The 144,179-nt window shown below is 34.1% G+C and overlaps 1 pseudogene; it reads right to left on the bottom strand.

Annotated features, from left to right (window-relative positions):
- Window positions 1-63,838: 63,838 nt before the first annotated feature.
- On the bottom strand, window positions 63,839-63,965 carry LOC118017245 (annotated as a pseudogene).
- Between the last annotated feature and the right edge of the window lie 80,214 nt (window positions 63,966-144,179).

Here is a 144,179-nt window from a genome sequence, read left to right as displayed (position 1 = left end):
AGTTCATTTTAACATAATAATACCAAAACTAATTAACATTTAGACTACTGTATCAAGTTTAAGATTTCTTGTTTTTTTTTCTTTCTGAAATATATCTTCTAAATACTAGTGTGTATACAAAATACTGTGCTCTAAAATTACTTGAAATAATAATTTTCAAATTGCTTATGTCACCAAACTGATAAAGAAATATGTTTGTTTTGGTTTGTTTTCAAATTTTAGCCATTGCTTTTTTATTTTATTTTACTTTTTGAATATATCTTTTCTAACTAGGTATTCAAATCTACATATAATGAGATACTTTTGGACAACTCTCTCTTTCATCTCTATCATATCTACCTGTTCTGTATCACCTGTTCTGAATCCCAGCCTTTTTGCCCCCACTCTCAGTATTCCTGCCACAGATGAAAGCAAACAAACATATATGCACTTATATATATGTGTATATAAATGTTCTACCTTTTGTTTAAAAAAGTAAAGGTATGTGCGATTAGTAGAATACTATGCATATCTTCTTTACCCTACTCTTTATTAATATAGAAGTAAATCCTGAAAATTATTTCATGACAGAATACAAAGAATTTTTCATTTTAAGGCATAATCCCATTCAGTAGGTGTACCAGTATAGCTATTCATTCAGGCCTCTATTAATTAATGTGGGTTGGTTTTAAGCTTGTGAAATTTCTGTAAATACTATAATGGTTAATCTTTGTCATAATTTTTTTTTTCAAATTTGCCAATGTATTTTATGACAGATTCTCAGTGGTGGGATTTTCAAAGGTCAAATACATCAATATACAATATTTCTAGATATTTTTAATTCCCTCATAGGCATTAATTTAGCATTCCCATCAACAGTATATCAGGGATTTTCATCTCTCATAACTTCCCAATTAGATGATGATGTTTTTGATGATTGATTTTATATAGCAACCTGACTGGTCATAAATTAACCAGATTAAACATTATTTCTGGGTGGTGTCTGTGAAGATGTTTCTGAATGAGACTAGCATTTGAATTGGTGGACTCAGTAAAGTGTCCTCCCCGATGTGGGTGGGTACCATTGAATCTTTTGAGGGCCTAAGTAGAACAAATGGCAAAAAAACGGAAGAATTTGGTCCTTTTTGCTTTCTGCCTGCCACCTTGAGTTGGGACCTCTCATTTTCTTGAGCTCTTGGAATTAAATTTAAACCATCAGCTCTTCTGGTTTTCAGGCCTTCTGACTTAGACCAAATTACACCACTGGCTTCCCTGGGTCTCTAGCTTACAGATGGCAGATTGTGGGATGACTTTTCAGTCTCCACAAGTGTGTGATCCAATCCCTCATAATAAAATCTCCATCTCAGCTGGAGAGTATCATGCTAAGTGAAATAAGTCAGTCAAAGAAAGACAACATATCATTTCACTCATATGTGGCATTTAAAAAACAAAACAAATGAACATGAAGGGGAAAAGAGAGAGAGAGATATAAACCAAGAAACGGATTCTTAATTATAGAGAACAAACTGATGATTACCAGAGGGGAGGGGGTTGGGTTAAATAGGTGAAGGGGTTTAAGGAGCGCACTTGTTGTGATGAGATTGGGTGATATATGGAAGTGCTGAATCACTAAATTGTACACCTGAAACAAAAACAAAAAAAACCTCTGTCGCCATCTCCATATCCATGTACATATACACATAAAATCTCCTACTGGTTCTGTTTCTCTAGAGATTTTTGACTAAAATATTATTGAACATTGGGATTTTTGCCACTGTGATAAGTGGGGATGTTAGTCCAGTATGATTGACTTTATATGTTTAAGAACGATTTTCATTGCCTCATGCATGAGTATGTTGTGTTCATCATATAATTTTGACCATTATTCTACCAGGTTATTTTTTTTATTTCTTCCCTAATTTTATGAAGTTCTTTACATGTTAAGTTTAGCTCTTAGTCTGTGATGCACAGCTTTTTAAATGGAGTCAGGTTTATCAATCCACTTTCCCCCTTTTAAAAATGTCTTCTAGACTTTGAGTCTAAAAGCTAAAGACATTTCCCCTTTATTTTTCAAGTTGCAAAGGAAATGATCTTCCCTCCTCTGTGTTTTCCCAAGTCATTCCATTCATACTTGAAACAGTGTAATTGGTAATGCATTGCCCTCTACTCTACTGTTTATTTTCCTGTCTCCTATGCAAAACTAACACCTGCTTAAAGACAAGAAATACATATGTGCAGCATTCTGCTTCAGCACAGTATCAGACTCGGAATATATAGTCACTTACTAGTAAAAGAAAATAGCTTAATGGACAATTGAATGAATAAAGTAATTCACTTAAGGTTTAGCTCAATAAAAATATTTTTTGGAAAAATCAATAAAAAAGAACAAGTCTGCATATCTAGAGCCTATTTTAATTTAAAAACCCTAAAATAAATTTAATCCAGCACATATATTTATATGTGCATGTTTTTTTTTGTTTCATCATAATTAGCTACCCCTTATAAAAAATAGCTATAATATTTGTTTGACCCTGGTGAATCAAATATTTCCAATCTCTATTCTAAATTGGAAAGCTGCTTAAAGTAGTTTCTTGGAAGACCCTTGGATGTGTAACATAGAGAAATTATGAAAAGCTGACAATTATGCACTCAGTTGGGGAAGGACAAGATGAAGAATCAAGGCAAACTATGTATGCTTCAAGATAAAAACATTTATCAGAAAAGAAGAGTGGCAAGGATTGGTTAATTTGAGAAACTAAGGAGCATGATTCTGAAAGTTCTTATGTAATGATGGGCAACTCTAAATGAAGAATGGAAAAAGGAGGAGAAAATCCAGGTAACTAGTGGTCATAAAAAGTTCCACCACAGTTATCCACATAGGAAAGGCAAAATACTAGTAGAGGGTCCTACAGTCAAGATGTCCCAAAGGTAATGCTTTTGAAGTCAGTCATAGAATTAGGATAGGATTTGCAGCACTGTTCTCTTGAGACTGAACTGTCAATCTTTCATTTTGTAATTAACAAAACAAAACAACAACTATACACATACATATATATATGTGCATGTGTTTCTCCAGCCCAAGATTGTCTAAAGTGAAACCAAAGATAAAAATGTGGTTTGGGGTTCTAGTGTAAGATTAGAAGTGTAGGTTTCAGGCCTAGTTGTCATTACAATCACCTGTGGTCCTTTTAAAATTACATAGATACATGGACCCTACCTCAATCCTTTTGAATCAGAATCTCTGGTCTAGATTGTAGACATTCTCACTTTTCAGAAACTCTGTGGGAAGTTGTCGTATGGAGCTAACATTGAAAATCTCCTGTTTAAAGAATAGAAGAAGTACACAAAAAATTATTGAAAGAGTCATTCATTTATCTTAGTTGAACTGGTTGAATTCAGTGTGAAGGTCAAGGCAGAATCCAGGTGATTTTGGAATATCTAATTGTTGGGTGTTGAGAAGCAAGAGCAGAGGTAGTCATTGCCATGCAGGGGAAATATGGGATAGCTTCTACCTATGAGATGAGAGTCTTTATTTTCCACTGATGGACAGAATTACACTAAGTTCTTTAGGACTGATTGAATCAAACCGGTGGTTAATGAATGAGCATGAAATTGAGTTGTGACTTACCGTTTGGTTCATAAGATTAGATATGAGTGCAAGTAAAGCAGAGAGACATTGAGTAAAGTTGCATTTAATAGAGAGATCCTGTGGACTGTTGTGTCCCCGCAAATTCATTTGTTGAAGCTCCAGTGTGTGGAGGTGGGATCTTTGGGAGGTAATTAGATTTAGATAAACTCATGAGGGTGAGGCCCTCCTGATGAAATTAGTGCCTTCAAAAGAAGAGACCAGAGTGCTTGTTTCTCTCTCTCTCCTTCCCCCCTTCCCTCTCCTTCTCTCTCCCTCTCTCCCTCTGACATGGGTGGAAAGCAGCCTTCTGCAAAGCCAGAAAGAAAGCTCTCACTAGAACTCAACCATGCTGGCACCCTGATCTCAGACTTCCATCTTCCAGAACTGTGAGAAATAGATTTCTGTTTAAGCCACCCCATCTTTCTTACGGCAACTTGAGCTAACTAGTATCTTTATACAGAAGTTAAAAAATAATTTATGCTTCGTCATAGAGCATGGGGAGACTTGGAAATACCAAACATCTCCCTTTCACATCATCACTATGAATAATCTTAAATAGATAAATAGGAGCTAGCATTGCTTTGTTTTTTTTTTTTAAGATTTTATTTATTTGAGAGAGAGAGAAAGCGAGCAAGAGAGAGCAAAAGCAGGGTGAAGGGCAGAGGGAGAAGCAGACTCCCTGCTGAGCAGAGAGCCCCATGTGGGACTCTATCCCGGAAGTCTGGGAACATGACCTGAGCCAAAGGCGGATGACCGACTGAGCCACCCAGGCACCCAAGGAGCTAGCACTTCTTGAGTAAACTGTCCTCCCTCTATCTCTCATAATGTTATGAAATTCTAGATTATGAGATAGGCACACAAGAGCACATGTACATATCCATGTATTCATACTTGTGAATTGACTAAACACTGACTAGAAGTTGCTTAGATTCTATCACTTACTTATTTGACATTGGGTAAATGCATATAAGTGATAGATCTCAAAGTGATTTATTTTCCTGATTCCTGTAAATCATTGAGAGTGAAAGTGAAGTTAATAGAATATAGGAACTATATGGAGGAGGACAACATAGCATAAGTTTGGGGATAACATAAATGGGTATTTACAAAATGGGAGCAAAGGGATAATTGAGTGCCCAGGGATTTTTTTTAAATATCCTTAAAATGGTATGCAATTGAATCAAATCAGTTGGATCTCACAATATGGAATATTTTTTAACAATTAGCCCTGGCTCCATAAGTTAAAAAAAAAAAAAATTACACATTTTCTTTTGGGGAGAAAGGATCTAATGAGAGTCCCTTTTAAAATACACAAAAGGAATTGGTAAAGCTATTTGACAAATTGCCTGAGATTTTCTTTAAACAATTACTGTAAATATGAAGTTAAAAATCCTGATCAGCAGGTAGAGGTTCTAAACAATAAGTTTTACTTATAGATACTTTTTTATTTGATTAATCATTTAAATTTTTGGCCAAGATACAAATTAGATGATTTAGTGATTCAAATTTAGGATTATATAATCAAAAGAAGTGAGCATATTTCTGAGTTTAAGGAAATGAAATATTTTGCTTTAATAGTATATTTCTGCTGATTCTGTTATTATTACAGTGGGAAATATACAAATCGTGCCTATAATTTTTTCTGAGATTCATTTTTCTTAAATATTCTTTAATATTCAAATTATAACTTTCAACAACATTTTGAAAAATTATGTAATGTTGATACATTAGACTTTGAAGTAAAAGAAATTTTGATTGGGGGAGTCTGAGTTGGTTAAGCCTCTGACTGTTGATTTAGGCTCCGGTCATGATCTCCAGGTCATGGGATCGAGCCCCATATCTGGCTCCATGCTCAGCATGGAGTCTGCTTGTTCCTCTCCCTCTGCTCCTGCCCCCACTTGCACTCTCTCTCTCTCTCTCTCAAATAAATAAATAAGATATTTTAAAAGGGGGGGCTTTTGATTGGAACTTGTGCTTTAAAAACATTTACTAGCAGTAAAATTAGCAAATTACTCTTCTTCTGTGTCAGTTTTGAGGATCGATTGTATTTTTCTTTGGCCTGCCTGTTTCCTGCCTGGCACAAAATAAATGCTCAGTGAAAGTTAGCAATTTTAATTAGACATGGCAGAATTTTTATAGCATACATTTGAATTTGTTCTATAAAACGTGTGCATTAATAAATGCACAATATTTTCAGTTTGATAAAAACAGATACAAGGATAGGAATTAAGCCTATTCTATCTTCTTAAATCTTTCATGTTATATCATTTTGAAATCTTCTTTAAAAAATACATTCAATTGAATATAAAGATAACTGTGCTCTTATAATCTTTATAATCCAATTGATTATATGTGTGGCACCACCCAAGTATGCATCAAATAGATTTATTATTGCAAAGGACTCCCTTGAGATCCTTGATAGAACTAGTTTATTTGAAATGGAAATTTCCATAAATATACAATTAAATAAAAAAGGAAACATGTAAATTAAATTGCATTGTGCCATATTCCTCTTAATGCCAATGACTCTACTCAAAGGAATAATTGGGATTATTGACCCTTTAGATGAGCAGGACTATATGTACCCACAAAGCCTAAAAGAGTGTATGTGTGTGTGTTTGCATTTGTACTGGGGAAAGGTCACATCAGCTGAAAAAGGACAGACACCACTTACACTTAGGACAATTCTTGCCACACTGACCATGGATCTCTGATACTTAGAGGATACATTTATACCACAACTGGAGAAAGAGTGACATAAATGAAGGGCCATTTGAAACCTTCAGGTAAAGCTTGTTTTGCTTCCCAATCCCAGTTATGTCCATGTAGATACTCAATTTCCTAGGTTCTCAAACTTCTCCAATCCTTAAGACAATGGCTAGAAAGGGATAAATATGTGTATTTAGTAATAACTCAGAGGTGGTTGTGGGTTTCTAAATCCAGGTGATTTAGAAGAGAATTTTGATTTAAAAAATAACTTTATTTTGCTAATCAAGTTATTTCCAAATAATTTTCCAATAATTTTTAAAGTGCTAAAATGTTAATGATTCTCTGGTTACCAGTAAGTTTCCAAAATCCACCTAAAGTACATAACTAAAGTGTTTAATAAAACGTCCCAGAACCTTGCAGTACTTAATGTATCCATGGTAATATTAACATTCACTGATCCCATTCAACAATTGGATCTCTTAGTTTTAAGTGAAATTTAATTCTTTTAGAGGTCTTGGGAGAAAATATTTTTTAAAGTCTTTAACAGTAAAAGTTTATCTAAAAACAGTATGAATTTATTCAGTTTTAGAGAATGAGATCTGCATGTAAAGTGACAGTAAGGGACAAACTGAATCTTAATTATCTTAATTTAAATGTATGAATCTTGAAAACAAATATCCATGTGCACACATACATGTTAAAAAATTCTAATAATGTAAATACAATGTACTTTACTGATTGTTAAATTATTAAAAATAATATTAAAAAATTCTAATAATGTATTAGATATTTAAAAATTCTAATAATGTAAATACAATGTACTTTACTGATTGTTTTGGTGGATGGGAAGGAGCATGGACTTTAGAGCCAAGCAGATAATTTGTTTTAATTCCAGTTCTTCATCTTACAAACCGTAAGAGGGTAAAATTGGATAATTAGATTACTATGGATAATAAAATGACATCAGATTTTGCTTCCTAATAACCTAAAAAGAAAAAAAGGATCCTGAGATAAATGTTTATTTCATAGGTATTTCTATTATCTATTCTTTCTATTTTTATATGGCATTACTGATTCACTTTTTTTAAAAAATTTATTTATTTGAGAGAGAGATAGTGACAGAGATAGTGACAGAGAGCATGAGTTGGGAGGAGAAGGAGAAGCAGACTCCCCGCTGAGCAGGGAGCCTGATGCAGGACTTGATTCCAGTCCATAGGATCATGACCTGTGTCAAAGGCAGATGCCTAACCAACTGAGTTACCCAGGCACCCCCTGATATATTTTTAAGAAAATAAGTATTTTATACACAGCCTGTGATGATACTTTCCCTTAAAGCTCTATGTAGAAATTTTTAAAAAGGTATCCATGAAGGAGTTCTGTGTGTGTGTACTTAAAAGTAATCATTATTAGTGATAGAATTACTACTGATTTATAAATCACTGAAGATGTTTGTATTGAAAGGGTTTATCTAGAGTTAAATAATGGTACTGTGAATGATAATTTTTCATGTTGTTTGTTTCACCATAACTACTCTATGATAATTCTTTCTCCAGATTTATACTCAAATATACTCAGTGCCATGAGATTCCAATTCATTTTCTTTAGACATGTTTGTTTCCAGGTAACAAATTTATGAGAAACTGAATTGTAAATGAATATGAGTATGCCAAAAGTGAGATAATTTAAATATTTTGCAACACTTAGTCATACAGATGGCAGGTTGTTGTTATTGTTGTTTTGGTGACAATAAAATGCAGGCTTCACTGACTCAAAGGTATTGCTTTGTTGCATGTTTGTGTATTCTGTCATCACAGAAGCAAGCATTTAAAATAGGTTTTGAGGTTTTTTAAAAAAATATTTGTTTTTCTGTCTTTAATAGTATGATCAAAACAATGGATTACTGAGGTTGGGATAGAAAGATAGAGCAACCAAATTTTATATTAGACACATGAAATATGGGTGAGTTTGAACTGTATACTTGAGATTCTTTTTTCCCATTTCAGCATCAAAATTTGGATGCAAAGGGATTGCTTGGAAGCTGTTGTTTTACTCAATTACTTGAATGATAAAAGTCCTAGTGAATTCATTTTCTAAGAAAGACATTTATGAATATATTTTATTTAGATATATTTCACTTTTTGCCATTCTTTCATCAGGCAGTTAAAGCATCTATATTATATACACAATACTGAGCTATATTTTTTTTGGAAGTACAACCAACAACAAAATAATCCTGGAATTCACTGCTCCTCCTAGGTTAGACTCCAGGCAGTGGAGAGACCTAAACTACTTATCTAGTCCTAGCAAATACCAGACACTTGAAACTGAAAGTAATACTCTCTTAAAGCATTAACTCTGGTAAGGAGAGAGAAAAATGGATGGTTCAAAGGATAATTTCCTTCAACTTCTGTTTCCAAAAAGTTATTTCCTGCATCATTTCAAGCTAAGTTGGTGAACTGAAGAGTATACAAAACAACATATTTTAAGATCTGTTTTGCCCAGTGGTTGTAACCAGCATGGTATGAGACTTTAAAAAGAAATTATAGATATTCAAAATCTATGGTCAGAGATTTTATGCACACTGTTTGTCTACTTGATTGCATAGAAGATATATGACTACTTACTTTATTAAAATTAGCCACTCGAAGTTCATTATCTGGCATTGTTTAACAATGAAATTTTAGGCGTCAGAAAAATGTTCATTGGTCAGTGAATGGAATGCCAGTTGTCAAGTTAGCCATGCAATGAAAACGTCTAGGAAGTTTGGCAGAGGGGATAGTTTAGGGCATAACTTTCCTAATGATCTCAGTAAACCCTCAGGTTTACGAGACCAGGACTTTGGGCACCTGAAACCCCAGGGCCAGTTACCTGTTGCCATCATCAGACTCAATCAAGGCTCCAATGGAGTACAGATACTGTAATTTTCTATAAGGGCTCTGATATGAAAAAGTTGGTGTGGTATACATAGTGCTGCTCATCAATATTTTCTGATTTTCCTTTTGGGTCTTTGGGTATAAGGTTGCAGATAAAATACAGAATACCCAATTAAATTCAAAATTCAGATTAACAATGAATAATATTTTAGCATAAGTATTTCCAAAATATTGCATGGGACACATACATTAATAATTATTCCTTTTTTTGAGTCTAAAATTCAAAATTAACTGAGAATCCTGTATTTTTCCAACTTTATTGAGATACAATTGACATATAGAATTATAAGATAAAGTGTATAATGTGATGATATATATATATATATATATATATATAAAAGATTCCCCCATCAAGTTAATTAACATATCCATCATTTCACACATTTACGTTTTTGCTTTGGTGAGAATCTCTTTATTTGAGAAACATGGCACCTATATTTGACAACAATTTCACTTCTATCTTCAGGTTAGATGTCATTATTTGACTCAGTTTGGTCATTCAAATGTATGTTCTTTGGGAGATCTAGCTCAAGCAAATCGTTTCTCAAGCAAACAATTGCTGAGATAGATGTCCTAGAGAACTCTTTCTCTACCCCTGCAACCATGCAATCCTAAGATGGTATGAAGGGTGAACACTAACCTGTCACTTAGACAACTGCCTAGGAAAGCTTCCCAGTTTTGCTGCATATTTTGAGTGAGAAGTAAGCCATTACTTGTTTGTATGCTTACACTGAAGTTTAGGAGGTTCTTATTAACAGAGTATAACCTAGGTTATGGTGGAATTCTAGGCCAATGTAGGTTTCCTATCATGACTAAAATTTCATTTGATATTAGTGATCCTGAATTTAAATGGATAGTTTTAATGGTATTGTGTGTGTGCACACATGTGTATATGTGTATGTGCATATACATGTACATATGTTTCAGCCATATTTATCCATAGTGAACTGAACTTGGGATGAGTTAGAATTTTTCCAATTGAGCATGATAGAAAGGTGGAAAGAGTTGGTGAGGATGATTGCAAAGGCATGATTGCAATGAAAGAATGCAGAGTCAAAGCTGGGTGCGGAGGGAAGTGTTATTAGGGAAAGTGAAATGGATGTAAAGATCAATGAACTGTCATCCTTGGTGAGGTAAAAAATGTAAAAGAAGTTTATGATATAATATTTAATCTACTGGAGCTTCTGATAAATTGTAGAAAATACGGGTCCTTAAAAATCCCTCACTTATAGAGTTATTTGAATTAATTGGTTAAAAACTGGAACTAGAGAAAGAGAAGAAATAAGACCTTATTACTTTAAGATGAAAGAGTGACTGAAAATAGGTCTCAAAAATGAAACTAAGATTTGGATAATTTTAGGGGAAAGTGAATGGCATTTCAAAGAGAATATTCTAATCCAGTCTCAGAGAAGCCACTACTATTTAGCAAACCTATTTTATTTCTCTATTTAAGCAGTAGCCATTTCAAAGCTTTGCTCCCTTCTACTCCCCCATCCTCTTCAGTCTCACAGATAATATGTCTTTGTAACTGGAGACCGTCAGGTAAGTACTCGCTTAACTATTCATGTCCTTTCCTAAATGCATCTTCATCAACACCATTTCTTCTTGTTAAACACTTATTTGAAGATATATTTGAAATTCTGGATAGTATAGATTTTCTAGAAAGATACAAATCTCAGAACTTATCCCAGTAGACAAAGTTTAAACAGATAAAGTTACCAAAAAACTACCTTTACAAAAACAAAAGAAAACAACAACAACAAAAACAAAACCACCAATACTAGCTGGTTTCACGGGCAAATCATATAAACTTGAAAAGATAACTACAACATTGTACTTTATGCTCCTTTTAAAAAATTTATTTATTTATTTTAAATTCAATTAGCCAACATATAGTACATCAGTAGTTTTTGATGTAGTATTCAGTGATTCATTAGTTGCATATAACACCCAGTGCTCATCACAACACGTGCCCTCCCTTATGCTCCTTACAGTGGTGGCAGTTTTTTTTTTCCTATATGCTACAAATATTTATTAATCTCTTCATTGTTTTCCTATTTTGTCATATTTGTGTCTGTACTATTTTATTCAATCACTTCATTGAAATAGTTAACTCTATCCATTAACACAGAGTACACAGAGATTATGTCATTCAAAATCAATAAATGTATGAACATTAGCACATATTATGTGTGTAACAAGATTGATTATACAAAAGCAATAGCTGCATATAATTAGTATTCAATATAGGCATATACAATTGTAGGTTTTACTCCAAAGTCATCAAACTTTGCTATTTTTAAGAGTGTACATATTTGTGAAATGAAATTTTATTAAGCATTCAAGTTCTTTTTTCATATATAAATGAGTTTAAATCATGAACAACAAAAGTTGTTACAAATCTTTAGTTGATTTGCATGAATAGATTAGAAAATAAAGTTTAAAAAGCTAATTCTTGACTAAATCAGACAATTAACATGAGCTAAAAACTGGTATAATTTCATTTAAAAAAGTTTTTTATTTCACTGTGTAGTTCATAAGAAGAATAATTGTCCTAACAGACTGTCATGTTCTTACAAAATGCATCTAAGCCATAAACCACAAGGCTTGAAAAGACTAATTGAAAGACTATCCTTGAAGAGAAGATATAATAAGGAATATCTTGGGGTGATTACGTGGCAGTGGTAGGGCTATTACTCAGCTTCCATAAAGTGCTTAGGATTCCAAATTTTATAAGTGGAGAGAAAATAATATCTAAGAAAAAAAGTAAAGAATTAGAAACAAAATGATAGAAAAATGTGGAGATAAGTAGAGAAACATAGCTTGGGAAGTTGAGAAATTAGAAACAGTTACAAGATAGGCATAATGGTAGAGTCTAGGTTCTACAGTTTTTGACACCTTCATTTGGTGTTTTAATTATCTCTTCTTCACCTTGTTGGGGAGGGAGGGATTCATTCCTACTCTAGGATTATGGGGGATGACCAAATACACAACACTTGATACTGGAGAGATGAGATTTATAGCAGTTTATTAGTTATGTGTACTCATAGCCCAGGGTAAAAGACGTACATGTCACTAAAATGGATGTTTCACTTGGGTGTTTCACTCAGATGCAAAGTGAAAAAGCAGGGGCTGTGGGAGAAGTCACAAGAGAGTGAGATGATCCCTGGGCTCCACAAGAGGATGTAATTGTCTTGCTTGAATAATTTGGCTACAGGGAATTGAAGCTCATTGCTCAAGAATAAAAGGCCCTGTGCCTCATCCCCATGATAAGGAGGTTGTTTGGTGAGGGAACCTTATTTGTGTGTTCACATCACATTTGGTATGTCAGTGTGTGTGCGTGTGTGTGTGTGTGTGTGTGTAGATAGATATAGATGTACTTTTTAAAATTTTAGAACCATGTTAAATTTGCAGAAAAATTGCAAAGACAGGATAGAGTGTTAGCATCATATCCCACACTTAGTTCCATTATTATTAACAGATTAGTATGGTACAGTTGTCACAATTAATAAACCAATATTGATACATTGTTATTGACTAGACTCCACACTAAATTCATATTTTTTTAAGTTTTTACCTAATCTCCTTTTTCTGGCATAGGACCTCATATAAAATATCACATTACATTTAACCGTCATGTTTTGTCAGTTTCATCTTGGCTGTGAAATATTCTCAGATTGTCCTTATCTTTGATAACCTTGATGGTTTGAAGAATATTGTGCAGGTACCTTGTAAAATGCCCCTCAAATGAAATTTATCAGATGTCTTTGTCATGACTGGACTGAAGTTATGGTTTTTTTGTGGAAAGACCACAGAGTAAAGTGCCATTTTCATTATGTCATGTAAAGGGTACACACTACCGACATGACCTCACTATTGATGTTGACCTTGATTACCTGACTGAGGTAGTGTTTGACAAGTTTCCTCACTGCAAAGTTATGCTCTTTCCCCCCTTCTCCACACTGTACTCTTTGGAAGGAAGTCACTATGTGCAGCCCATACCTAAGGTGTGGGGAGTTATGCTCTAGCTGCTTGATGGTGGAGTATCTACATAAATACTTAGAATTATCCTTCATATGAGAATAGTCTTTTCTCTATTTATTCAATAATTTATTTATATTAGTGTTGTCTCATTGATATTTTAAACTATGGGTTATAATACTACTTTATTTTATTGTTTGAATTATTCCAGCTCTGGCCACTGGGAGTTCTTTCTGTTGGTTCCTGTGTCCCTTGACATATTCCATCATTGTGTGTATGTGTGCTAAAGCACTTCTTTGCTTTCTGATGTAAGAATATGCTCCAAGATCATCTTGTATATTTCCTGCCCCAGTTTAAGAATTTCAGCCATTTCTCCAAGCAGCCTTGGCTCCTCTAATTGGAGAATTTTAGAAACTATATACACATATAAAATATTTCTACATGAAACCATCTGTATATAAATTAAGCTAAACATGAGTTCATACTGATGTTTCCAGCTAGAGTGATCCATGTGGTAATGGGTTGTAGTTGGATCATCAGTAAGAATTTATTCTCAGTTCTGCAATTATAAATGGTAATGATTTTTTTAGATAAGACAGCATATATAGGAAGAATTAACCTCTTTGTTTCTGTAACAAATTTTTATGTGAATACAAAATGTCTGTCTTCTTATAGTCTCCAAATTTCTTTTCATTACTTCTCATATACAACTTTGGCTTAAATGATATAATCAGAGATTCAAATCTGGTAGACTCTTAGAGATTATGTAATCCATTTATCCCACTTTACATGACAAAATTAAAATACAGAACATTTAAGACATTTTCACATTATTTGTATTTGAATAAGTTGGTGGCTAGATTCAATTGAAAGTTCCAGCCCACAACTTTCAGTATAAGCTTGCAAATTACAATGGACACTGGCAGATATTTATGAAACCCAAATAAAGAAAAAGGAGTTCAAATAAACTGTTTAATTGAACATCAATGTGACTAAATGATGATAACAAAATGAGAATAGAAAAACAGAGAAAAGTGAAATGAGAATTACATATTGCAAAAATTTTGCCAACAAGACTCTTTTTTTATCCTGAATATCTCTGATGTAAGCAGTAGTATTCTACATCCAGAGAACATTAGTTTGAGAATCAGAAAATCATGTTTTAGGTTTATGATTTATTCAACTGTAAAATGTGGCTATCCTCTCAATGGTAACTGAGTTTTAAAATTCTATGGACTCAATATTTACAAAATTATTTCTGATCAACTGAAAAATCTATTCTTTTGATACATTTTTTTAAAATTTGTCAAAATTCATAGATCATTCAAACACAAATCAAGAGAGAATGTGGTACCAAATATCAAATTTTCTGGTCTCCAATCAGACCTAGGGCTTACCTGAGAGAACTTTTAATTTATTATTATGTTGATGATAGTAAAGTTTTATATTCCTAATTGGTTTAGTGGTTTCCAAGCAAGAGACAACTTTGCAGTACTTTAACTGACCTTTTTGTTATGAATGCTATTGTCAGTATTTTATTCAGGTGTGTTTTATAATGAGAATCAGGTCACTAATAATTTGGACTCTTAGGCCAATGTGACAATGCTAGCAGCTCTATCAATCCAGACAGCTCGTTAATGGGTCCTCCTGTTTCCAAGCACATCTGTTGCTTTACCACATAAAAGAATATCTAGTTCATATGCATGCCTTTTAATCAGGTAAAATAGCATAAATTTCAAACTAAATACAATTAAACTACCAGGATTTTTCCCAGGTCAGCTATTTACATCAGTTCAAGAGCCTTCTATTCTCTAAATCATGTATTTATCAATGTAGAAAATAAAACTCCAATATCTAGTTTAGCAGAAATGAGACATCCAGAAAATTCTGTACTCATTATGTTATTTAAAACTCACCTGGGAAATTTATAAATTGCAATGAGATAGACTCATTCTTCACTGGTCAACCCATAAAGAAACAAATATAATGATTCTTGCTTAGAATGCCAACAATTTGGGTATCTGGTGAACATTTTTTTTCAGTGTTTTGACAAAATACTATAAAAATCCAGAGGATTTGGTAAAATTTTTTTCTATTTTCTGGTATCTTGTCATAGCACATTGTATCAGCTGAGGGAATATGTGAGACAATGCTCAACTTTTTTCAATATCTCTTCTATTCCCAAGAAGGAAACTTCTTTAATATGAAAGATACTTCAGTTAGAAACCTAATGGATTCATTTCACTTTGGAGATAATTTGATTTTTTGAACATGTTTTTAGTCATTGTAAAAAAGACTGTCCATTAAGATTGCAATCAAACTGTCAGACTGCATTCTAAAAAGACCTATCTTCAAGATCTCACTGGTGTTTTAGTAACAAAAACTTATTATGGTTTGAACTGATCTGCTTTACAGTAGATTTTATTTCATAGTTCCAATGACAGAAATTAAATGAAAATTTACGAGACTGACACAAAACTAAACTTTTGACTTTGGGTGGCAGTTGGAAATACCACCCATTTTGACAAAGTTTATTAAAATATTCCTAATTGAAATTAGATTGCAAAATCTAAGCTACTTAGACAATAACATGGTCAGTCCCCTTTAAAATCCATATATGTTCAGTGTTTTTCTTTAATAATATTAAGGATTGTAATTCCTTTATTTTCTGTGCTTCTGTATTGGTAATTTGAATAATATATTTGGGTTAATAAGGATTAAATATCTATCATTCTACCAGTACTGTACTATTGACATTTTTATCAGTATGTTCCTAGTTGCCACTGAAACATGGATGTTTATAAAACAAACAACCAAAAAATTGGATAGCATTTTTGTTGTGGTCAGTGTGGCCTATCTAAGGAAAACATATACAAGTGTACCAAGGGACTCCTTCTTCTCCCTCCCCATGACACAACACAGGTTTAATTTATCCTTAAGGTAGAGGAGACCATGATGGGAAACCAAGAGTCAGAGGCATACCTGACTGAGCCACATGGGGGCCCCTTTCGGTTCTTATTTAATAAATTCTTATTAATTCAACTGTGTTGATTCCATTTTTTTATATTCACTTCTTTGCCTAGAACTTGTTTAAAATAAGCAATGCCTTGGTAACTGCCTGAAAACACTAATCATTTTCGTTGGGTTTATTTTAGTAGACACACGGAAGTAGGCTACTTTAAAATATCTGTTCCACGGGAAAAACTAAATCAGAATCATATCTAAACAGTCTTGAAAATAGTAATTTTAGATTTTTTTAGAAATGAAAGATATAGAAAATATAGAGAAAGGATAAAAATTTTTTATTGTTTACACATTACTGTCTAGTATTTTATATGCATCTGGGAAATAAATATGATTCTTTACAAGTTAATGACTAAAGACATTTTTAAATCTTCATATTGATTGAACTTGCATAAATATTTAATGTTGTGGATGACATTTCTTTATTTGGCCTTAATGGGATCACATTTTCTTAGGTTTCCTCCAAATACTATAGACATTCCTATCTGTCTTCTATGAATGTCTTACCTTGTTTATAGGATGCTTTAAGGTCAGATATCTCAAGAGTTTATGTCTTGTCATGTTTTCCTTCAAAGATCTTGACCATTTTTATGGTTTTAGTCACAATCCATAATGTCCAAAACTCTCCATTGCCATGTCTAAACCAGTTTCATTTCCAATATGGTATCTTTCAAATGTCTTCTGGCCATGTCTACTAGAAATTATTTTGTTTCTGTTTTTTTGTTGTTGTGGTGGTGGTGGTTACCACTGTTTACTATCTCTCACTATTTCTTTTGACTCAACTATTCATTCTTTGCCTTCATTTAGCTAATTTCTGTCCCTACTTCAAGTGTGAGCATTGGAGTTACTTATTCAGAAAAGACTTACATCATCATCATCATCATTATTATTATTATTATTATTTATTTATTTTTATTTATGCCTGTACCATCCCCTCCTTTTTTCCCCATGCTCTAATCTAGATTAAGACTCTGTTATATAATGTTATAGCACCTGGTACATTTACATGTTTATATAAGACTATAAACTCAATGAAGGCTTGAGATCACATTCAATATATTAACCTTAAGGTCTATAGAACTTAGCATAGTGCATGACGTTTTCAATTCTCAGTGTTTTATAATTTTGAATTATTTTCAGGTAAATTTTCATAAGACAAACAAACAAACCATAATCTCCAAGAAAAGTAGGGCAGTTCTTGCCATTAATGGGTTTGGTTATAGAGTAGTAGGAATGGAATTGAATTTTCAAACATTCTAACCCTCAATTCAGTTTTTTTCTATCTATGATGAAATTTTATATTGATATTTAGAATATTAAAGATGTGTAACAAGAACAGTATATTTTATAATTAATATGACTGTGACCAAGTTACATATTTAGATACATATTCACCAGTATAATGCCTGAGATCTTTATGTAGGCCTCTGGGACTTACTCTCTTTTATGGCCCCAAATTTTACTGTCTTTTTAAAGGAAGTGGTATGGGATAATACAAGTACATTTTTATTGACTGATTAGTTTCTATCATTCTCTTCATATAACAGAGTTAAAAATATATAGTAATAAAGCCTATATTACTATATATATTTGGTCCACCAACATTTCTATTTAAACCTGCTGCTATAAATTTCTTTCCCTTATCACTGATAAGTACAATTAACAACTCTGAAAGTAGTTGTTAGACTAGGCAGTCTGTCCTATAGAGCTCTCAAATAGTCCAACCAACATTTAGTCTTTACATTAACTCCACAAAATACTAATAGGAATTATTTTTCTAAATAAAATACAGAAGTTATACCTCATCCTCAACTCTATCAAAAATCCAAAGAATATCTAATATCTTAGAAATCCATTTCTAACATAGTTTATAGTTGTCTTTGCATTAGATTCACATAGATTAAAATCTGTGAACAGAAAATAAAATCCTTCCAGATGCTTTTATCTGATAGGCCTCAATTGTGATGATAGTAAGCCTATAATTTAAGCTAATGTATAAACAGAAAAAGAAGGCACTTTTGGGGCACCTGGGTGGCTCAGTTGGTTAAGCGACTGCCTTCCGCTCAGGTCATGATCCTGGAGTCCCGGGATCGAGTCCCGCATCGGGCTCCCTGCTCGGCAGGGAGTCTGCTTCTCCCTCTGACCCTCCTCCCTCTCATGCTCTCTGTCTCTCATTCTCTCTCTCACAAATAAATAAAATCTTAAAAAAAAAAAAAGAAGGCACTTTTTAAATCCATCAGACACTTAGGAAAATTATTTTCTACCATGTGACATTTATGGTTATCTCTGCTTAAGGTGAAATTTCTCTGGAAATAAATAGACATTAAAACAAAAATAACCACCTATTTTTTTCCCTGTTCTATTTATTTGAAATCCTGCTGTTGTTATCAAATTCATTTATTTTCTTTGTCTTCCCCCTCCTGTGGAGACTTCTAAACTCTTGCATTGGCTATGTTGTTTTCGTGGGAGATACATGGAACCATTTAGAATGATTTATTTGTAAATGACTTGATGTAATTCCCTTACTTTATCATTTGTCATTGTGTTTATAGTTTAAATCACTGAACCACAGTTAAATAATTAAATTAAAATATGGAGAAATTTGTCACATCATTAAAAATAATGACAAAAATCAAGAAAGAAAATGAATTGTCATATGTTTTTGTTTTTTTTCCTCCATACAATGTATTAAACAAACCAATCACTCTTTGTAAATGGAAACTGGATTTTATGAAGCATAAAAACAAAGAATGAAAATTTACATTGATGGTGGAAGAAAATCAGGGAAGCTAAGTTATGCATAAATACATAAATATAATAAGAAATCATGGTTCTCATTACTGTGAAATATGTATATCTTCTTTTCCTATAAGTCTTCTTTCTAAAACCTTGATCATTTCCATTTTCTAAGTTATTTTTTAAAAACCGAAGTGTGATGTGGTCAAAACTGTCTCCTAAAGATATGTGAAACAATTTTACGGTTTCTTGATATTTTGCTCCTTATATTTGATGTAACTTGAAACCAAGAAACATATGTTATCCCATATTATCAAGTGTTACATAGTTGGGAATCAATTTTATATTTAATAATTTGGCTTTGGATAATATCAATTTTCTTAGCCCTGATTCACTTATGAACTCATTTTTATCCCTGCAACATAATGCCGCTTTGATCTATATTCCAAATTCTAACAAAGTAAAATAATGCAAATAGAACTTTGACAAAAATATAACAAATTATTCGTTTTGCTTTCTTTCTAAAATCTGAAGAAAAATAATTGTCCATTTCAACAAGAAAATAAAGAACACTGAACGCATAGTACATATGAACTCATTCGATGAAATACAATAGTAGTGCTGCAATAAGAATTTTATATGTCGTAGGACAGTATACGACTGTCACATTGGTACTAAACTGGTGTCATTGAGTGGAAAGAAGGAAGGATTTACTGCTATCTGAAATGGTCATTGCATGACTTATAGGGGAGGTCAAGAATTTCCAGGCAGAAAAACCAAGAAACCCCAGGAAGGGAGAAGGAGGTGGGCTAAGGCCCAATCATGAATATATGGCAAGGGAAAAGACCAGATTGACTGTTGTGAAACTGCCATCTAAGAAATAAACAGAAAGAAAGCCAACCACTTTTTGCTCAGCAGCCACTAAAACCTGTTGAGATTTTTGAAATACTTCACATCATTATGAAAGAATGATAGAGAATAGGTCTAAGAAATGTTAAGAAGATGAAGAGAGAAAAATTGTGTGGCTATTTCAGTCATCCTTTGTGCTTCCATGATGAGAGCCAAGATTGGCACAATGTCAACAGGAACAAGAACTAATTACTGGAAGATCTGTACCCACTAAAGCGTGGGCATGGCATCATGACAGATTTGTGCAAGACGGAGAGGAGGACCCAAACATGAATTTAGGTCCCATGTATGTCACTAGTAGAATTATGACTCAGTTAAATAAATGACACACACAAGAGAGAGGTTTTTAAGGCAGAAAATAAAAGTTGAGTTTGGTAATAGATGTGTTGAGTTTATGATAGTAACAGAATGCTCAAAGTTCTCAGACTTTCTGATACAGTACATTTGAATATAAACAATATAGCTATGTTTATGAGATAAAGTTAATAGTTCTAGTAAATGTAATAGAAAAATACATTACTATTTAAAAAGAGGTCGCTATACTTATGAAGTTTGAGCTGATGTGTGTTGGTAGGCAGAGTCTTTTGAATAGGAAAACATGTTGATTAACTTAATTATGCAAAATTTGATATATGATACCTTAAAAGGCATTTGTTGTTCAAGGGGCACCATTTTTGCAGAGAAAGGAAGAAACCATTAGAAAAGAGGAAGGTTTCAACAGCCAGTTAGCAAGAAAATTTTTTGCCACAGAGTGGCAAAATTATTTGTGTTAAATGTCTAATATTCAGTCTTAATTGGTTTTTTGTTTGTTTTTCCTAGAACTACTTATTTGCTTTATTATATTCTGTCATTTATTGAGCCTTTCCACACTAGATTATAATCCTTCCAGAGTTTGTCAGTAAGAGAAATAGGAAAAGACATTTTCAAAATTACTAATAAAGGTACACAGAGAAATATTCATAAGTACCAGAAAAGATGTTGTTTGTTTCTTTTTCCCTAAGTGTACTGCTGAATCAGAAACTAAATAGGGAATGTAGCCAGCCTTGGGATGAAGAGAGACTTTTGTGACCCCACATTTTATATTCATATATTCTCAATATCCTATTGTCTAATATAGTAATTTTCCATTTTATTTAAGCTATGTGACTACGTGACTTGGCATCATCCAAATGTCCCTATTCATGTATTTAATAAAGTCATATATAATGCTTACTCTGAGCCAGGCACTAGTTGAAGCACTTCACAAATAAATCATTTAAATCTCTTAGCAACATTATCAAATAGATATTACCATTATTGCCTCTTTCAGTTGAGGAAATTGAACAGACAGGTGATGTAATATTTCTGAGGCACATAAGCTGGTTAAAAGGAGAGACCTCTAGTTCTTGAGTCTCTTAACCACAATGCTGTGCTATCTCTATGCCTATAAGAATTAAAGTGTTCTCCTTATTTTAGAGACAACATCCTTAAAATTTCTCTGTCTGCCTTGCACAAGCACAAAGGAAATTTCACAGGAATTGGAATTGGGGTCCATTCTATTTAGAACTTACCTGCTTCTCATGCAGAGGTACAATCCATTTTTTTCTGAGAACTGATTTTGGATTTCTTTCCTTGAAATAAGGCTAAGCAGTTTCAGGTAATGAACTCATTAGTCCTTATTCATTGCTATGAAAGATTTTCCCTAAGAATCAGTTATATATAAGAACTTAGTGTGTGATGCTTTGATTTTAAAAGAAAAGTGGTATTTGTAGTCTAGAAAGTAAAGTGCTAGTGGGAAAAGAGGAGTCAAGTTAATAAAACAACATGAGCAAAACTTGGTAGAAGTTGGAATTTAAGTGAGAGATAAGAAACCCACTCATTCCAATAAATCTTAGGACTCTTCAATAAAATGAGAATGGTTTTAGATTCTGTGGGACTTGATTCTGGAAGAACAGAAAAGAGAAAAGCAAATATGTCAGGTGACGGAAAAGGATAGGGAAGGAGTTAACCATGCTCTAATCTCCTCCCTCCCTAAAGATTTCCCACAGATCAGGTCTGATCTCAAGAGCAAAAGACTTTTAATTGGATAATAAATCACTGTTTTAACATAGACAGGACTAAATTATTTTTTTGCTTGAAAATGAAGTTGTTCATTAAGAACTGAAAGTGACAAAAACTCAGGGTTATTCCTAGGATTTCAATCAAGGATAAGGAGCGGAAATCCAACAGAGATATCATGGTGGCAAAATAATAATAATTTGTGTCATTTTCTGTTACACATCTGGCTATATTCAATTCCTATGAAAAAAGGCCCTAGATAATGCCAAAGCAACTGCCAAAGGATCATACTAATTTTCTACCTTTTATGATACTTGATATGACCCCCTTAACACTATCTCTACCTTATAAATATTATTATCCCGTAAATGGGGACATCACATTTTTCTCTTTAAGATCCCAATGATATTTAAGTGCCTGTTGAAGTTTATCCCACAGGTAGTGATAGAACTGGTCTAAGTTCTACATATACTTTTTCACATGAGTAAAAATCCTCTACATTTTTCCTGATTGGTGTTAATTCCACACCAACACTTTTCCCCTAGTGCTTATTGTGCCTCAACAACTCAGAATTTGAATTACAGTATAAAAAACTGTAAAAGTTTTTGGAGTACCAATAGGTGATAGCATAAATCTATTGGCTGCCCTTTCCATTTAGAAGAACTGGTTACCTTTTAAAGAGCTAAAATATATTAATTTTTAAAAATTCGGTATTCTAAGGTTGTAATTAGATTTGTACTTACTCCAACCCCCACTTTCTGATAAGAAAAACAATAAATTGGGGCCCTGGGTGGTGCAGTTAAACCTCCAACTCTTGGTTTCAGCTCAGGTCGTGATCTCAGGGTCATGAGATCGAGCCCCACGACAGTCTCTGCTCAGCACAGTCTGTTTAAGATTCTCTCACCCTTTGCCCCTACCCCATCACTCTCTCTCTGTGTCTCTAAAAAATAAATAGATTTAAAAAAAACCCAATAAATTATGTACTTTATTGTTTAATTTAATATGAAATTAAAAGTATATATCCCTGGAGGAGTTAAGATGGCAGCATAGTAAGAGTACCCTAGGCTTAACTCTTCCCTCAAACACAGTTAGATAACTGTAAAATCATTCTGAATACCCAAGAAATCAACCTGAGAACTGACAAAACAAACTATACAACTAGAGAGAGAGAAGAGGCCACATCGAGGAGGATTGGAGGTGTAGAGACTTGGTTCGGGAGAGAAATGGAATATGGATGCCATGGAGGGGAGGGAGCCCTGGTTGCAGAGAAAAGCAAGAGAGAGAGAAGAGTGCACAGGGGATTGCACAAGGAAAACTCCTCATCAAAGCCATTGGCTGGGAAAATGGGAGGGTCTGATTTTCAAGAGTTTTTGGACCAGCAGGGCTCAAAGTCTGCAGGTTTAGAGGTTTGGAGTGTGTCTGGGATAGAGCCCTCAGGGCACTGCCCTACTCCTGGAGAGAAGACAGGCAGGTAACCTGGAGGCAAATGGAGCAACATGAGGATCTGTAAGTTGCACAGTGAGAGACTTCTCCCTCTTCTTGGAACACATCCATGAGAGCTGGCATTGCCTCTCTGGGACAAAAGAGCCAGGGGGTACCATTTCCCTCCCCCACCACTCAGCATAGGTGCAGAGACACCTGATGAGGACAGCTAACTTGGACACACTGGCTGTTTAGCTTGCTTTGCTCCAAATCCCACACCCCTATGGTCTGGTGCAACTGAACTGCCCTTCTCCATCAAACCTGCATCAGTCCCAGAACAATGAGACTCTTCCCAGAAGACCAGTGCAGGTACCCGCCACACCAGGTCCCTAAAGTTTGGAGTTGTAAAAGTCAGCAGGCTTGACTGGCATAGAGCCTCAAGTGCACTGCACTGCTCTAGGCAGGCAAGCAACCCAGAGACAGAGAGTGTGAAGACAGCAAGACTTAAAATGCCTAGGATGCAGGACAGGAAATTATTCACTTTTCTGAGAGGGCTTCCCTGAGAGCAGCAAGCACAGACTTCCCTCTTCAGGGACAAAAAAGCTGGGTGGCACGCTTTCCCTCCCCTGCTGCTCAGCATAAACCAACTTCAGTAAACAGCACAGTGCCAACACCAGCTCCCTAATCTGCTTACACCAAATCCCACCCCCCTGCTCTCGTCTGGTACTGCTTTTTTCAGGCAAGTGTGCCCAAGGACCAATGTAGTGGTTTTTTGCAGTACCCCAAAAGAACACCCCAAACCCTGCACGCACCATATCTGTTGACCATAGAGTTCTGCAAAGCTTCAGCTCTAGTGGAAATAGCATAAGGTCTCATTTAACAAGCAGACCAGAGCACATCTGGTTAAAACTCACCACACTCTTGCCTAATGCAGGCAAGGAGAACCTCTACAGACAACTGCCTGAGGAATAGAGCTGCCAAAACACAGAAGCAGAGTGCATACAGCACACACCAGAGATACTCACTCCCTGAAGTGCCAGGCCCCAGACACTCTATGACCTCTTCTTCATAAAGCCATTACAATCAGGAGCAGGAAACATAAGAGGATTTTCTAACACACACAAGAAGACAGAGACCTAGACAAGATGCCAAGATGGAGGAATTCATCCCAAAAGAAAGAACAAGAAAAGGCCACAGCCGGAGATATAATTGACACAGATAGAGGTTATATGCCTGATGCAGAATTTAAAGCAACAGTCACTTGAGAAATGCATGGAAGACATCAGGGAGACCCTTACCTCAGAGATAAAAGAGCTAGAAAAAATGATGCAGAATAGAAAAATACCATAACTGAGATTCAAAACTGAGTGGATGTAATGACCACAAGGGTAGAAGAAGTAGAGGAACAAAAAAGTGATATAGAAAACAGAATTTTGGAAAATAATGAAGTCAGCAAAAGAGGGAGAAAAGGATGATGGATCATGAGAGTAGACTTCATGAACTCAGTGACTCCACCAAACATAACATTCGTATCATAAGAGTCACAGAAGAAAAAGAGAAAGAAGGGTCCAGAAGCTTTATTTGAGGAGATGATAGCTGAAAACTTCCCTAATCTGGGGAAGAAAATAGAAATCCAGATAGAGGAGGCACAGAGAACTCCTATCAAAATCAATAAAAGCAGGCCAACACAAAGACATATTGTAATTAAATTTGCAAAATATAATGATAAAAATGTTAAAAGCACCAGGATCAAAGAAGACAGTTACTTACAAAGGAAAACCCATAAGGCTTGCAGATTTTTCAACAGAAACTTGGCAAGCCAGAAAGGAGGGGCGTGATATATTCAGAGTGCTGAATGGGAAAAATCTGCAGCCAAGAATACTCTATCCAGCAAGGCTATCATTCAGGATAGAAGGAGAGATAAAGAGTTTCCCAGATAAACAAAAACAAAAACTAAAGAGTTCCTGACCACTAAACCAGCCCTGCAAGAAATATTAGAGGGGACTCTTTGAATGGAAGGGAAAGATCAAAAGTGACAAAGACTAGAAAGGAACAACAACAAAAAAGACTAAAGAACAGAAAATCTCCAGAAACAATGACAAAACAAGTAATATAATGGCACTAAATATATATCTATTGATAATTACCCTGAATATAAATGGATCAAATGCTCCAATCAAAAGACACAGGGTGGCAGAATGGATAAAAACACAAGACCTAAAGAGACTCATTTTAGACTTAAAGGCACCTGAAGATTGAAAGTGAGGGGATGGAGAAACATTTATCATACAAACAGATGTCAAAAGAAAGCCAGAATAGCAATATTTCTATCAGACAAAGTAGATTTTAAACCAGACTCTAACAAGAGATTAAGAAGGGCACTATATCATAATAAAGGGGACTATCCAACAAGAAGATCTAACAATTGTAAATATTTATGACCCCAACTTGGGAACACCTAAATATATAAAACAATAACAAACATAAAGGAACTCACTAATAATAATACAAAAATAGTAGGGGATTTTAGCACCCCACTTATATCAATGATCATTGAAACAGAAAATCAACAAGGAAAAATGACTTTGAACAACATACTGGGCCAGATGGACTTAACAGGTATATTCATAACATTTCATCCTAAAGCAGCAAAATACACATTCTTTTCAAGTGTACATGGGACATTCTCAAGAATAGATCACATACTAATCACAAATCAGGCCTCAACATGTATAAAAAAATTATGATCATTCCATGCATCTTTTCTGACCACAGTGTTATGAAACTTGAAGTCAAGTACAGGAAGAGATATGGAGAGACCATAAATACACGGAGGTTAAAGAACATGCTCCTAAAGAATGAATGGGCCAACCAGGAAATTAAAGGAGAAAAAATACATGGAAACAACTGAAAATGAAAACACAATGGTCCAAAATCTTTGGGATGCAACAAAAGCGGTCCTAAGAGGGAAGTATATAGCAATATAGGCCTATCTCAGAAAACAAGAAAAATCTCAAATAAATGACCTAACCTTACACCTAAATGAGCTAGGGCAGGGGGGAAGTCTAAAGCCAGCAGAAAGTAGGGTAATAATAAAGATTAGAGCAGGGCACCTGGGTAACTCAGTTGGTTAAGCGTCCGACTCTTGATTTCAGCTCAGGTCATGATTTCAGTGCAGGGTCATGAGATCAAGCTCCCTTTCTGGCTCCATGCTTAGTGGGGAGTCTTCTTGAGATTCACTGTCTACCTCTCCCTTTTTCACTGCTCCTCACCCTGCTTAGGTGCTCTCTTTTCCTCTAAAATAAATAAATAAATCTTAAAATAAGGACACAAAGAAAAGTTAGAGCATAAATAAATGATATAGAAACAAACAAAAACAGTAGAATAGATCAATCAGGAGCTAGTTCTTGGAAAAAAATAATAAAATTGATAAACCCACACCCAGACTTGTCAAAAAGAAAAGAGAAAGGACCCAAATTAGTAAAGTCACAAATGAGAGAGGATACATAACAATCAACACCACAGAAATACAATTATGAGAAAATACTATGAAAAATTATATCCCAACAAATTGGACAATCTGAAAGAAATTATTTGTTTGTACCAAAACTGAAATAGGAAATAATAGAAAACTTAAACAGGCAGATAAACAGCAAAGAAACTGAATCAGTAATCAAAAATCTCCCAACAAACAAAAGTCCAAGGCCAGATGGCTTCACAGGTGAATTCTACCAAACATTTAAAGAAGAGTTAAACCTATTCTTCTAAAAACATTCCAAAAAATAGTAATGCAAGGAAAATTTCCAAACTCATTCAATTAGACCATCATTACCCTGATTCCAAAACCATACAAAGCTCCACTAAAAAAAGAGAACTACAGGTCAATATCCCTCATGAACATGGATGCAAAAATTCTCAGTAAAATACCAGCAAATTGAATCCAAGAGTACATTAAAAGAATCATTCACCACAGTCAAGTGGGATGTATTCCTGAGCTGCAGGGGTGATTCAGTATTTGCAAATCAATCAATGTGATACACCACGTTAATAAAATAATGGATAAGAATCATATTATTTTCTTAATAGATGCAGAAAAAGCAAAAATCCCTCAACTAAGTAGGGATAGCAGAAACATACCTCAACATTATAAAGGCCCTATACAAAAAACTCACAGCTAAAATCCTCCTCAAGGGGAAAAACCTGAGAGCTTTTCTTCTACAATCAGGAACGAGACAAGGATGTCCACTTTTACCACTGTTATTTAATATAGTACTGGAAATCCTAGTCACAGCAACACACAACAAAAAGAAATACAAGGCATCCAAATCAGCAAGGAAGAAGTAAAACTTTAGCTATTTGCAGATGACATGATACTCTATATAGAAAACCTGAAAGACTCCGAATTCAGTAAAGTTGCAGGATAAAAAATCAACATACAGAAATCTGTTGCATTTCTCTATACCAATAATGAGGCAGCAGAAAGAGAAATCACGGAATGACTCTCATTTAGAATTGTACAAAAACAAGAAGATGCCTAGGAATAACCTAACCAAAGAGGTAAAAAGATCTGTGTTCTGAAAACCATAAAACACTGATGAAAGAAATTGAAGGTGACACAAAGAAATGGAAAAATATTCCATGCTCATGGATTGGAAGAACAAATACTGTTAAAATGTCTATAGCACCCAAAGCCATCTACACAATTAATACAATCCCTATCAGAATACCAGCAGCACTTTCACAGAGCTAGATAAAACAATCTTAAAATTTGTATGCTCCCATGAAGACCCTGAGTAGCCAAAGCAATCTTAAAAAAGAAAAACAAATGTGGAGGCATCAAAATTCTGGACAACAGGTGTTGGTGAGGATGCGAAAAAAAGGGGAACCCTCTTGAACTGTTGGTAGGAATGCTACTGGTGCAGCCACTCTGGAAAACAGTATGGAGATTCTTCAAAACGTTAAAAATAGAACTACCCTACCATCCATGCAAAGGATACAAAAATACTGATTCAAAGGGATACATTCGTCCTGATGTTTATAGCAACATTATCAACAATAGCCAAATTATGGAAACTGTCCAAGTGTGCATCCACTGATGAATGGATAAAGAAGAGGTAGGGTGTGTGTGTGTGTGTGTGTGTGTGTGTGTGTGTAAAAATGGAATATTACTCAGCCATAAAAAAATGAAATCTTGCCATTTGCAATGATATTGATGGAGCTTGAGAGTATTATGCTAAGTGAAATAAGTCAGAGAAAGACAAATACATATGATTTCACTCATACGGAATTTAGGAAACAAAACATGATAATGGGGAGAAAAGAGAGAAGTAAAGCAGAAAACAGACTATAAAGAACAAACTGAGGGTTACCTGCAGAGGAGGTTGGTGGGTGGTGGGTTAAATAGGTGATGTATATTAGGGAGGGCACTTGTGATAAGCACTGGGTGTTAAATGTAAGTGATGAATCACTAAACTCTGCCCCCGAAACTGTTACACTATTCACTAATGAACTAGAATTTAAGTAAAACTTGATAGAAAATAAAATATACATATCACTTTTATGGTCAGTTTATTAGTTTACTCTGTCATATACTGACAGAGCAACTCCTATAATATCTATTAATTCAATCTACTAATATATCCAATTAATACTGAATTAAGACATATTCTTGAATTTTGAAAAAAGAAAAAAATTTCCTGAAAACCCTGAAATTAGAACTCAGACAATTAATTCAGGTAAATATTTTTGATGTGACATATGTGTAAATAATATAAAGAGCTCTCTGCCTCAAAAAGATTCTGAATATGATGGTTAATTATTAAATTAGAGGAAATCACTGCTCATAAAGGCAAATAATTGTCACAGTCTCACCAATTAAATATATTATATTATATATAATATATATATTATCTACAGGTTTCAATTCCCCTGTTTTTTAGCCAAATTTCCTTATTATATACCTTATGCTGGTGTCATGTATTATGTATAGTAATGATTTCTATCATTACTTTCACAGTATGACTACTTATATCTTTCCAAGCTAAATATTCAAAAAATAATGACCAATATTCTCCATTAAGACAAAATTAAATAGTATCTACGACCCAGCAATTGCACTACTGGGTATTTACCCCAAAGATAAAAGCAGAAAACAATTCTTAACCTAAATTTTTGTAATAGATGTTGACACTGAATGATGATACACATATCTAAACAAGAAGAAGTATATAATAGCCATTTTAGCAATAGGAAAAACTATTGAAGCTGCAGGTTGGTTTCATAGTGCATTTGGAAAAGTAAAGGAAACAATCTTCATTTTAATTGTTTGGCAATCTTATAAATTTCAGAACTTCATAAATGGTATTGTGTCATTTGAAAACATACTGGGTAAAGATGCTTAAACATCCATTTAGTATAGTAAAATTGATAATAGTAAATGCAAGTCTTAAATCATATTTTATTCAAATTTCTCAAACTTTTATACTTTAATTTGTAAGGGTTTTTTTGAGATATTGATGTAGGAGATTCTTTTAGCATGATTGTCACCGTCACAATCATCATTCATGTTGATATTCTCAGGGGTAGATGATATAACTCATCCAGTATTAAACAATGATTATAGAACAATTATGGTTGAAATTTAAGTTCCATAATATTTTCCTTCCGTTAAACATTTCAAATATTAAAAGCCAAATGATGTTTTAAGGTTCCTTTTCCTTATTTAAAGAAATTGGACTAGGTCTTTCCCCACCTCTTTCCCTAAGGAAATAGAGAAATAGAAAACTCCATCTTCAGTGAAAGTAGGAATATAGGGAACACCTGTAATTCCAACTTCAGTATATGGAGAATGCCTTCAAAGTGCACAGAAGAGTGGACTAGGACAAGAAAAGATGCTGAGAGAAGAGGCATGCCTCTCAGATCCTATGAATTTTGAAAATAATAAGTTTACAAAGGAGAAGTGGTAAAATCAAAGCTATTTACTTGAAACAGCAATGTTGGGTCTGCTGTGTTGCTACTACATAGCATGGGAAGGAAGGGCCAACAGGGAAATACGCAGGCCTGTTGTGTGTACAATAAAGATACTGTAAATGTACATATTTGGGAGGAAAACTGCAGCTTACTAATACCCTGCAGCTGCAATAATATGTCCCCACATGAGAAATATTGCATAAGTATGAGTTCATGTAAATATAAGTGACTCTATGGAGCACATATGCAAATACTTGTATACTGTATTGGTAAACTTTATAATGCATATAGAAATATAAATATAGTATAACCAACAAAATTGAGAGGGGTATGGATGACAAGAATGTGCAATAGTATCAGCTTACTGATTTCTTTATCATTTTTGGCGAAACTCCTAAGAGTCATGCCATAGTTACTGTTGATAAAGTTTTTAAAAAAAAAAAACTAAAATGAGTAAAATAAATCCTTAAACTTCTATATTTTAGAAGGAAAAATCACATATATCATAAATGTAATATTTAGTCAAGGTTCTTCAGAAAAACGGAACTAATAAGGCGTGTGTAAGCACACGCGTGTATGTGTTGTGTGTGGATGGATGGATGGATGGATGGATGGATGGATGGATGGATGGATAGATGGATAGTTTTATTTTAAGGAATTAGCTCACAGGATTCTAGAGTCTGGCAAGTCTGAAGTCTGCAAGGTAGGCTGGCAGGTAAAAGACTCACAGAAGGGCCAATGTTACAGTAACTCCAAAAGCCATATGCTGGCAGAAATCACCCTTGTTTGGGAGAAGTCAATCTTCTTCTACAAAGACCTTCAACTGATTGATGATGCCCATGTACATTATGGAGGGTTAATATGCTTTCTGTGAACTTACTGATTTAAATGTTAATCTCATCTAAAAATACCCATCTCATCTAAAACTACCTTCATATTTACAAGAATGTTTGACCAAATATCTGGGTACTGTGGCTTAGTCAAAGTGACATATAAAATTAATCAAGCCATGTCATGAAAACAAAATCCATCTAAAGAAAGAATGATCAAAAATATTAAAATATAAATTATAAAATGGGCACACTCACCTATTAAAAGAAAATGTTACTGATTCTTGACAAAAATTCCTATCATTTTTAACAGAAAAAAAAGAATGTCTAAAATAAATTATACTCAAAAGGAAAAGTATAGAGAAAACACACTATACATATACATGTAAACAGGAGGTTTATACAAATATAATGTGGAATGATTCAAAATCATTCCACAAATGTTGAGAACCTTAAAATTCGGACATAAATCCCAATATATGAAATAATAGGATCAATTTATATAATAAGGAAGTGGCCTAAAAATAATAATAATCAGTAAACCAATAGCAGTAGGTCATGTTAAATAATGTTTGAAATACATTTCAGATTGAGCAGATAAGAAAACCAAATATAGAGTACATCAAAATAAGAATATTGACAACTTAATTGATGTTAAATAACAGTCTAAAAAAGAAAAATAAATCTATGTAGTGCCTAAGTGTGTGTGTGTGTGTGTGTATATATATATATATATATATATATACACACATAGGTATATATGTATATATACACATATATATGTATATATTTGTAAGTGCACTTATAAAATGGGATCATATTATAGTTACCAAGTTAAACCTCAGTGGAATTGCTAAAAGGTAGAAATCATTATTCATATTAACTTCTGTATGAGTAATATAAACAATTCATCTTGTCCCTATTTTTATTTCAGAAACAAAAAATTGGGAGACAAAGTTTGAGGGAATACTTTCTTTTTTTTTCTTTTTTTTTTTTTTAAAGATTTTATTTATTTATTCATGAGAGAGAGAGAGAGGCAGAGGGAGAAGCAGGCTCCCAAGGAGCAGGGAGCCCGATGCGGGACTCGATCCCAGGACCCTGGGACCATGACCTGAGCCAAAGGCAGACGCTTAACCATCTGAGCCACCCAGGCGCCCGAGGGAATACGTTCTTAAGGAAAATTTTGTATAAAAAATAAAAATAGAAATGAGTCAAAATATTAATGAAAGTATAAATTTACCAGAAAAATGAGAATGTTTAAATAATTTTATTATGTGTTAAGATTTATTAAGTAACATAAAACTTAAAAAGGAAAGAATTGGATTGTAGATAAATTAGACTCTATCATTAAAAAACTGCTATGATCATAGTCATATTGGGAAACCATAGTTATAATATAATGAGTATTTTATTAACATATAAAAAGAATACTGTGAATAGTCAATCATGATAGAAAAAGAAAAAGGGACATGAAAAGGCAGTTCTCACAGGGAAGGGTAAGTTATCTTCTTAAAAGTATTCAAACATGTGTAAGCCCTCTCCTAGACAAATTAAAATATGTTGACCTCAAAACTTGATAAAGGCCAAAAGTTATATAATATGTAGTGTGGAGAGGAATGAGGAGAAACAGACACTCATGCACTTTTGGTTGTAAATTAGCATGATCACTTTAATAGTTATTCAACATTTCTTTAAATTGAAAGTACACCTAGTCTTTGACTTAGTAATCCATTGACAGGAAAGAATCCTAGTGATAAACTCTTGGATGAACACAGCAGTGTATATAAATGTTGACTGAAGGGAAGTTTATGATAATAAAATCCTAGAAACAAGCTAAGAAGGAACTGGATAAATAAAGTATGCCAAATCTCTGAAAAAGAATGGGGTAGATCGATGCATGCAGTGTCAGTTGCTAAAATGTAGATATAGAAAAGTATATAAGGGATCATAACATTTGTATAAAATACAGCTTAGATAAAGAAATAGATAAATTGATAGCTGATAGATGAAAGTGAAATAAACTCATACACAAGTATCACAGCTATCCCTCTGCACACCTATCCCTCTGCACACCTATCCCTCTGCATACCTATGTTACAGCATTTGAAATACATACATCTATATGTATATGCAAAATTAAAGTATATATTAAAAGACATTCAAAAGGCAAAGAATAGTTGCTAATTATGTCTGCCTCTGGGGAAAACTGAATATCTGGGGAGAAAAGAATTAACATTCTGTGTCAAAATATTTCTATTTTTACCACATACATGTACTACTTTAATAATTTTAAAACTTAAATATTAAGATATTTTGATTTTTTTTTATTTTGACTTTGGGATCTTACTCACTGGGCTGTAGGGGAAGTGTTGGGAGCTGCTGTTAACCTTAATGTTTCAGTTTCCTGATGTAGAATTGCCAAATAAAATACAGAAATATAGTATACCCAGTTAACATTCAATTTTAGATAGACTATGAATTAAGGATAAGGATGTGCCAGATATGCATAGGATATACCATTTGCTAAATATGGCAATCCTACCTTTAGTTTGGCATATAATGCAAGAGATATGATTGTGTAATTAGGGTGATAGTATAACTGATTGTACAAATCAGAACTCTTTTTGAGAGTAAAAGTGTTACCATCTATAATTTCATTATATAAACACACTTAAACCAGGACTATGTCTGGCAAACTGGATTATAAGGAAATCTTAAATATTATTTAACTCTTTACTGGGAGAGTTAGGAAGAATGGTTGAAAGAAGCTTGTTAAGGTGAAATATCAACCACTGACTATCATACTCTTGATCAAAGATACCATTGAACACTGCATCCACTGCTTCCTTTCACTAATTCTGGAAAGATCAGAGTTTACCTCTGCTTGATTCAGCTACTATTTGATAGTTGTGGAGAATGGCAAAAAAACAAAAAACAGACAAACAAAAAACCACAAGTGTATAATAGAAATTATGTGTGGACGTCAGTTTCTTAATATCAATCTCAAAAAAGGAAAATAGGAGATTAAGAAGGAAGCAAAGAAGAATAACCATTATCTCACTAATAGTTTTACTTTAAAGAAAAATATTGCTATTACCTAATCCAAGTACCTATTGCCCTACTGTGCTACATAAGGGAGCAGCTCCATAATTTATACTTACCATACCATAGGGTATACAGCTACATTTTAACATACCAGACCTAGGACTGTTAAACTATAAAAACAGTATTACAGATTGTAGTCCAAGATCATTTGAAGAGTATTTAAGAGAACACTTTCAAAAAGTAGTTTCCTGGAATGCAGTGACCTGTGAAGAAGTTTCTTCTTTTTAAACCTGTCTGCTTCAAAAGGTTTATTGATTATGAAGAGGAAAAAGTAACATTTTATGTTTATTGTATTTTATATTTTGGTAACTTAAAAAGTTTGTTTTTTTTTAAGTTTTTATCTAAATTCCAGTTAGTTAACATGCAGTGTAATATAAGTTTCAGGTGTACAATTTAGTGATTCAACACTTCCGTACAACACCTCGTGCTAATCACAAGTGCATGCCTTAATCCCCATCACCTCTTTTACCCATCTCCCCCACTCTCCTCCCCTCTGGGTAACCATCAATTTGTTCTGTATAGTTAAGAATCTGTTTCTTGGTTTGCCTCCCTCTCTTTTTTTCCCCTTTGCTCATTCCTTTCTTACGGGTCTAAAGCAAAAAGAAACACTATGCTCTCTATCATCTTTTTGTTCTGTGTATCACATAGATTAACAGGAAGGAATAGAAATTCAACTGTAGAAGTTAACAAGATAAACTGCATTAAGCTAGTATTTAAATGCTGCTTGTTTATAGGATATTTACTTTAATAAACCATTGAGCCTTATAAATGGCCATGAGATTATCTGTTAGAGTCCCAGTATAAGTGGGATACACATGCAAATTAGAATATTAACAGAATTATAAAGAACCTATGTAAAAATGGGTGGCAGGTTGTACCAAACCAAAAGAGATAGTACCAAGACCCAAGGATAGTCATTGAACCCTGAAGGAGAACTGTCTAAGTTCTGGGTTTCTTGCTTTTGTTTTTTCTGTGTAAGATGACTATAACCTTCAGGTGAGGGATGATGCCTAGCATCAAGGGGTTGAGGTGAGGTTGATACCTAGCAGAGGCAGTGGAATAAATATGCTGACCTCACTTTCTAATCTCCTGACAAGGCTCCCTGTTAGTCAAACTCAATGGGAATTCAGAGGACAAAGAATATAAATGTATTAAATGATATAAATCTGATCAGTCTTCTAGGCTGGGAAGATGGTGGAGAAGAACAGAGAGTAGCTGGAGGAGAAACAGAAGATATTTGATGTATTAACCCAACCAATAAATAAAAAGTACTTATTAGAGACAGGAAATTGTGTTAGGTACAGAGGAAAAATGAGCAGGACAGGGTTCAATCTTTCAAAAAAGAAAAGCTTATTACAGAGACTTTAAAATTGATTAAATATTGAGGAGAAATAGAAAGAACTAAACATATACATCATTTCCTCACACACACAAACAATACTTCTCTGTCTTTAGACATTCCATTATTTAAAAACTTTAGTTTGGAGATCATCAGGCTTCTGTTTTCTTATTTCTAGTATCTATCCATTAATTTTTAAATATCTATTATCATTTAATGATTCTGGCTTATTCCCGGATGGTATTGAGTTTCTCCCTAGTAACTACATTAGTATTTTAGCAACGGAGACATAAAGATTCCAAAATTTGTATAACCCTCAGTATTTTGGTAATAAACCATCCTCAGCCCATTTCAATTAATCTGCAATAGAAAGTCAAGGCCTTGGTAATTGTTTTAAACCTATTTCTATCTTTTCTTCATTTTTACAGTTTGAATGTAAATATCAATTTTATTTTTATTTTTTGGGGGGTAAAAATTTTTATTGTGTATAAGGACAAATCTACATAACCATATTTTTCTATTGTTAAGAACACTTAACATGAGATCTACAATTTTAATTTCTTAATCTTTAACCCCCATCTCTCCCTGTTTCTCCTCCAGATCCCCATCTCTCTCTCTTCAGAAATAAACTTGTTATTTATGGCTGATTGATTTTTAACAAGGATTTCAAGTCCATTAGTAGGAAAAGCTTAGTCTCTTCAACCAAGGAACAGATGGAGCTGGGAAAACTGGATTTTCACATACAAAAGAATGAAATTGGATCTCTCACCTCATACCATATTCAAAAATTAACTCAAAATGACCAGTAACCTAAATATAAGAGCTAAAATCATAAAACTTTTAGGAAAAAACATAAGGGTAAATATCACCTTGGATTGGGCATCAGATTTTTATTTATTTTTCAATATATATTTGAAGTATAGTTGACTCACAATGTTACATTAGTTTTAGGTGTGAAACATAGTGATTTGACAAGTATATATATTATGCTATGCTCACAAGTGTAGCTACCATCTGTTATCATATAATGCTATTACAATACCGTTGACCATATTTCCTAGGTGTCCCTTTCATTCTTGTGACCTATTCATTCCATAACTGGAAGCCTGTATCTCCTACCCCCCCTTCACCTGAATATGACACTAAAAACACTAGTGACAAAAGAAAAAAAAAGTTGATACATTAGACTTAACCTAAACAACAACAACAAACAGCAACAATAAACAAATAAATAAACAATAACAACGACAGCAACAATAAACAGCAACAGTAAACAAACAATAAACAGCAACAATAAACAATCCTAAAACCGCTTGTGGCAGTTAATTTCACATGTCAACCTGGCTATGGCACAGTAGATGAACATTGTTCAAACATTGTTTCTAAATGTTTCTTTGAAGGTATTTTTAGATGACATTAATATTTAAATCAGTAGGCTTTGAGTAGAGGAGATTACTAATCCCTCCATGATGTAGATGGGCCTCATCAAGTCATTTGAAGGCTTTTTGGAAAAAAAGACCAAACTCTCCAGAGGAAGAAAGAATTCTGCTAGCAGACTGCTTTTCGGCTGGAACTGCAACTCTTCTCTGAGTCTTCAGCTTTCCAGCCACCCTATAGATTTGGACTTATGAGCCTCCACAATTCCATGATCCAAATCTCTCTCTCTCTCTCTCCCTGTCTCTCGTATATATTTGTGTGTATATATGTATATATTTTTATATTAAACATTCAGCAAAGATATTCATTTTATACAGAGTACCCACTCTCACCCACCCACTGTACTCTCTATATATGTATATATAGATATAGATAACAGATATAGACATATATATATATATATAGAGAGAGAGAGATGATGGTTAAGGGATGAGATGATGGTTAAGATCTACAGATTCAAAACAATCCGTACCAAAATTACAACAATCATTTTTGCATAAGTTAATATAATATGTATATCCTATTGCTTCTGTTCTCTGAGAGATACTAATAGAGCATCAAAGACATCAAAAAAGTGAAAGAAACCCACAGATCAGGAGAAAGTACCTTTGCAAACCATATATCTGGTAAGGGTTTACTATCTAGAATCTGTAAAAGACCTACCAATCAACAACAAAAAGACATAGTTTATAAAATGAGAAAAAAAAATTGAATAGATTTCAATCCAAAGAAGACATACAGATGTCTAGTAAGCAAATGGAAGGATGTTCAATATCATTAGTCATTAAGGAATGCTAACCACAATTAGATACCACTTCATACCCACTAAAATGACAATGATTTTTTTAAAAAGAAAGAAAATAAGTATTGGAAAGGATGTAAAAAATTTGGAACCCTTGTAAATTGTTCATGAGAATATAAAATGGTGCAGCCACTGTGGAAAACAGTGGGCAGTTCCACTAAACATAGAATTACTATATAGCTCAACAGTTCCATTTCTAGGTCTGTATCCAAAATAATGGAAAACAGTGACTTAGATACTTGCATACCAATGTTTACTGCAGGATTATTCACAATAGCCATAAGATGTAAATAAGTCAAGTGTCCGTCACATTAAAAGGTAAACAGAAATTCATATAATGGACTATTATTCTGCCATAAAAAGAGATGAAATTCTGGGATGCCTGGGTGGCTCAGTCGGTTAAGCGTCTGCCTTCGGCTCAGGTCATGATCAGTGAGGAGCCTGCTTCTACTTCTGCCCGCTCCCCTGCTTGTGCTCTCTCTCTCTCTCTCACTCTCTGACAAATAAATAAATAAAATCTTAAAAAAAGAGAGATGAAGTTCTGCTACATGCTAAACATAAATGAACCTTGAAAATATGGTATGTGAAGTAAGCCAGACACTAAAGGACAAATACTATGTAATTCCATTTATGTGAATATCTAGACTATCTGGTAAATTGATTGACCCAGAAAGTAGATTAGAAGTTACCAGAGTCTGGTGGGGGGGGGGCGGAATGGGGAGTTATTGCTTAATGGTTACAGAGTTTATATTTGGGCTAATGAAAAAATTTTGGAAATAAGTAGTAATAATTGTACAATACTGTGAATGTAATTAATGCTACTGAATTGCACACTTAAAATTGGTTAAAATGGCAAATTTTATGTTTAATATATATACATTATAATATATAACATTATTTTATATATAGTATCTATATATTTTATGTTACATATGTAAATATATTTTTACTACAATAAAATGAAATAATGATTCTTACCTTGTGATGGAAGAGGGGTTCACAATTACAATAAATTGGTCCCTAAGCCTTATTAAGGATATGATAGTTGACAAAGACATCGGAATATTGGAGGTATTATCCATGTAGACAGTTATCTGGTAGAATAGTATCCCTAAAACTCTGTAGGCCCCTGGAAGCCCATATAGTTAAAGGAGAATGAGGGAAGAGAAGCAAAAATTGAGGTCAGAGAGTTAAGAAAGGCAGATAAAAATAGCAACCATGTAATAAGAGCATGCCATATAGAAAAATATGACATGATACAACTTTATTCAGTATGGCTCATGCAAAAGCAGAAAAGCTTGGATGTGCTAAATGGGAAGCAAAGCTAAATTTTTCGTCATAATCCATTAAAAACACAATGAACACACTGTGGCCATTTTCTTTGGAAAGAGTTCAAAATAACTGCAAAAACATTTCTATTTTTCACTCATTGCTATCACTTCTCATTTACTTCTCTGAGGAAATCAGTGGGACCAAATATTTAAAATATTTTTCTGAGGTGTTCAAAGTATTCTAAATGGATGTAGTAGCTTCCGTTGCCCTGAAGTTGCCTTATGGAGTCTATAGCACAGATATGGTCACAGAACCTCACACAAACAGTGCATGATAATGTACTTGCTTCCAGGGAATGTATAGATTTCCTGTTTACATAGTTTGATGTATGTCACTTCTTTAGGATCCTTTTACCCCACTTGGGAGTTAGGGTTAGAAGAAAATCCTCTCAAACATTGGGAGCACAGGCCATTAAACCATTGTGTGTGTGTGTGTGTGTTTTCTGAGATATTTCTCTTGTAAACAGTAGTGTTCTTTTTTTCCTGTAAACATTTGCTTAGCAGAAATGTTAAAGGTTTTCACGTAGCTTGGCTACCAGAATTTTCTTTATAAAGTCAGCTGTGTAAGAATGTTTCAGATTTGTCAGGTGTGCACATGTCAAGTGTGGACATGAAAAAAAAAAACTATTTTGTTTTTAGCATGCATTATAGCAGCAAAGAATTTTCTTTGCTGAGAAACAAAAGGGGAAAAAGTATCTAGACACTTCATATATTTCTGTAGAACAAGGAAATAATATTTGTAAAAACCCTATGACTCAGAGTAGCAGTCAAAGCAAGGCCACATTCTAGTCCACAATTCTAGGCTTAGTCTCTACAATTAAAAAAAAGAAAAAAGAAAAAGAAAGAAAGAAAAAAAGAAAGTAGTAGTAGTAAGAAAAAGCTTCCTTTGTGGTCCATTATTCACTGTTATTCAGTAATGTGAAAGTAAGTGGTCTTTTCTTTCAGTATACAGTTAGGCTGGCAAAACTTTTTAAACATATTTGTTAAGTATTTTATAGAGATCTAGTGATTCTAATTTCCTTATGATTTAAGTCTATAGGTGTTCAGTGGCCTTTGACTGTATCTTAGATCAGAGTAATTGAAGTTCAAACAAGTGTGGACACGAAAAAAAAAAAAAAAAAACACCTGTCATCCTCACTGAACCCTCAATTTTTTTCATTATTTTGAAATAGAGCAATAAATCCAAGAGTGACCTTAGGTAATATTTAGTACAACTCACTCACTTTACAAATGAAAAGCAGAGCCCCACAGAAATTAGGAAAAGGCTTGCAAGTAACCAATCTGGTTGTAGTTCATTTCAGTATTCTTCCCAATATACTGCATTCCGTCTGACCTGGTTTTTAGTCACTCCACTTGTAAGGACAAATACAAATTAAAAATGAGAGCCTTAATTCTCTCTGTTGAAAATAAAGGAAGAGATTTCCCTCTGCTCCTTTTTCACTCAGCATTTATTTTAGAGCTATTGTAGATACTTTTTACTCTTGAAATGTACATAAATACTTCTGAAGACTAAATTGGCATTTTGTCAGCTTTATGACCTTGGAATGTCTTTCTTGAGATCCTGGGAGCTCTCTCTGTGAAATGCAAACATTAAGGAAGATAGCACCCCTATCTTCCCATTTCTAAAATAGGAGCGTAAGAACCTGACTTTGGTGGACAGCACTTTGCTCCAAGTTGCAAAACTACTTCCTATAATTAAAGGTATGAGATGTTTGTTTCCACTGAATAAAGCCAATTAGCTAACATAACACAATTACCAAGTAAGATTAGGGTATAACACATGGGACAAATGGTGTTGTCAAGTTTTCTTACTTGAGAACTAGTTGTTCATCTCAAAAACATGTATGTCACAGAATATAGCTGCTTGGCTATATAAAACAGTGAGATTTCTGTCTTTACAATCTCTTAGCAGATTCCTTAGCAGATGAGCATCATGTTCTGGTTTACTGCTTGTTTAATAATAGAGGTGTTTTCTTTCTCTACTACCTTTGTGGGAGGTTAGATTTTAAACTATATTTTCCCATTACATAGAATTGGTCTTCCTTTCTCCCTCATTCCTTCTTCCCTTTACTGCTTACCTTTAATCCTTCAAAAAATTGAGTGTATGTGTAAGAAACTGCACAAAAGATAATCAACATTTCTTTAAAATTTAATTCAATTTAGGAAACTTTTACATTGCAGTATTGCGAAATAACTATGATAGGCACTTATTTGCACAAGGATCAGTAAAATAGGCCTTTGTCCTCAAGAAACAGACAAAAGAGAATTAACAGATGTAATTATAATGTGATAGGGTTAATGGAATGATAGCAATGGACATGAAGTCCTCTATAGTGTAGTGGGTAAGGGCAGAAATCCTGGCCCCTGGCTCTCTGAATTCAACCCTGTTTTACCACTTATAAGGCTAATGACTTTTGCCAAAGTTCTCTGTGCCTCAGTTCTTTATTGCTGAAATAATATTACCCACCTTGTAGGACTTTTATGAAGAATAAATGACTGTATGTACATCAAGCCTTTAGAGAGTGCTTGGCATGACTTAAGCATTTTACAAGCCTAAAACATTTGTAGGGATTTGAAGGAAGAACAATAACCCACTTGGACAGTGGTTTCCATGAGTTCTGAAGATAGACAAAGCCGATGCATGAAACAGTACTAGGAATGTGGAGCATTTGCAGCTTAGGGTTTTGGGAAGTTAAATTGCAAAGCATAGTGTGGGGTGATCATGAGGACTATCTTTGCCATGTTCAAGAGGTAGGTCCTCAGTAAGGAATTTAGGAAGATATATAATGACCAGATTTGCAGTTATAGCATGATACCAACTTATTAGAAGATAAATTTTGAGTCATTGGAAATAGAAGGAGAAATAAGCATGATGTGGGATACAACAATTTGATTGCCAGATGACCTTATACTCTGAAACTCCAAAATATATTTTTAAATTCTACTAATGCATAGTGCAGCTTATAAGTCTGTTTCTGAGAGCTGAGTGGGCAGGATATCTAATTTCCCTTGTTTAAAGCTCCTGTATCTTGGCATTAAGAAAACAATGTTTTTCCTGTTTTACCTATTTAATTTTTATGTGATACTGGAGCCCGTTAATATTAAAGTTAATCATCAAATAGATGTGTTGAGTTTTTCTTATCTCTTAAAACAAGAAACTGTGTAAGGAAATAGAACCTCAGTATCTCACTTCCATTTTAATATATGCTTTTTGAAATGGAAAGTGTCCTGATTACTAACATCTTGCATTAGTGTCCATTGTAGCCTCAATGAGAAAAAATTGTATGCATACATTTAAGTATGGCTATTATTATTAGTGAACATCTGCTTGATCAAATTTCTCTCTAAGTGGTAAGATAATGGACTGATTTAGGAGAACATAAAGAACACGAAGAGGGACTTGCACAAAAGTCTGATTATTAGGCCTATGTATGCAATTTACACTGCCATACTGACATGGTTTATACTTGGTTTTGGATTTCATAGCAAAGTGACCTCTTGTCTTTAGCCAGGTCATAAGAAAGATGAGTTCTAGTTCTGTCATTTGCCACTTTATGTAGTCTTCACTTTTGTATCCAGTCAGCCTCTTCACATGCACATGTACAACTAGTTGATAATAATCACTCACCTGCTGAAACATTAGTCGCCATATGTTTCCAAGAATTTTTAGCATGCATATACATCACCTCAGTCAAATGAGGACATTTTCTGTGCTCATCTTGCAGATACTATTTAATGCTTGTAAAATATTTGGGGACAGCCTCCATTCCCAGCCTCTGTATCAGTCACATCCCATGTGTATTTTGCCTACATATTTTGACACAGGGGAGTTTTAAATATGGCATACACACATAATATACAGACAAAATGCTACTCATAGATAACCAAGAAACAGGGCATAGCAGATACACACATTCAAATACTATGTCTGTTCCCTATTGCACTTAGAGCACTTCAACTTCTAACTACTATTTTATATATTTCAAATAATTTTAGGCTGGAAAAATGAACTCTAATATAGTTTAAATCATATTTGTATAAAAAATGGTAATGATTTTCCCCGTTTTACAATGAATTGTTTTAAATTATGTAAATCTACATGCTGTAATCTTTGCATCTTGTCATTTTTTTGACCAATTCATATCTTTACCTTGATTCTTTTTTCCTTAAAGGGAAAGCAAACAAATGTACATGATAAAAATATTAATCAGTAAGGAGTGTAATAAAATATAATAACTTACAGGACCAGAAACAGTGAGATATGGAGAGGAAAGGAAAATGAACATGGAAAGAGAACATTAGAACCAAAGAATATTGTACAAATACTGAGATATCAGTGAAGCAGGTAGGTTTATTTACAAATGCCTCTTTTTATCTGTAAAAAAAGAAGTGAGAAAAACATATTGAAAATAATGTAAACTATATTCTAAAATACAGATGTGAGGCTATGACAACTTCAGAAAAATAAACAGTTCCTCTGGTAGCCAAAGTTAGTTTCACTTTTTACTGCCTTGCTTTTCAAATTTTATACTAAAGAGTTGGGATAATTATTACATAAGCAAAAATAATCTCAAACTGGTTGAAGAAATCTAGAAAAAATTAAACTTTATTGTATCTAAGGTAGTGTTATGTTTTGATGTTTTTAATTTTAGAATTTCATATTTTGGAATCATTTTCCAATTTTTTAGGCTTACCACCGTAAGTAATATATATTTATCCATGTTAAAACCCATTTTCTCTGCTCAACCAACTCTTAAAAAATGAACATTTAATATATTTTTATGACTCCTACTAAGTATATGTCATAAAAGGATTAATTTGCAAATTTCTTTACTGTGAACAATAATGAATTATTCATTAGTATGTGGTAAGCTAATAACAAAAGTACTACTTTAGATCAATTTGTATAAAACTGAATTACTGATACATTTTCTAAACCTACTTTTTTCACAATCTTTCCCATCTTTGATAGTGACAATCACATTTTTTTTAGTTGCATAGACCAGAAATCTTGGTATCTTTCTTAATGTTTTTGTATTTGTCTCACCCCCCAAATCTAATCCACAAACCTTGACACCTTTACCTTTCAGTAAAGGTACTCTAGTCCAAGCCACCATCATCTTTTATGTTACTGCAACAGCATCCCATGAAGGAAAGAATTCAGTAAATATTTACTGAATTAATTAATAAATTAATGAATATGAACATTATTCGTCTAAAACCCTCCTGGCCAACTAGCAGTCTTCAGTATAAAAATGCCCTAGCCTTATTTATGCTAAATATTGAAATATCATGTGTTTACTTATGTATAAGTCATCTCCAGCACAGTAAAAAAACACCATTACTCCAGATAGCAGCTACTCTGATTCATTAGTGCTGCTGAAGATAATGCTGTATTGCTCTGTCACAGTTGAGGGTAGTTAAAGCTGACAGCAAATTAAATAACTACTTATCACCAGTTGAATTCAAGCTGCAGGATAATTAAAAGCCTGCAAATTTAGTTTTAGTCAAACATGAGTAAGGAAGCAAGAAAAAGAAACTGCAAGAGATATTCTAATTTTTCCTGGACTTCTTGAGGAGCATGCATACACCATTTGCAAGAGTATGTTTTCCTTAGTGCAAACAAGGTATGGTATCCACTGCATTTATGTAATCTGTTAATTATTTTTTAGAAATAAGAAAAAATTTACCCTAAATTGTGTTAAAACTTACTGCTTTCTTTATTTGGAATTGTTTGTGGGGAATTTGCATTAAATAATTTGCTTCACTGAATAATCATTGATTATCAGATTAAAATATAGTTACAGAAATATGATTTTAATATTCAGACAAATTAAAAGTGAATTTAATTTTGTTGACAACTTTATCAAAGTGGAACTTAAAAAATGAAGTTTGAATTTGGTGGGTCAGTGTGCAATATCCAATCTTGCTAATATTTTGTAATCAAATCAAAATTCAAAGTCAAGGGAAAAAAGAAAATCAAAGAATGTGAAAGTAAACAGGAGTATTCAGGGGTATTGTGAAATCTGGGCTTCTTATTTTCAAGACCCAGAAAGGTTAGTTGTTTAAATAATACCATGTTTTGATGCCACTCCGCTTCAACTTTACCCCAGGGGGATGGATACTATGATGTGATACCCAGATCTCCTTTAATGAATGAGGGAATCACTTCCCTAGCAACTGGGAGTACTATCAGAAGAATGCTCTTAGCACCCTGCCCTCTTTGGAGATTACTTTGGCTAAAAAAGTAGGTCTTGCCCAAGGTAATGCCTCCTTCCGTGGGCAGCCTGCATCAAAAAGTTGGTCAGTGTGGAGGTTAGAAAGCCAGACCCCCTTACCCCAATGTGAAACAACTCAGAAGCACATTCCAGCTCCAGAATTCTTCATCAGATGAGTGAAAGCCTTCTTTGGGCCTGTATTGCAATTCAACTTCTCTTTGACCAATCCTCTTTATTCTTCCCTTCTCTTCCCCAAAAGCTGATCCCCAAAGCACTTCCAAATAATTTCCTTTAAAAAAAACTGAAAACAAATAATTTCCTTTATCAGTGTCTATTTCCATTGGATTCCAAAATGTAATAGCCTGGAGTTCCTAATATGGGGCTCTACTCACAGTAGTCTCTTTTTGGTGGAGATTGAATTAGAGCTGTAAATCCAAAAGAAACTGAGTAATGTGGGCATCCAGGTGATGAGTGAAGACTACATAAATGTAGTAGGCTATAATTAACCTCAAAACATTCAAGGCTATATTAGGTGACTGGCAAACAATAATTGCTCAATAAGTAAAGATGAATCACTAAGCGCAGAAAGGCTTTGGTCTATCATTGATTCTTTGACAGTTGTGGTGGTCTCATGATCACTCTCCCTTGAACCCACTGCTACCTATTTTATAGCTTATAAATGATACATCTACAGGGTCATGAAGGTGATAGTTTCCTGATATCTAGCCTTCTAAAATCCTAAATTCCATGTCAGGGAGACATCTTTTTCACATTTTATGTGCTGTCACCACTGAAGCTTCATTAGGTTATTGGCAGAAGTCAAACTGCAAGTCAGTTGACACATCAAGCTTTGTTGTCACCTAAATAAAGGAGTGCCTCTCCTTTCAAAGCTTTGTATATGATGGGTTGAATAATAAAATACATGCCAATTTAGATATTTTTTGGTCATTATATACTATTTCAAACACAAATACTAAATATACAATTAACATAATCAGTCAGAGGTCCATAAAAACTTGTTGTTAAAACAAAGACATCACACAGCTGATAATTCTAGGGCTGTTCATACTGGGAATCCCTCATATTTAATAAAAAATTGCCTGTGGGGTGTATTAGTTTTCTACTGCTTCTGTAGCTAATAACCACAATCATAATGGCTGAAAACAACACAAGTTTATTATCTTATATTTCTGTAGGTCACAAGTCCGGTATAGGTCTTACTGGGCTGAGTAAAGTATCAGCTAGGCTTCATTTCTTTCTGGATACTTTAGGTGAGAATTTCAGCTTCTAGAGAGTGCCTATATTCTTTGGTTCATGGCCTCCTTCCTGAGTTTTCAAAGTCAGCAACAGTAGTTGGAGTCGTTTTTATATCTCATCTCTCTGGCCTTTGCTTTTGGCTCCCTCTTGTATTTTTAAAAGACACTGGTATGAGAGACTATGGACTCTGAGAAACAAACTGAGGGTTCTAGAGGGGAGGAGGGTGGGGGGATGGGTTAGCCCGGTGATGGGTATTAAAGAGGGCATGTATTGCATGGTGCACTGGGTGTTATACACAAACAATGAATCACAAAACACTATGTCAAAAAAAAAAAAAAAAAAAACCTTAATAAAAAAATAAATAAATAAAATAAAAGACACTTGTAATCAGGTCCAACTGGATGATCCAGGATAATCTCTCCATCTTAAATGCTGATAATTAGCAGCTTTAATAGCACCTGCAACCTTAATGCCCTCTTGCCATGTTATGGTAACAAATTCAAAGGTTCCAAGGATTAGGACATCTTTAGAGAGCCATTATTCTCCCCATATTGAGCTACTGTAAGATTGGCTACTGGAAAATCTGACCTAATCCAGTTTGACATTTATTATGAATATCTACTCAGCTGAACTTCTCTTTGTACCTTGGGTCTGTCTTGCTCCTGTGGGCCCTGGACCCACCTCACTTCCTTTCTATATGTCATCCTCAGTCTTTCTAAAAACATAGGTGCTATTCACACCTGCCCAGATTCCGTTTATTTTCTTATACTGGCTCCTTCCTGTTCAACCCAAAATGGTAGTGAACTTAAAATACCTATAATATCAACCAATTAATGTTTGACTTGAAAACCTGAACTAAAAGCACAGTTTCTGAAATATTTTTCTCCTTCCCCTTGTATTCCCTGTATCCCAAAGGCATTTATTTACTCTTTCTTTTTCCTGCCTTTACCCTGCTCTTTTATTTTATTTTATTTTATTTTATTTTAAGATTTTATTTATTTATTTGACAGAGAGAGACACAGCGAGAGAGGGAACACAAGCAGGGGGAGTGGGAGAGGGAGAAGCAGGCTTCCCGCTGAGCATACCCTGCTCTATTTTAAAATGAACTTAATTATAATTTTATGTTTTTATTCCCACATAAGGAAAATCAATTGGCTGAAGTTGTTTGTGTTGTTGTTTTTGTTTTATTCCTTTCTTTAGTATCCTATACATAGTAGATATTCAATAATTATTTCTTAAATGGGATTACCATTAAATGTTACAAGTCATTTTGAATCTAGTACTTTTACTTCAGGTAAGTGCTGACTGAATTCTGAGCCACAGTCCTACCTGTGAAAGTGTACCTGTCAGCACAATGTATATCTTAAAAATTGCAGGCTGCACTTATACAACCTTAATTGTTGAGCCTGTTGTCCTCCATGACCTATTCAAAGCTTTGAAAGTTAACAGTGGAACTTGACTCCTATAGATGATCAATGGTTTGATTGCTCAGAGTGTTTCACATTCTTCTTACTTTCCCTTGGCTGATATTTATAGATGTTTCTCTTATCCATTTCCTCTTCAGCATAAAAAACTCACTCAATAGGGGTGCCGGGGTGGCTCAGTCAGTTAAGCATCTGCCTTTGGCTCAGGTCATGACCCCAGGGTCCTGAGATCGAGTCCCACATCGGGCTCCCTGCTCAGTGGGGAGCCTGCTTCTCCCTCTGCCTGCCGCTCACCCTGCTTGTGTTCTGTCTCTCTCTCTGACAAATAAATAAATAAAATCTTTAAAAAACAACAACAAAAAGAAAAACCCACTCAATACATTTCCGTATATTATGTGCAAGCTCAAAGAAACAATAGTGAAGAGGTGTCAGTACACCACTGTTAAAAAGAAATACACATGCCAGAAGAAAATGCACAAGAGGCTTGTAATTGCCCTGTCAATATAATAAGGCCTAATGTTATTAAGTTCATAGAACAACTGAAGCATTTAAAATTAAACAAAGGCTTTTTTAGGATGTACTTTCAAGCTGAAATGATAAACAGGACATTTGTTTTCTGAAAAAGAAAAGGTACTTTAGTGATCAGGATACTGAAATAGAGATGCAATATATCTTTTTGACGTTAACAAAAAAAATCTCATTTCTATGTTTTGTGTAAGAGCATAATTAAATCTGGGGCACCTGGGTGGCTCAGTTGGTTGAGCATCCAACTCTTGATTTTGGCTCAGGTCATGATTTCTGCATTGTGAGATGGAGCCCCACATCAGGCTCCCTGTTCAAGAGGCAGGAGGGAGTCTGCTTGAGATTCTCTCCCTCTCCCTCTACCCCTCCCCCCTTTGCCCATCCTCACCCCCTCCTCTCTCTCTCTCTCAAATAAATAAATAAATATATATTTTTTAAAAAAGCATAATTAAATCTTTATTGAAAGCTATCTCTAATATATTGTAGATTTATATTAAGGGCTATATTTTTCCAGAAATAATATTCTATGATAGGGAAATGGTGAGAGATAATTATATAATACAAGTAATTGCTTAACACAGAGCAGAATTTGTTATTTCTTTTTTTTTTTTTAAGATTTTATTTATTTGACAGAGAGAGGCACAGCGAGAGAGGGAACACAAACAGGGGGAGTGGGAGAGAGAAGCAGGCTCCCCACTGAGCAGGGAGCCCGATGCGGGGCTCAATCCCAGGACCCTGGGATCATGACCTGAGCTGAAGGCAGACGCTTAACGACTGAGCCACCCAGGTGCCCCCCAAATTTGTTATTTCTTAATTCCTAATCTTTATCTATTTCTATGGCCTTAGTACAGTGACTAAATTTTACATATCAGGCAATCTTCTCTAATAATGCCCTAGAGGTTTCTGTTAAGAGACAGTTGTTTTAAGAAAGGAAAATTAATGATATACAATTTAACCATTAATGTTTTATCTCAATTTAGACTAATTTCTACCTTTAGCATAAAGTCCTTTGAATTCAAGTAACAAGGACCTGATCTGAAGGTACAGTGAGCCTTCAAGCATGGAATATACATTGGATACTATGAAAGCAGGGGATGAAATAGTTAGTATGCACTGGAGGAAACAAAGGGCAATGGGAAGGTATTCACATAAATTACGTTTAGCACACCCAAACCATTTAAACGAACAAGTAAATTATGGTGTGCTGGCCATATATAGAAGGCTTCAAGACAAATCACCTCTGTTCCTCAAGCCATATCTTATCCAATCAAACTGTCTGTCTGAGGCCTCCATTAGAGACAGGTTCTGAAGCCCTCGCTGTCATTTCAACAAAAATGGGCCTGTATGACAATGCCAGACTCTAAAGAGCACCCTGCCGCATGACACAATGCTAAATTTCCTTCAAAAGCCTGGTATACTATGATGGCAGCAATCTAAGTCAGAAAAACTGTGATAATACGTTTGGTTAAAACTTGAGAATTATAGGATTAAGGAACAATAAGGAACAAAAATAGTGCTGACAGAGAACTTTGTTAAATAATTATAAAAAAATATTTAAGAGGACAAAAGTCTCATTGTGGAAAGAACAACATAAAATGTGTAACCCGTAGCACTCTTTAGTGCATTCAAAACTAACAAAATTAGTGAAAAATAGAAATGAAGCTGTAAGGGGGCACCTGGGTGGCTCAGTAGTTAAGCGTCTGCCTTCGGCTCAGGTCATGGTCCTAGGGTCCTGGAATCGAGCCCCGCGTTGGGCTCCCTGCTCCACGGGGAGCCTGCTTCTCCCTCTCCCACTCCCCCTGCTTGTGTTCCTTCTCTCGCTGTGTCTCTCTCTGTCAAATAAATAAAATCTTTAAAGAAAAGAAATGAACCTGTAAGTCTTCAGGAAATCATTCCCCCCTTCCAACAAGAAAATAAATTAGACCAACATAAAGGGAAAAGTGTTCATAAATATACTTTTGAAAAGTAGCTTCATATCCCCTCAAAATATGTACTATAAAGCTGACTTTCTAAAGTTTTTCTATTTCTGATCCATTCTGCAGTTCAAGCTTCAGCAACATGGGATTGCCGTTAGTTCCAGCTATTAAAATAAAGAAGAGCAATAAAATGCCATCTTCATTAATCAGATCTCAACCTCTGATTAGAAAATAGCAGTTATCAGAAGCCAATCATCAGTTTAATAGTTTGAGAATTTTATTTTAATATCTAGCACCAGAGAATTATTGAAAGCAAATTTGTTGGAGGCAAATATGTTAATTAATATAAAGTGCCCATAGTCACTAATTTTTGTATAGAAGATCAGAGTCCATATTCAAATCAAAGCCAAGTTCAAGATGGCACTCTGCAGCTATGAGCACTGAGAGGTAATGTGAAATGGATTTATGATATGCACAGACAAATACATTCTGACACATCTTATCTGTGGCTTTTTTTATATGCATTAAAAAATTCATTTAAACAATCAAATTGGGCAACAGATGATAATCCCTGAGGACTCATAGCTGCTCTAAGATATTTACCCTGGGTTTGAACAAAGCCCTATCAAAAGATTCTCAGAGGGGTAGAGTATGTTGTTCTCATTGTTCTCATTCCTAATTCTCAGGGAAGTGAGGCTCAATTTTGATTTTTTCATTACACACCTTTAATGATTTCATTTCCTAAAACTGAGATTATTCTTTTTTTTTTTTTTTTTTTTAGATTTTATTTATTTATTTGACAGAGAGAGATACAGCGAGAGAGGGAACACAAGCGGGGGGAGAGGGAGAGGGAGAAGCAGGCCTCCCGCCGAGCAGGGAGCCCGATGCGGGGCTGGATCCCAGGACCCTGGGATCATGACCTGAGGCGAAGGCAGACGCTTAACGACTGAGCCACCCAGGCGCCCCAAAACTGAGATTATTCTTATAACATCACGCAGACTTTCAAGACTCAGTGAGGGAAAATGGCATTTTAAAATGTCTTATTTATCATCATTATAGCTAAAGAAAAGGGGGATTCAGGGCAAATCCATTTTTTTTTTTTTTAAAGAAAAAAAAAAAGCAAATAACCATGTATATAGGATAGTAGTGGCTGAAAACACAGACCTGGAGCTTCAGAGTTGTAGTTCAAAATTCGATTCTGTTTGCATATCCTTGATCAGCTTACTGAACACCCTTAACATCTTAATTTCCTGATCTCTGAATTGGAAATTATAATAATACCTGACTCAATTCTGGCAGGAATCAATTACCCTTTTGAGAGTTGAGCGATTTATTCCTAATATATTCCGTTCCTTATGATCAGTCATACCATATATAGACTTGTTCATTAAAATTATTGCTTCCAAGAAATGTGACTATGGCCTTAAAGTCAGTTCATTTAACATCACTAAGGATCATTATCTCCCTTACATACATTCCTTCTCTGTCTTTATAATCCTCAACTTGAATACATGTGATTACTGAATAACTGGATATTGAGGTCAAGTTTGGTTATACTCATCAATGATTAGTGGTTCAAATGGCAAGCTTTTAATCATGTCTATTACATACCATCCTAACCTTCATGAAAAATTAAACAAAAAAGGTTAATTGCCTTTATCCTAGAAACATAGAGCTGTGTGTCATTGGGCAAGTTACTTCATCTTTTTTTAAGCCTCAGATGTGAAAATAGTTTTCATTTCCTAGGATTCTTGTGAGAACTAAATGAGGTAATCCATGTAAGGTCTGCGTTATGGAAAAAAAATAGTTCTTACTCTCATCTCTCAATCATATTCCATTGTTTAAAATTGATTTCCATAGGTCTGAAATAAAATACCAGCATTCTAGATATTGTGAAGTTAATATTAGTTAAGGCTTGAGAAACAAATATCCACTCACACATATACAAAAGTCCTATAGAATATGCCCTGCACATCTTTACAAATAAATGTAGATAAGGAAATGAGGGGAAAAAATTATCAGGGAAAACTCTAGTATTAGTGATTTATCACTGTAATTGAATGTAGAATTCTGGAGAAAGTTATGTTATTGAAAAAATATGTGAAACTCTCCTTATATCTACACATTGAAACATGAAAATAATTTCCAAATGAGTTAATTTTCAAAGAAAATTAAAACAACATACTTAAATGATCCTATTGCCATGTTATTTTGTTCTTTTTTTTAATTAACAACTTTTAAGATTAATTACAAATTTCCAAAGTCATGGACTGAATTAATACATGGTTTAAGAAACTATTTGAAATAAAATTAAGCATTTCATATCATTGTACATACTTAACTACAAATTGACAATGAATATAAAATAAGCACTATTTTCTTAATGAAAGTTCACACCAAAAACTTTTAGGCCAACTTGAAAATTTTAAGTTTTGGATATACGGATAAAGTACTATAGTCATATATTAATAATCACATATAATAAAAATAATATATAAATTTAAACATATCTTTCTCCATCAGGTTTTTTTTTTTCATGAAACAGTTTCATTCAATCCCTTCAGTGGAGCCTTGACATCATTCTCTTTGTCAGATTTGAACTCTTTCAGTAATTTAGCATAGTTTTCCAGAGAATGTCACATTAATTTATAAGTTGAAGTATAACATATTTTGAATCATGCATGACACTGTCACTAAAAATTGTTTCATACTAGTAGCTTAAATAGTTCTTCCCACAAATTTAAAACATTTGTTTTTGTACTGATTTTTTGTTTGTTGTTTTGTTTACAGTGTAGTTTGTATGCTCTTCATCAGCCATGTCAACTATTTAACCAAATTGATTTTAGACTAATTTTTAAAGACCTATTTACAAAGGCAGCCAATATTTCACCCAAAGAAAAACTAGTAATTAATAAACTGACCAAATTTTAATAAACCAATGATTAATAAATTTATTTATTTGGCATTTTTTAAAAGACACTACCAAGTGAACTCTGTAAGCACTCAAAAGTCCCCCAAGGGGAGATCAGGACATCAAGTGTATTTTTCCCAAAGATTAAACTGATTTTGTTTGTTTGTTTTTTTCAAAATACTTTCTAATTGAGACTTCCACTTCCAGGAAGATAGAACAGATGTATCTTTCCCTATTCTTTTCCTAAGTACAATTAAAAACTCTGGACCTTCAATTTTTTTTTTTTTAATGTAAATAACAACAACAAAACATAAGACTCTGAAAGGCAGAAAGAGAAAGATGAATTGGCTAGAAAACTTGGGACCCAAGGAACAACATAGTGTGAGTTTTCTGGGTTGTGGGTGTTTTTTGTCGTTTTCTGTTTTGTTTTGGTTTGTTTTTTCTGCTTTGTATATCCCAGACTAGTTGCTGTAGAAGTGAGTAATATGGAAATGCCAATAGGTACACAAAAAATGCCCAACAAAAGCCATCTCTCTGTATCCAAGGAACCAGGAACAGAACATTGTAACAAGACAGAAAAGTCTGGATAATAGATAATAATCACTGTGGCAGCAAAAGACACAGACAAAATATGCCCCCTGCTAGCTTACACCAAGGCTGAGTGGGAAGCCCAGACTTTCACCCTCATCAGAATGTAGTGAAGTGCTTCAACATCCAAATTGGATGATGTCAGAAAACGTGGAAAAGGGAGCCAGGACTTTTGTCCTTGCCAGGTATTAATGATGCCTCACTCCTCTCAGTAGACACCACACGAAGAGCCTGAACTTACACTGGCCCCTGGAAGAAAAGAGGTATCTTGTACATCCCTCTGGGAAGGCATCAAAGGAGGCCTGGTCTAGAGTTGGACTTTCACCATCCTCCCAGCAGTATTGAGGCCTCACCACCATGGTTTCAGTAGAAATCACATGGGAAACAATAACAAGGCCCTTCAACCCTGCCGGCCACGGTGGTATCAGCAAGACCACAGTGATGAGCTGGAATGCCCACTCCTGCTCAGAAGTAATAAGGAGATCCCTCCTTCAGATAACCGTGGAGACCAAGTGGGAACCTAAACTTCTATGACACCTAGCAATAAGGTGGTGATCCCTCCTTTCCCCTAGTGGATATGATGCTATTTCAGTATCTCTCTCTTTTTTTTAAATTTAATTAACCATTTGGATACAGTGTGACAATATATCCCAGTTCTATCAGGACTCTCCTGGATTACAATGCCTGTTGTCCTGAATAATTATATAATTAATGAATCATGCTTAACACTTTCAAAAGTTTTTTTGGCTGGGTGACATAACTTACAATTACTACTTTGCCTCTATCAAAATAGCCATGACTTTCCTTAGGTGAGAAAAACAGTTTCAAGATCTAGCCATTTTACAACTCATAAAATTGAAATTTATTGCTTGTTTGGTCTTGTCTGGCTGAGACAAGCTATACAGAACTGTGTACCCAGCAGCAGTGCCTTACTGGTGCCCCAGACTTCCCTAGTTGTAGCACTGAGTGCAACCTTCTTTACAACTTCAATATAGATTTCTATAGTATATTCGCTTTATGCCTGCAATATTATCTCAAGGGAAACATCAGTTAGCAAAATGAAATTATCAAATATTTGTCCTGTAACCATCACTTTTGCATGGCAAATTGGGTCTAGGCCTTGTGTTCAACTTAACTCTAATATTGCAATTGAATTTGCCATGTCTTTTGATTTTTAACTAAAATTATTTTCCTCACCCAGATAGCTTCATTTTTTTTTTGTCATTTAAAGAACGTTTTAAACTTTACTCCAAAAATCAATCAGTAACATATTTTTATTGAGAAGTGACTATATCCGATGTCAAAGCTGAGGCAGATCAAGTGATTTCAATGAGAAAGTGTAGTTCCAACAACACATGGTTCGTATCTTGTATTTCATTATCAGTATTAATCTATGGCGTATAGCAAAGTTCTTAGAATAAACTATATGTTGCTACAAAAAATGATTCTGGTTTCCATAAATAATTTGTAGGTTACTGTATAGTATCAGGCTTTAAGGTTAAAAAAACTCACTCTGATCACCTTACTTTAGGGAGGTGCTGAAGCTGTTAATGTTCAATTCTAATTTCCTAAAGAAAACTTGGAATGTCTGTAAGATAACACTATAAGAAATCTAATAAGCAAGAGTTTGGTCATAGGGAACTAACTGGGGATTAATCTAAATAATCAAAGCTCAAAGATTTCAAAATCCAAACGGTGGTTTCACCAAAACCTAAGACCATGTAGAAGACTCCTTACATATGAGGTTAGGGGAAAGACTGAGAATCTGGGGGAAAAGGACACTGGCAGAATCAATGTGTGGTCAAGTCTCTTAAAACAATATGGCATGGCATCAAAGAGTGGGACAGTTTGGTTAGCTGATTGAGAACATAATAAGAACTGATCTTGATAATAAGATTAAAAACCCATTGTCAGCAGTAAAATCATCTTCACATATGTAACCCTAACTCTTGATAAGAAGATAGAAGCCTAGTTGTCAGCAATAAACCTTCCTAAAGTATGGTTTTCATCAAACAAATGTCTCTTTTAAAGTCATACATACACAAACAAATAAACTTTAAAGGCCTTTTAGTTCCAAATTCACTAACATAAAATCACATTGCTTAGCAGACAAAATGTATTCACTGTCTTCATTTTGCCCTGATCTTTTTGTTTAATCAGGAGAATCTTCATCTTGTCCCACAAACCACCACCTTCAATAATTATGACATCTACTACCTAGCATGCTTTTTTTCCACCTATCAGCCACCATTCAAAAATTACCTGTCCAGTTTCTTTCCGTGAGTACTCTTCTTCCATGATTTTTTTAAATGTTGTAATCTATATTGATTCCAATCTTAAATTCCTATGACACATATATTGTATATCACAATATTATGTTTTTTAACTTAGATTTTTTTTGATGTCTTGCTTTTTAGTTTTTCTACCCCCAATGAAGGTATAAGTTTCCAACAACACATGGTTCGTATCTTGTATTTCATTATCAGTATTAAACTATAGCGTATAGCAAAGTTCTTAGAATAAACTATATGTTGCTACAAAAAATAATTTTGGTTTCCATAAATAATTTGTAGGTTACTGTATAGGCTTTAAAGTTAAAACTCACTCTGATTACCTTTACTGGCTCTGAAAAGCTCTGCTTTTAGGACCAGAAGTGGTGTTATTGACTCATGATGTTTTTATCTTTTTCTCATGGTTCAAAAAGTATTTTTATCAAGATATATATATATATAATTTAGCCATGGGAAAGAAGGAAATCCTACCATTTGTGACAACATGGATAGAATTTGTGGACATTATGTTAAGTGAAATAAGTCAGATAGAGAAAGACACATATTATAAGATATCACTTATATGTAGACTCTAAAAAAGCCAAACTCAAAGAAACAGAGACTAAAACTGGGTTACCAGGGACTGGACCTTGAGGGAAATGGAGGTGTTAGTCAAAAGATACAAACTTCCAGTTTTATGTTGAATAGATTCAGGAGATCTAATGTACAGTATGGTGATTATAGTTAATAATACTTGTATACTTGAAAGTTGCTGAGAAAATATTTTATATGTTCTCATCACAAAAAAAGAAATGGTAATTATGTGACAAGATGGAGGTGTTAGCTAAAGCTATGGTGGTGATCATTTCACAATATATGCATATCAAATCAACAGTGGTACACTTTAATTTTATTTATTTATTTATTTGGAAGAGAGAGAAAGAGAGGGAGGGGCAGTGTGGAAGGAAGAGAGACAAGCAGACTCTGTGCTGAGTGCGGAGCCTGACGCAGGGCTGATCTCATGACCCTGAGATCATGACCTGAGCAGAAACCAAGAAGTGGAGGCTTAACCAGCTGCGCCACCCAGGTGCCCCAACAGCGGTACACTTTAAACTTAGAAAATGTTGGGGTGCCTGGGTGGCTCAGTCGTTAAGCGTCTGCCTTCGGCTCAGGTCATGATCCCAGGGTCATGGGATCGAGCCCCACATCGGGCTCCCTGCTCAGCGGGAAGCCTGCTTCTCCCTCTCCCACTCCTCCTGCTTGTGTTTCCTCTCTCGCTGTCTCTCTATGTCAGATAAATAAATAAAATCTTTAAAAAAAATGTTATATGTCAATTATATCTCAATAAAACTGGGGGAAACCATAATTCTTAGATAGATGATTATTTTATACAATGGTCCTGAAGAGCCAAATAATATATTTTATCAATTTTGCAGTTCAAATGTTTTCACATTTTATTATATCAGAAATTTAAAAATTTGGATGTGTCCTATACTTATAGCCTGTTTTGGTTTAACCAATGGTATTTGTCCCCTCCATTTGTAATGGTACATACAAAAATGGTATGAATCACAGCCAGTGGATTGGATAAAAATCTTAGATTGGATAAAAATCCATTACCAGAATAAGGAAGAAATACCATTAATATATTGAACACATAGGCTTCCTTTAATAAATATTTCATAAGGAATCATTGGATGTATTTTGGCAAAAGGAGGAATAGTTATTAGTACTAATGACCTAGAAATGTTTTTGGTATTAGCTGTTGATAAAAATTAAAAGGAAAAGTAAAACAAAATACTTTTTCTAAAGATCAGTAAATCAAGAAAATAAAATGTAATACAGTACCAGAAAAGCTTAGGGATACTTCTACATGAGATGTGTTATATAGAATAGATGAAACCATCACCTTCATTACCTCTTCCATGAATATACAGATGATATGAAGTTCCAGAACCATTAATCTGTCACCTCTAATGGGCAGTAAATCCCAGTTTGGTGAACAAACACCTATGTTACAATCTTCAGAAATTAATACACCATGGACTGTTTATCCTGTGAATGATATGTCATAAGTGGAAAAAGCTTTTGACATATTTTTCATTTACAGAGACTGTTCTCTTAAAATTTCTCTCATGAATCAGAATTGTAGCCCGTTTAGCCCAGAAGCTTCAAGTTAGTGGCAGTACATCATATCCTCCTTTGTCATTTTTGAAGCTATTATTTCCATCCATGTGAGTTTATAATAAATGAACTAGACTTGCTAACTAGATGGGCGATCACATTGGGGATTTGTGTTTCCAAGCTCTTATATCCTGTGTAAAAATTTTCAGTGAAAAGCACTGAAGTAAAAACTCCATGCAGTGTGTTTTCAAATAAAATTGTAAATACGCCATTAAAAACAGAAACTTCAGTGGTGTCAAGTCAGGGCGAGGTGCCAGATTTAGATATGTCAGAGATGATAGTAAATGGTTCATCACTTTATATTACGTTATTTAAAATAAGTGATGAGACAAAACTTAACTCCTGTAATTGCAAACACTGAGAGTATTTAGTGTGAGCAAAGTATTTTTCAAGCATTTAGCAATTATTCAATCTTTAAATAATTCTGTGAAGTAGGTAGCATTATGAAAAGAAGAGAAAGTGATAAACAGGATAAGTAACTTGCCCAAAGTATCAGATAAGAAATGAAGTTAGTTTTCATAGGTAAATAGTCTGACCCTGAGTTCATATTTTTACCAACTATGCCATATTATCTCCAATACCCAAATGGCACTTGATTATAGGACTGTTTTTTAAAAACTATTGTTCTAAAAGGATATGCTGTTAGAGTATCCTACTAGTATACAGTTTTCCCTTTTTCTGATAGCTGATTTATGGTCTCAACAGTGAAAACTAGTGCAACATATTAATTGGATATTCTCAGGCAGTAAGCCTGCAAGCACCTGCTGCAACCCACTGAGCCAGTAAGAACTCTTACTCCCATCCTGTTTTGAGTTGTGTTTTTGTTTTTGTTTTAGTAATATGTGGTGTTTTGCCTCAACCTTTCCCCTCTCCATCTCTGCCATGCTCTTGAGAAAATTTGTAACTTATGTTGGCTGACATATTGTGACCAAAGGCTATTAGAAACTTGGTGTTAAAATCAGATTTTAGTAGTGCAAGAACCTTCAGGATGCAGTAGATAAAAAGAGTTAAAGAGCAGCAAGTGGTTGGAGTTTCAGGGAAGCCCTTTGACATAAAAGTGCATTATAAATATTGAGTATAACTTAGGAGAAATGGCCAATAGTTGTACAAATGAAAGGTAGAAAAAAATATGGCTGGGGAAATAGCATCTCTTTGGAACATTTGAAAATCATAAAAGAGTATTTTCCATAATGGATAAAATCTTCCATTTCTATGAAAATGCCTCCCCCCGCCACCTTACTAACAGAATATGTCCATACTGATTAATATGAATGAGTCTAAAGCAAGCTAATGGATCCAGTTAGGGTCAATTTTGAGATTAAACTGGTACTGCAGGTTTGGGGATAAATGAAATGTATGGGTGTTTGGAAGAGAGGGGCAAGGGAAATAATGTGCCATGAAATGAAGAGGAATATGAAAAATGAAAACGTGCCCTTTATGGAAAACTGGGATGATAGAAATAAATTCTGATTTCTGACTTCAAATCTGTGAGGCGATTTTAGATACTAGTATTTATAAACTTAGCATGTATTACCCTGTGAGCATTTTTATAGTATGTATTACTTATGTTAAATTTAACTTCAGGCTGCAAATTTACTCTGCCATAATTTACTTTAGTAATAATGATTATTTACATTCTTTTACATTGTTACTCATTTACCCATTTCCCAAATTAGAAAATGATCTCTCTTTCAATTTATGTCTAAACCTGTGATTACTATTTCTGACATATTAATATTATTTGTGATATTGTTAAGCTTTAACATTTGAGTTAAATGTTAAAGAGAACACTGTAACTAGTATACTCTTCTCTTACATGCTATAAAGGAAGTGGGTAAGATCACTAAGGATAGACAGAAGAAATGGGAAGGAAGAAGACTATATTTTTGTCTTAAAATAATCTTCACAAGTTATTGTATTTTTCCATCCCTGGTACTGATCTATTTTCCTTCCCTGTATTTTGGTTTTTATATGATTTACAGCTTATGATAACACCTGTATTTCTCAGTGGAGTTTCAACAATATTACACAACATTAGAAACACATAATTCTATTATTATCAGTGATAGTCATGCATTGGAACAGAAATATGGTACCACATTCCAGACAGACATATTTGATATTTGCTGTTTAATACTGTTTTAATGTTACTCTATCATCATTATCTGATATTGTATAATGTACTTGAGAAAAATATTGTCAAGATGCTAAAAAAATATGATATGTTTTTAAATGATGACAAGTTTCATCCCTTATTGGTATCCAGGGAAGGAAAAAATTGTATTTCTCACTGGAAAGAAAAAACTTCCTATTATGAAATTATTTGGGGACACATGCATGTGAATTTTAATAAGGCCAACAAAAAACCTCAAAATATGTTTGATTATAAAAATAAACATATTTAAGAGGACTTAAACTCATAATCCACATTTCCAAGTAAAATGCAAGAAAATATCAATTTTGAATTGATCTTTTGAAAATACCAATTCCTTTTTAAAATTCTCAATTAAAAAAATTAAATCCATTATGTTTCTATATAATTAAAATAATATTTGTATTCTGACTTCACCATCAAGTTTCTATGTGGCAAAACAAAATTGCTTAACTTAACACATTTAAAGTAATTCATACATTTTGGTATTAATATTACAAATATAAACAAAATTATGACAGCTAATACAAATAATTTATGTATTTTTCAATTGTGAAAAATAATTTGTCATATGAAAACTCTAAACAGGAAAAGGATATTAATGCTAATTGTCAGAGTATCTTAAGAGTAATTATCAGTTTGGATTATAAAGGTGAATATTAGAAGCATTCATGCAGGTCTTTAATATTTTAAGTAGTATTTTGTGCCCTTCAAGGATATATACATATGTAAGGGACTATATTAGGCATACTAAAGTATCTGGGGAAGGCTAACTCAAATATTTCAAGGGTATATAGATATACAAGGAAATATATTAAATATACTAGAGTGGAGATAAGAGAAGGAAGGAAATAAGGGTGCAGTCTTGCATGAATTAATTATTATTTTATAGAATTAAGAGATGATGAGCTTATGTTGTTGATCTTGAAAAAATATATACAGAGAGGTAAGTGTGGGTTACATTTTTTCACAGAGCTAAAAACCTAGACCTACTTTTATTTTTTTAAATATATTTTAGAGTGGTTTGATGCTGTCAAACAGAAATGATTAATACACTTCCTCAGAACAAATCCTGCAGATTTTAAGTTATTTAAAAGAAAATTATCATGATAATTCTACTCCCAGCTATTCTGGAGAATTTGGAAGTGGACTTTTTTTCCTTCAATAAGGAAATAAAATTTGGGGAAATAAAAGATATGAAAGAAGTATTTTCAGCACAGAGATACGATCTTTGAAAACAAGGAAGCATAGGCTATCACTTATAATTACCACAGCTTCTAGCTTAAGAAAATATCCAAAACTTTGTGAGTAAATGGAGCCAAGACAAAGAGTGACAATTTCACTGGGTAGAGGAAAAGAGATTGAATTTTAGAATGGCACAGAAGACTGAAATTTGAAGGATGGAGAAATGGAAGAGAAATGGTTGCCAGGAAGTATTAGCAATTTGGGTCCCTGAAGAATCTTGAACAGCATATGCTCTGGGTAAGCCTCTCTAAGTCCTAGCACAGAACAGCTACTGGGGGATCTGGATCTGATTGGTGAACAAAGACTTCAAGATCACTGAGTACAGAGATGTCGAAGTCTTGACAGAGTAGAGAGATCTTGGGAAGCACCCTGGATATTCAGTTTGCACACAAGTTGAGACTGCAGAAAGTCTATGACTTATGAAGTGACCTAAACTCAGCCTAAATTAAAGTGTTCACAGAAGCAAAGTGATCTGCCAATAATTTAACTGTCTGAACAAAACTCAAGACTCTTTATAAAGAGGTAAAATAATCCAGAGTCTCTAAATAGCATCACACAATTAAAAAGAAAAACTACCATACATGTAAAGAAGCAGGAAAGTGTAAAACACAAGCAGTAGAACAAAAAAATCAAATGAAGAACAGATAACCCAGATACTGGAATTAAAAACAAGGTATTTAAAATAATTATTATAAATATGGTAAAGAATTAAAGGATATGAAATGCATGCATATAAATATCAGCAGAGAATGAGAAACTTGAAAAGTTAATTTACAGACACAAAAACATACATACACACACAACTAAAACTTGTCCAAATCTAGATGAATAACAGAAACCCAAAGATCCTAGAATATTAGTGAAACCCAAGCAGGATGTGTATAAAAAAAAATGAAATGTAGCTCATCATAAACAAATTTCATAAAATCAAAGATATATGTGCTCATCTTGATAAGGAGAACAACAAAAATATTTACAGCTTACTTCTAATTAGAAACTACAATAAGATCTGGAAAACAAGAGAATTTCATCTTTACAGTACTAAAAGAAAAAAAGAATATTTCATTATAGTATTATATAATATATATTATTGTACATATAAGAATTACATATATGTATTTCAAGTTTCTTACTTTGTGTATGCAGTAGCAAAATATCAATTCAAATAGACTATGGTAAGGTAAGGTTGTGTATTTTAATCCCTAGATCAACCACTAAAATAAAAATAGATGCATATCTCAAAAATAAAATAAAATTCTAAAAAATATTTGAATAATTCAAATGATGACAGAAAAAGAAGAACAAAAAAAAGTGAACAAATCAGGAAAATAGAAACAAATATCATGATGAAAAAATTGAACCCAACCCTATTAGTTATTTCATTAAGTGTAATGAACTAAACACTGTCAATTTAGCAGAATTTTTTTCAGACTAGATAAAATTACATTTATTAACTATATGCTAATTGCAAACAGTGTTTTGGAAATAAAAACAGTTTTAAAATAAAAGGATAAAATGTTTCATGCAAATAGTAATCATGAGAAAATCATGTTAAGTCAATTTATGCTTTCACCTCATAAGGCTAAATAAGTAGGGGAAAATTAAAGCCAATAATGACCAAGAAAAAAGGGGGAAAAAAAGGAAAGAAAAAAACATTTGAAAAAGTGAACTAAGTCAAATGATACTTCTTTGAAAAGATCAGTAAAATTGATAAACCTATAGCAAGATATGTTGAACAACCCTATGCCAAAATATCAAAATTTGATGTCAAAAATATCAAATCAAGATATCAAAAATTGCAACTCCTGACACAGAACAAAAGGGGAAATCTGAATAAACTTGTATCACACAAAACAGTTAAATTCATAATTTAGAACTTCTCACAATGAACACTCCTGGTAGAAAGGTAGTCGCTGGTGAATTCCACAATATACTAAAAGAAGAAATAACATCAAATTTTAGTAGTTTTTTCACAAAATAAAAGGGAACATATTCAGCTAGTTCAATTAAATCAACATAAGCGTGTAATTAAAAATTGATAAGGGCATTATTAAACCGATAAGAACAAATACCACACTTGATCTTAGCCAGTAGGCTGAGAAGCAATGGGGCAATATGACATAAGAAGATTACAGAACAACAACCCTAATAAAAAATAGATGAAATGATTCTCATGAAATATTAACAAATTGTATCTAGTATTATGTAATAAAATATAATTTATCATGACTATGTGGAATTTATCCAAGGAATGGAAGGATGATTTAACATTCAGAAATCAATACATGTAATTCACCTTTATTAACAAAGTTAAAATATGTTTATTTGACCATTTAAATAGATGTAGTAAAACATATGATGGATTTAACAATTATTTATGGTGAAATTCTCAGCAAAGTCTGAATAGAAGGAGACTTCGATCCAGAGAATGGCATTCATGAAAAACAGATACTATTAAACTTAAAAGTGAAATACTGAGTATTTTCCCCTAAAATTAGGGCAAAAGGCAAGGATACCCACTCTTACCACCACCAATCATTATTTTACTGATGATCCTAACCAGGAAAATAATGCAAAGAAAATATTTAAGGGGGCATCTGCGTGGCTCAGTTAGTTAAGCATCTGCCTTTGGCTCAGGACATGATCCCAGGGTCCTGGGATAGAGCCCAGCATCAAGCTATCTGCTTGATGAGCCCACTTCTTCCACTCCCTCTGCTGTCCCCCTCTCCCCTCTCTTGTGCTCTCTGGTGTGCACCCTGTCTCTCTTTCTGTGTCAAATAAATAAAATAAAATCTTTAAAAAAAATAAAATATATAAAAGATTGAAAACAGAGGTAAATGATCTGTATTCACAGATACCATGATACTTTATTTGGAAAAAATAAAGGAATATAAAACAAAGTCATAGAACTAACACGTAAATCTAACAAAGCCATAGAAAACAAGGATAATACACAAAGATCAATTGTATATGTACATACCAGGAACATACAAATTGGAAAATGAAATTAGGTATAAATACAGTTTACAATAATGTTGACAAGCACTAAATACCTAGGAGTTAATGTAATGAAATGTGAAAGCTACCGTATTGAATATTACAAAGCATTGCAAAGAACCTAAATAAACACCCCAAATGGAGATATACCATGTTCATTTTTGCAAAAATCTCATATATCAGGATGTTCCCTGCAAACTAATCTGTAGATTTGAAGCAGTCCCATTCAAAATGCCAGAAGGGTATTTCTTTTGTACAAATTGGCAAACTGGGGCGCCTGGGTGGCTCAGATGGTTAAGCGTCTGCCTTCAGCTCAGGTCATGATCCTGGAGTCCCGGGATCGAGTCCCGCATCGGGCTCCCTGCTCGGCGGGGAGTCTGCTTCTCCTCCCTCTGACCCTCCTCTCTCTCCTGCTCTCTCTCTCGTTCTCTCTCTCTCAAATAAATAAATAAAATCTTTAAAAAAAATTGGCAAACTGATGTAAAATTCATATGAACTACTAAAAACATAGAATATAAAAAATGTACATATTTGTAAAAATAACAATACCTGATATTAAAATATTGTAAAGGAACAATATGTGGTATTGGCATAAGGACAAATAGAATCACATATTTGGTTTTTGGATTAAAAACTGTACTGAAGTATTGAATAGGAGAAATAAAAGTACTAGAGCATCTGGATGTTTGTATGGAAATAAATGAACATTGACACCTACTTTAAACAATTAAAAGATTAATCTAAGATGGTTCATAGAGCAAAATGCAAAGCTAAAACTATGAAATTTGAGAGAAAGAAAGAGTATCTGCCTTGTTTCAAGGGTAAGGAAATGTTTCTTAGAACACAAAAAAACACTAAAGAGAAAAAAATTGGTAATTTAGACTTCATATAAACTAAAACTTCCAGCTTCTCAAAATTTACCATTAAAGACACTGGATACTAACTAACTTGCTTACACCAAGACCCACCCCTCTGTGCTCTGGCAGGACTGTCCCTCTCAGTCAAACTTGCCTCATTCCCAGCATGGTGGGCTCCTCTGCCAGAGGACCAGCACAAACCCCTGCCCACACCATATCTCCTGCCAAAGATTTTTGCAGGGCTTCAATTCTGGTGGAGTTGGTGTCAGGTCTCATTTCACAAGCAGGCAAGAGCACACCTAGTTAAAACTCACCACAGTCAGGTCAGGGACCAAATACTGACCACAGTGGGCAAGGAGACCTCTGCAGATGACTGATCTGAGGGATACAAAAGGCAAAAAAACAACAGCAGAGAACATGCAGCACACACTGGAGAAACTCCCTGAAGTACCAGGCCCTGGATACCAGAATACTACATGACCTCTTCATCATAAAGCCATTACTTTCAGAAGCAAGAGGTATAACTGGCTTTTCTAACACAGAGAAGAAGGCTGAGACTTAAAAAAAAAAAAAAAAGCTAATACAGAGGAATTCCCCCCCCCCAAAAGAGCCTATGGCCAGAGATCTGAGTAAAACAGATATAAGTAATATGCCTGATGGAGAATTTAAAGCAAAAGTCATAAGGATATTTGCTGGGCTTAAAAAAAGAATAGAAGATATCAGTGAGACCCTTACCACACAGATAATATCGTTAAAAAAGAATCAGAGATGAATAATGCAATAAATGAGATTCAAAACAGGCTTGATGCAATAAACAGCAGGCTGGAAGAAGCAGAGGAATTAATTAGTGACATACAAGGCAAAATAATGGAAAAAAAAAAATGAAGCTGAACAGAACCGAGAAAGAAGACTTATGGAACACGAGAATAGACTTAGAGAATTCAGTAACTTCATCAAATGCATTAATATTCATATTATAAGAGTCCCAAAGAAGAAGAGGGAGAAAAGGGGCAAAAAGATTATTTGAGGAAATGACAGCTAAAAACTTCCCTAATCTGGAGAAGGAAAAGATATCTAGATCCAGGAGGCACACAGAACTCCCATCAAAATTGACAAAAACAGGCCAACGAATGGGAAAAATCTGCAGCCAAGAATACTCTAACGAGCAAGGCTATCATTCAGAATAGAAGGAGAGACAAAGACTTTCCCAGACAAACAAAAACCAAAGGAGCTCATGACCACTAAACCAGCTCTGCAAGAAATATTAAGTGGACTCTTTGAGTGGCAAGGAGAGAGCAAAAGTGACAAAGACAAGAAAGGGTCAGAGAAAATCTTCATAAACAATGACTTAACAAGTAATAAATGGCAATAAATACATACCTGTCAATATTTACTCTGAATGTAAATGGACTAAATACTCCAATTGAAAGACATAGGGTGTCAGAATGGATAAAAAAAACAAACAACAACAAAAAACAAAACCCATCTATATGTTGCTGACAAGAGATGCATTTTAGATCTATAGACACCTGCAGATTGAAAGTGAGAGAATGGGGAAACATTCCTCATGCAAATGGAGGTCAAAAGAATGCCAGAATAGCAATACTTATATCAGACAAACTAGACATAAAAACAAACACTGTAACAGATTTTTAAAAAAGGGCATTATATCATAATAAAGAGGATAACACAACAAAATCTAACAATTTTAAATATCTATGCACCCAACATGGGAACATCAGAATATATAAAACAATTAACAATAAACATAAAAGAAATCACTATTAATAATACAATACTAGTAGGGAACTTTAATACCCCACTTACATCAATGGACAGATCATCTAAACAGAAAATAAACAAGGAAACGATGATTTTTGAATGACACACTGAACCAGGTGGACTTAACAGATATATTCCATTCTAAAACAGAATACACATTCTTTCCAAGTGCACTTGGGACTTCTCCAGAATAGATCACATATCAGGTCACAAATAAATCCTCAACAAATATAAAAATTTTGAAATAATACTGTGCACTTTTTCTGCCCACAACTCTATGAAACTAGAAGAAAAACCACAAGAAAAATTTGGAAAGACCACCAATACATGGAGGTTGAAGAACAGGCTCCTAAAGAATGAATGGGTCAATCAGAAAATAAAATAAGAAATTAAAAAAAAAATACATGGAAATAAATGAACATGAAAACACAATGATCTAAAACCTTTGGGATATACAGCAAAAGCAATCCTAAGAGGGAAGTATATAGCAATACAGGCCTACCTCAAGAAGCAAGAAAACTAAAGACTCCACCAAAATATTGCTAGAACTGATACACAAATACAGTAAAATCTCAGGATACAAAATCAAGGTACAGAAATCTGTTGCATTTCTATACACCAATAATGAAGCAGCAGAAAGAGAAATTAAGGGATCAATCCCATTTATAATTGCATCAAAACAATAAGATACCTAGGAATAAATGTAACCAAAGAGGTGAAACACCTGTACTCTGAAAAGTATAAAACACTGATGAAAGAAATTGGATATCACAAATTCATGGAAAGACATTCCATGCTCATGGATTGGAAGAACAAATATTGTTAAAATGTCTACACTACCCAAACCAATCTACACATTTAATGTTCTCCCTAACAAAATACCAATAGCATTTTTCACAGAGCTAGAGAAAACAATCCTAAAATTTGACTGGAACCACAAAAATCCCCAAATAACCAAAGCAGCCTTGAAAAGGAAAAGCAAAGCTGGAGGCATCACAATTCCAGACTTCAAATTACATTACAAAGCTGTAGTGATCAAAACAGCTTGGTACTGGCACTAAAAGAGACACACAGATCCATGGAACAGAATAGAAAACCCAGAAATGGACCCACAATTATATGGTCAAGTTATCTTCAACAAAATGGGAAAGAATTTCCAATGGGAAAAAGTTTCTTCAACAAATGGTGTTGGGAAAACAGGACAGTGACATTCAAAAGAATGAAACTGTGCCACTTTCTTACACCATACACAAAAATAAATTCAAAATGGATGAAAGACCTAAACAGGAGACCTGAAACCATCAAAATCCTAAAGGAGAACATAGGCAGTAACGTCTTTGACACTGGCTGTAGCAGCTTCTTTCTAGATACATCTCTGGAAGTAAGGGAAACAAAAGCAAAAATAAACTATTAGGACTTCATCAAAAGAGAAAGCTTCTGCACAGCAAAGGGAACAATCAACAAAACTAAAAGGCAACCTGTGGAATAAATGGGAGAAGATATTTGCAAATGATATATCTGATAAAGGGTTAGTATCCAAAATCTAAAAAGAACTTATCAAACTCAATACTTTGAAAATGAATAATCCAGTTAAAAAATGAGCAGAAGACATGAAAAGACATTTTTTTCAAGGAAGTCATACAGCTGGCCAACAGACACAGGAAAAGATGCTCAACACCACTTATTATTAGGAAAATACAAATCAAAACTACAATGATATCACCTCATACCTCTGAATGACTAAAATCATCAACATAAGAAACAACCAGTGTTGGTGAGGATATATAGAGAGGAGAACCTTACACTGTTGATGGGAATGCAAACTGGTGCAGCCACCCTAGAAAACAGTATGGAGTTTCCTTGAAAAGTTAAAAATAGAACTACCCTATAACACAGTAATTGCACTTCGAGGTATTTACCTAAAGGATACAAAACTACTAATTCAAAGGGATACATCCACCCGATGTTTATAGCAGCATTATCCACAATAGCCAAATTATGGAAACAGCCCAAGTGTCCCTCAACTGATGAATGGATAAAGAAGATGCATATATATATGTATATGTGTAAGTGTATATATATATACAATGAAATATTATTCAGCAATAACAAAACATGAAGCCTTGCCATTTGCAACAAAATGGATGGAGCTAGAGAGAGATTATGCTAAGTGAAATAAGTCAGGCAGAGACAAATACTAGATAATTTCATTCATATATGGAAATTAAGAAAAGAAAAAATTGAGCAAAGGGGGAAAAAAGGAGAGAGAGAGAGGCAAAGCAAGAAACAGACTCTTAACTATAGAGAACAAACTGATGGTTATCACAGAGGAGGTGGGTGGGGGGATGGGTGAAGTAGGTGATGGGGATTAAGGAGGGCACTTGTTGTGATGAACACTAGGTGTTGTATGGAAGTGTTGAATCACTATATTGTACACCTGAAACTAATATCACACATGTATGTTAACTAACTGCAATTTAAATAAAGTTTTTTTAAAAAGTTACTGTTAAGGAAATGAAAAGGTAAATTTCAGAGGAAGTATTTGAAATACATTATGTATTTGTATCTATGTTGTGTAAATACTAAAATTAATAATTAAATGACAGAAACTACTTAGCAAAAAAAGCTCAAGATACTTGAAGAGAAATTTTTCGAAATTAGATATTGAAATGACAGACATAGAAAGGAGTCTAAATGTCAGATCAAACATCACTCAAACATCAGATCAAACATCAAAATACATAAACAAAAAGCAGTGATTTAAGTTCAAAGTATTAATGAATGCATTGAGTTTAGGGTCCAAGAAGGCAGCACACTATGAAAGTAAAAACAAAAACACAACACAGATGCTGATGTGAGATGACCTGGGTTCAAATAAAGACTGGGTGTTAGATGACCTGGGTTCAAATTTATCTTTTACATAAAATATGAGTAATTATCAAACTTACCTCATAGGTTTTGTTTAAAAAGTGATTTATTAATTATCATTAATCTTGACACAATGGTAATGATAACTCAATAAATTTTAATTAGTTTATCTGAACATATTGAACAAATTGAACATATTGATCATCTCTAATGTCTTATGGAATCACTAAATTTTTTGGACTCAACATTATACTTCAATATTCTCTTTTTTAAAAAAGATTTTATTTATTTATTTGAGAGAGAGAAAGAGCAGGAGCAGTGGGAGGGGCAGAGGGTTAAGCAGACTCCCCACTGAGCAGGGAGCCTGATGTGGGGCTCCATCCCAGGACCCTGAGATCATAACCCGAGCCAAAATCAGATGCTTATCAGACTGAGCCACCCAGGCACCCCTATACTTGAATATTCTTAAAGTAAATTTTATTTTAAACTGTCATTAGATGGCTCATTTCCCCAAATGATGATGGCCTTTAACTTTATAATTTGTTTATGGAACATGAATTTGGAAAGGATATATGCAATACATTTATCTTTTTATCAGAATATTTGTGCTTTTGTAAATATTAAGAGATACATGCTTTCAAAATAAACTTATGAAAAATACTGTATTCTTATTGACACTTAAGTAGAAATAATCAGAAAAGAAGTTTTCATGAAGAGGGACTGTTGTCAGCCATTAAAAGTTGCCTTTTAGATCATATTATACCCATAAATATTTAAGAAAATCTTCTACATGATACATAAGTTTAAAATGTTATATTTAATAATGCATGTGTTTGGAACTTCTGCTTCTCATCAAATGGAGAAACAGAGACTGGATTTACCCTTCTTCCTGAAACAACTAACTGGATAAAATATATGAAAAAATACTTTTCAGACATTGGATCAGAGTCAGTGCAGGGAAACATGGGTGAACACTGCCAATGCCCTAGTACACTGCCTGAGGAGAATTTGGGGACCACAAGCAGACAGAGGAGGAGCCCATGGAGTTCTGTCTCCCCAGATTGAGGAAAGAGAGCTGCGTGTCTTCAGGATGGATGCAACTATAGAAGAATATTAGAGTATTGGTAGAATATTAGAATTATAGTGGAATATTAGCAGAGTACCCAGAGATGAGGGAGGAACAGCACAAAGGGAGAAATAGATGGAGGAAAGGGCTGAGAAAAAGAACTCTCTAGCGTTTTCTGCGTTGTTCATAATGTTTGAGAAACTACCCAACATCAGGGAAACAGCCACCCAAAGACACAGGAAACAATTCTCTTAACTCACATGGGGCCAGGAAACATTTGAGTTCCTACCATTCAGTGTGGGAAAATTACATAAAACAGCATAGCACAGAGAACTCGAAAGAACATTGCCTCAAGTGTGGGGAAAAATTAGTACTAGAGGCTTTCTGGCCTCTGCCTTAAAAAGTTGTACCTAGAACAAACTTCAAAAACTCCCCTAATGTATACTATTATATCTATATCTGTATCCATATCTATATCTGTATTATATATGTATGTGCATGTGTGTACATATATGTGTAGTCTATGCATAATCATATAAGATTAGTGAATGGAAGATAGCAATTGAAACTATACTGCAGCTAATTTGTGATTTTAGCAAGTTCAGTGTACAAGTTCAGTATACAAAATCTATTGTGTTTCCATATCCTACTCAAAAAATAATGAAAATATTATTTAATATAATTTCAAAAACATGAAATACCAAGAGATAAATTTGGCAATGATGGAAGTTTTGACACTAAAAACTTGAAAATATAGCTAAATTGAGATAATAAGTCTAAAAAAAAGACTAGATATGTCATTGTGTCAGAATAGTCAATATTGTTAGAATATCTATTCCTTAACATCTGTCTTTAATCTGACAACAGATGCTGTATACAAACAACAGCAACAAAAGCCACATTATACATAGCACTAAAAATCAAATGCCAAAAGTTCTTTTCCAAGAACTGTTAAAAAAAAAAAAAGACTAGTATAACTGATAATATCGCTTTGTTTAGACTTGCACAGGCAATCCTATCTAATGAAATGAATCAAGAAAAATTAATAAAAGTTATATAGATTAGCCATAAAGAGCTAAAACTCTCATTACTGTGGAGTAATATAATTATGTACAAAGAAAAATGTCCAAAGGAATAAGAAGATAAATATTTAGAATTAGGAAGTTTGCTTATAAAAATTGCTGGTTAAAAAGTTAATGTAAAGGGGCACCTGGGTGGCTCAGTCGTTAAGCGTCTGCCTTCAGTTCAGGTCATGGTCCCAGGGTCCTGGGATCGAGCCCCGCATCGGGCTCCCTGCTCCACAGGAAGCCTGCTTCTCACTCTCCCACTCCCCCTGCTTGTGTTCCCTCTCTCGCTGTCTCTCTCTCTCTGTCAAATAAAATCTTTAAAAAAAAAAAAAAAAAAAGTTAATGTAAAGACATTACTTGTACACCATAAAAGTACCAGGAACGTATCTAACAATAAGTGAAAAATTACATACATAGAAAAATCTAAGACTCTATTTAGAAATAAAAAAATCCTAAATAAAAAATGCAAATGGAAAAAATTGCAGGACAATTTTGAAAACTTGTGTTTGTTACTCTATTACACAAAGAAAATTAGCTTAGAATGATAGTAATCAAGACTATGTTTCTTGCTGGGATAAGTAATCAAATCAAAAAGAGCAGAGAGTGCAGTTACAGACTCTCATATATAAAAATAGGTTATGACAAAAATGTCACTACATAACATTACAGAAAGAACAGTCTTTTAAAAAAAATGGCTCTGGGTCAGTTTTACATAAAAATAAACACATATAAGTTTGAATTCTTTCTCAATATTTGTATACAAAAAATCAGTTCTAGAGGGAAGTATATCTAAATGTGAGAGGCAAGACAGTACAACTTCTAGAAAATAGCATAAATAACTATTTTTTAAATTTTAATTCCAGCATAGTTAACATACAGTGTTACATTAGTTTCAGGTATACAATATAGTAATTCAACAATTCTATACATTACTCATTGCTCATCATAATTAAGTGTACTCTTAATCCCCTTTACCTATTTCACCCATTCCCCCACCTACCTCCCCCTGGTTTGTCTCTTTTTTTCTTTGTCTTGTATCTTAAATTCCACATATGAGTGAAATCATATGCTATTTGTCTTTCTTGGACTGACTTATTTCATTTAGCACTATACTCTCTAGCTCCGTCCATGTTATTGCAAATGGAAAGATTTCATTATTTTTGATGGCTGAGTCATATAACTCTTCTTTATCCATTCATCCATTGATGAATACTTGGGCTGCTTCCATAATCTGGCTATTCTAAATAATGTTGCAATAAGAATAGGGGTACATACATATTTTTGAATTCACGTTTTTGTTTTCTTTAGGCACATATTCACTAGTGGAATTATTGGATCATAGGGCAGTTCTATTTTTAATTTTTGAACTGTTTTCCACCGTGGCTGTATTAGTTTGCATCCCCCCCCACAGCGCACAAGGGTTTCCTTTTCTCCACATCCTTCCAGCACTTGTTATTTCTTGTCATTTTGATTTTAGCCATTCTAATTGGTATGAGTTTTGATTTGTATTTCCCTGATGATTAGTGATGTTGAGCATCTTTTCATGTGTCTCTTGGCCATCAGCAGATCTTTGTAAAAATGTCTACTCAGTTTCTCTGCCCATTTTTTAAATGGATTGTTTGTGTTTTTGGTGTTGAGTTCTATTAAGTCCTTTATATATTTTGAATATTAACTCCTTATCAGACATATCATTTGCAAATATCTTCTATTCAGTAAGCTGTCTTTTAGTTTTATTGCTTCCCTTGCTGTGCAGAAGCTTTTTATTTTGATGCAGTCACAACAGTTCATTTTTGCTTTTGTTTTTCTTGCCCTGACGACATATCTAGAAAAAGGTTACTATGATCAGTGTCAGAGAAATTACTGCCTGTGCTCTCTTCTAGGATATTTATGGTTTCAGGTCTCATATTTAGGTCCTTAATCCATTTTGAATTTATTTTTGTGTATGGTGTAAGAAAGGCATCCAGTTTCATTCTTTTGCATGTTGTTGTGCAGTTTCCCAGCACCATTTGTTGAAGAGACTGTTTTTTCCCTTGCATATCCTTGTGTCCTTTTTCAAAGATTAATTGACCATATTATTGTGGGTTTATTCCTGGGCTCTGTTTTGTTCCATTGATCTACGTGTCTGTTTCTTTGCCAATACTACAGTGTTTTGATTACTACAGCATAAATGACACATTTTTTGTTAGAAGTAAAGTTTATTAAACAAAATTTAAAAATGCACTTATTTTAAAGAAGAGACTGACACAATATATTTATTTCAATGTTCATATTATTAAGAGAGTAGAAAGGTATGACCTACAGTAAAAGAAAATATTTTCACCCCACAGAGCCTTGCAATGGGTTCGTTTAAAAAACCTCTTACACATCACTAATTAAGAGGTAGACAAACAACCAAGATATTTGAATAGAAATTTTATAAAAGAGAATATGCAGAAGTCAATCAGAGAAAGACATGTATCATATGATCTCACTGATATGAGGAATTCTTAATCTCAGGAAACAAACTGAGGGTTGCTGGAGTGGTGGGGGGTGGGAGGCACGGGGTGGCTCGGTGATAGACATTGGGGAGGCTATGGAGAGCGCTGTGAATTGTGTAAGACTGTTGAATCACAGACCTGTACCTCTGAAACTAATAATACATGATATGTTAAAAAAAAAAAAAAGATAGTAGGAAGGGAGAAATGAAGGGGGGGGAATCGGTGGGGGAGAAGAACCATGAGAGTGGACTCTGAGAAACAAACTGAGGGTTCTAGAGGGGAGGGGGGTGGGGGGATGGGTTAGCCTGGTGGTGGGTATTGAGGAGGGCATATACAGCATGGAGCACTAGGTGTTATACGCAAATAATGAATCATGGAACACTACATCAAAAACTAATGATGTAGGGCGCCTGGGTGGCTCAGTTGGTTAAGCGACTGCCTTCGGCTCAGGTCATGATCCTGGAGTCCCTGGATCGAGTCCCGCATCGGGCTCTCTGCTCGGCAGGGAGCCTGCTTCTCCCTCTGACCCTCCCCCCTCTCATGTGCTCTCTGTCTCTCTCATTCTCTCTGTCTCAAATAAATAAATAAAATCTTTAAAAAAAAAAAACTAATGATGTAATGTATGGTGATTAACATAACATAATAAAATTTTTAAAAAAGAGAGAATATGCAGTATCCAATAGACATATGAAATGTCTCAATCACATTAGTCTTTAGGAAAAGCCAAATTAAAGCTACAGTAGTATTATACTACATACCCACTGACAACACCATTTGTTGGTGAATGTGGAACAATAAGAACTATCTAGGTACTATTGGGAGTATAAATTCATACAACTACTTTAAAAACCCATCTAGTATAATTTTCTAAAATTCAACATAAACATAGTCTGGGGTCCAAATATTGTCATCTCCAGGTTATATATAACCAACAAAATGAGGGCATGTGTTTATAGCAGCATAATTCATTATAGCCTTAAATTTGAAAAAAAAAAATCAAATATCCATTAACATTGTATTTATGTATTGCTATACAGCAATAAAGAGAGTGTATGAAGTATAGCTATATAGAAACATAAATGATTGAATATCAATACAATATATTGAGCCAAAAACCACATCAAAAAATGAGGATAAAAAGAAAGAAAAGACTGTATAATTCCAATTTAATAAAAGTCAAAATGTGGGAAAACATATTATTGAAAATTTAAATGGTGGTTAACTTTGGGAAAAAGAGAAAGGTTTTTGATATAGAGGGGCATGCACAAGGTAGGCTGGCAATGTTCCATGTCTTTACCTGAGTAGTGGTTTCATTAGGGTTTTTACTTTGTTACAAGTAATTTAGCATCATAGTTATGATCGTTCCAGCTTCTCACTGTATCTTATAATTCCATAAAAAAGGAAATAAAAGGGGCCCCTGGGTGGCTCAGTCAGTTCAACATCTGCCTTCAGCTCAGGTCATGGTCTTGGGGTCCTGGGATCTAGCCCCATGTCAGGCTCCCTGCTCAGTGGAGAGTCTGCTTCTCCCTCTCCCTCTGTAGCCTCCCCACCCCCTGCCTCGCGCTCTTGAGCGCATGCTCTCTCTTGCTCACTCTATCTCAAATAAATGGTTACAGTCTTAAAAAACAAAAAAAAGGAATAAAAGAAAACACCCTCACTTTAAAGAATGGCATTATTTATTTAGGTTTTTTTGTTCTTAGTTCTTATAGGAAAAAATTGGTCATTTTATTCATCTAATATTTGTTCAGTGACCACTAAGATGGCATGAGTGAGGAAAGAGGCAGTGAGAAAGATCTGTCCTGGCTAGGAGTGATATTTTATTGCTGGCATTGAACAGACTTGCCGTATATAGGGATAGTAGATAAGCAAATTTTTTTTTTAGTTTACTTTTGTTTTAAGATTTTCTCCAGATAATTTCCTTACCTCTATCGCACATTCAGCACTTGGCAACTGTGTGTCCAGTGCACACTTATATGTGTATCTGGCATTTATCAACATATTTGGCTCATAAAATTTGTTGCCTATAACATTGAGGCAATAGAATCAGAGTTACAAAGCATAACTGGGATTTGAGTGAGCACCGTTTGTTTTCAAATGTTCCTTTCTTGCTCTACCTTTTGTTATCTAGGGCTATTTATATTTTCTGAACCTTTATATTCATTTAATTTCAAATTCTGAAGACACTATTTCTATTTTCCTCCCTCAGTTCAGTTCACAAGCATTTTGTAGATATTTTCTTTTTGCCAGGTTCTGTCTTGTTATTAGAAATGCAAATATAAAAAGACATTATCCTTTGAAAAGAAACTTATAGTCTAGTAAAAGTGAAATAATGAAAAAGAAAGATAACAACTGATAATTTAACACATATAAGTTGTAATTTTCTTAGTTAAATATACTTCATTAATGACTGCATCTTCATCCTCACTCTATTTGCCATTCTTTCTTCCTCCCTATTCCCCAGAGAGCCACCATTCTTCTGATTATGTTTTGCTCTGCTCAAGAATCTTCAGGTTATCTCTTCTCCTGCCAAATAAAAGCTAAATACCTTAGCTTGGCATTAAAGGCTATCAGACTATCTTTCCGGTAAAATGTTTCAGCACTTATAAACTGTAAAATGAATCAAAATTTAACTCGTTGTGCTCCAGCATACTCAGCTTTCTTTGTCCTTCTTTAGACCATAACTCTTAGATGACAGGAACTAAATCATAATTAATTGTATTTCTCAAATATTTGTCATAGTACCTTGTTCATATTAGGTGTTTAATAGGTAATTTCACCAAAATAATGAAGTGTGACATTGCAGCAGTTCCTCAGAGAAATAGAAATGCAAAAATAAGAATGTAACTTTCTTGAAAAGTATGTAATAATTTCTTTAATCAAACTTCTAAATTTTTCACAGTGATAGATAGAAATAGACTTTCAGATTAGACAGACTCTGTGGCAGCTATGGAAGTCCCAACACTGAAATAACAGTATAAGAGCCTTTAAAATTAAATATTTCTCATGTGTAGTAAAGATAGTAGTTACATCTCTCTTTTGTGGAAAACTGGATTTCATCAGATGTAATCGCTGTGAAGCAGATTCAGATAGATGGGTAAGGAATGACTCCAGAAAAATTTTGAAGTTAGTGTTACCCTTTGCCAAGTCAGCTGGAGCCTATTTGTTTTGAAGCTTTACTTGGAGAAAAGAAGTTGTAAAACTGAATTAGCCAAGCTAATACTTTTGCTTAACCCAATCATTCTCTCAGAAATGCCTTACAGTCATGAATATGATGAGTCAGAAAGCAAATGCAGTAACTGAAAAATGCCCACCAAGTGAACAGTTGAATGCAAAGCCGTCAGAGTTTATTCATTTTCATAATTCTAAACCTATTACTTTTCCATCTGAACTCAAGCCCAGTCCTGTATCTGAGGACACCAGGATGGCTTATTAACTTAAAATAAAAACCTCTATAGAATAATACTTTAGTAATCTTTACTGACATTTTTATATTGAGAATTGGTTCACATTTTACTTTATTTTCTTAAATTGAAGCTACATCACAGACAGCAGTAACACATGCCATCTTTCTAAAGACAGAGCCAAAATTTGGTGCTCTTTAAATATTTAATGCTAAATAAGAAATTCAAGCTTTTCTTTCCTCATTATTCCATAAGCTCCTCAAGATGGCTGTTGTTAACAAGCGTAATTTTCGCTTGAATTTATTGAATTATTCTGAAGATTGAGAAACTGCTAATACTTGCCATAAAATAAGCAATGTAATTTAGTCAACATCCTTAATTTTTACCGAGTATTGAAAAGAATTCCAAATGTTAAATGACATTTTTTTACAATAACCCCATCCTGGTTTGGCTAAGTGAATAGAGAGAAGAGGCAAATTAATTTAGAAGTCACACTATATCATTACAATTGTTGAAATTTTTGCTTACCTTCAGTATTGTAAGAGCAATTTGTTTTCAAGTTTCTAATTGTATGCCACCACATATTTTATTCTAGGTTTTATAATCAGATAAGTAGTCATTTTTACATATTTAAAAGGATTTTATAATTAAATTTAAAATATATTTTTCTAATGCCTAAATTACAGAAAATTATAGGGAAAATAAAGAAGAAAAGTGAATTATCCATAACTCAGCCATCTATCTATCCATCTGTCCATTATGCCCTTAATCAGCAATCCCATTGTAAGAATTTTCCAGTATTAATCCAAACTCATTGTGAACATCAATTTTTATTCCTCATATCTGACTGTATTTATATATGGAACTTACCTCATTTGTATTTGTATAGTTTTATTTTTATGTATACAGCTATATCACACACACAATATACACATGTACTATATATGGAGTCCCATATCTTATAGGTAGAAATATTTAAAAGTTTTAAACCAAGATGTAACTATTGCCCCACCCTTTTCCCTAACCATGGACCTTACCCCTAAATACCCGGTACACCTCACCGTATAAGCCAAAGACCCAGGGCACATTTTCCCCTAGGACAGTCCTGAGTTTGGAAACCTGAGGTGTAGCATGAGTTCAGCTGGGTCTACTAGAGTGGATGAAGATGAACTATGTCCAGGATGGGGACTGAAGTGCTCACAATCCACAGAGAGCTGAGTGGGCTGCTTTCCTGTTCCAGTGAATAAATAACCTTACATGCTCTGCATTTCCAGACAGTTGAGAAGGTCTTTCAAATTAAACCACTTGAGCAGAGAAAAGAAAGGAAACACAGCTATCTATTGGGTCACACATTGTAACAGATTTTGGTGGCCAGCTTAGAACAAAAGCAACTAAATTTCCCAAGATCAAAGCTATCCTGCCAAACACATTCATGCTCAAACACTGGCACACTCTCAGACTCACATCTTTTCAACAGAACCTTGTTCAGCTCACACATCTCTTTCCTGTATTTAATGTGTAATTAACAATTTCCAAAAAAATCAAAAACATTTTTACAAGGACAAAAAAAAAGAAAGTCTTCAGTGTTTATGGTAGGCCGGTCCTTTAAAACATGTAGTAAGACAGGCATCTCTCTTTGCCCAGGTCTATGGAAATTTTTAAATGTTACTATTAAAGCCATAAATGATCATAGAGGCTTAATTTTAATATAGAATTGCAGTGTACCCTTAGGGTGAGAAAAATATAAGTTTGCTCTCACCTGTTACCTGGTATGGAATATAGTATGTACATACATTTGCATAACAGATTTTTTTTTTACTATTTTCATAATTTTTAATACATGGCTCTATAATTTTTTTATGATCCTGTATACGTTTCAGATTCATTGGCTTCCCTGTTGTATAAAATGTAGTTAATGTGGTATCTTCAAAGCACAACACTAATCTTACTGGTGTTATTTTATACTTTGAAAGAGCTAAAGATGTGAAAAAATTTCTGGATCAAATAGAATCACAGTCCTCTTCTTCAGCTCCTTTTGTTATATGAGTTGTCATGGTGACCAAAGGAGCTAACCCCTTGGAGGATTTTGGAAAATTCATGGCAAAATTGTTGTTTAGGGAAAGCATTCCTGTGAAGCATTCCCCTCTCTTAGTCAAAGAAATTCCTGAAGTATATGAAAATTTATATCAAGATATATTCTCATTATTCAAAAATTCCCCTAAGACTTCTAAAGACATCAATAAGTAGACACTGGAATGTTTAATAGAAGAGATCTAATAAGAAGGTATAGTAGCCATTTTAAGATAGGGGTAGAAGTTATAGTAGAGACTTGATATAGCAATGAGACCTTACCTAATACAAGGAACTTTGAAGTACGGCTTGACAGAGTGATAATGAAGGTAGTATCTAAAGGATGAATTAATCAAAGGGGTCAAAGAGGAGAGAGATTATCCTATGCAGAAATATGTTCAAAGGTCCAGAGTTAAGAGAATGGGTTCAGTACCCAAGGAAAATGAGATCCATGCAGAGATGATTTCACTAGGTTTCAGAATTCTAACTTTTCATTTGCTCAACCATTTATACAGCTCTTTTTAAATTATTGATCTTAAATTGAACCTAATTAATAACCATGCTTATACTCTTTTATGCACTTACCGTTTAGTACAACAAGAATGTCCGCTACCACTGAACCACTGGAAATGATTCCGTGATGGCTTTGGTTAAATATCAAAATATACATCACACTGGCTGATGTCACTATGAAGGTAGCATTCCTTTCCATTTGCCTGTCTTTACCCTAAAAGAGATTCTAGTTTCATCTTTCCTTTCCTCTTCCTCCCCCAACACTTTTTGAAACTTAGCATGCAATTTATTTTCCATATGGGAATTGGCACCAGCATGTTGCCCTAAAACACTCTTCTCTCTCTGCTGATTCCTGATCTACATCGTTATTTTTGCAGTCTCCAGTGTAATGTAGAAATGAAAAGGTAAATATTCACAATTGCTTTGCTTCTGGATTGGAAGTATGTAAACCTATTTTTGAGTTACAGTGGATAAACTTGAGATTGACATCCATATGTAAATAATCACATGATTTATATAAAACCAGGTTGGTATTTTGTGGCTATAGCCATGCATCAAAATTTTAATAAGTGAACAGTAGTGGGGCGCCTGGATGGCTCAATCAGTTAAGCGTCTGCCTTCGGCTCAGGTCGTGATCCCAGAGTCCTGGGATCGAGCCCCACATTGGGCTCATTGCTCAGCGGGAAGCCTGCTTCTCCCTCTCCCACTCCCCCTGCTTGTGTTCCCTCTCTCGCTGTCTCTCTCTCTCTGTCAAATAAATAAATAAAATCTTAAAAAAAAAATAAGTAAACAGTAGAAAAGTAAAATAGGTCATTTGATTCAATTAAATTTGGCCATATTTTATACAAGCAGTCTCTTTTCTAACACGTTACTATGACCCTCTCCTGGTACTTTATTTGCTGTAATTGTAAGAAAATCCTACAAAACATAGGCCAGAGCTGGCACATGTGATAGAAAAGTAAATGCATTAAAAAAACCAGTAACGAAAGAGAAGTTTGAAATACATAAAATTATTACAAACAATACAAAGCTATCGATCGTGGCCTGTAAAGATGCCTCAATATATATGCTTATGCAAATGAATATAGTTTCTGATTTGATGTTATTTTTGTTTCTTGATTATGTATTCTGGTTAAAGTTTTGAGTGTTTGAGAAGTTCTTAAATGTAATTCTAAAATGGGACTTATTTACTTTTTTTTTTTTTTTTTAACCAATATAATTGCCTTTTTCCCCCTAGTGGCCCAGTACATAGTTCGGGAGGTGGGGGGGGGGGGAGCTATCTTGACTCTGCAGCTTTGGTATTATTGACCTTGTCAAATAGGAGAAGGATGACAGAAGGGAACACACATTTTTCAGTGGTATAAGCTGATTATATTCAGTCAAGTCAACATTTAAGGATCATTTCTAATCACATTTAGAGTTGAGTCTCATGCTACTTTTGGTAAAGCCTTTCTGAACCTTAGAGCCTTTGACCTTAAGAAGGAATAGTCTAAACCTTGAGAAAAACACTTGTCAATTAAGAAAAATGGACACTGATGAAGAAATGGACCTTAAATTCAAATATAAGCAAGAAAAATCTCTACTGGATTTCTGAATTTTTACTTTAATTTAGATGGACTTTTGTCTACCATGGGCAATATGATAGGAGATTAGGCATTTGATGTTTTTCTCACTTGACTCTAAAAAAAAAAAAAATTGCTTTTGACTGTCTCCTTCTTATACTTTATATACAGTGGATTTTCCTCCTATTCATGGATTAGATTCTAAAGCCATACTGCCAGAAGAAAAATCACAATGTAGTCAAAACTACTTTTAATTATCCCACAAATAGTCCTTTAATTTCTGAAACCTGGGACCTCAGATTCTGCAAACAATATGCATTTTATTATAGCTTCCCTACTGAAATAAGAGCGACCAAGTTTTCGTAGGGACCAAAAATTGTCTTTTTTTTCTCTCTCTGTCCACGCCAATCTCTATGTTTACTTCTACCTCTACCTCTATCTTACTCTCTTCTCTCTCAGCCATATTGTTGCAAACAGGCATGTTAAATATTTATATGATACAGTTTCAATGTGCTGAAATGGATGGGGTTGATATAAATCAAAGACTATAACAAAGTTATATATATACTTACATATATTTAATAACGAAGTTATATATATATTTATATATTATTTATTTTTATATAAATATATACATATATTGTGAAAAAGTAACAATTTATCTGTGAAGGAATGATGTATATCTGGTTAGATCTTGCCACATATTTTCCCAGCCTCCAAACTTGAGTAAGCTGTGAATGTAAGATATCGGTAAGGGATACACTCTGAGTTCTCTTGACTTGTTCTACACTTACCATCTGAATTAAGCTCTCTGAATTGTTTATTTAACTCTCTAATAGCGACTATTTATTAATTCTTCCCTTTTTAGTCAAGTATTTACCCATGTTACCTTTACTCATGTATATGTCATGACCCTATTTCTTCTTGCAATGGGAGAGTAGATGGTTCATTATGTAACATACATCATACCATTATCTCTATATATGGCTTGGCTTGAAAAGCCACAAAATAGCATAAATGAAATCCCCGTACTAAGACAATGCAATCACAATCTTGTAAAATCCACTTATTATCTTTAAAGAAAAAAAACTCACTAAATATTTAACTTAAGCATCAGTGCATGAAATTGCAACCCATAAAGTGGGTTCCCATTTAAAAAAAAAAAAAACTTTTCAGAAAAAAAGATATTTTGCCAAAGAGTAATCGGCATTGATAACTTGCCTAAACAACCTCAAGATTGTCGAAAGTTCAATGAAAATATTCCCCTACTCTCACACCAGTTGAAATTTCTGTTGTTGTTTTCCACTACTGTTTAATTGCCTACACAGTCTGGAAATCAACTCTGAATAGAGCAGACACAATGTCTGGGAGATATTTTTGATGTCTGCTCAAAAAATTTGTTTAAGAAATGTTGAAAAAATACTTATCCTGTAGCGTTCAAATCAATGCTTTTTAAATCTGACAAATATTTCCCAAGGTTGAGTAGTTATAAAAACAAAGTAAAACACAAAAGCAAAGTTACTAAAAAAAAATCTGTTATCTAAAAAACTACTAATAAGAAAATACATTAAAAAAAGAAAGAGTCACAGAATATGAAGTTTACGATAACTTCTTTAATGTGAGGGACTTTCTTTTCTCTCCTTTCCAAAGATATTTTCAACTTAAACTGCCTGATATAAAATAGCCCTCTTCTTGATGTTTTATGGACATTTTCATTAAGGCTTCATAGCAGATTGAAGTTAGTTGGCATATCTGGTTCAGTCTAGTAGGCAAGATGCGTAATTTAGAGAAACTAATAAACCTAACTGATATTAGCCTTGTTTTTTATCCACTCTACTCAAACCTAAATCATTAATTAGCATATTTTTATATAAACACGGCATTTTTAGGAATCACCTAGCCAAACCTCTGGAAGCCTAGAATCTTTTTGTTAATATCCTGGAATAAGAATTGAGGGATTTAACCCATCAGAATAGTTAACTTTGTACTAGAATAGATTAATGGCAAAACTTAAAATATTCATCACCCATCCAATGGGATGTTTCATTGTGTTCTACAGTCTGTCCAATGTAACAACTTGGCCATAATTGATGGGTTAACAAAAATGTTGTCCATTCCTTTTTTTTTTTTTTTTTGAGAGAGAGAGAGAAAGAGAGAAGATGTGAGTGGGGTGAGTAACAGAGGGAGAGAGAGAGAGAGAATTTTAGGCAGACTCCATGCTCAGCACAGAATCCAATGCAAGACTCGATTTCACAACCCTGAGATCATGACCTGAGCTGAAATCAAGTTGGGTGCTTAACCAGCTAAGCCACCCAGACACCCCTGTTGTCCATTACTTTTGAGCCTATTGGGTTACTATTGAAATACTCTCTGGTGTCTTCCCAGTAGTTAGTTACAAAGAAGTATAATTTTAATCATGTGGATTGAGTGCTTATTCCTTATCATTGTCTGTGAACTGAGCTCTGTATTTTATATACTTAACAATATATCTCAACTATATTAATTTAGTAAAACTTTTATAAGTGAAACTTTTTTATTACCTTTACTTTCTAAGGTGAATTGTGTATAAAATTAACATAACTCTAGTAGAAAGAAATATGTGTGAGATGGAAAAAACCAAAATATTTTCTTTCAATAAAAAATTCCATGAACTGTGTATAGCATATTTTTTCATACCTGCAAGACATTTCTTCAGCTATTTTCAGTGCTTTAGGCTTATTCTCTATTTGAATAACTATGACATTTTATTATTATAATTTATTCTTTAAACAATGGCCAAATCATTCACATATCCTGACTATAAAAAAGCACATTTTCTCACAGTAAGTGATCATATTAGTTCCCCTGAAATAAATGTGCATAAATATTCTAATAAAATACAAGTTTGATATTTATTTTTTACAAAAAAATTAGTAAAGACTTAAGGAAATTCAAAATGTTGCTTTAATATATAAATTATAGATTTTTTTCTCTCCAGATCCAGATACATTTCTTTTAAACATTTGAGCTTCTTTATTATAGCAATCTATGATTATAGTAATCTATTAGAACAGTTATCTATAGTAATCTATCTATAGTATGTATTATCTATTCAGATTAAATGAGAGACAACTTACTCCTCTCTAAGACTTCAAGAACCTATTTATAACTCATTTACAGTATTAAGATTATACATAAAAATGTATGTATACTATTGTAGAATTGTATAATGAGTATATTTGCTTTTTAAATATTAACATTAAAAATTTTAAATATGAGTCCTAAACAGCCATGTATAATGTATGATAAAAACTTTTTAAAGATTTTATTTATTTATTTGAGAGAGAGAGAAAGTGTGAGTGAGGGGAGGGGCAGAGGCAGAGAATCTCAAGCAGACTCTGCACTGAGCACAGAGCCCAATGCAGGGCTGGATCTCACAACCCTGAAATCATGACTTAAGCCAAAACCAGGAGTCAAACTCTTAACACACTGCAACATTTAGGCACCCTTAATGTATGATTTTATTTTATTTCATTTCATTTCATTTTATATGTATTTACCTCAGATAAGAGAATGTGTTAAAATACAGATGTATCTATCCAAGGTCATTTGGTATAAAGTCTCATTGATTTTTTTCCTTGAAAATTTCCCTGGCAGATATATTAGTATTAGAGAAGCTGCCCACGACAAAACTGTGGTTAAGTAAGAAGTTTGTGCAAGTATGGAGGCATGTAGAAAACAACTTATTCCATGCAATTTTATCTCAAATAAATGTCGAAGTTTTACATTCGGAAGTAAAGAGGAAAAGCACAAGGAATTTGTAATTTTGCCAGCCAGTATTTCTCTAACTTTTAATGTTATCTATACTGTGTTTGTGTATATATATGTGTTCTCTATAATCCTTAGTGATTATAGCTTGTTGATATGATCATAAAATATTCTAATGTTTTTCTAAACTACCATAGAATAAGTAGAAAAAGTATTTGCAACAGTAATCTGCCTTCTGACAGGTCTAGTGTAATATTATCCTGTTGTACAATTATCTCACCAGGACATAAAAGCCCCTCGAAGTCAGGACACGTACCTTATAGAATTGTACGTATCTGAAATTAACAATGTAATACCTTACTCATAACAGATGCTCAGTAATTGTCAGGTTTTTTTTTTTAATTTTCACAATGAGAAATATAAGAATAGTGAGGAAAGATGTGCTTGTATACAGAACTTATATGATATATTGTGGAGATTATTTATATGTATGTATGTGTGTGTATGTGTTTGTACATATATATATTTCAATTGCAGCATAAGAAAACACGATCCACCATTAATACACTACAGATACAAGTTTCTAGACTGAATTAATAAGAGAAATAGACATCTAAGAAAGCAATTTCAAAATCCTGGTGTAATCTATTTATTTACAGAAAGTGAGTTCCTGGGGCGCCTGGGTGGCTCAGTCATTAAGTGTCTGCCTTTGGCTCAGGTCATGATCCCAGGATTCTGGGATCCAGCCCCACATCAGGCCCCCTGCTCAGCGGGAAGCCTGCTTCTCCCTCTCCCACTCCCCCTGCTTGTGTTCCTGCTCTCGCTGTGTCTCTCTGTCAAATAAATAAATAAAATCATTAAAAAAAAAAAAAAGAAAAAGAAAAAGAAAGCAAGTTCCCCAATTTCAAATACAGAAACTGTTTGGGCTCATTTTATACAGAAAGAAATTAATAGATACATATTGTCTAGCTTACAGAATTTGAAGGAAGGGGGAGACAAAGTCAGAAAATGAACAGAAAGGTAGGGAATCTAGGCAGATGGATTAAAACCATGATCACAGGGCGCCTGGGTGGCTCAGTTGGTTAAGTGACTGCCTTCCGCTCAGGTCATGATCCTGGAGTCCCGGGATCGAGCCCCACCTCGGGCTCCCTGCTCGGCGGGGAGTCTGCTTCTCCCTCTGACCCTCCCCCATCTCATGTGCTCTCTTTCATTCTCTCTCTCTCTCAAATAAATAAATAAAATCTTAAAAAAAAAAAAAAAGCCACGATCACAGCATGAGGGCCCTGCTACCATGATGCATGAACACTGGATGTCGGCTCCTGTACTACCACTAAATTGGACTTCAGACGTGGACATTGATAGCTACTCTGATCCCTGAAAATTAGAAGTTGCTGGCAACTCACTTGACCTTGTGAATGCCCCTCTTCCTGCTTCACTGCATCAGTAGCCAAGAATGAGAGCCCTACAGATGAAGGTCTGATTGGCCGAGTCAAAGTCCAGGTACTCTTGAGCTGGCTGAGGACAGGGGTAAAAGTGACCATAGCATTTGAATGTTTGACTTTCACAGTGGTAGGACTAGAATTTCCCTGTCATAGATAGGGGTTCAGCTCCTGAGAAGCCAAACATCAAGAGATGTCTCAACAACTCTTTCTCATTTGCAGGTAACATCTAGGTGCTTGTTTCTCTATCTGTACTTGAGTAATTTTTATAGTTCTATGCCCTAACACTTTAAATAAAGGACATTTTTACAGGTTCAAATTAAGAGGCTATGACCCACTTTATTACCAGTATGCCAAGGCATGATTGTTGTTCATTTGTTGTTTAAACTGTTGGTATTTCCAAAAATCCAGTGAGGGATAAGGTGGGAGGTGGGGAAGAGAAGCTTACTTTATCAAGAAACATCTAATTTTGATTGTAATACCTTATACAGCTTCTATTAGACCCATTAATCTACAAATACCTTAACAGCAAATATGTTAATTACCTTCCTGCTGCTACACATTAGCGTAGTATAAGGCTCAGACAAAGATGCTCATAAAGATTTTGTTCATGGACTGGGATTTCATAGAATGTGGCTGCATAAGGTCTGATTTATTTTTGGAAGTCATTCAAGTTTACATGTGGTATGATATCAGTTTTATTTTGTAAGTACTCTAGGGAAATTTCAAAATAAGATATATTCTCTGAAGGTTTCATATTCAAATATGTAAAATCAAAATGATAACTGTGCATGGTTTAGGAGATGTTTTGCAGTAACATTTATTTATATATTTATAAAGCAAAAAATGTGATGCAAAATTTGTCTCTAAGGATAAACAGGAAGGCCTTTTTCTTCTTATTCTTCAATTACAGACAAAATTCATGACATACAAGTAATTTCAGAACCACTTTGTTTTGTTCCATACACATGATGCCCATACAAGATAGCAGCTCTGACATTAAAAAAAAAAAAATCTGCATCAAAAAAGTATCTCCTGAATATTGTACTTTTGGGTATTTGTCAAAATATAGGACTTAAATATAAACTAATGGCTGTTTTCTGAGAAAATGATTTATTTATTACAAACTGATAAAAAAAGTAATTTAATTGATAAGTCTTTAGAATGCAAGTATTTTTTACATGAAACAGTGTAAAGATCTTCCACATTCAACTCCAGGATAGATGCTGAACTTAGTTAAATGTAATAAAAGCTAGAATGAAGAAGAAAATTAAAGAAACATGACTCCTCTGCTATGTTTGTAGAGCCATTTATAGGCAAAATTTACCCAAAGAATACAAAAACACTAATTCAGAAAGACATTTGCACCCCTATATTTATTGCAGCATTATTTACAATAGCCAAATAATGAAAGCAGCCAAAGTGTCCATTCACAGACAAATGGATATGCATACACATCTTGGAATATAATGGAATATATATATATATATATATATAAAATGGAATATCACTCTTTATATATAATGGAATATATATATAATAGAATATATACATATAAAATGGAATGTCACTCTTTATATATATAATAGAATATATATATATATAATGAAATGTCTTTATCTAGACATTCTATATATAAAATGGAGTATCATTCAGCCATAAAAAAGAATGACACCTTGTCATTTGCAATGACGTGGCTGGATCTAGAGAGTATAATGCTAAGTGAAATAAGTCAGTCAGAGAAAAACAAATACCATATGATTGCACTCACATGTGGAATTTAAGAAACAAAACAAAGGAAAAAAGAGACAAACCAAAAACCAGACTTGTAACTATAGGGACCAAACCGATGGTTGCCAGAGGGGAGGTAGGTGGGGGGATGGGTGAAATAGGTGAAGGGGATTAAGAGTACCCTTATCATGATGAACACTGAATAATGCATAGAATTGTTGAGTCGCCATATCGTATACCTGAAACCAATATAACACTGTATGTTAACTATGTTGGAATTAAGATTTTAAAAAATAAAGGCAAAACTGGCTCAAGTGATTTCTCATAGCAGTTAAGTGCATCTCTGCTGCGTGCTATTATGCAGGGACTCCAGCACTTTTTACTCGTGTCCTGCCACGGTCTAGAGCAGAGTCTTCAAACTGTTTAGTCTCAGCAGCTCTTTACGCTCTTAAAAAATTATTCAGAATCCCAAAGGTATTTCACTGATGGGAGTTATATCTGCTGATATTTAACATATTATAAATCAAAACATAAAATTTTGAGATATTCATTTAATTCATTTAAAAATAATAGTAATAAACCCATTATATAACATAAATAATGTTACGAAAAATATTTTTTCACAACAAAGAAAACAGTTCATTTATCCATTCATCTACTGAAAGACATACTGTTTGCTTCTGCCGGGAATGGCCAGCAATCCCTATACCAACAGATGAAAGATGACTCCAAACTTTGCTGTGAAAGAGAGGAGAAGGTAAGTGGGTCAATGCTCAGAGATGAAGACTCTTTGCCCTGCTTTGCTCCCCCTTTTATTGGTCCTTCAGGATAATCACAAATCCTTATCACTGTTTCTCAAGCATGTGATATGTGACAACGGGTCTTACTGGAACTAGGAGGATCTGTTTCCAGGAAAGATCCGATATGCTGATCTGTGTGTTCTATGAGTTCTGCTAAACATAGCCTTAAGGGACAATGCAGACATCTCTTAGATCACAGGGCAGCTGTTTGGGCTAAGAGAGCTTCTGGGAAAGCATCTCCCCCGGGGCCTTCCTACGGCAGAGTGGTCATGCAGGCCTCGGCATTCCAAAGGCCTCCGCCCTTCTCCAAACCCTCCTTTGCCCCAGCGGCCTCCATGTTCCATTTTAGCAAGCCAGGTATCATGGCTGATTTCATGCTCTACATTAACCCCAACATGCTTCTAAGTTCTGGCAATTATGAATAAAGCTTCTATAAACATCCATATACAGATTTTTGTGTGGGCTTATGTTTGCAATTCCTTTGAGTAAATACCAAGAAGACTAATTGTTGGATGTTATGGTAAGAATATGTTTAGTTTTGTAACAAACTGGCAAACTGCCTTCTAGAGTGGATCTACAATTTTGTAGAGAACTGATATAAATTTCTTCCTTTAAATGCTTGGGTAGAATTCACCAGTGAACCCATATGGGACTAGTGCTTTCAGTTTGAGAAGGCTATTAATTATTGATTAAATTTATTTAATAGATAAAGGCTTATTAAGATTGTCTTCTTCTTGTGTGAGTTTTGGCAGATTGTGTCTTTCAAGGATTGGTCCATTTTATTTTAATGTTTATGAGATCTGTAGCAATACAGCCTCTTTACTTCTTAATATCAGTAATTTCTATCCTCTTTCTTTCTTAGTTAACCTGGCTAAAGGTTATTGACTTTACTGATCTTTTCAAATAATCAGCTCTATGTTTCATTGATTTTTTTCTATTTATTTCCTGTTTTCGATTTCACTGCTTTCCATTCTAGTTTTTATTATTTCTGCTTACTTTGGATTTAATTTGCTCTTCTTTTGCTAGTCTACCAAGGTTAAAGCTTAGATTATGGATTTTAAATCTTTCTTACTTTCTTTTCTTTTTTTTTTTTTAAAGATTTATTTATTTATTTGAGAGAGCGAGAATGAGAGACAGAGAGCATGAGAGGGAGGAGGGTCAGAGGGAGAAGCAGGCTCCCCACTGAGCAGGGAGCCCGATGTGGGACTCGATCCCGGGACTCCAGGATCATGACCTGAGCCGAAGGCAGTCGCTTAACCAACTGAGCCACCCAGGCGCCCCTCTTTCTTACTTTCTATATACATTCAAGGCTATAAATTTCCTCCTAAGAACTGCTTTCACTGCAACCCTCAAATTTTGGTCAATTGTGTTTTCATTTTCAATTAGTTCAAAATATATATATATATTTTTAATTTTACTTTTCTTCTTTCATGTGCATATTATTTAGAAGTGTGTTGTTTGATCTCCACATTTTTGGTTAGCATTAAATCAGGTTTAATGTTATGATCTGTTCAAAGAAACATTTTGGTTTGGTTGATTTTCTCAATTATTTTCCTGTTTTGAATTTTATTAATATAAGCTTTAATTTTTATTATTTCTTTTCTAGTGATTGATTTAGACTTAAATTGCTCTTCTTTTAGTTTCCTCAAGTGGAAGTTTAGTTTGTTAATTTCAGGGTTTTTTTCCCCTAATATATTTAATTAATTTTTTTTAAAGATTTTATTTATTTATTTGACAGAGAGAGAAAGTGAGAGAGGGAACACAAGCAGGGGGAGTGGGGAAGGGAGAAGCAGGCTTCCCACCGAGCAGGGAGCCCAATGCAGGGATCGATCCCAGGACCCTGAGATCATGACCTGAGCCGAAGGCAGACACTTAACTGTCTGAGCCACCCAGGCGTCCCTGTTCCACTACTTTAAATGTTTTGCTACACTCTCTTCTTTTTTTCATAGTTTCTGATGATGAGGCTGCTGTAATCATTATCCCTAGCATCTTTTAAGATTTTTTTCCTTGTCACTGGTTTTCTGTAGTTGATTATAATATGCTTAGCAGAATAATTTTTTGTGTTTGTTTTTTGTTTGTTTGTTTCTGTAATTCTTCTGTTTGCTATTCTCTGAGCTTCCAGGAATTGGGTTTTGGAGTCTTTATTTAATTTGGAAAGTTCTGAACTATAATTCTGCTCCATTCTTTATTTTCCATCTGGTATTCCAGTAACAGGCATGTTTCAACTTTGGGATTTCCCCACAATTCTTGGATTTTCTGTTAATTTTCATTATATTCTCTTTCTTTCTTTCTTTCTTTCTTTCATTTTCAATTTCAATTATGGAAGTTTTTATTGGCCTGTTATCCAGTTCACAGCTTCTTTTTGTGGTCATGTCCAATCTACTGATGAGTGTATGAAACATGAAAGGCTTTCTTCATTTCTGTTACAGGACTTTTTTATTTCTTTCTTAAAGTTTCCATTTCTCTGCTTCCATTGCCCATTTGTTCTTGCATGTTGAATACAGCCTCCAACATATTTATCATAGTTATTTTATACTTAGTTTATTACCTTTTCTGATAATCCCAATATCTGTATCATAGCTGTGTCTGGTTCTAATACTTGTTTTGTCCTTTCAGACTGTGTTTTATTTTACCATTTGGCATGCCTTGTAATTTTTGTTGTATGATGGATATTTGTATCAGCTACTGGAGAATGTGCTGAGTAGCCTTCAGTATGAGTATTCATATTTATCTAGCTAGTGGTTGGAGTATGTTTGATATTTTATGTGCCATTAGCTTTAATATTTCAGGGACCATAGGTTTAAAATTCCTCTGGTATTGTTTTACTTCTCTCTTCTTGATTCTGGGCTACATCAGTGCTTCTCCTCTGAGAGACTCTGCATCTTATAACCCTTTCAACAGTAATTTGCTATTATTATAATGAAGCTCTACTGGTGTGGTAGTAAAATTTGAGGTAGGTGAAAATTTCTATAATTTTATGACTAACTTCATTCTTTTAGTGGGCCTGTGTCTCTGAGCTGTGACAATCACCAGGTTTCTCTCGTAGTATTGCTCTTACCTCCCTGCCCCATTAGTTCAGCTAGGAAGAATACAGAGGGATGGAATGAGAGATAGGACTTTTCTTCCTCCATCTGGAATAAGGCTGTGGAAAATACTTTTCCTTTGTGAGTAGGCCTTTATTATGGAACACACTATGGGCATATTTAATAATAACTACTCTTCCTCTTACCCTGCTAAAGCCAGGAGGGGATATTCTCCACATCTTCATTTTAAGAACATGGTAAGGTTTGGTAGAGTTTCTGTATATAAACTGATCAAAGTGTGGAGGTCTCCCAAAGACTCAACCTCTAGCAGTTTCTCACACATGCTAGTCCATATTCAGTCTCCACAGTTCATTAAAATTATCATTAAGTGGTCCTATTAAGTTATGGCTATAGCAACTTCTGCTCCATGTAAGTACATCTCATGTTTTACTCTCCAGATTCAGCTGTCTGGATATCTGCCCTCAACCTAAGTTTTCTGATGGGCCCAAGAAAACTAAGACCTTGACTTTCAGTCTGTTCAGCTTTTTTTCTTTTTGTAAGGCTGAGAGTGAATATTTCCAGTCTCTTTACATGTTATAGCTAAAACCTGATATTGGTATTTTTTTTTATTATAGCAACTAGAAAAACAAACTTCTCAAAGATATTACCTCATAAAAAATTGTAGCATGATTTAATATTAAAAATGTAAAATATCTGGAGCTACTAGTTTGTGCTATGTCTGATAAGTGTTCATTATCATTATATTTACCTCAAATTTTTAAAATATCTCAGGGTGACTATGAGTTCATTGTGGTGCCTCCAGTGCTTTAGAAACTGCCATTCTAATTGGCTTGCTGCACATAATACATTGGATATATACACATATTCTCAATCACCTAGGCCATGTTCTAATAGCAAGAACTAGTCACGTGGTCCCACTGGAAATAAGAGGACTGGGAAATGTTTTCTAGTAGGATGTAAAAGGGATGAGAAAATACATATTAGGCTATAGAGAGTTGCTTAAGCCATGATACAGGTTTAGCTTTCCGTGATTTCTATGAAGATAGATTGGCAAGACTATTCATTAGCATATATAGAAAATTAAACAATGTTTTTATGACCCGAGATACTTATCTCAGATAATATAAAAATGCAAAAAGGACCTACAAACCATCTTTTAGTGTTTCTTTTCTCTTGTAATCCCAATAAGCATCATGTGGACCAATTAATAGATATTTCAGGAAAAGAGGTTTGTTTTGAAATAAGGAAAAAATATTTCAAACCAATAGAATTTTTTGACACTGAAATGGCCCATCTAAGAAAGTAGTTGGTCTTTTAAGAATGTTCAAGCAAAGACTAGAATAGAAACAGTAATTTCTGAATCTGGTGTTTTGAATTCATTCCAACACAACTTAGAGTCCTTCTTTCTTAAAAACTAGATCTGCAGACTACTTGAACAGAAAAAAAAAAAATCACCAAAACAATAACATAAGTAACATAAAATTTTCTTAACAGAGAAAAACCATGAAATTGATTTTGAGAGAAAATACAGTAACCAAATTGAGTAGTTATGATATACCAGGTACTTTTTCTATGTCATGTCCTTTGCAAGTATTACCATTTCCCTCACTGCCAAAACTAATGAGGTAGGTATTGTTATTGTGCTATTTTACAGATGAGTACAAACAGCCATGTAGATAAAAACATCCAATTGATTATGGTACCAGGGACAAAATGAAGATAATAATATTACAAAGCTGTGCTTTTAAGATGAGTGCATTATGGGTGAGGAAGTAGCATATACATGGGCCAAGAGATTTGAGAATTAGCATGGAAGGTTGTGGACAGTCAGTAAGCTGACTAAATGGTTTGGTTATGGTATAGTGAGATTAAAAAGCACAGAGAGGGGCGCCTGGGTGGCTCAGTTGGTTAAGCGACTGCCTTCGGCTCAGGTCATGATCCTGGAGTCCCGGGATCGAGTCCCACATTGGGCTCCCTGCTCAGCAGGGAGTCTGCTTCTCCCTCTGACCCTCCTCCCTCTCCTGCTCTCTGTCTCTCATTCTCGCTCTCTCAAATAAATAAATAAAATCTTAAAAAAAAAAAGCACAGAGAAGTCAAATTGTGGAGATCCAAGAAAAGCATAAAGAGGAGCTTAAGTTGATGAAATAATTAGTGAAGAGACTTCTAGACTATGACAAGGCAAACGAAAACATGAGAAAATTAGAAACAAAATGAAGAATGGATTAAAGTAAAAAAGTTTAATTAAATATAATAACTTTGTTAAACATTTATGGCAACTGATTGACAAGTGAGAGTAAGAGAATTGTTATTGGATTCCGAGCAAAAAGTGAAAATATTATTATATTCTGTTCTATGAAGGATGATTTTTATTGACAATTTGCCAATAGAGAATGAAATGAAAGTAATATTTTAAAAGATACTTTCTGGTTGCAAAATATCTATAAAATGAAACTATGCCCCTCTGTACCTTCAAAGGTAATTCTATGATTTTATGGAATAAGAGGTAGCACCAGTTTTATAAAGGCTCAAAAGTTCACCAATGTTATGGACAGTTTGCTAACCGTAATATCAAGAACACTGTTCTTGTCACTTAGTTGAGGTTTCTTCTAAAATATAGTTTATGTAGAGAAACAGCTAAAGAAAATGAAAGAATGGTAGGTCATAAAAGTCAAATAGGATAAGGAATAAAATTTTGTATCTTTCTTCTAGTCAGTCCAGGTAAAAAAAATAAAGAAAGAGAAGTGAAGATTGCTTACTATATGTCTAAAGAATGGCAACAGTTGGCAGTTTATTCTCAGAATAATTGAAGATTTATGATAAAACATGGCAATGTATGGAAACATTTTAAAGGCTATATAAGTTGGCTACTGGTGTCACATGCTTGCATGCAATTGATTCTATGAAATATGGATATACATAGTTATATATGTATATATATTTTTGCATAAGATATTTATATTATCTTACATAATAAGACATACATATATTATATATATAATTATACATATATATTATACATAAGGAATGCAAACATAGGGAATTAGGAATAAACTAGATAGTTTGGGGGAAAAAAGAAACCTTTCATAAAACAGCAAGGAAAATTTAGAGATCACACACAATATCCACAGAGAAAGAGAATGAAATAAAAAGTCTAAAATAAGCTATTCAAGAGAAAAGACTTGCTTGTGTGGTTGCTCTATATCATAGGAGATGAAGCTTATGCATGACCCAAATAACTAGAATGACATGATCAAAGATGTATATTGAAATTAAACATTGCATGACTAGAACTTCGTAGAGATAGGGTTTAAGAGGTGATGTCCTAATAAAGAATTGAATGCAGGAAAAGGAAAAGCCTACACATAAAAAAAAACAAACAAACAAACAAAAAAAAACCTTCCCTGTGTCTAAGTCTCTGTCTGCTTGCAGTTGATTATGAACGTTGAGTTGACCTGAGAGTTGAGTCCTCAAGAGGAAATAAACTGACTCTTGCCTTGTCTTTGAGCTGCTGTGAGGGATGAAAGGTAACTGTAGAAATGCTAGAAAATGTTTCTGATGGTAAAATTTAATTTGGTGCTGTATTTTTAGGACCTGTTGAAATGCATTACTTGTCTCAAGACTACTAACCAGGTACCAGACTAAGAGTCAACTAGAGCATTATACCATGCTCAAAATTAATGTTTAGGTCTTCAACCTTGAACAGATCTAAAAATTAAAATTAGACATTATAAAGATGATGTCCTAAACTCTTATATTTCTTCTTGAATAAAACTTGAAAAACACAGTTAGTAATTATATGCTTTTCATATCAGATTTTGAAGGATACTGATCTACTTGCTAGTAGTTATCTCTAAATGGGTCATAACATTCCTGAACTGAAGATCACAGAAATTACTATGGATGTGTAGTTTTGATCAATTGATTAGTAATATTCTTCTAATGTAATTAAAAATTAGAGTAAAAAAACTGAGATATTTACTTGATATTCATAGTTGATAATTATTGGAAGATAGGAGTAGTCATTCTGACAGGTGTGAGGTGATACTTCATTATAATTTTGGTTTGTATTTCCCTGATAATTAGTGATGTTGAGTGTCTTTTCATGTGTCTGTTGGCCAGCTCTATGACTTCTTTGAAAAAATGTCTTTTCATGTCTTCTGCTCATTTTTTTTAAAGATTTTATTTATTTATTTGAGAGAGAGAATGAGATAGAGAGAGCATGAGAGTGGGGAGGGTCAGGGGGAGAAGCAGACTCCCCGCTGAGCAGAGAGCCCGATGCGGGACTCGATCCCAGGACTCCAGGATCATGACCTGAGCCGAAGGCAGTCGCTTAACCAACTGAGCCACCCAGGTGCCCCACTTCTGCTCATTTTTTAACTGGATTATTCATTTTCAAAGTATTGAGTTTGATAAGTTCTTTTTAGATTTTGGATACTAACCCTTTATCAGATATATCATTTGCAAATATCTTCTCCATTTATTCCACAGGTTGCTGTTTAGTTTTGTTGATTGTTTCCTTTGCTGTGCAGAAGCTTTCTCTTTTGATGAAGTCCTAATAGTTTATTTTTGCTTTTGTTTCCCTTACTTCCAAAGATGTATCTAGAAAGTAGCTGCTACCGCAGTGTCAAAGAGGTTACTGCCTTTAGGATTTTGATGGTTTCAGGTCTCCCATTTAGGTCTTTCATCCATTTTGAATTTATTTTTGTTTATGGTGTAAGAAAGTGGCCCAGTTTCATTCTTTTGCATGTCACTCTCTGGTTTTCCTAACACCGTCTGTTGAAGAGGCTGTCTTTTTCCTATTGGATATTCTTTCCTGTTTTGTCAAAAATTAGTTGACCATATAGTTGATGCTTCATTTCTAGGTTTTCTATTCTGTTCCATGGATCTATATGTCTGTTTTTGTGCCAATACCATACTGTTTTGATCACTACAGCTTTGTAATGTAACTTGAAGTCTGGAATTGTGATGCCTCCAGCTTTGCTTTTCCTTTTCAAGGTTGCTTTGGCTATTTCGGGATTTTTGTGGTTCCATACAAATTTTAAGATTGTTTGCTCTAGTTCTGTGAAAGTGCTATTGGTATTTTGATAGGGAGTACATTAAATGTATAGATTTGTTTGGGTAGTGTAGACATTTTAACAATATTTGTTCTTCCAATCCATGAACATGGAATGTCTTTCCATGAGTTTGTGTCATCTTCAATTTCTTTCATCAGTGTTTTATAGTTTTCAGAGTACAGGTGTTTCACCTCTTTGGTTACGTTTATTCCTGGGTATCTTATTGCTTTGATGCAATTATAAATGGAATTGATCCTTTAATTTCTCTTTCTTTTTTTTAAGATTTTATTTATTTATTTGAGAGAGAGAATGAGATAGAGAGAGAGAGCATGAGAGGGGGGAGGGTCAGAGGGAGAAGCAGACTCCCTGCTGAGCAGGGAGCCCGATGCGGGACTCGATCCCGGGACTCCAGGATCATGACCTGAGCCGAAGGCAGTCGCTTAACCAACTGAGCCACCCAGGCGCCCCTAATTTCTCTTCCTGCTGCTTGATTATTGGTTTATAGAAATGCAACAGATTTCTGTACCTTGATTTTGTTTCTAATCCAATCATGCATCTTAGCTTGTTTGATTTTGTCTTTTGTTCACTTAACTTTTTCTTTTAATTTTTCCTTGTCCATTTTTTTTCTAGACTAGCATAAGGCTTCGTTCTCATATTTTTGTATCATTTTGAATGGAACAGCTTTATCCTAATTTTAAGTTTTGTTATAGCTATTTCATGGGCTTTCAGATAATACTGCTTCAGCAATATCTTTGTGACATATGTTGGCACTTTTCATGACACCAGTGCCACACTTCACCAAACTATCCCTCTCTTGTCCTTATGAGCAGAGATTGTCTAGGAACACTGGCAAGGTAACTTCCAACTTGGCCTGGCTAATATATAACATTGTAAGCCTTAGAATAAGTACTTTGTAAGGTGTGTTTGAAGAATGCTCCAAAGACATTACTAATTACATAAAACTGTATGTAAAGATTAAAATTATTATAATAATCCCCATTAATAACACTATCCATAAAGTGATACTTTATAGAGATGAAAAAAACATACCCCTTAAAAATTCTCTTAAAATAAAGGAAAACAAAATGAAAGAGGCTACTTAGACTATCCACTGGTATAATGGTACCCCTGTACTTTTTGTTAATATTATATATCCCAGGTATATCTTATACACATATCTTCTAATCCCTCCCCAAAAGAAAAATAAACACACACACACACACAATAGACAAATCAAGCAACCTGATGGATTCAAGAAGGAAACAGAAAATCTTGAAAATTTAGCATAATTGGTACATTAACTTCCCTAAAATGATTCCGAAAAATCAGAGTAATTGAAAATTTCTTGTTATAGTTGTATTAGTTGTCTTTTATTATAGAATTTTAACCATATCTTTGAAGTCTTATTATCAATTGCACATGCTATTACACATCTCAAACATGCTGCTTTGGAATCACATTGTTAGTACATAATTGGGCAATTGCCTATAGCTTGCATATATTGCATATAACTTCACAGGTTTTCTACATATTTTTACAAATAAATGTAGTAATATAAACTATGCAACAAATTAAGAAAAAATGGTATGTCTCAGTCATTAAACACCTATTAAATTGTTATAAATGATTTTTGTTTTTTTACATTAAAAATAATGTTATTTAAAATTAAAAAAAAATCTTCCTTAATCAAAAATCTGAAAAACATGCTGAGTTTTAGTATAAATTCAGATTGATTCTAGTAGAAATATGTTGGACACACTTTTTCTCCAAAAAAACTCAATAGACATGAAAAATTTGTAAAATATAAATAATGAAGTACAAAATTTAGTAGTATATATTTTCTAAATTATTGAACTGAATCTTTACTTTTAGTTACAAAGCTCAGTTATTGTCTGTAAAAAAAAAAATCAGTGCAAAATCTGTAAGAAGAAAAGGTTATATTTAGTGAAAAATCAAGAGCTGACAGGTACTTATGGTTAGTACCTGTCATATATCGGTTTAGTTCATTTCTTTCAACTATGAATTTAGGATAATGAGATCATAGAATTTAGTGTGTGCTCAGATATCACTTTGCTTTATGTAACTAGGTAGGTGGAGTTGAACTGAGGCCAATCTCAACCAACTTTATGCCCTATCCACTATACACTTAGGTATAATTTAAGGCAAAGTAATTTTTAAAAACAATTTTGATAATATTTGATGCCATTTAAAACAAACTGAACTCCTAAAATTTACTGTTTATGCACCAATATGTTAAAGTTTATGGACTCTCATTGAATAGCGCAATGATCTATCAATAGATCAGCACAATCAATAGGTACTATCAATATGGTTAAAAATAACCTTTCCATAAAGGAAAATTAAAAAAAAAAACTTGCCCTATTTTTAACTCCATCTGCATAGTCAAAGAAGATGGATAGTGTTTCTTTAGTCTTTTTGATTTTATGGATAAAACGGTTTCTAGCCACACTAGATATTATTTTGCTATCATATATGAGAATTGATCTGTGGCCATTAATTAGTTCCTAATATAAATTGCCCTTACCAATTACTGAGAATAGAATCACATGGAAATGTGGACTATGTGTTTGATTTCTGCACTACCAAGTGCCATTATAATAACCAAACTAGCATGTGAATAAAGAGCTGTGTCCACATTGAAAATAGTATCCTCTTCATTTCAACCATTTCAAGGAATTTTTGAATATCCAACGAATGCAGGGTTTGTTTCTTTTTTTTTGAAGTGTGAAAGTAAAAACTTAAGACTGACACCTATCTGTCTGCTCTGTGTGGACCATCCCTCAGGAGAAAGAAGGAAGAAAAAATTAAAGTGAAACTCTTGACAATGGGCTCTTCACTAGCCTTGGAGACCTTGAGAAGTATCAATAAAGATCTCAACCTTGCTTTTACCTTGTGGACCAGCAGAGTTTGTATCCCTGCTTTCAAACTGAAGAGCCTCAAGAAAACTTTATAATGTGGATGTGGATGTTTAAATCAAGAAGAGCTGCTTTTGCTTCTGTAGTTATGGGCACACTACAGAGTGAATGGAGCATGGCTTCTTGACTGGCCATGATCTACATACACAACAGTCCATATACACCTTGTTTTTGTCCTAACTGGTTCCCTCTTCCTTTCTAACTAGGAGATCTCAGAATCAGGTGTTTAACATTGGGGGCTTGTTCTTTTTTTTCTTCGGTTTCAACTTAGAAATTCTTTCTTGCAAAATTTGAGCATGGAACCCATAACAACTTTTAAATTTGAAGGACTATAAGGACAGGAGGCATGATAAAAATACCATGTTTCAAGAGATGGCAGCCATCCTGATGATTGAGAAATAGATAAAATGTAAGAATCATATTAGAGGGATGGCTGGCTGGCTCAGCAGGCAACCCTAAATGTTGGGGTTGCGAGTTTGAGCCCCACGTTGGGTGTAGAGATTACTAACAAGAAAAAGAAATCTTCAATTGCATAAACTAAAAAAAATACAGGAAAAAAACAGGAACAATGATAAAAGCAAAGCAATGAATCTTTTGATGTTGGTATAATCAAAAATTAAATCGGGGTGCCTGGGTGGCTCAGTCGGTTAAGCGGCTGCCTTCGGCTCAGGTCATGATCCCAGGGTCCTGGGATCGAGCCCCATGTCGGGCTCCCTGCTCGGCAGGGAGTCTGCTTCTCCCTCTCCCTCTGCCTGCCTCTCTGCCTACTTGTGCTGTCTATCTATCTGTCAAATAAATAAATAAAATCTTAAAAAAAAATTAAATCAAATAGAAGTGTCTTAACAAGAAAGAAAATCTAAGATAAACTTCTGACAACAAGAAGTCAATTTATAAAAAGGCTGAATTAACAGTTCTTGATAAATATAACCACAATACTATACAATATATTGAATAATATTCATTTTATGAATCTAAATAATCCTTATGAAAATTTGGAGACTAAGAATGAATTAGAAGAGCAGATAAAAAAGTGAAGTTTTATTTTTTATTCTTTTTCTCTTCTGAACTAGTAACTTGAAAATAAAAATGCTCTAAGAGAGCCAGCCTATTTATGCTTGGTATATTTGTGGTAAGCATTGGTTGATCTGAATTGATGGGACTTTAGGATTTCAAATGCAGAAGCTGTGGCTTTAAAATTACACAAATTGTAGTAAATTAAAAATAGACAAGTAATGTATTTTAATATATACTTTTTCTTAATAAATTCACTAATTTTCAAAGTAAATTTTATCAAACACAAGTTTTATTAGTGTAGATCAGGGGTTGACAGTTTTCATTCTGTAACACCCCAGACAGTAAATATTTAGGCTCTGTGGATCAGATGATCTCTGTCTGTAGCAACTACTCAAATTTATAGTGATAGCTCGAAGGCAGACATGGACAATGGTGAACCAATGAGTATTGCTGTGTCCTAATAAAATTTTATTTACTACAACAGGCAGAAGGCTTAATTTGGCCAGTGGCTATAGATTGCCCAAACAACGATATACACAATGATTTAGTGATATCTATTTTCTTGTTTAATATTTTTTGTTTTGGGTTATTATGTGGATAGAAGAAGAAAGCCAAGAGAGATAGGTACACAAAATAGGTACACAGAACTTAGCACCTGGGATTCCTTTGCCTAGAAACCTGGGCAAGAATCTCCTTTGATTGACTAAGTAAAAAAATCTTAAGTCTCTTCAGTATTTCTAAAATAGCTGTTTTTGTTTGTTTATTTTACATTCTCAGGATTTTACATACATACATTTTGTCTGTTTTACCCTATGTGAACAAACAGATGTCAACCTTCTCACTGGGTTCTCAATAAATCAACAGTCAGGCAGTTTTAAATGCCTCCTCTTGTCATATGCCTTTGTTTTTCCTCTATCTATTTTCCAAACTGTTACCCTCTCATTTAACTCCTGTATAATACAAAAATAAAAATAACAGCTCTTGGGCTAATTTATCCAAAGTCTGAATATCTAAGTCTTTGTCTTTCAAGCATTTATCAAAAAATCTTTCCAGGACAGAGGAACACAGTAGTTCTGGTGGTAAACTTATGAATGTTTCTATCACCCTGATTGACAGAAATGAAAAGATGTATAGAGAGATAGAGAGATAGATAGATAGATAGATAGATAGATAGATAGATAGATAGATAGATAGATAGATAGATAATAGATAGATGTAGAATGATTTATTTTATATTCTAGTGTCTGCAAACACTTTTTTGAAAAGCATTACACCAATGAAATAAGCAGTACCTTCTCCTTTGCCTGTTTGTACGCTATAAACCAAAAATGTCCATTGCATATGACAGTGGCTATTGTTTTTATGTTTGCAATTGAATTGCCTTTGAAATGTATGAAAAGAAAATAAACCTAATCCAACTGTGGTTGACATTTTTCTGTTTCTACTTATTCAGATTGACATTTTGGAGCACAATGAAATCTTATGCAGAATTATCTGTGAGTACTTCAGTTATCCTGAGGGGGAAAACAAAAGGTAGTGTTGCTATAAAACGGGAATCCACTTTGAGTACACTTTGAAATTTTTACTTTAAATGTTAATTTTCTTCGTGCCAGAGATCTTGCTAACATTATAGCTTGGGGTAGAACTTCTGAATGTTTGTAATTCCTTGAAATTAATATCTTATCCTTTTCCTCTTATGTGTCGTGGTACTACGACACATTTCTCAGTATGTCTTACTTAGCTGTGTTTGAGTTACATACTTAAATTTTCTTTTGTAACCAAAACCTTCCAGAGGTTTTAGCTCTAATTATGAAAGTTGGAATAAGTAAGTTAATAAGTTAAAGGAATTGTCAAGTAGATTAAAAGAAAGCTGGTAAACTGCAAGAATAAATTTTGTGGGATGCGTTGTCACAATACAGGTAAAAAGACAGCACTTTTATTAGTTTTCAGAACATATAACTAATAAGAGATCATCTAAACAAACAAAAAAGTATATATAAATAAAAAACGTTATGGTTAAATATGTTTATGGAAAGAATACAGAGGAACTGGAAGTACAACATTAAAACAAGTAAAAAATGAAAATACATCTTTTGTTTCTAAAAGAATTGATGAAATAATTGATAATTGAATATTTGTACAGGGAACATGAAAAAAATTGTTCTTGCATTGTACATTTACCTTTTTCACTTTATGTTCTTAAACTACTATACAGAGTTTATTTTGCTAAAATTATTGGGAAGGGAAACTTCTTTAAAATATCTTTAAAATAATAAAGTTGATCACATTTAAAAACTTAAATACGTATAGCAATGTACTGTGATTATAAAACATTTGTAGGACACATTTTTGTAAAAGCTAGAAACATCTGCAGCTTAGTTCAACAGGCAATTTAAATGAATCACGTATATTAAACCAACAATTGCAACTGATGATTTTACACTTCAAATCTTAAGCAGGCTCCACACCCAACACAGAGCCCTATGTGGGGCTGGATCCCACAACCCTGAGATCATGACCTGAGCTGAAATCAAGAGTTGGATGTATAACCAACAGAGCCACCCAGGTGTCCCTATTATAATTTTCAAATAACCATTTACCCTTAAATTCTATTCAATTGCTAATGTACTCAAAATTGTAAATAAAAGTAATGGTTCATTTTGTTATTAGATTAGCTAATTGAATACAAGCTATCCAACATCAACAAATCAAATGACTTATGTATTTATGAATGAAGGTAAACTTCAATAACATTGAACTTATTTAATTTCCTTATGTGAAAACATTTGGCATCTAATTTGGGATTAGCTAGAAACTTCTTTGATCAAACATAATCTTTGGCTCTCTGAAGAATTCCATGTAGTTTAATTAACTTGATTTGTATTATATATGCACATTAATTTTCCTTTATTCAATGAATAAGATAGTCTTACTAAAGTAGCCTTCAGCTTCTTTTTAAAGTTTAAACAAAAATATTTTCAATCTCACACACAAAAATTATTACTGATGAGTAGGAAGAGGATTCTCTGACAGTAGAGAACTCTCTGGGGTCTAGCTAATAATTTACATCTTGAGTTTTTAAAAAATATAATTTCAGAAAATATATTGATAAATAGGTGTTATAGAAACAATAAGGAATGATGCTTGACACAACCTTCCTGTCAGATTACAATACAGATTACAGTACAATACAGATTACAATAATCAAACATTATTTGAAAACAAGGATGGAGATATTTATGGAACAATAATAAAAACATCAAGATATAAAAGGACTTTTATATAATTTTTATTGCTTCGAATATCCTAAGATATAAAGGCTTACATATTTTGAGTAAGAAAATATCAAAAGGAAAAGAAAAAAAGACATCAAAATCAAAACAAGACAAAACAAATAAATCAACAAAAAATCTTAATAGCCCAACCTGCTTTATATTTCTGTAGCCTGGAAAAATAATACTATTCCATAAAGCACTAACAAAACAGTGTTTTTCATATGTACACACTACTTGCTAAATTATAGAAACTCTGGTTATTTTTTTTCCTGTAAGTACCTGTAAACCCATATACACAGAACCTCCAGTGGTTTCACAGAGGTATTAGAAAACACAAGTGCCCATACTTTTCTGATTTTTCTGTGCTAGCTGGCTTGGAGAACAAATATTATTAGTCCTGAAATATTTTCATATGCCTTCTACTTCTTGGTCCTATTTGAATCAATTATCTCACTGATATTTAAAAAAAAAAAAAAAAAAAAGCAAATATTATGTTCTTTTCCTGTTTAGTTTAATGTCACGATTTAAGATGCTCTTGAAGAGCAGGGCCCATGCCTTACTCATCTTTGATCTTTCTCTGACATTTTAAAGTTAGCCTCTCTCTCTTCTACTTTCATTTTCAGAACTGTTTACAGAGATTTATGAATTAATAGAAAACTTGACAGGAAAATGTATTTTAATCAAACTTTTAAGTCACATAAGAAGAAGAAAATGACTGGACAGGGTAATTAATGGATAATGTAAAGACAGTAAAATTTGAGGAAAGTAGGAAATCCTTATGTCTCAGTGCTAAATGAAAGCACATGGAGGGAAAGTAAATGGAAGCAAGAATGCTGAAAAATCATAAAAGCATTAAAATACGATTTTGCAATTAAACAAATGTTTCACCATTATGTGACGTCAAGTTTGTCAAACAACAAATATCTTAAGATACTCCTGGAAAATTAATTTATTAAATAAATAGAATGATGTGGTTTGAATAAATACCTGAGGTTTACTGTGCAGTATGTTATTGACTATCCTTCCTCATCTAGGAGGTATTGAGGCCTGAGAGCTCTAAAAAAAGTAAATAGCTGGAAATACAGGGAATGTAACTTATTCAGCCTGACAGAAAACCAGCTGGCTGTAACTTTTCTGTTCAGTGTAATGCATTCATTGTCAAGACATGCAAAGCAATATGTAATTAAAACATCTGGAAATCATACCAATGTGAGGCACTAAAACTTTTATGAATCAATATCTTCCCTTTGTGCAGTGAGCTCGAGCTGACTGACTTGTTTATCCAGAATTGAAACACTTCTGCCACAGCTGCAAACTTTGTTGCCTTGTGGGAATCTTGTCCTAAGGTCTAACAAAATGCAACATGAAATGTTATAGGGAGGGGCACCTGGGTGGCTCAGTCATTAAGCGTCTGCCTTTGGCTCAGGTCATGGTCCCAGGGTCCTGGGATCGAGACCTACGTTGGGCTCCCTGCTCAGCAGGAAGCCTGCTTCTCCCTCTCCCGCTCCCCCTGCTTGTGTTCCGCTGTCTCTCTGTCAAATAAATAAATAAATAATCTTTTAAAAAAATGTTATAGGGAAACTGGCTAAAAATTATAGAAGATTACACAGACTAAATAGTGATAACTGTATTATATAATTTAACATGAGCAGATTTATACAAAGCAACCACAAGGCGACGATGACAAATGGAGATACTGATACAGCATTAAAAGGGGAATAGGCATCAATTAAGATGTTCCCGGGATCGAACCAATGCTTATTATACATTACATATATTCAGAATTTTTCAAGATCCTAGGTACAATTTATTTAATTATGGATTCAGTATGAAATATGTGCTTTATAAGACTCTGTATATTTATATAAATACATAATGGTACTTACTGAGTTTAAACTACCTACAATGTGCTTTGTCCCATTAAGAACAGGCTCTTTTTCATAAAGAAAATGTATTTTCTGTACATTTTATTGTTTTGTTTCTCTAAAAAATACAGTGTTCTCTTCTTTGATGGAGATACATATTCAAAATATTTGTACCACCCAATGTTCTCCAGCTATTGGAAAGCAGGTCCTTGTGACGATGATGTATGCTTTTGCTTTCCACAACACACCCCCAAAATTTCAACTGGACTTGCCTGCTATATATTGAAATGGAGGATTTTCTGAGATTATAGATGCCTGTGAGAAGTGCTTCTGAAATATCAAATAAATTCCCTTTCTATCAGTGTCTCTGCAGTTACCTCTACCTCTAGGCCATGTACACAGAAGCAGATTTGATGAGTCTTCGGGTATTACATATTGCGAAGTTGTTCAAAGTGCTTGTGAAAGCACCACAGTGCCAGATAACTCACCAGTACTTTTGAAATAAATGATAATGTTAGTCTTTTTGTTTGTTTGTTTTATTTTTCCTTGAATGATGAACATGGTATGCTATTCTCCATTGTGCTTTTAATTTGTATTTTCCTAATGATCTGTGAGAGTGAGCATCTTTTTATTCGTTTATTGGGTCTTTAGCTTTCTTTTTCACTCATTTTTTTGTGAATATTTTTTACCTATCTTTTATTGTCTTTTCCTTTAAGATTTTGACATTAAGATTTATACATATGTATCTTTTCTTAGGTTTTTGCATCAGAGATGCCTTATTTCCATCAGTGGTTTAATTATGGTTCCTTGTAGAATAAAATTTTGTTTTCATTTTTTTAATGAAATTTCTTCCATGTTTTTGTTCTGTTGTTGTTGCTTAAGATTTCATTCATAGTTGCCTATGGGTGTTATGGCTACTACAAATTGGATTTTTCTATATCAATTTTTTATTAAGCAATTGTTGATGTAAAGCAACATAGCTATTTATAGTATATCTATCCTGGCTAAATTGTTTTTTCACTAGTTCTAATACTTTTCTTTCTTATTTTTATGGAGTTAAATAATATTGTTTGCTCTTTTCCAATCTTATATGTCTAATTTATAGCCCTATTACCTTGTTTAAATCTGTCTACATGATATACACAAATAAATAAGAGACCCTAGTGGGTATGTCTATCTCACTTTATGATAATCACTATTTTCAGAAAATGAACTATCTTTGCATTCATGAAATACACCTATTTAATCATGGCCCACTTTTAAAAATAAAACCGCTTGGTTAAATATGCTAAATTTTACTGAGATTTTAGCATTTGGCTTGATAAAGTTTTCAGTCCTTGGTTTTCTTTATTATACTATTCTTACTTGCCTTTATTATCATGATTATATTATATTTACAAAATAAATTAGATAACGTTAATTTCCTCTTCAAAAAAGGCATATAATATTATCTGTTGTATGAGAGTTTGGTAAAAATTTATGTATAAATTTATTTGGATTGAGTGTTGTATTAAGGAAGCAGAGAGATTATTATATTACATATTTAATTTCTTAATGATTATTGGGTATTCAAGCTCTTAATATTTAGGGAGTAAATTTTAGAATGTTTGCATTTTTGAGAAAGTAATAAGGTTTATATCCGATTACATATGAAAGCTTATAATAGAAAATCACATGGGAGGCTTATCTCTTGTTTTCAAGAAAAAAAGGGAGATTAAAATGCTCCTCTTGCATCTGCTGATTTTCAAGTGCCTTTAAGTCAAAATAACCCTTACGCCAAAGTAGCATATTTTGAGGTGATATATTCTGCCACCCTTCTCTTTCTATTTCACTCTCTAGCTAGCTAGATGGCTATCTTTTTCTTATAACTATCAGTATCTATATCCATCCAGATTTTAAATTTGGCTAGGCAGTTTCTCTATATTTTCCTAATGTTTGTCAGCTTAAAATTGCTGATTCCTGTGTTCTAAATTGCTGAAAGTGATTAGGGTTTTGTGCTCAGCTTTTCTTATTCTGTGCTTTCTTCTACCTATATATTCCCATTCTTGAATTATAACCAATTTTTTTAACAGTAGGGTGGAGCCCTTTTATGATATGATGATTTTTCTGATTCAGTTAGTTGGCCAGCAGTTGGAAGAGTAAGAAAATAAATGCTTGGTCTTCATTTTCCCACATCCTTGACCCAAAGTATCCTGTGAAGTTATAGTCAAATGAAGTATAACAGTACTGCATTTTAGCTTAGTTTTATGAATGAAGAAGACCCAACCTAGACCCTGGTGTCAGACAGAAATGCTGGCTATATTCATGGTTACCATTGTTTACTTCAGGAGCTGAAACTACCATAGACCATTTCACCCACAGTCACACTTGCTTTCCATTTCTCTTGGAGCTTGGGTATTTCCCTATCTAGCTTTCTGTGTTTGATTTCCCAGCTTTATACTTTAGCTATTATTGCTGTTTTTAGATCAGGAAGTATATGTAAAAAAAAAAAAATCAGTGACTGTGTCATCCTAAATAGAAGTCTTTTAAAGATTTTATAACAATTGCAATTATTTTTGTCAACCCCTGTCCTTCTCAGGCAACAGCTGTAAAATTTTTAAAGCAGAAGAAATTAATATGTTTTCATAACTCATTAGAACTATTTTTTTAAATTTCATTTGTAAAGAAAGATAGTCAAGTAGTAAAAATTAGCTGTGGCAGTTAAAGTTAAGTATACTAAATACCAGAGGTTTTGGAAGAAAGAATCATGTGCTAATGTAATGATCAGGCCTATCACTGAGAGTAAATCATTATTTAGGTGCTCTGCATAAGTAAGCATAGTAGAGCTGTAAGTGCATAGAAAAACTACAAATGGCTCTGATAATTTTTTTAAGCATTTCTATTACAGCTCCTCCATTTTTCACAGATATTTAGTTATGCACAATTAGGCAATGTTTACTTCTACAAAATCAACCAGAATCAAAGCCTCTTGCTTGAAAATATCTACCATAACTTGCCCTAGTGTCTAGAATTTTAATATTCTATATATTTTTTTCATTAGGGCATTATTGTATATTAAAATGCAACTACTCTGAGGTTTATACTTAATTTTTGTGATATTTAGTTGTCATACAGGACCCAGAGGAAATGTAAGATTTTACAGAGACAGTTTTGGTGTTGGTGTAGAAAGGAGATAAGGAGGGCTGAAGAAAGCAAATATTATAGGGTAATTGTAGGATACATGGATCACATCTCAAATTTTAGGAGCCCTTACAGAACAATAAAATAATCAGTGGAATTAGATATTGCTCTCTAAACATGTAAAAACTTTTCATTTGTATGGATCTGTTGGGAAATTGGAAAGATTACTTAATATATGCCTCTCCGCATGACCATAAAAGGAGAATCTTTGTTCAACCACAGTAAAAAGAGGACAAGAGGGGTGCCTTGGTGGCTCCGTCAGTTAAGCATCTGCCCTCTCTCAGGTCAGGATCCCAGAGTCCTGGGATGGAGCCCCACATTGAGCTCTCTGCTCAGCGGGGGACCTACTTCTCCTTCTCCTTCTGCCTGCCACTCCCCCTGCTTGTGCTCTCTCTTTCTCTGTCAAATAAATACATAAAATTAAAAAAAAAAAAAGTACAAGAAAAACAAGAGAAATGCAATTTAGACATGACTAGGAGTCTAAGTCAAACATAAAATAAACTTAAAATGTTGAAAGTTACATGAAGCTAGATAGAAAATGTACAGATCTGATACATGAATAGGTCAAGCTTAGAGCAGATTCAGATTTAAGAAATAGAGAAAAAAGATTCTGAAAATATTGCTTTGAATGGTAAAATGAGCCCCATTAATGTCTTTGAGAAAAGTAAATACGAATTGGATTCCTTTTCAATTAGTATTTGATGTCAAATGATGTCTCCTTAAATGCAACTCAGAGCATAATTCGAACCTCATAAGGCCATAGCTTACATCGGGCCACACTATCAATTACTTTAGTTAATGTACAGTAAAGTGTAAAGTAAACCCTGAATTGGAAAATGAGGCAAGAATTTTTTTTTCCTTCATGTTCATTTATTTATACTCACGGCTATGAAAAAAAGTCACATACAGAAATACGAGGTCTTTGCTGTTGGAATTGGGATGTGTGCTTTGAATTTTATTTGTTAAAGAAATATATTTAAAATGTAAAAGGTTTGTGTCTCCTCTAGAAAATGTAATTATCTAATAACTAACACTATACTGAGAGAATGTGATTCAGGACAATAAGTTAATTTAAAAAAATGTGTTAGGGTAGCTGGGTGGCTTAGTTGGTTGGGACTCCCACTCTTGATTTCACTCTGGTCATGATCTCAGTGTTGTGGGATTGATCCCTCGTGTCAGGCTCCACACTCTGCGCAGAGTCTCCTTGAAATTCTTTCTCTCCCTCTCTCTCTCATAAATAAATAAATAAAATCTTTTTTTAAAAGAAAGTATTGCCATGTTTATTTAGAAAACACATAAAAGTGTATAATTTTGTTGTGAGTTTATGAGAAATATCTGAAGAGTTAGCACATGAATGACTCCCTGTCTCCTACACTTAGGGATTAAAAAATACCCTGGCCCTCATTCCATTGTTAGAATTAGAAATATTAGAATTAGCTCCTCTAAATTAGAAGCAGTTGATCTTTGAATATAGATACCAAAGTTTGCCATTGTAGGTTGATATCCTGAAGTCACTCAAACTTCTAAAATGTAATACTCACAAAATTGTCCAACTGCTAATATGGTCTTCTATACTCTGGACCAAAACAGTTAATTATTAATTAAAATTTTCTAACATATCATTTTAAAACCACAAATTTTTTTAAACTGATATAAACTTGAATTCTAATGTGTTTTTTTATATAGCATTATATATTTTATGTAAATATAACATTTAGACAGCAATATTTTAGTGAGTGGATATGAACAAAATATTCCCCTATTTGTATCGCAAACTATAAAATTAATGTGACACAAATAATGTTTAGATTCTATATGTTAAATTTTGAGAAAAAGGAACATAATTTGCATTTGCTATTAAGATGTTTGGCCCAAATTTAAGTTTATAAGTTGAATTTGCTGTTTTAATTCATGTTATATGATACAATATAAATATCAAGGCATTTATATTTTAAAAGTAAATTTTTATCTAAACTAAATTAATATAGGTCAGTAAGTATTAGAGATTCATTTTGTAAGTTATTCTGATGATTTTTAAAAATGTGCTTTATAGTTTATTATTTTCTTTTTTTAAGATTTTATTTATTTATTTATTTAAAGAACACACACCAAAAAAAAAAGAACACAAGTTGGGGGGGGGGGGGCAGAAGGAAAGGGTGAGAGAGCATCTCAAGTAGACTCCGTGCCAAGCTCAGAGCTCACACAGGGGGCACCACATAGCGCTTGATCCTATAACCTGGAGATCACAATCCCAGCTGAAATCAAACCCGCTGAGCCACCCAGACACCCTTATAATTTATTTTTTTCTAAGGAAATTTATGCTTAATAACTCCTTGTTATAGGATGCAACCTTTTCACTACTTTTTTTTCCCACATATAAGATTAACTATAGAATTCATATTGCCAAATTGAACAAAAATTGCCAATTGTAACCACTTTCATTACAGTTCATATATATGCATGTATTATGTTGTCCTTTGTTCTAATCAATGACTGATGTCAGGTTTTTCATTTAAAGGCTTTAGCAACAATATGAATAGATTATCTTTTATGTTTCACAATTCTAAATATGTATCTCCAGAAATATTTAAAGTTTACAAAAGAGGAACATTACTACCCAAGCCAACCTTACATCTTGAGATGATTCTTCCTTCACATGGTTGAATTAGTTAATAATAAATATAAAATACATTTAGAGTATATCTGCATTTAATATTCTAAGGATATATTTACTGATTTACAAGTTCAGAGTTATTGCAAATACTTTCTGTAGTTAAAATGCTAAGAGGTCTGTATCTGGGGGAAAACAAATCTGTATTTTAGGACAAAAATTTCAGTCATTGATGTTTTGCTGAAAAGAGGTGTTAAAAAAAATCTGTTCTTCTCCTTTAGGCAAAAACTCAGAAATAAAAAACTTATGTCCTTCGACTTGAAGACATAAGGAAAGTATACAGTTCATGAACTGTGACACTAAGACAATTTCATTCACATTATATACCATGTTTCAGTTAGAAGTAATTGAATTTCTGGTAATATAACCTTGACCTACACTGTGGTTATTTCTTATAGCTCTACAATTTGAAAAAATATTATATAAAAAGATACAAGTAGAAACAAAGCACAATGATCTACTGTCATCTTTAAATCATAGATTTACAACTGTACATACCATTTATACTGTCTGATAGAATATTTATACTTGCATAATTACCTCCATGTAGGTTGTCGTTTAGATCTCAGATAACAATTTCAAATAAATTCTTTCTTGACAATCTTCTTTAATGAATTAAAGACAAAGTAAAAATAAAAATAAAGGCATCTATGAATGTCATAAATGTCACTTATTATTTTAGGCAATATTTTAATGCAAATATTGCTTATTAAAAGTCTAAATACCATTCCAATATTAATTCTTTTTTTTAAGATTTTTTATTTATTTGACAGAGAGAGACGCAGCGAGAGAGCGAACACAAGCAGGGGGAGTGGGAGAGGGAGAAGCAGGCTTCCCGCTGAGCAGGGAGCCTGATGCGGGGCCTGGGGTCATGACCTGAGTCAAAGGCAGACGCTTAACGACTGAGCCACCCAGGCGCCCCTCCAATATTAATTCTTAACTTTTTTTTTCAAATACATATTTCTATGTGGACATTGGAAGATTTCAAAAACAGTAAAATTCTAAAATATTTTAGTCATATATGCACATCTTACTTTATTTCAACATTGTGACAGAGAAATAAATGATTCCCTTGGATTATTGAGGTTGTTAGAATTCCCTGCCAGTATATTTTTGCTTTTGAGGATCCCTTTAAAAGCATGCCTTTAAAATTATAAGGAGTAAATGAGATGAAATATTCTAAGAAGCCTGTTAAAAGATGTGGTGATTCTTTACCTCATTTCACCCTATTAGAACTTGTTAAATCATGTTGATAAGCAGGTGTTTATTCAGGTGAATACAGAGACACATTACTAAGGAGTAAAACTGTATTTCTAATTTATAACCACAGCACAGAGTATAGTCAATTTCCTACATTATGTCCTCTATGGTAAGCAGGTCATTGTATACATCAAACAAGGACATTTATTAGTCGGTGTCCTTTTGATGGGAATAATCTTGGTTACTGTTGTTGTAGAAAAGACTAATTCTTCAAAAGCCATTTTGTTCACACTACTGTCAAATGAAGAATGGTTACACTTGGAAATTACCATATATCTTTAAAAAATGTGTAATTACTTCTTAATCTATTTTTTCACGTGTTTTAGAATCCTCTCTGTATAAATTTCTAATTTAAATCCATAAATTCAGACATGCAAGACAGGCTTCCTTGATTTAAGTTTTTAATTAAGTTTTAAATTTTAATTCCAGTATAGCTAATAAACAGTGTTATATTTATTTCAGGTGTACAGTATAGTGATTCAACAATTCTATACATTGCTCAGTGCTCATCATAAGTGTACTCTTAATCCCCATCACCTATTTCATTCATCCCTGCACCTATCTCTCCACTGGTAATCCTCTGTTTGTTCCCTATAGTTAAGAGTCTGTTTTTTGGTTTCTCAATCTCTCTCTCTCTTTTTTTGTATAACTAAACACAGTGTTTTCTGGACCTCTCCACTGGGTGATAATTAATGTTAGGCAATTCAAAGGATCTTGTTTCCTCCCCAAACTCTACCTGAGAAGAGACATGGCCTCTCTGCTTTCAGATCTTGGAAAACTGTTTGAAATATTTAGCCTCCCTCCCAATCCCTCCAAGCCAGGACTTGGAGAAAAGCTCTAGGAAACAGTTTTCCTTGCCCGCTTCCTTAATCCAGAAAACCCTTTCCAGCCCTAGGGGTAACAAGCTCTGAGAATGTTTTATTGGCATTGAATCAAATATTTATTATTTGTATGGGACCATAAATTATTTCCCTTTTTTTTTTTTTTTTTAAATTTAAAAGGTATACTTTGGAACTCTGAAATCAAATAAGGGAACGATTTCTTGCCTATCTTGTTTTGTTGTGCCATCTCTTACTCGAGGCAATGAACATACAGTGCACTATAATCTTTTGAGAGGAACGATGGGTTATGGACCTTAAAAAATACCAGTAACAAAAATATTTACTAATATTCAAACACATTATCTCATTACTTTAAAAAAATAACCATTTAGTTTTGGTATTTTTGTATCCAGCACGCCAAAAGGTATTTGTACCAATGCATTTAAGACTACCGATCTGTGAGTATTGGCCCTGAATTAGATTTCTTCATAAACTGAATTTAGTTACAGAAAACACTTAACAATGTGTTGAGGATGCTTTACACAGGTTACTTGCCAGATAGATACAAAAATTAGAGTACACATACATGCACACATGCACTAGATGTAAGAATGGATGGGGGTAAAGAACAGGGGAATATTGAATTGAGAACTTTGAGAATGGTGAAGTAAGGTTATTGGTCCTCGTGAGTGTTGTGTCAACTCCGCAACATTTTAGAGACTTGAGCTTCTCTATTCTCTTCCATGTGGAACTCTCTTGGTAAGCCTGTATTCTGTTTCATTAAAGAAAGTATACATTTTTACTGTGTCTGTTGAAAACTTTCCATGAATCACATAGCTGTTTTGTTATGAAATCACAAAGATTGATGTTAGATATGATATTAACACAAATATAGACACTGATAGATGGTTTATTTGAGAGAGATGTGGAAAAGCTTTGAAAGAATTTGATAATAATATATTTCCACGGTGTATTTAGACCATATTTACTAAGACCAGCATGATTTGTTCTGAGTATGTGAGGATAATTGTTTCAATGGTGTGGAGCTACTGTCCTCTGTCCTCGAGTTTGGCTCTCAAAACAGGAACAACTTGTATGCTGTGTACATATGTATGTGAGGGAGCATTCACTTAAAAACCTGATATGGTCCTGAAAAATCACAAGTTCTTCCCATTTGGAGTGAATTATAATGAGTAATGTAAACCCAAAATCCCCAAATAAATAAAACATAATAAAATGCCTGCATATAAGCCCCAAACCACCATCACATTAGTTTGTAAACCATTTAAACATTATTTCCCAACCACTAAACAGTTGATATTCTTGCTTGTAAATAAACACTTTACATTCATAGCATCTTCTCTTTTACTATATTAACTTTACTCACTGTCCTTCATTTGCCATAAATTCCTTTTGAAAAATGTTGAGATAGGGTTTGTTGTAAAAGCAGGCAAATAGAAAAAACAAATATGAAACACATTATATAAAATGCTCAGAACAATCTGACAATGGAAGTCTTTAAACTGACTCTAACACCATAAACCTCTATTAGCATTAGCAGTATTCAAGTTTGCTCAACATCTTTGTTAACACTTTTTCTAATATCTACACATTTGATTCTGATATTAATGTTTGACCAATTAAATTTGGATTATAAATCAAGACTGTTCACTCATATAACCTTTTAATATTATATTTCATTTTAGTGATATAATTATAAAATATCCTTCTGTCAACACTGGCCAAAAAAAAAAAAAACACCAAAACTACACTGTTTTGAAAGATAGGTAAATGAGGGCTAAATTTTGGAATAATATGTGAAAATTAGGCACTAAAATTATAGAGATAGTCTGCTTACATTCTAAAAAGAATAGACTTAAAATTCACCGGATAAGTCTGTAATTTAGAGCTACAGTGGTATAGAAAACTAAGGCATGATTCCAAGCAATTTAGCTTTGAATTAACAAAACTCAAACAACTTGATAGTAGTACTGAAAGTGTGGGAAAATTGGCACCCATACATGGAATCAAGCAGCCAGTCTGTAAGTTGCGTCGAACTATGCGATACAATTAGGCAAGGTCTAACAAAGTTAAAAATACAACATTCTCTTTGATCTACATTTAGAAAGGTTTGTATATTTATGAAATGAGCATGTAAACTGTATTGTCAGTATTTACAAAACAACTAATATTGAAGAAAAGTTAAAATATCAAGTGACTTTAGTAATAATGGAGTATTTATTAAACATAATATCAGTAGCCATTTAAAAATGTGCCAATTCTATATGTTTCATAAAAATAATCTCTAAGATGCAAGTAAAACTGTAAATTAACAAAGGCACCATAGGGGAAGGGAGGGAAAACTGAATGGGAAGAAATCAGAGAGGGACACAAACCATGAGAGACTCTGGACTCTGGGAAAAAAGCTGAGGGTTACGGAGGGGAGGGGGGTGGGGAGATGGGGTAACCGGGTGATGGGTATTAACGAGGGCATGTGTGGTGATGAGCACTGGGTGTTATACACAACTAATGAATCATTGAGCACTACATCAAAAACTAATGATGTACTATATGGTGGCTAACTGAACATAATAAAAAAAATGAAAAAGAAAAAAAAATGACTTGTACCCTTAAAAAAAAAGGCATGATTTGAACAGTAAGTATATTATGTTACCATTTGTGTACATACTATCTTATCATTTGAGTAAAAATGTATTATCTTTATATAGTAGAATATGTGTGAGTTATCTACCAAAGTCTGTAAGCACACACACAAATCAGTGGAAAGGGGTGTTCTGAATGGCAGAGAGATAATGGTAGAAAGAGGATACACATTTCATTGCATGTGCATATATTTCTTATTTAAAATAAGGTTCAAAATATTTTAAAAATGCATCCCCAACATACTTTCAACTTAATCAAGTCTAAGATTATTATTTCATATTGTAAAAAATGAAGCCAATGCTCTGCATTAAATCAGTATTTATGGAATTCAGAGGTTGAGAGGCATGAATAATACTCTGGTAAGCTTTTTAACATGTGCATAAATAAAGTTAAGACTGAACCATTTAGCAATTATACATTAAAAATGATATCACCATCTGCATGTGTTAATTCAGCTGCATAAGTTGTGCTTTTCCAGATTATGCAGTTATATATCACTATATTTGTGTAGCAAAGCCTCTTAAATACTGCAGATTCAAAAGATTTCAATAAAACTTGAACATGGAATTCCATTATCGTATGAATTTACTCAAATTGGCTGGATAACAGAGGCAGAGAACTACCCTCCTTCAGAGTATAAATGAGTGAATCAGTAAATGTGTTTATATATGTGTCTGTGCATGTGGGTGTAAGTAAACATCAGATATTTTAACATACTTTTACCGTGCTTAATGACAACTTGTTGATTGCAGATTAAGCAAATGAATATGTAAACAACTAAACAGAGATTATGTAAGGAACCCAAACACCAGTGTTTATTCAATAAAAAGAGGATCCAAATCCACTCCTGGGGTAGTGCATACCCAGTCAGGGTATTTGGCTTGAAGACTTGAGGAGCTCTATTAATCTTCTTTCTCTGGCCAATTTGTACATTTTACATCCCAGAAAACATCCCCCAATGATTAAAACCTTCAAACTGTGCCTGTCAGTTATGAATTCTATGGTGTTGAGAACTTTATACTTCCGGTCTCAGGTAACTAGGATTTATTCCTTTTGAAAGGCAGTAACTATGTAGTTAGTGGAGATTTTGCCCTCATAAATTCTTCATAACATCATTTATTGCCATAAAACTCATAATATAGTGGGGGTATTCTGATTTATGATATGATTCAGCACAAAAGTTTGAGGACCAGAATTCAAATACACAGCACATGGTAACGTACAATTTCAAAGAAAGATGCATAATGAATTGATTGCTCTTTAATTTTTGTATTCTGAAATAATGTAAAATCACATAATTTGATTCAGTGGGCAAACTGTTATCAAGAGCAAAAGAATAAATCCAGTGCTCTTTCACTGTAAATATTATTGTGTCTTATTTCTAAGACTTAAACAATACTAAATTTATTATTAGTTTGGTGAATGCTTCCTACGCTGCAAGTATTTAGATGCCACACACACATAGTTCTCATTGCTCTCATCCTAGTGACCCCATGAAGAATTGTGTCTCTATGATAAGCTTGCACAGGCCACAATAACTATATAAAGCAAAAGGGGCTCAGGAACATAGTTCCAAACAACTTTAAATTTTCAAGCTGTACATCTCTTTATGTACAAGGTTTTCTTGGGTTGACAGTACTCAATTCTAAAAGTAAAAATATATGAACTTTCACAGATTCTTAGAACAGTCATGGGAGGGGAGACAATACTTGGAAGAAAAGAGAAAGGAGTAATATTGAGTATCAGTTCTTATATTTTCTATGCCCGACACAGTTCTAAAATCATTATATTTTAGAAGTGAGATGTATAATATGAAACATGCCTTTTTTTTTTTTTTATAAGTCTTAATGATTCACATGTAGTGTAGTGGTCTAGAATACGATGTATATGCCCTAGGAGATACGATGCACAAGATGGCTGTTAGGGTGATGAAAGAAATGATTAGAACTTCCATTCAAATTTTAACTCACCTTTTTAAATCAATATATTTATGTTTCCAATATACATTATGCTAGTATAGTAGAACATGTATATCATTACCTGTATTCTTAATTTTTTAAACTGGAAAGTAGGTGATTTAAAAAAAATATACATATATACACACACATATACTGCATATATGTGTATACATATATATACACATACTGCCGAATCCAGTACTTAAAAGACAAATTTCTTAAAAAGAAAAGCAAACAAACATAAAACTTAGATTAAGATTTACAGTTCTTGATTAGAGGTAAGCAGCAAAGTATATGACGTCATATTAACAAAATATCCTCAAAATATAAGTATCATTAAACTTTACTTCTTTTTCCAGGTTTTTGCATTTTTATGTAAGGATAGTAGAAGGAATATCTTGTCTGTACAACTTTCCAGATTATTCTTTTTTCTTATGTTCTGTGTTAGTCAATTTGGGCTGCCATCACAAAATGCCATAGGCTGGGTGGTATAAAAAACAGAACCCGTTCTGGAGGCTAGAAATTCCAGATCAAGGTGCTGGCTGATTTCAGTTCCTGGTGAGATTTCTCTTCCTGGCTTGCAGGCAGCCCTTAATTTGCTTTTATCTAAGGCCTTTTCTTTGTAGGGAGAGAGAAGAGGGAGGGGAGAAGGAGAGGGAGGAGGAGGTAAAGGGAGGGAGAAGGAAAGGGAGGGGTAGGGAGGGAGAGGGGGAAGGGGAGAGAGAGGTCCCATCTTTATTTAACCTTTATAATTATTATTCATTATTCATTATAACATTATTATGGATTGTTATTCATTTAACCTTAATACCTAAAGGCTCTATCTCCAAATAGTCATATTGTGACTCAGAGCTTCAACATAAAATTTGGGGGTATACCTTTCAGCCCATAGCATGTTCAGAGGCAGGATTAAAAAACATTTGCTGGATTTTTTTGCCAAATAGTTTCAGAGAAACTTCAAATGTAGCAATGAAATGTTTGCTATGTATATATCATATTTACGTAAGAAAAAGAGCTTAAATAAATATATTGATAACATGTATTTATATAGGATACTAGATACCAGAAGTCATGAGTAAATAACATATATTTGAAGTCTTTATATATTTGAACAACAGATTTATTTAAACTATAAAACAATTTATAATCCATACAATATTTTAACACAAAAAAAATTCACTTCTCTCTCTGTAGAAATCAAGACTAAATCTATAACTTGTATTTTTGTATCTTCAGTAGAGACCACTCTATTTCTTACTATTTGAGAACTTTTTGGAAGTGGGAGAGCAGTAGCTTAAATTATACTTTGAGCTAAAAGGAGAGATAATATTCATCTCCCCATTCTCACAGCACCTCTCAAATTCATCATCTGACAAAAGGAAAGGGGAAGGACAGAGTAGCCCAAGGTGGGAGAGTCACAGCGTTTTTCCAGTGCTCTACCCTTGAAATTTTTAATGTTGCTGAAATGTACATTTTGATTTTGACATTGATGAAAGTACCCCTACCCCTACTCCCCCATGCGAAAAAGTCAATACCTTATTCATTTAAAATAACTGTCAATAAAGAGTCTGCTTTTTTAGTGTGGGAAAAGAACTGTAACACAAAATTCTGTCCTAAAGGTGAGAAGGTAAGTGGGGCAGTCAGCAGGGAGATTTTTTTTTTTTTTAAAGATTTTATTTATTTTTCAACAGAGAGAGAGACCGCGAGAGAGGGAACAGAAGCAGGGGGAGTGGGAGAGGGAAAAGCAGGCTTCCTGCCTAGCAGGGAGCCCCATGTGGGACTCCATCCCAGGACCCTGGGATCATGACCTGAGCCGAAGGCAGACGCTTAACGACTGAGCCACCCAGGCGCCCAGCAGGAAGATTTTTTAATGTTCATTTTGCAGCAGGTCCAGTGAAAGTCATTCTGTAGAGTATAACTGACTTCTGACTAAGTGGCAGAATGTTTATAAAAATGTCAACTGTTCCATCTTTCTACCAAACCCTATTGAAGTGACTCAGGGATTTAGGAAAAACAAAACAAAACAAAACCCAGTGAATGATTACTATTATTATTATTGCAGCTAGAGCTGATCTTATGCAATTTTGAGTTTTGTGTGCTCCAGGCACTAAAAATATCTCTGACACATTGGATTCTGCCATTGTAAACCCAATAACACCTTGAAATCTTTAGAGATTTGTTCATGAGAGAAAGCAGTAGAAATATATCACCCCAGGCAAATAAAACCTACTCACCCAAGGAATATCTTTATAATGAATTATACTTATTGTAAGGGAATTCTCTGTAGAATTAATAAACTTATTATTTTCAACTTTGGGCTAATTGTTACAATACATTTTATAGTACTAGGAGAGTTGAATTATAACCAGTAAATAAAATCTCATGTGAGTCTTTTTTTTTTCTTAAAGTAGCAACTATACAAAATGACATAATACTAAAATATGCATCATGCTACAAAATAAGTCTTATAATATTTAGAAAGTATAACAGAAATACGGTGTTTTTCAATTTAAATATCAACTGCCCTTTAAAAAGATAAGAAAATTTTACACAAAAAATTGTAAGTAATGACACTTATAATAAGTTTTTTATATATATATTTTAAAGATTTTATTTGTTTTTGAGTAACAGATGATAAATAATAATGGTATTTAATTAAATCTTTTGCCCTCTTGGCAGTTTGAGATATCTAAATGTGAAATGTCCCTAGAACAGAACAGAAAACTCTGCCCTACTTCTTTTTTAAAAAGATTTATTTTTTTATATATTTTAGAGAGAGAGCTAAGGAGAAGGAGCCCCTGCGCACATTGTGGGGGAGGGGCAGAGGGAGAGAATCTTCAAGTAGATTCCCCTCAGAGCACAGAGCCCCATGCAGGGCTGGATCTCAGGACCCATGAGATCATGACCTGAGCCGAAACCAAGAATCAGTTGGTTAACAGGTTAATATACTGAGCCACCCAGATGCCCCAACCCTGCCCTACTTCTTAAATGCAGGCTTAAAAGACTACAATAAGGATCATTAAGAAATGTTATTTGTGGTTTTGCTTTGGTAAATGACAACAGCATTATCTGATTTTTTTTTTGGTCTGGTATCATGCATGGAAATGTACATAAATTATTGGGTTTAATTGTCACGATCGTACAAGAAGGTCAGTTTATGAGTAAGTTGAGATTGAGAGGATAAGGACTGTACTCAAGGTTATGTAGCTAAGTAGGTGTTTCCAAGAGATGTCTTTGGTTTGCAAATAACAAAAGTAACACTGAGCTAAGCTAAGCAGAAAAGAGAAATTCTTTATTAAGGCTCAGAACCATCTTACAAAACTCATGATTACAGATCCACTTGTGCATCAAAAAGTGGTTGTTACCTAGTATTGAATAGTTCTTTCTGGCCCCAAATGATTCATTCTTCTCTATCTGAAAAAATACCCCCCCCCCCCTTAGCTCCCATATTTTCATGGAGTAATTTTTTTTTTAAAGATTTTTATTTATTTATTTGAGAGAGAGAATGAGAGACAGAGAGCACGAGAGGGAAGAGGGTCAGAGGGAGAAGCAGACCCTCCGCCGAGCAGGGAGCCCGATGCGGGACTCGATCCCGGGACTCCAGGATCATGACCTGAGCCGAAGGCAGTCGCTTAACCAACTGAGCCACCCAGGCGCCCCTTCATGGAGTAATTTGATCAAATTTCACATTCTATAGCTTCAGAAGCCTGAAGTTAATGATTCCTTCTCTGTCTCAGCTTAGTTAAGATGTGCATTTTTACACCTATCACCTTACAATAGGAGGATATCACAGTATATGACCAACTCACAGCTGTACCCAGAAAGAATGAGAAATTAATAAGGTCATTTAAAAAGTGGCTACTACAAGAGCAGAACTGGCATGTCACTTAGATCAGGGTTAATTGTCTCAAAATGCATGAGTTGAACACTACTCTGTTTTCTTAAAAAAAAAAAAGCCTTTCACATTTTCTATTGTACCTTCCTGTCTACCTTTTCCCCATATGGCACTAAGTAGTTGCAGTGGTCTCTAGCTAGAAATAGCAACTTAGATTGCACAAACTAGGTTTCAGAAACGTTACTCTTTAAATACAGGAGGTACTGTACTTGGATAGTAAATGACTTTAATGGATGGAGGTTCAGTTATTCTTTCTGTTGGGGAGGTTATGGATTTTGAGTAATTCCTACCTTTGGAAATTTTGCAAAATAAAGGCCCATGGAGTTTTAAATTTTAAAACCAAGACAGGTGAAAGTTTAGAATTTAATAAACTCTGTACACGGTACTCCATCTGATGAGTTTACCCTTGTATTTGGCCTGAGCACAATAAGCAATGGAAGAATGGAAGATATTTAAATTTTCATTTTTAATTAGGAACAAAGGGAGGGAAAAATTATTTTGGCCTCTTTTTCCTCCCTATGGAAGTAGGAATGCTACGGCAAAACTGTTTAATATTGGTACTTCTTAAAGAGGGATTGCAAGCCTGGAGCATTTTCATATCCATAACCATTTTTAAGGCAGTCTCCTGCAGTGCTGTATGAAACAGTGTAACAAGGGGCTTGATAGAATGGGCTCCACAGTTAGACCCGAGCCTGCAATATTGTTTTGACTACTGACATCTCTATAGTATTGGTCAAATTGCTTATCCTTCCTAAGTCTCAGATCCTAATCTATTAAATTGACTTAATAATAATAACTATCTCTAAAGGTTTTCATGGCTATTAATGCAAAAGAATGCATTGAAATGATTTAGCAACATACACAGCATATAGTAAATCTCAATAATTTTAGCTATTATCTTTATAATTAAGCACTGTTTTTTTTTTAAGTAAAACATATGTGCACTTGAGTCTCTCCTCTGTTACTTAGTCAGAAATTTAAGTAAGTCACTGAGACATTCCTATTTTTATTCATCGAAATAGCTGATGATCAATGTCGACAAAGTGTTGGCATCACCCGCGAGCTTGCTAGAAATGAAGAGTCTCGGGCACCTCAGGATCTAGTAAGTTAACAAGATCCACTATGCATTTTAACATTTTAACAAGATCCACTGTGTAATTAGTGTGGCCATTAAAGTTTGGAAAGGATTATATTCGTTGCTTTCTCTCTTACACAGTGAATGTATATGGTTGTTGCTCAGCGAATAATTGTTGATGTGATATCCTTTATCTCCTTACTGAAGCCAAAAATTGGAAACTCAGTTATGTGCTATTGAAATATGGTGCTTTTGTTTCACAATTATTTGATTTTTACATAAATCTGGTAGGTCCTGGTTTGAGGTCAGATGAGGAAAGATTAAGTGAAGAGAGAGGTGGTAAGTGAACACTAAGTGACATTAAAAACTTAGGAGGAAAGGAAGGCAGTCATGGGCTGCCATGCTTATAAAAATTAACATGTGTGAATTTTCTCTGTCCAGTTGTCAGTCCCATTGTGGCTTTCAAGGATATATAAAATTTCCCTCCCTCTATTCTAATTGTAGTGTGAGACCTGACAGTTCTTTTTTTTTTTTTTCTTTTTTGTAATGCAAGTACCTGACTTAAGCTTTAATTGCCTTGATTGCCTAGGCATCCACTTTAAAGATGGTTAGTTCAAAGAAAGACACTGCCGGCCACAAGACTAGATAAAGAGCCATCCACTCTCCCAGCCCCAACCCTCGGGGCTCGCTTGGAGTAGCGGTCTTGGTAGATTTCAGTAACAGGTCATTTGGGCCATTTTGTTTTTTTCTCTTCCTGTGTTTCAAATTCCCCGTCTTCTATTTTAAACTCACCAATAAACAGTGAGCCTGCAAAACCTAGACTCCCACCTTCAGACTCAAATAAAAACCCAGGACCCATGTACTTACTTGGACTCCCCCCAGACTTTGCTGGGTGGCCTCAGGTGTGCCATGTAATATCCAGGACTGTAAGTAATAAACCTTGTCTCTTTCAAAGTTTCCTGATGGATATTGTTGAGGACATCTTGCAATCATAATAAGAACCACAAGGGCTAGTCCAGTGAAAATATTGGTTCTCCATAGGCTGAGACAAACACGAAACAGAAGCAGCAGCTTGTCTTCTTGAAAGTGAAGATTTTCTTGTATGTAAGCGGTGTGGGAATAGTTGATAAACATGACTAGGATCGAGAAACAGGAACAGATTCACAATTTGTTAAAACCAGCTCTGTGACCTTGGAAATTCCCTCAAATTGAGTTTCTTCATTAATATAAATAGGGAGCTGAATTTCCTGACATGGTAAATTCCCATATGCAGTAACATTCTTAGCCTATTAAATTGTTACTATGATATATAGGAAATAGAAACACAAACACCCTGATTCCTTATTTTCAACAGTTCTTTCCCTGAAAACACATTCAATTCTTGACAAATCTAGAATTTGATTTGAGTTCCACATTTTTTAAAAATGGAAATACTATCACTCTCCATTTACCTATCAAAAGAAGATGATTCTTTCCTATTAAACTGTGTTAATGTTTTCATTCCTTTTTCAGTAGTGGAAGTATGCCCTGATTTCAAACTGTATTTCAAAGCTATGGTAACCAAAACAGTATTCTACTAGCATAAAAACAGACACACAGATCAATGGAACCTAGAAACAGAGAGCCAAAAATAAAACCATGAATATATGGTCAATTAATTTATGACAAAGGATCCAAGAATATACATTAGGGAAAGGATAGTCTTTTGAATAAATAGTGTTGGGAAAACTATACAGTCACATGCAAAAGAATGAAAGAACCTTATCTTATATCATACACAAAAGCCAAATCAAAATGAATTAAAGACTTCAACAGCAGGCCTGAATCAAAAAAACTCATAGAAGAAAACATAAAGTTTAAGTTCCTTGACATAGGATTTTTTGGATGTGACTCCAAAAGCAAAAGTAAGTAAGTGGGACTGCACCAAACTAAAAAGTTTCTGCACAGCATAGGAAACCAACAAAATGAAAAGACAACCTACAGAATGGGAGAAGATATTTGCAAATTATGTATCTGATAAGGAGTTGATATCTAAAATATGTGAAGAACTCTTACAATTCAGTAGAAAACAAAAGAAAACAAAGCAAACAATACTATTTAAAATGGGCAGAAGAACTGATTAGACATTTTTCAAAGACATACAAATGGCTAACAGGTACATGAAATGATACTCAATATTACTAATCTCAGGAAAACGGAAATCAAAACCACAATGAGGTGTCACCTTACAGCTGTTAGAATGGCTAAAATCAAAAGACAAGAGACAAAAAGCTTTGGTGAGGATGTGGAGAAAATGGAACCCTTGTGCACTCTTGGGAATGTAAACTGTTACAGCCACTATGGAGAACAGTATAGAGGTTTTTCAAAATATGAAAAATAGCAATACCATATGATCCAGCAATCCAACCTCTATGTATATGTCTAAAGGAGGTGAAAAAAGGATCTCAAAGAGATGTCTGCACCCCCATGTTCATTGCCACATTATTTACAAAAGCCACAATATTGGAAATCATAAGTGTTTGTCAGCGGATAAATGAGTACAGAAGGTGTGCTATGATGTATACAATGGAACCTTGTTCAACCATGAGAAAGAAGTAAATTTTGACATTTGTGACAATGCAGATGGACCTTGAAGGCATTATACTAAGTGAAATAAGTCAGACAGAGAAAGACAAATGCTAAATGACCACATTTATATCTGGAATCTTAAAAAGCTGAATTCACAGAAACAGAAACTAGAATAGTGATTGCCAGAGACTTGGGGGGCAGGGGAATGTGGGTCAAAGAATAGAAACTTCCAGTTACAGGATGAATAAGTTCTGGGAATCTAATGTAAAACATGTTGATCATAGTTAATAATACTGTATTATATATTTGAAAGTTACTAAGAGAGTAGATCTTAAATGTTCTTACCACAAAAAGGAAATGATAATTATGTGACATGATGGAGGTGTAAGCTAGTGCTATGATGTTAATCATTTTGCAATACATAAATGTTTCATATCAACATGTTGTATACCTTACACAATGTTATATGCCAATTATATCTCAATAAAACTGAAAAATATAAAATATCAAAAGTAATTTATTTTCAAATGCAAAAAATGAGTACTAGAAGAATGGTTTAGAAGAAAGCATAATGAAATCGAGATAAGAATATTTGGGTTTATTCTCAGCTCTGACCTTGTAGATCTGACTTATTTCACCTAAGTTTAAAGACTTAGTTTCAAATATCTTCATCTATAAATATATTAATATATATTTAATATAAATTAAAGTATTTGGTGTGTATGATTTTTAGTTAGAATAGTTAAATTTTAATTTTCAATAATTTAAAACCCATTTATGATTTTTTACTTCTGTGAGGAAATAACTTAAATTCAGCTGCTTTGGTTTATGAAAAAAGTGAAAAGATTTGGTTGTAAAAATAAGTGAAAATACAAGAGCAGGAGAACAGCTCTATGAATAGCATATGAACATTTGGTTTTTAGGTTCTCTTAAAAATGTATGGCTATAGGTACAGCTTTATCATAAAATTATGAACATTAACCTAAACTGTTGTAACAACACAATGAAAAATGCCAAAAGTTTGTTCCATGTGATTATCTGAACTGAATACATTTATGTGGCTAATGAGCAGTGTAGGCCCAAGGCATGTAAAATTTGGCAATTGGACATTCCCCATAATAGTCATTTTACACAAACAGTAGCATTCTGGAAATCTAACATTTCATCCATATTTTGCAGGTGCCCATATTATACAATCTTAAAAGTTATTGGCTCCTGATATATAAACATGGCTTTTATGAGATATGGTTTCATTTTGCCAACACATTTTTTTCTTTCTTGGACCAATGCACATTTCTGGGAACACAACAGTTCTAAAACATGGATCCACCTCTAGAACATCTCATTATGGTAACAAGAAGGAAAACTGACAGTTTTATGACTGACAGCATCAAGATTTTAGAGATACAAATTTATCTTGAAAATCAGTGGAAAAAAAAATTTTTAAGATTTTATTTATTTGAGAGAGAGACACAGAGAGAGAGGGAACACAAGCAGGGGGAGTGGGTGAGGGAGAACCAGGCTTCCTGCTGAGCAGAGAGCCCAATGCGGGGTTTGATCCCAGGACCCTGGGATCATGACCTGAGCCGAAGGCAGACGCTTAACGACTGAGCCACCCAGGTGCCCCGAAAATCAGTGGAAATTATTAAACACATATTATAGTGTATGTTTTTTTGCATGAATAAAGTCTCAAACTGAAATGAGTCAACTAGTTCGTGCAGATGGATGCCATCTAGCTGGACAAATTGCTTTGGAAAATGAGGGACTTTGCAAGTTTATGGGAACAGTTTTCTTTGATAGCTCTTTACAAAAGACAAGATATAAAACAGTTCAAAAGAGTATCCTCTTCAATCTTTCAAAATGTTAAAGTACTAAATTATTATGAATAAATATTTTTGCAAAAAGAAGCATTTTAAATTGGTATCTTAAAAGTTAGATATGAGCAAGTTTAGAGTAATTTGTCATATTTTCATCTCTATACATGCTAAAAATTCCAAATATCTAATTACTTAATACTATTTCTTTATACCATGGCCTTCCAATGAGATTTTGGGATTCCTAGCATTTCTAGTAAGATGTAATAATGAAGGAAATCTTTACTTGTATGCAGTTAGTTCTCTATATGTTTAGAGTAGAAAAATAAATCACCCATTGTTGTGGGCAAAGAAATGTGCCATGCAAATTGCCAAAAAAAGAAGACTTTGATGCCCTGCTGTGGGAAATGCAGACAGTAGATAGTCCTAGCCTTGGCTTCCACGGGTGTCCACCTCAGCAGAAGAATCACTTCCTCAAGGCCATGCAGGTCCTAAGCACCCTGCACCTAGTGACTGAGCAAACTGGAGGTGTAAATGATGGGCCATTTTCCTTATTGTAGGACAACTGCCAGACAGTCTTAGCTCAAGAACTCCTCATGAAATTGATCAACTCTTTTGTCAGAACGATACCACAGTTTAACATTTTCATTTGCCATATCTGATCTATTTCTTTTCACCGGTGTTGCTTCATAAACAATCTGGACCCCAAACTCTGTCTCAGCCTCTGTGTTGGAGAGCTCAATCTGCAACATACATTCAGAATCAAGTTAAAATAGAAACAGAATGGAAGAATTTGTCCATGCCACTACAAGGCATGTTAGATATATGTGCAGGTAAGAAAAGGAGGCAATTGGAACAATGGTTCAAAATTTAGTAATTCACCATTCATGGAGACTTTATAGATCATACCTACTGAAAATAATGACAATTGACTATATATGAAATTATTGATTTTGCTGTTTTGTATATTCATGCTTTGTTTTTCCTCCAAAAATATTATGCTAGAGGGTAAATATGGATATTTAAGGGCAGTATATTGTATAAGCTTATTTTAGGGCTTTATCCTAATTTCCATGAAGCCAAACTTCTTTGATTTTATATTTATGATCATTTCCCCAACCATGCTAAGACTCCATTGGTATGTGTTCAGTTGTGCAAAATGAATTACCATGACTTGAATATACAGGCATAAATGTAAGCAATTTCTTTATGATCCTATAAAACTTTCATTGCCATCTGAGGAAATAAAGATGCCCTCTTAAAGAGACAAGAGAGAAAAGGCATGTGTGAATGCTCTGAAAGCTATGTATCTAAGCCCGGATATAGGTGCTTATGATTATTAATATCATAAACATTGTTGCCACATACTCAGAAGCAGTACTTTACATTTGTAAATTAGTAATAGTTTTTTTAAAGATTTTATTTTATTTGAGAGAGAGAGTGTGCCTAAGCACAAGCGGAGGGGAGGAGTAGAAGGGGAGGGAGAGGGACAAGCTGACTCTGCAATGAAGGAGGAGCCCAACTCAGGGCTTGATCCAAGGACCCTGAGACCGTGACCTGAGCCTAAACCAAGAGTTAGAGGCTTAAGACTAAGCCACCCAGTCACCCCTATAAATTAGTAATTTATATAACTATTGATATGAATTTTCTAAAGTCTTTATATGAATTCCAGTTAGTTAACATACAGTGTTACATTAGATTCAGGTGTACAATATAGTGATTCAACACTTCTATACATCACCCAGTGCTCACCACAAGTGTACTCCTTAATCCCCATCACATATTTAACCCATCCCCCCCATCTCCCTCCCCTCTGGTAACAATCAGTTTGTTCTTTATAATTAAGAGCTGGATTCTTGGGGTGCCTGGGTAGCTCAGTCGGTTAAGCATCTGTCTTCAGCTCAGGTCATAATCCCAGGGTCCCTGCTCAGCGGGGAGTCTGTTTATCCCTCTCCTTCTGCCCCTCCAGCCGCTTGTGCTCACTCTTGCTCTCTCTCAAATAAATAAATAAAATCTTTTTAAAAAAAGAGAGAGTTGGATTCTTGAATTCTCTCTCTCCTTTTTTTTTTAAATCCCTTTACTCATTTCTTTTGTTTCTTAAATTCCACATGTGAGTGAAATCATATGATGTTTGTCTTTCTCTGACTGACATTTTTTGCAAACATTATGCTCTCTAGCTCCATTCATGTTGTTGCAAATGGCAAGATTTCATTATTTTTTATGACTGAATAATATTCCATTATATATATATATAGATATCTATATATATATATCTATATATATATATCTCAACTCTCCTTTATCCATTTATCAATCGATGGACACTTGGGTTGCTTCCATATCTTTGCTGTTGTAAATAATGCTGCTATAAATGTGGGGTGCATGTATCCCTTTGAATTAGTGTTTTTGTATTCTTTGGTAAATCCCCAGTAATATGATTGCTCGATTTTAGGGTAGTTTTATTTTTAATTTTGGAGGAACCTCCATACTGTTTTCCATAGTGGCTGCACCAGTTTGCATTCCTACCAATAGTGTAAGAGGGTTCCTTTTTTCCTACATCCTCACCAACACCTTAATTTCTTGTATTTTTGATTTTAGCCATTCTGACAGATGTGAGGTGATATCTCATTGTAGTTTTGATTTGCATTTCCCTGATGGTAAGTGATGATGAACATCTTTTCATGTGTCTGTTGGCCATCTGTGTGTATTTTTTGGAAAAAAATTTCTATTCATGTCTTCTGCTCTTTATTTTATTTTATTTTATTTTATTTTTTTAGATGGGGGGTAAGGGCAGAAGGAGAGGGAGAGAGAGAGAATCTTAAGCAGGGTTCATGCCCAGCATTGAGCCTGACTTGGGGCTCAATCTCACAATGCTGAGATTATGACCTGAGCTGAAATCAAGGGTCAGACTCTTAACTGACTGAGCCACCCAGGTGCCCCTTCAGCTTGTTTCTTAACTGGATTATTTGTATTTTTGGGTGTTGAGTTTGGTAAGTTCTTTATATATTTTAGATACTAACCCTTTATCAGATATGTCATTTGCAGATATCTTCACCCATTCCATAGGTTGCCTTTTAGTTTTGATGATTATTTCCTTCACTGTGCAGAAGCTTTCTTATTTTGATGTAAACCCGATAGTTTATTTATGCTTTTGTTCCCATTACCTCAGGAGATATTTCAAGAAAAATGTTGCAACATCTGATGTCTAAGAGATTACTGCCTGTGTTCTCTTCTAAGATTTTTATGGTTTGAGGTCTCACATTTAGGTCTTTCATCCATTTTGAATTTATTTTTGTGCCTGGTGTAAAAAAGTGGTCCAGGGTTTTTCTTTTGCATATTGCTTTCCAGTCTTCCCAACATTATTTCTTGAAGAGACTGTCCTTTTTCCACTGAATATTCTTTCCTGCTTTGTCTAAGATTGACCATATAGTTCTGGGTTCATTTCTGGGTTTTTGGTTTTGTTCCATGGATCTACGTGTCTATTTTTGTGCTAGTAGCTTACTGTTTTGTTCACTACAGCTTTGTAGTATAACTTGAAGTCCAGAATTGTGATGCCTCCAGCTTCACTTTCCTTTTTCAAGATCACTTTGGCTATTCAGTGTCCTTTTGTGGCTCCATACAAATTTTAGAATTGTTTGTTCTCATCCTGTGAAAAATATTGTTGGTATTTTGATAGGGATTTCATTAAATGTGTAGATTGCTTTGGGTAGTAGAGACATAATAACAATATCTGTTCTTCCAATTCATGAGCATGGAATGTCTTTCCATGTGTTTTTGTCATCTTCAATTTCTCTCATCATGTTTTATGGTTTTCTGAGTACAGGTCTTTCACCTCTTTGGTTAGCTTTATTCCTAGGTATCTCGTTATTTTTGGTAAAATTATAAATGGGATTGATTCCTTGATTTCTCTTTCTACTGCTTCATTATTGGTTTGCAATAATGCAATTTCTATACAGAAATGCAACAGATTTCTGCAAGTTGATTTTATATCCTGCAACTTTACTGAATTCGTCTATCAGTTCTAACAGTTTTTTGGTGGAGTCTTTCGGGTTTTCTGTATAAAGTATTATGTCATCTGCAAATAGTGAAAGTTTTACTTCTTCCTTACTGATTTGTTTGCCTTTATTTCTTTTTGTTGTCTGATTGCTGTGGCTAGGACTTCCAGTACTATGTTGAATAAAACTGGTAAGAGAGGACATCTTTGTCTTGTTCCTGACCTTAGGGGAAAAGCTCTCAGTTTCTCCCCATTGTGGATGATGTTAGCTGTGGGTCTTCATATATGGCCTTTATTATGTTGAGGTATGTTACCTCTAAACCTACTTTGTTGAAAGTTTTTTTCATGATGGTTGTACTTTTTCAAATGGTTTTTCTGCATCTATTGAAATGATTATATGGTTCTTATTCTTTCTCTTACTGATGTGATGTATCACATTGATTGATTTGCAGATACTGAACAACACTTGCAACTCAGAAATAAATTCCTCTTGATTGTGGTGAATGATTTTTTAAATGTATTGTTGAATTTGTTTTGCTAGCATTTTATTGAGAATTTTTGCATGTAAGTTCATCAAGGATATTGGCTTGTGATTCTCTTTTTTACTGGTATCTTTATCTGGTTTTGGTATCAGGGTAATGTTGGCCTCATAGAAGGAATTTGGAAGTTTTCCTTCCTTCTCTATTTTTTTAGAACAGTTTGAGAAGAGTAAGTATTAACTCTTCTTTAAATGTTTGTTATAATTTGTCTGTGAAGCCATCTGGCCCTGGACTTTTCTTTGTTGGGAGATTTTTGATTACTGATTCAATTTCTTTGCCGCTTATTGGTCTGTTCAAATTTCCTATTTCTTCCTGAATCACTTTCAGTAGTTTATACATTTCTAGGAATTAATCTATTCCTTCTAGGTTGTCCAATTTGTTGGCATATATTTTTTTATAATATTCTCTTATAATTGTTTATATTTCTGTAGTGTCGGTTGTTATTTCTTCTCACTCATGTATGATTTTATTTGAGTCATTTCTCTCTTTTTTTTCTTGACAAGTCTGACTAGAGGTTTATCACTTTTATTGATTTTTTTCAAAGAAACAACTCCTGGGTTCATTGATCTGTTCTACTGTTTTCTGTTTTATTTTGTTTTGTTTTGTTTTGTTTTCAGTTCCTATATTATTTATTTCTTCCTTAATCTCTATTATTCCCTTCCTTCTGCTGGTTTTAGGTTGTTTGTTTTTTTGTTGTTTTTTTTTTTTTTTCTAGCTCCTTAAGGTATAAGGTTAGGTTGTTTATTTGAGATTTTTCTTGCTTTTTGAGTTAAACCTGTATTCTATAAAATTCCCTCTTAGAATTGCTTTTGCTGAGTCCCAAAGGTCTTGGACCACTATGTTTTCTTTCATTTGTTTCTATGTACTTTTTTATTTCTTCTTTTATTCCCTGGTTGACCCATTCATTGTTTAGTAGCATGTTATTTAACCTCCATGTATTTGTGCTCTTTCTAGATTTTTTTTCTTGTGGTGGACTTCTAGCTTCATAGGGTTGTGGTCAGAAAAGAAGCGTGGTATAACTTTGATCTTCTTTAATTTGTTGACATTTGTTTTGTGGGCTATTATACGACCTATTCTGGAAAATGTTCCATGTACAGTTGAAAACATGTATTCTGCTGCTTTAGGATGGAATGATCTGAATACATCAGTTAAATCCATCTTAAGTCCAGTGTGTCATTCAAAGCCATTGTTTCCTTATTGACTTTCTGTTTAGATGATCTGTCTGTTGCTGTAAGTGGGGTGTTAAAGTCCCCTACTATTATTGTACTAGTTCCTTTATTTTTTATTATTATAGTTCCTTGATTAGTTCCTTTATTTTTGCTATTTACTGTTTTATGTACTTGGGTTCTCCCAAGTTGGATGCATAAGTATTTACAATTTTATATCTTCTTGTTGGATTGTCCCCTTTATTATTATATAGTGTCCCTCTTTGTCTCTTGTTACAGTCTTTGGTTTAAAATCTAGTTTGTCTTTTCTTTTTCTTCTTTTCTTCTTTAGGGGTAGAGGGGCAGAGGGAGCATCTTAAACAGGCTCCATGCCCAGTGTGGGTCGTGGGTCACAATGGCACTCTGTTTCACAACCCTGAGATCATGACCTGAGCCCAAATCAAGAGTCAGATGCTTAACTGACTGAGCCACCTAGGCACCCCATAATTTGTCTGATATAAGTATTGCTATTCTGGCTTTTTTTTTTTTTTTCTGGCTTTCTTTTGACATCCGCTTGAATTATAAATGCCATAGTGGCTGGGGGTGTGAGGCTGGGCATCACAGCAGCTGTGCACCTGGTGGTTGGGTGGGGTGTGCTAGGCTTTAACAAAATCTCCCTGAGTTTAGGACCTAGGCTAGCTGACTTGGAGTGGGCCAGTCCTCAGGAGAACTCATGGGCATGGCACACAGCTAGCAGGTGAGGTAGCAGGTATCTGTTCAGCCCTGCTTCCTGAAAATGGCTCTCTGTTTTTGCTAGGGGATGTGGGAGAAAAATGTTGCCTTTCAGCTCCTGTGTTTTTGGAGAAGTCCCCCAACATGCTCTGAAATCGGTATGAACAGATCTGCCTCCTATTTCCCCTCTGTGTTGTATAAACTGCCATGTTTATGTTGCTTCTCTTCACAGGCTGCTGTCTCTCTCTCTCTCTCTCTCTCTTTTTTAAAGATTTTATTTATTTATTTGACAGAGAGAGAGCACAAGCAAAGGAGAGTGGCAGAGGGAGAGGGAGAAGCAGGCTCCCCACTGAGCAGGGAGCCCGAGGTGGGACTGGATCCCATGACCCTGAGATCATGACCCGAGCTGAAGGCAGACCCCCAACCAACTGAGCTACCCAGGCGCCCCAGGCTGCTGTCTTTTAAGGGCAGTCTGACCCAGCTACCAGTTGCTCTCCTGTCTTGCCCAGTGCTGAGTCAGCTGACTTTTAAAGCTCTGGCTCCAAGTTGTTCTGGTTATACAAACTCACTGAATACAGCCTCCCTGTTTTTTTTGTTTTTTTTTAAAGATTTTATTTATTTGACAGAGAGAGACACAGCGAGAGAGGGAACACAAGCAGGGGGAGTGGGAGAGGGAGAAGCAGGCTTCCCGCTGAGCAGGGAGCCCGATGCGGGGCTCGATCCCAGGACCCTGCGATCATGACCTGAGCTGAAGGCAAACGCTTAACCATCTGAGCCATCCAGGTGCCCCGCCTCCCTGGTTTTCAAAGCCAAATGTTATAAGGATTAATCTTCCCCAGGTGAGCTCCCTGGTGTACCTGTTTCTCTACCCTTCCTGCATGCACAGCTCCCTCCCACCTGCTGCATTCTCCCTCAGCCTTTCTGACCTTCCTAAATTTTCATATGCAGTTTCTTCTCTATATTTAGTTGTACAGTTTGTTCTGCCAGTTTTTGGATTGTTCTCCTGTTTATTGGCTTAGATGTGGATGATATCTAGTTGTAAACATGGGACATGGTGAATTCATCATCTTTCCACTCCACCATCTTCCCTAGCTCCAAGCTCCCTATTTTATAGCCCTTTTACTTATACTGATGTGTCCCTGAGCTGGAGAACAGGGGGTCTATTGATATGAAATTTATTTTTTAGAGTTAATGAAAATTATTCATCTTGAACACTGTATAAGTTCATCTATAGTTTAGTTATTGGTTGAATTGTGGTATTTTTAATTGCTGAAGCATTCCAAATATGGAGCTGACAATTAGAATTTTCTTTGGCTTCATGTATTTATCAGTGAGAACAATCTGAGCACATAAATTTGATTCTTTATTACTTTATCATGGGCAACTCAAACATATGTGCATTATTGTATCATTTGGGAAATCATTAATTAAAAACTAGCAATTTCAATTGAAAAATATATGGAGAACCATTTGTATATCCTTGGAACGTCTGACAGGTCCATAATTTCAGCAACTCTGGCTGCATTTGCTTGAAGATTTGAAAAGTGGGCCAGCATTAGAAGTTCTTGCCAAAAGGCTTCCCTTCATTACAGTTGGATGATAAGGATATGACAGAAGTTAACTTGGATACAGGCAGGCAATGGCCATGTAATAGTAAATATTATAGATCCTAAAAATTGGACCACATGGTGTTACTTCCCTGCTTTCTGTGACCTTGGGCAACCTACTTCACAGAATTATTAGGAGAAAGTATTGTAGGAATTGCACATGAAATGCTTGGCATAGTTGTTGACACATGGTAAGTGTTCAATAGCTAATGTTTGGACCAGCAGGAAAATCATTTACCTTGACTATGAGGCTACTGATACCATAATATGTTCTAGGTTTTAGTTACTATCAATCTACAGAGAGTTCATATGTGGGTAAGTGTGCATAAGTACATACAGATAACAACTCCCCATGAAATAAATGAAATAACAAATAAAAGCAACATAACCTATTTTTTCTGCTTGATATACTTTTCCCCTTATCTAGGTTAACTCAGGAACACCTATGTTTAAATATGCAAATACTCTCAGTTACTTTCATAAAAATTTAAAATTGTTGGGGTACCTGGTGACTCAGTTGGTTAAGCGTCTGCCTTTGGCTCAGGTCATGATCCCGGGGTCCTGGGATGGAGCCCCAAGTTGGGCTCCCTGCTGTGTGGGGAGTCTGCTTCTCCTTCTTCCCCACTTGTGCTCTCTAGCTCTCTCTCTCAAATAAATAAATAAAATCTTTAAAAATAAAAGAATTTAAAATTGTTCTTATCACTGATCTTGAAATAATATTTTATCAATTTTATAAGATGGCATTTTAACTAATTTTTATAATCAAATTCTATGTGATAAATGTGATTTTAGAATATACAATATTCTTTTTATACTGAATTATGAACCATATCAATAAAAATTATAGAACACCTATGAAGGGATTCATTATATTAATGTAATTTTATTCTAATAGTCTGTGTATAAACTAATTTAATCCATACTTTTCCGGCAGTTAATTTAAGACAAAAGTACATTTGGTATAATAATTTGGCAAATCTTAAGGCTCAATACTCTTATGGTGTTCTAGGCCTCTGATTCCATTTGGGCCCCCAATATAATTAAGGATTCAACTATCTGAGATGACTAATTATTGGATGATGATGAGCTGAAAACTGTTGTCATAATATTGTTACATCTGCCTCATGTTAAGTATTTATGTAGGTAAGGTATTTTACCAAACATTTTAAAAGTATACATTTTGTGACAATTTCTGTACTTTTGTCCTAAACAACTTGTATACTTTTGCCAGAGGTAGAGTTAAGATTTGCTTTCATCAGTAGCACACCAGATACTAACTTTTACCAAAAAGAACCTGAAAATTGTGAAAACTAAAATGGTCCAGTCAATTATTTCACAAGAGGGGCCAAAGGGAAGTTTTTTAGAATAGTTGATGTCTAAGGTGAGTCCTGGAAAACAAGGAGATTTTAAATCTAGTGGGAAAAAAAAAGTGTAGACTATTGAGGGTGAAAGGACTAGTGTGAGTAAAGTACAAGAGCAAAAGAGAACACAGTGTTTTTCAAAAGGAACCAAGAATGTATGTAAAGGAACGCGGGCGAAAAGGCTTGGTAGGAAAGCAGGAATCTCATCCCAAGAGCCATGAAGAGAAACTCCTTCTGGAACTTCTGTTTCCTCACCCTACCATCTTCTAGAGACTGTTTGACTTCTTTGCCTCCTGGGTCCCTTTCATCTTTAAAGCCAGTGACTGCATCACATCTCCTTCTCTAAATCTGCCTCCTACCACCTCCCTCTTGTAAAGACTGTTGTGTCATTCACAATAATCTTCCCATTTTAAGATTTTTAATTGAATCACATTTGTAAAGGTTTTTTTGTTTTATTTTGTTTTGTCTTTGTGTTTTTGTTTTTTTGTTTTCCCATATAAGGTAACATGCACAGATATCTGGGATTAAGACTTAGACATATGGTGGCGGTGGCGGTGGGGGGATTATTATTTAATCTTCCACACTCAGTTTTTATTAAGAAGGATATAATAAATCTTTGGCTCACTTTAAATAGTTCTCCTGTATCCATGTAAACATCACCTAGGGAACTTACTAAATACATATTCTATGGTCACTTTTGAGACTATAAGTCCTACCTAAATAATGATTACTAATACATATATATTAAAAAAAATAAAAACAACAACAAAACACCTTTTAAAGTGATTCTGATGCAGGTGGATTAGGGAATAGAATAGTTTGAAAAACAGTAACATGAAGTTTAGGATTAACATAATCAAGTTTAAATTTTAGAAAGTTTGCTTCTCTAACAGTATAGAAGATGGACTAAAATAAGACAATTGCAGAAGGTATGGCTTAATAGATATTTAGAAGGCAGTATAAAAAAAATAAACTTGGGGATTTGGGAAATGGGCTATAAGGATAGCAAAGGAGAAGCTTGACACGTTTGTGAACATTCCCAGTTTTATAGCTTAGAAACGTGAACAGATGACATTGATGATAATGTGTTTGAGTAATAGTGACTATAAACCAGAGGCTCACAGTCAAATTAGTCAATAGCAATGTTTAATATTTCTTTGGTACCTCAGATATTTAGGTTGATCAAATGAAAAATAATAACTGCAAATTAGTTTTCTACTTTAAAAGTATCATGCTTACTGAATTCAGAAATACTTTTATTTATTGATAACTAGTAGCACTTACTAAAGATATAACCCACATATGTATCCCTATATATCAAATTCTTTTAAATAGCCCTGTTTAGGTATCATGCTTTATTTGCTATAGCTATACAGGTAACAGAGAAATACCTTGTATGGTAAATTTTTGTTTGTTTGTTTGTTTCTACAAATAATTGCAGGTTTGTAGCCTTTTCATGTTTTCTTTTCCCTTCCTGTAGCAGAAATCAGTTTGGAAGTGGAAAAGCAAGAAATGTGTCACTTCCATAAATAGGTTTCTTGGTAGGATTTTGTAGCTCAAGATAATTAATTAGCTTACCACCCCCTCATCATCTTGAAATTTGGAGGAATTCTTCTGAAAATCATTCTCCAAACAAAAATATATTTCATTTTAACAATGTACCACTTCAAATACAGTTTCAGGAAACCTAGCAGTTACTAATATAGTTCTCATTTCTAATTCTATATGGATAATGATTTGTGAAAACCTCTGTTATCTTTAAATACTGGACAGCATTCAACCCAAAGCAGCTAACTAACATTGTTAGTCTGCACCATCTGACAGGAAATAGATAAAACTTCATCATGTACCTTAAGACCTTTTAAAATATATTATTACAATGGAATTACACTTACAGGTTATTTATTTGAAACATGGCCCAAGAGAAGTGCATGAAGTTACTAATGTTTCTTCATTGTTGAAGAGTATTACTTAAATACTACCTACCTAGGGAAAGCTATACACAGAAGAAGTTTTTTTTTTTTACCTTGGTTTCATTGTACTCATGCTACCTTATTCCCAGGAACTAGATTGACCATATAATCTCTTGTCCAGTCAGGAACACATTTGAGAAAGAGGCGAGTGGGAAAATTGTTAATATAGATGGGACATTGGGAATACCAATATAAATCATGACTGCTCCAGACAATCCAAGACATATGGTTACCATATAGCCTAATTCCACAGGTTTTCATAGTTCTGTTTCTTTCTCCCAGTCCCTTGGGGTCTGCCTTCATATTCATTTTTGTCAGCTAATCTGATGAAGAGAAATGGAGCAATTATGCTAAAATTTAAAGTTTGGAATAATTGTTTTTCCAATAAATATCCCTAGAGCAAGTCTTTTTCGAAACAGTGCCTGTATTACTAGAAATAATTTTAAAATATTTTAAAAATGTTGTGTGGGTTTTTTTATTTCTTTGATTCTTCAGTGCATTTGTGTTCAGTTCTGTGCAAAAAGCCACCCTAAACTCAGTAGCTTAATATAATATCTATTTCTTTAGGTCACTTTCTGTGACATGACAATTTGAGTTGCTCTAAGATGGTGGCTCAGCTGATCTTGGCTGGGTTCAGTTATGCATCTGTAGTCAGCTACCAAGCCTTTTGAGTGCTAACAGGTCTAACTTGGCTCATTCAGTACAGCTATCCATGTTCCAAGTGTCCTCTTACTCTTCAGCAGGCTATTCAGGGTTTGCCCACATACCATACAGCAATGTAAGTGGTGTAAGACAGCGAGTGAATAAATGCAAGGTTTCACATGTTTATATCTGTGCACGTGTGTATGTACACACATGATCTTCCATATAAATTTCAAAATTCACTAGGGATTGATTCCAAATTTAAATATATTGTTTTCTCTTTTTTTTCTTTTTTCACTTGCAAAACTGGACAAGATTTATTTCATTTTTCCTTAAATTTCTATTTTCAGTATTCAATATTATAGGATATTTAAATTTTATTATCTCTTATCTGAGAAACTTCTTCTTTGGGCCTGCAGTGAAGTTGAGAATGAATCAAACAACAAAATGCAGATTCTAAAGGAAAGGGAAATATTGACAAACAGTTGTGCTGACCTGAGGTCAGAATAGCAAATACTAAGGTGAATTTCAAAGAACATTACAGTGCAACATAGATAGGTTGTGTGCTTTTGTTTGTTGTTAATACAACTATTTTTTTTCAAGCATGTAAATGTTGCTAGTTGCACTGTAAATTAAACAATAACACCGCTCTTCATTTTCATCTGTACCTACTGGTAAGGCTGCCAGTGACCCAGTAAAGTCTTTGATGCAGTTTGAACCAAAAATTGGGATTTTAAATTCCCACTATTGAAGCTACTCATAAGGGTTCGTGATGCCAGAAATTATGTATTCATCAACATCATCATTTCCATTATTATCATCATCATTATTAATTGCTGTTATTATTGTTTGTATTATTAGTTAACAGATTTCTCATAAAGTTGTCATTTTTTCAGCCATAACTTTTCAGAATGTTGACTGTCTTTCAAATAGTTTGAAGAGTGTACTAAAGAGGATGGTAATATGCTCCAGTGAATCTCAATTCTTCTCTTTGCTCAAAGTTTCTATAAATAAAATTTCAGAAGAAGTAGTTCTTTCTTCACACTGGGGAGTATATGAATCTACACATGTGTATGCATGAGCATCTCTATCATTAATGTTACCTCTCAGTTTCAGAACTTTCTCTAATCTTCCCTAAGTTGATTCTAGTACCAGTCATTGAAAGCTTTCTATCAAATTGTTCCTGTTACTATTTGGGGAGTTTTAATGCTTAGAGTTGACTGTTTTGGGATGCGAGTCTCACATTTTCTCAGTGTTCTCTGTTCTGGTACTCGGTTTCTTCTTAGTGATTCATGAAAATGAATGTATTTAAACTTCCTCTTCTAAAGGAATTGTACAATTGACAGGATTTCATGTTCTGAAAATCTGCTCCCTTGCCACAGCCTCATGCCCTTTCTTTTGTCTCTTTGGTTAGATTTAATCCTAGGTATCTTATGGTTTTGGGTGCAATTGTAAATGGGATCGACTCCTTAATTTTCCTTTCCTCTGTCTTGTTGTATAGCAATGCCACTGATTTCTGTGGATTGATTTTACATCCTGCCACTTTACTGAATTCCTGTCTGAGTCCTAGAAGTTTTGGGGTGGAGTCTTTTGGGTTTTCCACATAAAATATCATATCATCTGCAAAGAGTGAGAGTTTGACTTCTTTGCCAATTTGGATGCCTTTTATTTCTTTTTGTTGTCTGACTACTGAGGCTAGGACTTCTAGTACTATGCTAAATAGCAGTGGTGATAGTGGACATCCTTGCCATGTTCCTGACCTTAGGGGATAAGCTCTCAGCTTTTCCCCATTGAGAATGCTATTCGCTGTGGGTTTTTCATAGATGGCTTTTATGATATTGAGGTATGTATCCTCTATCCCTACACTCTGAAGAGTTTTAATCAAGAAAGGATGCTGTACCTTGTCAAATGCTTTTTCTGCATCTATTTAGAGGATCATATGGTTCTTGTTCTTTCTTTTATTAATGTATTGTATCATGTTGATTAATTTGTGGCTGTTGAACCAACCTTGCAGCCCAAGAATAAATTCCACTTGGTCATGGTGAATAATCCTTTTAATGTACTGTTGGATCCTATTGGCTAGTATTTTGGTGAGAATTTTTGCATCCATATTCATCAGGGATATTGGTCTGTAATTCTCCTTTTTGGTGGGGTCTTTGTCTGGTTTTGGGATCGAGGTAATGCTGGCCTCATAGAAAGAATTTGGAAGTTTTCTTTCCATTTCTATTTTTTGAAACAGCTTCAGAAGAATAGATATTAATTCTTCTTTTAAATGTTTGGCAGAATTCCCCCGGGAAGCCATCTGGCCCTGGGCTCTTGTTTGTTGGGAGATTTTTGATGACTGCTTCAATTTCCTTACTGGTTATGGGTCTGTTCAGGTTTTCTATTTCTTCCTGGTTCAGTTTTGGTAGTTTATACGTCTCTAGGAATGCATCCATTTCTTCCAGATTATCTAATTTCCTGGCATATAGTTGCTCTTAATATGTTCTTATAATTATTTGTATTTCTTTGGTGTTGGCTGAGATCTCTCCTCTTTCATTCATGATTTTATTTATTTGGGTCCTTTCTCTTTTCTTTTTGATAAGTCTGACTAGGGGTTTATCAATCTTATTAATTCTTTCAAAGGACCAGCTCCTAGTTTCCTTGATCTGTTCTACTGTTCTTTTGGTTTCTATTTCAGTGATTTCTCCTCTGATCTTTATTATTTCTCTTCTTCTGCTGGGTTTAGGCTTTATTTGCTCTTCTTTCTCCAGCTCCTTTAAGTGAAAGGTTAGGTTGTGTATTTGAGACCTTTCTTGTTCTTGAGAAAGGCTTGTATTGCTATATACTTACCTCTTAGGACTGTCTTTGCTGCATC

The sequence above is a fragment of the Mirounga leonina genome, unplaced genomic scaffold (genome assembly GCF_011800145.1).
Source record: "Mirounga leonina isolate KUSES-001 unplaced genomic scaffold, KU_Mleo_1.0 Mir_168, whole genome shotgun sequence".
In the NCBI taxonomy this organism is placed as follows: Eukaryota; Metazoa; Chordata; class Mammalia; order Carnivora; family Phocidae; genus Mirounga; species Mirounga leonina.
Note: the sequence above shows the minus strand (reverse complement) of the source record. Positions and strands in the feature narration are given on the sequence as shown.